Source organism: Pimephales promelas, chromosome 4 (assembly GCF_988280905.1).
Source record: "Pimephales promelas chromosome 4, fPimPro1.hap1.1, whole genome shotgun sequence".
Taxonomy (NCBI): Eukaryota; Metazoa; Chordata; class Actinopteri; order Cypriniformes; family Leuciscidae; genus Pimephales; species Pimephales promelas.
The window spans coordinates 8642353-8763920 of NC_142772.1; the positions used below are offsets into that span (position 1 = coordinate 8642353).

At 39.9% G+C, this 121568-nt stretch overlaps 4 protein-coding genes and 1 long non-coding RNA gene across 7 annotated transcripts; 3 read left to right on the forward strand and 2 right to left on the reverse strand.

Moving 5' to 3' along the window:
• Window positions 1-38151: 38151 nt before the first annotated feature.
• LOC120471819 (uncharacterized) lies at window positions 38152-49154 on the forward strand. 2 transcript variants are annotated; one of them, XR_016168231.1, is made up of 4 exons: window positions 38152-38347; window positions 38446-39540; window positions 48257-48366; window positions 48906-49154. It is a non-coding gene; the product is annotated as an uncharacterized LOC120471819 (long non-coding RNA). The 2 variants fall into 2 exon arrangements; XR_016168230.1 differs by having other exon boundaries at window positions 48288-48366; window positions 48906-49153.
• A 17374-nt stretch (window positions 49155-66528) lies between these two features.
• btg4 (BTG anti-proliferation factor 4) lies at window positions 66529-68008 on the reverse strand. The gene is made up of 4 exons (XM_039662401.2): window positions 67595-68008; window positions 67387-67524; window positions 67032-67293; window positions 66529-66928 (listed from the first exon to the last, which is right to left on the reverse strand). The coding sequence occupies exons 1-4, from the start codon at window positions 67765-67767 to the stop codon at window positions 66725-66727; spliced, it is 777 nt and encodes a 258-aa protein (XP_039518335.1). The 5' UTR covers window positions 67768-68008; the 3' UTR covers window positions 66529-66724.
• A 4913-nt stretch (window positions 68009-72921) lies between these two features.
• hoatz (HOATZ cilia and flagella associated protein) lies at window positions 72922-86744 on the forward strand. Its single transcript, XM_039661655.2, has 6 exons — window positions 72922-73185; window positions 73489-73524; window positions 73620-73693; window positions 81025-81084; window positions 84552-84607; window positions 86499-86744. The coding sequence occupies exons 1-6, from the start codon at window positions 72954-72956 to the stop codon at window positions 86563-86565; spliced, it is 525 nt and encodes a 174-aa protein (XP_039517589.2). The 5' UTR covers window positions 72922-72953; the 3' UTR covers window positions 86566-86744.
• A 98-nt stretch (window positions 86745-86842) lies between these two features.
• On the forward strand, window positions 86843-96528 carry layna (layilin a). Of its 2 annotated transcripts, XM_039661653.2 has the most exons (8): window positions 86843-87106; window positions 87470-87487; window positions 89242-89539; window positions 89617-89774; window positions 91871-91915; window positions 92856-92942; window positions 93931-94033; window positions 94104-96528. In XM_039661653.2, exons 1-8 carry the CDS (start codon window positions 86938-86940, stop codon window positions 94453-94455), a joined length of 1230 nt encoding a protein of 409 aa, XP_039517587.2. In that variant the 5' UTR covers window positions 86843-86937; the 3' UTR covers window positions 94456-96528. The 2 variants fall into 2 exon arrangements, with proteins under 2 accessions (XP_039517587.2, XP_039517588.2); XM_039661654.2 differs by lacking the exon at window positions 87470-87487.
• A 2678-nt stretch (window positions 96529-99206) lies between these two features.
• Window positions 99207-105246, reverse strand: LOC120471818 (uncharacterized). The gene is made up of 9 exons (XM_089129909.1): window positions 105147-105246; window positions 104558-104734; window positions 104172-104444; window positions 103548-103736; window positions 102961-103055; window positions 102769-102819; window positions 102171-102552; window positions 101886-102065; window positions 99207-101169 (listed from the first exon to the last, which is right to left on the reverse strand). The coding sequence occupies exons 1-9, from the start codon at window positions 105169-105171 to the stop codon at window positions 101120-101122; spliced, it is 1422 nt and encodes a 473-aa protein (XP_088986035.1). The 5' UTR covers window positions 105172-105246; the 3' UTR covers window positions 99207-101119.
• Between the last annotated feature and the right edge of the window lie 16322 nt (window positions 105247-121568).

A 121568-nucleotide genomic window follows, 5' to 3' on the forward strand; every position in this document is an offset into this window, starting at 1 on the left:
CCATTATTTTTCATATATTTTAAGTTTATTCTACACTCCTCTGTCCCTCCTTGTAAAAACGGTCTGATGGTTTCCAGGTTCTATGAAGCCAGTCCCTCAAAAATACGCAATGGGCTCAGATTGTATTCTGGCCCAGTGTGTTCTGATTCGCTCAGATCTCTCTATATGGCTCTGGATTTGCTAACCGCCTGGTGCATGTTTTTTTGGAAACGTCACACCCCTTACCTTTACTGGTATGTATTATAAACAATGGCGTCAATAAAACCATACCAATTTGAGCCCGAATCTAACCCAGAGAATGTTAGTGAAGATGATCGAGCAGAACCTGTTCAAGAATGGCTGTTAAACAACGTTTCAGAATAGTTAGTTTTTTTGTTGTTATACTTTTTAGATACGCTGTTATGACTGACTGTATGGCACCGTTTTCAGAACAATTGTCAAATATCTGTCGCCAGAAATAATAACTATTAGCCTAATTATCAAAACGAACACAAAACATTGGCTTTACTACAGTAGCCAAATCAAACACAGAACCATGTTTAGCATGCCTGTAAACACATACATAAAAGCTCTAACGTTAATCAAAGAATAATTTACACTAATTTCAAGTTCGCTGTAGGGATTTTTTTTTTTTTTTAAAGTTTGTAATGTTAGGTGTTATTCGGATAACGTTAAGTATGAATGAGCATTTAACAAACTGGTGTGCAGAGTCAAACAGCGTTGTCATTTGTTTACTTCCTTGCTACCAATACAAACTATTACAGGAAAACACATAGACAAAAAATAAATCATACTTACAGGTCGTGGCACGTAAACAACAGCTTCTGTTCTTAAAGTTGGAACTGCTCCATCTTTCAGGACAAGCCGTTGAACTCGCAAAGATTGTGGAAGCTTTCCTTCATAAAATGTGCAGCACAGAGTGTGCACGTGAGATTTGGGTAATAATTATGAGGGACTGAGTTAAAAATAAAATGTAACCATTGATCCCTAACTCCCCCGTTCCCAGGAAAGCTGAACAAAGTTCACCTGCAATCCGGATGAAAAAAAATCGTCGGAAAATGCACCTTCGGCGGGTGCAGCCTTTGAATTGGCACGTCCTTCGTCGCGCCGCTGTGACGCCCTTCGGAGGATGCAGCCTTCACATTGGGACACAGCTTGTGTTGTTGTTGACAGCATAATCACTTGACCTGGGAATTTATGATATCCTGCATCTTATCACTGCTTAATCAGGTTATCATTCATTTTCCTGTATCTGTATTAAATTTGAGAAATATAACTGATTTCCGTTCAGTTAAACTGGTTTCCACTGAAACACAATAACAAAAAAACTTAATCTTGTGTTTATTAAGAAAGTGACTGACATGGCTATTTTGTCATATTTAAAGAAAATAAGGTCTACATACGCTGAATCTGCAGCTTTAAAGGGATAGTTCAGCATAAAAAGAAAATTATGTCATAATGTATTAACTCTGAAGTTGTCCAAACCTGTATGAATGTCTTTCTTCTGCTTCACACAAAAGAAGATAAGAGTGACGGATGTAGGTAACCAGATGTGATGGTTGATGTTAGCCATTGACCTCCATGATATTTTTTTCCTACTATGGAAATCAATGGCCGCCGTCAACTTTCTGGTTACACATATTCTTTAAAATATTTTATATTGTGTTCAACAGAAGAATATTGATGGTTTGTCATCAATGTTCAAAACATTGATGATATAAAAAAAAAAAACAGAGACTCATACTGGGTTGGAACAACTTCAAGAGACTTCAAGAGATTTCCACGACGCATGCGCAAGAATTGCGATCTCCTTCAACTACTTCAGTTCAGTTCTCGCGCGTGCGTCGTGGAAATCACTTGAAGTCTCGTTTCAGGCCTACAAGGCAGAAAATGAATAGTCGAATTAAGTCGTTATTTTTATTTGCTTTTTCGCACAAAAAGTATTCTCACCGCTTGATAAACTTATAGTTGAGCCACTGTTGTCACATGGAATGCCGTCAACATTCTATCCCTTAGGCAGCCTATGTAGCAGTGATCCAGCTCTCAAATTTAATCAAAAATATCTTCATTTGTGTTCCGAAGATGAACGAAGGTCTTACGGGGTTGGTACAGCATGGGGGTGAGTAATTAATGACTTAAATTTCATTTTTGGCTGAACTAACCCTTTAAGGGCTGATTCAACAGCAGTGATGTAGATTGAACATCATAGTGTAACGTTGATTCAACAATATTACCATTGATTATTTTTGTTATTTCAATATTAATTCAGCAGCATTACCATTGATTTTTTTTGTTTGTTTGTTTCAAAATTAACTGAGGGTGCAAAAGTGACGTTGAAACACTTTGTAATGTTGAAGCAATATTAACACCATTGATTAGTGGTTGAAATCTGAACATTATTTCAGTATTAACTGAGGGTTCAAGAGTGATGCTAAATCAACATCACTTAACATCATTTCAATGTAATCAGCGTTGACACATCAACACTGACTCAACATTGTTTCAATGGTTACATGCTATCTGGGGTCCCATTTGATCAGGTCTAGTGTACAATCTGTAAGATGGTAGATGGTTGTTGATCATTACATTGCATTGTCCTTGTGTCAGTGAATCAAATTCACATTCTGGTACAGTGGCATTGGTGACTTTCATGACTGATGTCAGTTTTAAGAGGCCTGGAGCATCACTTGTCACCACTTCCAGAGGTAAATCTTCTGGCTTTCAGAGTTCCATCTCTCATCCACACAAATCAAAGTGCTAAGGGAAGCAGGGCTGCAAAAAAGTTCAGTGCTGCCGTGCAAAGGCAAAAGGCCGTGACTTTGTTTTTGGTCGAAAATGAGTTATTGATATTTTTGGCACATTCAAGACTTCCTTCATCATGTGGATAAGTATCTTGAGTCAATTTTTTTTTTTTGAGAAAATAAGGGGTTGTCTTAACAGTAACTTCCAAAAGCCAGTGAGAAACCTAGGCAGAACACCGTCACACCAGTTACCGTTCTTTGGCTTAGTTTTGGAACGCTCAAATTGAGTTACGGTATGCTGTCTTTGTTTAGCCGTGCATCAATATGAAGTTACTGTGCCGGTATTCTGTCAAATAACACTACCTTTTTGTACAGTGTTCTGCCTTTGTTCTACTTTCCATTAAAATTTGCCACATTTAAATGACTGTGTGTACAGCTGCCATAAATCTCTTTAACATCTGAAATGTCCTCAGAGGGACAGCTTTGTCCTGCACATACGCGGTCAGAACATTTAGTATGGTTTGAACCCACTTAGACATGTGCCAGTATTTGGTAATGCGATAAATTGCGGTAATGAATATGCACGATATTGTAATCCCGGGCTCTTCAAAATGCAGTGAAAAATAATAGATTCGAATTTAGACTTTTAGAACGCGCATTAGCTTATTTTCCATCAACCGCTCAACACTGCGTATATGCTGTGCAAAACGCGCACGCACTCTGATGTAAACAATCCCCACATGTATACGCACTATGTGCATGTGCACTAGTCTAATGCAAACAATCCTCACATGGAGTAGAAGCATGGCGGAAGGAGGAATGCTGCCAATGTTTTGTTGTTGTGTCGACCAAAACAGGCCGTTTCAAAGTTCAAAATAGTTCAACTTTCTATTTGCAAAATGGCAAATCACGTTGTCTCTGAAGGGCAACGTTGAACCAAGCGGCCAGAGTCGTGCATTCCGCGTCCTGTCTGAAAGGTGCTTTACGCATTTGACACTTTTCACACAATCTCACACATTGTAACATGTTATCACTAAACTTTAAACAATTCTGTTTACTGTTTAGTTACCATATATTTTGAAAATCACACTTGCACATTCTGATTCAAGTTCTTGTTTTTTTAGATACCCACAATGCATCTGTTTTTCTTGAGCAATTCAAATATCGTGATAATACCGTATACCATGATAAAACCTCAATCAATTAACCGCAGCATGAAAATTTGATATCGACACATGCCTAAACCCACTATATCGACAAATGTGCGATATCTGCAATAAACCAGTCCCCGGGTCGAATGTGCGAGCGCCGCTTTGCAAGTCTTATTTTATGCAACCCGTGTTCTTACACCACTGTGTACCAATTGAAGATACTCTTTACTGCTATGGAGGTATTGTGTCATGTCTAATGAATTACTAATGCCATCAGAATGAAAACAAAGCACAGGATTGTAAATCATTCAAAAGAAATGCCATGATCACTAAATTTTATACAGGTGTCCCTATAATGATTTTGTAAATAGTGATCAGCAACCAAATATTGATAAAGTTACTACCTTTTACCTTGGCATGGCTTCTCACTTTTTTCAGACAATACAAAGGCAGAGTACAGTAACTTCAAAATAGGGGTCAAAAGTCAGGTTTGAGCTCAAGACAGAGTCTCTCAGAAAACTCTAAATTTAGCTTAAAAACTTTTACGGAGTCTTAGGTTAAGAGAGATTCAGGACCAATCTGAGAGCAACTCTGATTAAGGAAAAGACAAAAGCTTTTATCTTAGTGAGGAGGCGGGATTGACCACGTTGCTATGTAGCCTATGACAGAATCTTTTGAAGACTGTGATTAGTTGGTTGTCCAAGAAGGAAAAAAGGAGTGATTTTAAGTATAGGCTTCTATTCTAAACCTACACATTAAAATTACATGCGGAATTTATCCTATTTGACAGCTCTCTCTCTCACACACACACACACACTATATGTGTATATAAATCTTTTTTTTTTGTTTTTTTTTTTTTACCATGCTGTTCATTTCCTATAAGGTATTTCATTGGCTTAGGGTGATAAAAATGGTTCCACTCTTTCCAATTACACTGATTGCTGGCATGTATTTAAGTGGTGGTTTGAATATTGGTTTTAATGTAACGAACATGGAATCAAAACCAAGAAGGACGAGAAAGCTCAAATGGACAGAGGAACAGTGTTTACAGTTAGTTTACTGTTCCTTAAAGGAAAATTTAAAGGAAAATTTGGGACAGGTGTCAATCTATAGCATCTTATTAACTCACTGTCATCTTGACTGCAACACATTTCTTCTCCCTCTTCATCTTTCTGCTATGTTCTCATCTGCTAAAGAAACTTTTAAGCCTCTTAAAATTCCTCATCCATACTTCTAACAATTTTGACCACTTTCTAAATTACTTTTTTCTTTACTAGGATTTTTACTAGGATAAGAATTTTCTAAGAATTTTGTCACTACTAGGAGCTACTCTTTGCATTAAGATTCTTTATGAATATGGGGACAGGGCCCAGCTCCTAACTTAACCTAAAAATTCCTTGCCAGGGGTTTTAGCTTAGTGATTCCAGAACATTTTCAGTGAACTCTGAGCAAGGAATGGATGGAAAATCCTTTCTTAGTGAGGAGGTGTGGTTGACCCCATTGCTAGGTATGAGTCAAATTGCTAGGTTGCTAGGTATGAGTCGACCCCATTGCTAGGTATGAGTCAAAAGCCGTGATTGGTTGATCCTACAAGTTTGATGAAAATTAACTTTTGGTGATAATGAGCAAAGGATGTACCCTCAAATCAATAAACACAATTATACACTCTAATCTTATGCAGACTGTAATTGTAAATAATATTTCACATTCAAGAAAATATCTGGAAAATGAATAGTAAGCTGTAGGGGTTATAGCCTAACATTAGAATCTAAAATTTGTGAAAACTTAAGCTTATTACACCCTGTTCAAATAATGATTTGTGTCTTATTTGCTCATATTAATATCCTAGCTGGCATATTTTGTACTTTCACTCCCATATGGACCCCATTGAAAACAAGATGGCCTATCTCAAGGTAATGTCCTTAATGAAGTTTTGAAGTATTGGTCTTAACAAGGGTAACATGGCTCAGCTTTTATCATTGTCTGTGATTGCTGGCTGGCCTATTTATGAAGGCCTGTTAACAAATATCCTACAAACACAAAAAATGGAGAAAAAAAGGAAGAAAATTAATTTTTTGTGCAGCTGCTTAGGGGAACTCCTAAGCCACTAAAAGTCCTCTTCCCTGCTCTTAGCAGATTTCGTCTTAGGAGCCCTTTTAAGCACTAGGAATCTTGAGGATTTTCGTGTCACTTTTAGGGGAAATTCTAAGAAAACGTCATGCATTACAAATAAAATTTGATTGATTGATTGATTGATTGAATTTTCTTAGAATTTGGCCGCTAGGAGCCACTTTTTGCACAAAAATTCTTTAGGGATACGGGCCCTGATTTCCAGTGTCCTACCTATAATTAATTTTGCTGGACAACTAAAAATCTTAAAAGGGTTAGTTCACCCAAAAATGAAAATTAAGTCATTAATTACTCACCCCCATGCTGTACCAACCCCTAAGACCTTCGTTTGTCTTCGGAACACAAATTAAGATATTTTTGATTAAATTTGAGAGCTGGATCACTGCTACATAGGCTGCCTAAGGGATAAAAATTTGACGGCCCAGAAAGTCATTGAAGAAAATGTTTAATTCCATGTGACTACAGTGGGTCAAGTATAAGTTTATCAAGCGACGAGAATCCTTTTTTGTGCGAAAAAAAAACAAACAAAAATAACGACTTTATTCGACTATTCCTTTTCTTCCTTGCAGGCCTGAGACGAGAGTTTCCACGACGCATGCGCGAGAACTAAACTGAAGTAGTTGAAGGGGAGATCGCAATTTTCGCCCATGTGTCTTGGAAATCTCTTGAACTCTCGTCTCAGGCCTACAAGGAAGAAAAGGAATAGTCGAATAAAGTTGTTATTTTTTTTTGTTTTTTCGTATTCTTGTCACTTGATAAACTTACACTTGAGGCACTGTACTGTCGTGTACTGTAGTTGAATTCACGCATACGCAACAGAACGGCATTGTATCAGCAGCTGCTGCAGTCCGTGTGTTCAAAATGAACGAGTACATGAATCCATTTTCCAAACTGTTTTTGACTCATCCTGAATCACTATGGTGCGCCTATAATAAGTGTTTATTCTGACTATTTTATTCCGGGGTCGGCTCAGCTGCAGAGTTGCCCAGTGCCTGAGTGACTCACCATAGACATTAAAGGAGTAGTTCGCTTTAAAAAAAAAAAAACCCTTTGCTGATAATTTACTCACCCCCATGTCATGTCCATGTCATCCAAGATGTCCACTGTGAAGATCTAAACATATTTAGATATACAGAAAATTGCAATGGAAGACGATTTCGATATATCTAAATATGTTCAGTGAAAGGTAAATCTTCTGAAATCTCTGTGTAAACAATGAGTGACGTACACGCGCAAACGATCACTTCCGGCGCATGCACAGACCAAAGCGCCCGTGCCGTCAGATCAGTTGGACATGGCTGTGGTTACATGAGGTATAAACGATATACGTAAATACTGTTAGTTTTCTCACACAAACCGCTCGTTTCGTGTCTTAGGCCATCAATGTGTAGGCTACTTACATTTACGAGTCATTAAATCATGTTTAATTTTGACTTCATGCATGCTCTTAAGAGGTGAACCGAGCGTGGACCCCCTTAACCTACATTATATGACTGATTGACAACAATGGTTTGACTGAAAAATATGAAAATTGAAAATACTGTGGAAACAAAGACACCTACATCTTGGATGCCCTTGAGATAAGCTAAAACATATCAGAAATTAATTTCAAAGTGAACTATCCCTTTAAGCCCTGTGCCAGTTCCAAAAATCCATCCCTGTACACAGTCTCAAATGATCTAATGTCTCGGTACACAAATTGCACAACCAATTGCGTTATCGCCTCCTTGTCTTCCCTTCTTGGAGGTGTTTAGACTTTGGCAAAGCCGCTTATGATGTTATTTTCCTGATCATGTATTACACCACACTTTCTCCACACATCTGATTTTGCCTTTTTAAGACTCGTTGTCAACAACTTTATATACTCCACTTGCCAACTTTACTTTTACATCATCCATAGCTACTCCTGCAACACTCTGACTAGGCTACGAGAAGCATCAACAAAAGTCGCACTGTCGCAGTGGTGACATGATGGGTCCAAAGGTCATATCGTTGTTGCATATGTGCAATGGTAATTTAGACACAAATATTGCAAAAAATTTTCATCCAATACTACCCGCCCGCAAGGAGTTACCCAGATAGCAAACTGACATTGAATCAACGTGGAAACATGACATCGAAACAACGTTGATCTGACATTGTTTTGCTCATCGAATTAACGCTGAACCAACGTCAGACGCGTCATTTTTTCAAAACTAATGGAAAATCAACTTGAAATCAATGTTGTTTCAACGTTATGAAAGCAAACCAATTTTCAATTTTCATTTAGCTTTGAAGAATGCCGCGTCTGACGTTGGTTCAACGTTAATTCGATGAGCAAAATCAACATCGTTTCAATGTCATGAGAGACGTCGTTTCCACGTTGATTAAATGTCAGTTTGCTGTCTGGGTAATTATCTGCCCGCATCCCCGCCCATGAATTTTAGGAATGTCACAATCCACCCATTTAAGACACTTTTTTGGGGGTACCCGACCCGTTGCAGGACTCTGATTCACGTTATGTTTGACGGTGAGATAACCTTGCTTTCAGGAATTCCAGTATCATCTCTGCTGCAACCAGCCCATGACAATGGCCCTGTGTTTTGCCAACTTAGCGACTTTGTCACTATATTTAGCGAGTATTAAGACCCCCCTAGCGACAAATTTCAAAAAAGCAACTAGCGAAAAATCGAACGACTTTTTCTGGTGTTATTAGAGACTTTTGGAGACTCTCTGACATGTAAGCACATATCGTTTTTCCTCAACTCAACTAGCAGCGGGTGATGCCGTGGGTCCCACCCAGTCCCAAATCACTCACAGGTGGCTCAGTCCTCGCGCAGCAGCCCCTCCCAACTCAGAGCAGGAGATGTTCTCCTCCGCGTACAAACTGCAAAACAATTTTTAGCAACTTTTCAGACGCAGACCTTTTGCTTTCTCCCTGTCGTCACTCACTCTAGCTACGTCTACCCTGTTCAGTGAATGGCTAAGAAGAGCAGATCATCTGTTGAACGCACGGCCACTGACAGACGTGAATGAATGAGCAATGTTTTTCCACGGACTTATCACTTATCTGCTTTCTTTAAATAATAATGTTTTTTTATTTAAACAATTTAGTTTCCTTTCTTTTCTTGTGCTTACAGTATTACTTTCTTTGTCATTATAGGCCTATATCAACTCGTCTGTGTGACAAAAAAAAATATAGGAAATGAGAACAGCTTTATTTTACATTCTGCTATATCATAATATATTAAAAACAATTTGTGACCTGAGCGTGAGCATTAATTTATAGAGAAAACACATTAGGCAAGTGGAACGCAAGTATGGCACGATGACGTCACGAATAGAGCTGTTAAGTCCCGCCCCTTCAGCTAACCCCGCTGGACCTCTAGGTTGAAAAATCCTCAATGCAAGTGAATGAGAGAAAAAAATTATTTTCTAATCCTGTTTGAATTTTGCAATGAATGTGAACATATGTTGTCTGTGAATTTTTTATATAATTTTTTGTGTAAATAATGCTACAATTTAGCGGGTATAATTTTCATACGCTTAGACTTTGTGTGAGAGCACTTCGTGGACTACAACTCTTTCGACATGTTTGATCACACCCACTAGCACACGGATCCCGCTAAACATACCTGTGTCTTTGGTGCACTTCACCGCCTTCTTTCAGGGAGAGAACAAACTAGTTGAGCGTGGTGAAAACCGTGATTTGTGGAGGGAAAATGTGTTATGCGGCGATGTCACATATGCGACGTGTAGTCTTTCTTTATGTCTTTGTTATGTCTATTCCACAACTGCTAGCCAAATAATCATACAATATACTGTCAAACTCGTTAGGTGAGAAATTATATAAAAAATTCACAGACAACATATGTTACATTCATGGCACAATTCAAACAGGATCAGAAAATAATTATTTTCTCTCATTCACTTGCATTGATGCTTTTTCAACCTATTGGTCCACTTGGAGTTTTATGGATGGGCGGGACTTACCAGCTCTATATGCTAATTAACGTATGGCATCATCAAGGAACATTTAGCGACTTTTTGGGAAGGCGTAAGCTACTTTCATACTTTCACTTTCAGTTGGCAACACTGCAATGGCCTGTGTAAGTAGCATTTTTTTCTTTTTCTTTTTTTTAAAGGAGCTACTCTTTACCTCAAAACTTTGATTTCTTTGTTCCAATGAAAATTTGTTTCCTTGTCCTAATTACAGAGATGTATATTTTCTCTGTGTGTTGCTGTAATAACAAGGAAATCATAATACAGTTTTAGTCTATTCATCTGTTTGTTATTCATATGTTGGAAATTACATTTTGGATACATTCTCATAATCCTGACTGTAGCCACTGTTTATCTGAAATGAAACTGTCTGTCTGTCTGTCTGAAATTGTAATTGTTTAATTTTACCAGTTCCCTGGTGAGGCGATGTTTGAGGCAATGAAATATCAGTGAATGAATGAGATCACTCACCTGGATTTAATTTTAATTTAATTCCTACAGCACCTTCGTTATTATTTTCAGACTGCAGTACAGCACAGAGTTTTCATAATGTTGTACAGTTACTCTGCTGTTTAAATATCATTTTCAAGTGTATAATTGCCTCAAAGGGATTTCACTGAAGCACTGAAAAGTGAAGTTCACTTTTAGATTTAGCAGTTAAGCTGTCTCATGGGTTCAAGTACTGCAGCATGACAAGTATTATATGGAGTAGCTTATAATTTTAATAACACATTCGTATAATTAAAAAAACATTAATCTTTGCATGCTAGAATGTTCTGAAAACAAGAATCAGAATGCTCACACGCAAGGAAATTTTGAAAGTCTTGAAGCTTCTAAGTGTATAGGTCCAAGGATACTACAAGAAGACAATTGAAAGTATAAATGTGGCACAACTGTACAAACATATAACATATGTACTTATTTTCTTGGTGGGAAATTTAATGTTCAATGTCCAATGTTCAATTCATTTATAAAGCACAATTAAAACTACCTTAGTTGACCAAAGTGCTGCACAAAGTTGCATAGATACAATCACAACATTAACATGAATGCATCATTAAAAAAGGACACAGTCACAAAACATTAAAAGCATGGGGAAAGATGGATTTTTAACAGACTTTTAAACTCAGACACTGTAGTAGACACTGTATAAGTTATTCTAATAGATAATGGCACATTGTTCCATGGCTTTGCAACAACTCCAAAGACACTGTCCTCCTGCATTTTTTATTCTGGATCTGGGAACCCTTAGCAGATGCCTAGTCTGTGAGTGATCTGGCTAGATTGTGTACAATAATCAACTCTGGGAGGTATGGAGGAGCAAGAATGTTTAAAGCTTTGTACACAAACAGCAGAATTTTGAATCGATCTGGAACCAGTGCAACAAGCATAAGATAATAATGTAATGTGATCCAATTTGGACCAGTTGAAGTTGAATGTACGAGACTGGCAGTCCATGAGCCTAAAGCATAAAACCCAGATTCTTGGCCTCAGAAGAGCAATATGGGATGAGAGAAGCCAGATCAACAGTGCTCAGATCGGTTTTCTCGTTTGGCCTGAACAGAACAACTTGTGTTTTATCATCATTCAGATGCAGAAGGTTATTGGTAAGCCATGCTTATTGCACTTAAAGGGTTTGTAGAGCTGAGTATCATTGGCATAGCACTGAAATGACACACCAAATCTCCTAACGATTTAACTGATGGGAACATGTACCAGAAGAATAATAACAATGCCAAAGTTTATCCCTGAGGAACACCACATGTAGAATGAGCCACAGAAGAGGAATGATTACCAATACTAACTTAAAATATTTGCCGCACTGTACAAATTGTGAATAAAAACAGAATGCAATGATGTGGAAGTTTCAAATTTCAATATTATATTTAGAATGCAACATAGATGACATATCAAATGTTGAAAGTGAGACATTTTGAATTGCCATGCCAAATATTGGCTCCTTTTGGATTTCATGAGAGCTACAAATTCCAAAAAAGTTGGGACAGGTAGCAATAAGAGGCCAGAAAAGTTAAATGTACATATAAGGAACAGCTGGAGGACCAATTTGCAACTTATTAGGTCAATTGGCAACATGATTGGGTATAAAAAGAGCCTCTCAGAGTGGCAGTGTCTCTCAGAAGTCAAGATGGGCAGAGAATCACCAATTCCCCCAATGCTGAGGCAAAAAATAGTGGAGCAATATCAGAAAGGAGTTTCTCAGAGAAAAATTGCAAAGAGTTTGAAGTTATCATCATCAACAGTGCATAATATCATCCAAAGATTCAGAGAATCTGGAACAATCTCTGTGCATAAGGGTCAAGGCCGGAAAACCATACTGAATGCCTGTGATCTTCGGGCCCTTAGACGGCACTGCATCACACACAGGAATGCTACTGTAATGGAAATCGCAACATGGGCTCAAGAATACTTCCAGAAAACATTGTCAGTGAACGCAATCCACCGTGCCATTCACCATTGCCGGCTAAAGCTCTATAGGTCAAAAAAGAAGCCATATCTAAACGGGAACCAGAAGCGCAGGCGTTTTCTCTGGGCCAAGGCTCATTTAAAGTGGACTCTAGCAAAGTGGAAAACTGTTTTGTGGTCAGACGAATCAAAATTTGAAGTTCTTTTTGGAAAACTGGGACGCCATGTCATCCGGACTAAAGAGGACAAGGACAACCCAAGTTGTTATCAGCGCTCAGTTCAGAAGCCTGCATCTCTGATGGTATGGGGTTGCATGAGTGCGTGTGGCATGGGCAGCTTACACATCTGGAAAGGCACCATCAATGCTGAAAGGTATATCCAAGTTCTAGGACAACATATGCTCCCATCCAGACATCGTCTCTTTCAGGGAAGACCTTGTATTTTCCAACAAGACAATGCCAAACCACATACTGCATCAATTACAACATCATGGCTGCGTAGAAGAAGGATCCGGGTACTGAAATGGCCAGCCTGCGGTCCAGATCTTTCACCCATAGAAAACATTTGGCGCATCATAAAGAGGAAGATGCAACAAAGAAGACCTAAGACAGTTGAGCAGCTTGAAGCCTTTATTAGACAAGAATGGGGCAACATTCCTATTCCTAAACTTGAGCAACTTGTCTCCTCAGTCCCCAGACGTTTGCAGACTGTTATTAAAACAAGAGGGGATGCCAGTGGTAAAAATGGCCTTGTCCCAACTTTTTTGAGATGTGTTGATGCCATGAAATTTAAAATCAACTTATTTTTCCCTTAAAATTATGCATTTTCTCAGTTTAAACATTTGATATGTCATCTATGTTGTATTCTAAATATAATATTGAAATTTGAAACTTCCACATCATTGCATTCTGTTTTTATTCACAATTTGTACAGTGTCCCAACTTTTATGGAATTGGGTTTGTACTAAAAATATGTCTTCCAGATGTAAACACACATCAAATAGACACCTATGTGATGTACGCGTTCTATTAGGGAATGAATTACTTGGATTTAGATTTAGCATTTTCCTTCAGGTATGTTCATAATCAAAAAATCTGTTCAAATTTATGCTGCGATATCTTGTCTTTTTGACAGTTATTCTCGTGTCCTAACACTGACTTTAAGTCAAAGCATTTGTCAGTTGAGTCTTGCTCCATGTTCACAAGAAGTTTCAGTCTTTTCAACTTTTCAATATAAAAGTCTTCACTACTGACAGACTTACTCATTAAGACAGTCTTCGCCGCCATCTAACGGCGTAATAATGTAACTTCTGTTGCTATTCACGGTCAGGGAAAAAAAATTCCAACAGAAGGAAAAGTTATTGATTTTATTTTATTTATTGATTTTACTTTATGAAAGTATATTAATAATACTTTCTTTACTATTTAATATTTGTATTGTGTGGTGACCGTATTCTAAAAGCTATGAGGTACTCGAGGCTAGTGCTGTATTGTGAATTATTGCACACGTCGTTCCTAACAAAACCCTTCAGTCGTGACTTATTCATAAGACAGCAAAAGATAGATAGATAGATTGCTTTATTGTCATTGTACAATATATAATGATTTTTTTTTTTACTTTCCAACATATACAGTTAAGAATCATTAAGTTTATATTGCATATTACACATTATTAAATAAAGTGCTCATAGTGTTATTCACTTAAATTGTCTTGATTGGGTGATGATTTGGCATGTGTTTTTAGTTCATAGTTCATTATCGTGATAGCTTTTGGATAAAAGCTGTTCATAAATCTTGTTCATTAAGAAATCCTTAATCCACAGGCAGATGTTATGCTGTATGCCTAGGTCAGACATCTTTTAGAACAGCCTGCTTGGTAAGATGGTATTAAATGCAGAACAGTAGTCAATGAACAGCAGCCTTGCATGCGTCCCTGTCACGATACACACACAGGGAGCTGAAAATCCAGTAGCGGTAAGTTCTTTATTTACATTTACATTTATTAATTTAGCTGACGCTTTTATCCAAAGCGACTTACATGTCAGAGGTTGCACGCCTCTGGAGCAAATAGGGTTAAGTGTCTTGTTCAGGGACACATTGGTGTCTCACAGTGGATTCGAACCCGTGTCTCTCGCACTAAAGGCATGTGTCTTATCCACTGAGCCATCACCACCCCTATTAATAAAAGGGTAATCCAAAATCAAAGTCAAGCAGCACAAGCACAAAAACAGGAAACAAGAAAGCAGACCTGGAAGTGGTGTGACACTAAACCAGAACTCCATGACAATGACTGAACAGACAGGGTATAAATACACAGATAGTAACAATGAATAACAGGGAACAGCTGGGTACAAAGATGACGGGGAACACCTGAGTGCAATGAGCAATGATTGGTACAGACAAGGATTGTGGAAAATGCAGTTCCAGAGTGAATGGTGACAGTATGGGGAAGAGACCTCTAGTGGACCCCTGGGGAAACACAAACCAGACACTGTGACAGTCCCTTGATGTTTGAGGTAGCACAGTACAGAATGGAGGGCAGTAGTGATGGCATATCTGTCGACCTATTGGAACTGTATGCATATTGGTGGGAGTCCATGGTGGATGGCAGAACAGACTTGATGTGATACAAAACCAGCTTCTCCATGCTTTTCATAATTACTAGTGTTAGTGCAATGGGCCTATTATCATTAAGAGATGTTATAGCAGCCATTCTCCCATGGCCCTCGGGCTCGTCCTACTCGCCACAGGCACTATTGTGGACATATTCAGGTTGGAACAGTGCACTGCAGCAGAGAAAGATTAAAGATGTTTGAGTACCTTACCCAACTCTTCTGCACAGTCTCTGAGAGCGCACCCTGAAATGCCATCTGGACCAGATGCTTTCCATGTGTTGATTTTACGGAGAGTGCGCATCACCTCAGCAGGCTGAAAGATGAGTGCCTGGCTATTCGTGTCTGGAACTGGCAGTCCCTGTTCTTTCCACCTCAAATCAGCGTAAGAAATGGTTAAGCTGCTATTGAAGCACTGCTATTGGACAGGCTACTGGTGTTATTCTGCCCAGTGATGTGCCTAATCCTCTGCCATGCCCGGCGGGTTCAAAGATGTGGAAGTGGTTCTCAATCCTCTGCTTATAGGCTGCGTTAGCATCCCTGATGCTCTTCCTCAAATTTGTCCTGGCTGCACTGTAATGCCCGCTGTTGTTTGGAAATGGCAGTTAGCAAGTAGGCCAAAGCTGTTTTGGTGTTATCATCTGGAGGCATGTAAACAGCAGTGATTACAACAACTGAATATTCAGGCGTCAGGTAGAAGGGGCGACATTTTACTGTTAAATACTCCAAGTCCGGGGAGCAGTAAGTGTAAATTTTTACAGTGTTTGAGCACCAGTTGTCATTGGTATAAACACAGAGCCCCCCTCCTCTTTTCTTACTGGAAATCTGTCGGCCCAGTGCGCTACACGGCCAGCTAGCTGAATAGCCTCTGCCAGGATTGCTGGGTTGCCAGTCTCTGAAATTACCATGGCACAGCAGTACTGTATGGTTTTCTGTGTGGATATCATAAGCTAGCTCGTATCCCGGCTCTGCAGCCTCGCTTTTGCTTCCTCTCACTGCACCGCCGCTGTCGCTTCTCGGCTAGGAGCATAATCCATGGAGACCCTGATGGTCTGACGAGCTCAGACGGTGTGTTGTATCTGGGATCTTCCTGGTTAAAAGTACAGCCCCCGCAACGGGCATCAAACTGATGACGAGAAGAATAATATAAACTATCAATAAACTACTCAAAACATGCCAATACGTGGAGAGTTGAGCTGTCGCATGTACATGCGCCGCCATCTTGTAATAATTTACATCAAAGGTTACAAAACCTTTTGTACCCAAGGGGGTAATCCTTCGACCGGAAGTTGAAGCCTCGCGGGAGCTGCCATATTGTAGCAGAAATTCACTTGCGTTAGCATTCCCATTGACTCCCATTCATTTTGGCGTCATTTTGACGGCAAATAACTTTACATCTGAGCCGTTTGAAGACACAATTTGTCCTTTATTTTTTTCTAAAGAAACACGACAATGTATAAAATGCTCCATTACCTTGTAACGAATGTTATGGTAGAAGCATAGCCTACTTTTTTGTAAAGTAGGCTAACGATTGCGTCATACCCACGCGATTCTCTGTCGCACAGTAGAGAGATTACCGTATAGACAGGAGGAGAAGCTCGCGGGCAATCGGGGAAACGTGGAGGCAAACTGACAAAATAATTAATCAGAATACCTAGCAAAAGTGTCTCCTGCTCCTAGCTCATGGACAGCTCCTACTCACACTCTCCGCCTCTGCATGATTGGGAAGGGAATGATTTAGATTTATCATGCTACAGCACTAGAAGACAGACGGGTTGCTCACGTCACATCTACGTCGTCAAGCTCTGTTTGAGTCTGCGTGTCAGGGACGGAAGTGCTAAAAAAAATTGCCAAAAACGGGCTTCAATTGTCTCAATGGAGTTCCAATGAGATTGCTCTGTCCACTTCTTATACTGTCTATGTTTGTACCTAATTGCTTACTGGAACATTATGCATTATTCACATTAATATTAACCTGTAAGAAGTAGTTCTTAGTAGTTCTCTTGAAGGTATGAAAAGATTATTCGTTAGATAATAGATAAATGAAAGCGTAGCGTAAGTTTTGCCAGGAAGACTCAATTGTTACGTCATTTATTACCTTCTCATCTATCCAATTGCGTTCTAATATGTGAAGTATAAAAGATCCATACTTACACTCGTCAGAGTTCGCAGATACTAATGCTTCCACTTACATTACAAAAGATGTGTGCCGCACAGTGTGCGGCTGATGCTCCTTTGGTTATGAACAGCTCGTGCAAACGTGCGTGTATGTGTGTGTGTTCCATGATCGCGCACATCTCTGGTTGCAGTTTCGCTTGTCGCCAGAGGGGGCGTAGTTCTGCAAAAACTCTGATACTTGCGTTTTGCACCTTTAACAATCTTAAATTAAATGATAAACATTATATGAATTGTGTCATCAAACAAGTTTGCTCTAGTTGGATGATTGTAAACTTTATAAACAGAACAGGGCACCAGACTGCGACCCAATGGTGGCATTTTGCGACCAAAATTTGAGAGTGTGCGACCAGTAAATTTGCCACACGTTAAAAACATGGTTAAGCTCTGAAGGGGCACGTCAATAAAACTGTGACAAGAATAGCACAGGAGACGGAGACAAATATCACAACCTGCTATGTGCGTCTGAGCAACAAGCGATCTATCAACACGTTACCTAGCAGCGAATGCAAACAAAATGAGAATGGAACAAAAATATGCTACTCATTTAAGCTTCACGGACCGTTTATTAGTTTGGACCAATAATAGATAGAGCAGTGCATAGCCTTTCCAACGCATTCTCATCCTTTAGCGTCATATAGAACACTATATGACAAAACAGCGCTATACTACGCACATGGCACCCGTTATCGTTAATATAACATGCGCTGTGAGGGCTAAGTTTAGGTGTGGGGTAGGGTGTGCGTGTCATATTCACACTAAAGGATTTATGACGTCTTGGGTTTGCGTGTTATATTAACGATAAAGGGTGCCATGTGCGTAGTATAGCGCCGTTTTGTCATATAGCGTTTTATGTGACGCTAAAGGATGAGAACGGGCTGGCATTTCTTATGTATATCTATGGAGCAGTGCCCCAAACCACTGGCAGTAAAATAAAGACCCGAACTTGCCAGTCGCAGGCCGAAGTCTTCACAGGGCTCCAGACTCAAATTTGACTTCGCTTTGAGTGAATGAACATGGTATATATAGACAGACTAACAGGATGAGAGACAGGTGAATGCAATCAGTGAATGAGGTACAGGTGAATGTGATCAGTGATAAGTGATGGTGAGTCCGGGCAGTGAGTTATGGGAAATGTAGTTTGTGAGTGATAATAGTCTCTTCTGGAGTGCCCTCTGGTGGCTCTCAAGGGCACTCCAGCTGGTGACTGATACAGGAACCCTGCAGAGTAGAATGAAACCACATTTATACCTGGCATTAACATCAATTTTTGATGAATCAGAAATGGTTAACGCTAAATAGAGTAAATGGGGCTGGGGGTCTAAAACCTTTTATGATTAGTTCACTGAAACCACATATGGGGGTAGTCAGAAATGTGACCACATTGCAGTTTAAAGCTGACAAATCGAAAGCCATTAATTTCTAATGGAGAATAGTATGTTAGTTGCATGGATTTCTGATCATATTTTCATAAAAATTTTATCTTTTGAGCCTCAAGTGCAAATATTTTAACTTGTCTGGGTAGACCCTATGCAACAATAGTATTTGTGCGCTGAATTCGGATCTCCAGCAAAAATGTCTGAATTACAGATTTAAGTTAATCCCTATGTCCTATGGTCTCAAATAACACATTCTTCTCAGTGGAATCTCTAACAATCCCCCAAATAGCCTATATACCTGACATTGAAGAAGCTCTGTCTCGGCTGATGAAATCCTTTGTAATGTTTCAAATAAACATTGATGGCAATGTTTTTGCAAAGCAGCACAAAAACTATAAAATTGAATTCCCCTTCAAGGAAAACATATCTGTCTGCTATTCTAGCCTCCTTGCCTTCGAAGCAGTAGATCATTAGCCAAGTTCATTTACATTTAAAGAATGTGTCATGAAAATTTAGTAGTTTGATGTAGTAACTGGAATAAAGCAGTAAACCATTGAAACCATCTTGCAACACCTCAGTCACTTCCAAATCACTTTGGAATGGAACATCAGGGTAGATAAATCTTTGTCGGTTAGTAGTGCACAGGTCACAACCCTGTACGAGCTTTCGCTCGCCGTCTCTAAATCTCTCTACTACCTCCATTGTTAGGATGTTTTGTGTCACCTCTAGATGTGACAATCAAATGAACTGCATTTGGGACTAGTGATGACTTCAGCCTGATGAATTCTGACACCACCTGATGCCCTCACAGCAGTACAGATAGAAAAGGAAAGGGGAAACATGTATGAGAGAGAGAGGGGGAAGTTGTGGAACTGCTTGTCTTTCTGGATCAAAGCACAATAAAGGCCGATGGGATGGGGATCACACCAAATTAACACCAAGAACAGAAAGAACACTCCCACGGACAGAGATTAGAATCCCATTTTGCTTTTAGGCTTCTGCCTCTCCATCTATGAACTTAATGTGAACAATGTGCATTCATTTTTCTCTTTCAACACCAATGCCCAAATTTATGATTAACATTCAAGGATGAATTCACTATAACAGCTGTGCAACTTTTGCACAAACTGCTGTGTTTTGTTCACTAATCATGCTGCAGTTAAACTACATATTTGAATGAAGAAATTGGCATGCTTTGCAGCACAAAAAAAAGAAGAAAAAAACATACCATTTAATATATGTACATTAGTGAAATTAAGCGCATTCTTTAATTGGAGTGTCAAAAAAGAGGCAGAACTTAGCTTGTAATTTATAATTTTAAAATACTTACTTAAAATAATCTATTGACCTTTCGCCGGCCCCTCCCCCAAAACGGCCACTGTCCAATCACACATCATAGCAACCATAACTATATGAGAAGAATAAACTACAATTTAGAGGAGTGCATGTTCGCAAAGGGGAAACCATGAAGCTTACTTGACAACATCAGTTCATATATCAATATTGGAACGAATAGAAATAACCTTAAATAATGTATGGTTATCTGCATCTTTCCGTCTCTTTTACGCATAGTTACTTTTCAAACACGAAAATCGCATTCAGCATGACACCCAAGCGGTTGCCATGGTAATGAACAACCTGCTTGTTAAACGATTGTATAATCCTGTAAATGCAGCGCGAGTTATATATTTCTAACTCCAAACAATTAGCCACTGAACCAGCTTATAAAATCTTCTTCAAGGCTGTGCTGGTTGCATTTGAGGTTGCATTACAGGTCATGGAGTTTCTAAGATTTCGCTTGAGACCGGTAATCATTAGCCTCGATAGTAGTCATGTCTCCTTCATTGTGTATTTTTATATTTTGAATATATCCCTCCACTGCATACTGTAACCCCTTGAGCCTTGATCTGGAGGATATCGCAGAGGTATAGCTCCAAAAAAGGTCACTGACACACATGGGTATACCTCTTCCCGTCATGGCAATCTGTGGCACTGGTTGTGTTTGACCATTTGTTTGACAGGCGTAGTGGGGGCGTGGCTTTTGCGAATGGTCAATTATACTAGACCCAATAAAATGAAAGTTAAACACATTTAAATTTTTGAAAACAAAATATATAAATAGAAGGTAACACAACTGCTAACAGTTTCAGGTGTGTTGTGTTTGTGGTGTTAAAATGGAAGACTGTAACACCACAGACATATTTATCAAAAACGATTTTCTAAAAGGAAGGCTACCATTGTGATAGTTTTGAGGTCAGGAGACATTTTGGAAATACTAATAGATTTACATTAAAATTTAAATCTACAAGCTATTGTATTAACACCACAGACGCTAATTTGGTGACATACATATAAATAAAAGGAAATGCATAAATGATTCTGTTTATCTGTTGCATGACACAAATTCAAAGAGTGTAATTTCCCACACAATGTCATGCTAACACAATGTTTTTAAAAAACATCTGAAAAAGAGGCAGAAAGAGGCTTGGACTGTTACCAGACTACAATAATTCTATTTGTAAACTTGGCGCTAAAACAACACAGACAGTGTGCCAAAATAAACAGTGCTATCATTGGGCTATATTACATTTGAAGTGCCCTTAGCCATTTTGCTTGATAGCAGTGTTATGTGGCCTGAGGATTTTGAGATATGCACTCTTTCAAGTGTAAAGAATGGCCCTTAAACTTGAGATGACATGAATGCTTTAGCATCTAATAAGAGTACAGCGAGTGGAGGAAACAAGACCTGCCTAATCTGATTTATGCTCACAGTCAAAATCTGTCTGATCACATAAAATTGAGGCAGAGTGTTGATCTTGTGTCCTTATTGCCCCTTTGGTCTAATCAGCAGGCCTACAAGCTTCCCTAATATTGTCTTCCTAATTATTAAAATAGAAACCATTGTTTTAAGTGTTGCATTTTTTTAAAGAAAATTTCCAATTTTAACTAAACAATCACAGTTGACCATTTACTATTTCCTAATATATCAGAGAATAAGTCTTTTAAAAATCTGCAAAAAGAGCTAAAAAAAACAATTCGTCAAACAATACTGCATTATTATCTCAAATTCTCTGTGATAAAGCATCCAGTAGTCCTCCTGGTAATGCTCAAGAAATTAAGGAGATAATTTTAATTTATGATGAGCATGTTTGTCATGATCTCTATTCACCAGTCCAGTCACCCTTTGCACACAAAATTTCCCAGAATCCCTCCTGGTTCACACTCACCACACCTCTCTGCGATTACCCTCATCAGCACCTCTCTAAAAAAGCTAGCACCACACACATAGGCATTAGCTGTGTCCCAATTCAGATGCTAAAAACTTTTCCTTTTACTTAGTTATTCACCTGCTCATGTTGCTTGTTCTCTGCATACCTGCAATAAACATCTTGTTTGGATATTACCTGTTGTGCTTTTCTGTTCCATGACAATGTTATTGGTGAGATATAAGTTGAAATATGACATATTTAAAAACTTACATTTTCATTACAGTTTAATCTAAATCATGCTAACATAACACGTTTGAACAAGTGGCTGCAAAACCTAATCAAAATTGTTTTAGATTAAGAAAGTGAGGTTGAAATGAACTAAATTGCACTAGCCAAATTAATGGACAAGAAGCTCTTCTGAACCAACAATAATTTAAAATAAGCTGTGCTGATGAAGTTTGACATTTCACCTGAGACACACACACTTCAAAAAATCAACAACATTCCTTAGAGAGACCCAAATTTCCTTAGAGATTTTACCACTTAAAATGACCTTACCATCATTGGGTTTTGACCTGAACAGCACTTCAAAAAAGAGACGATAACACTTTAGAATAAGGTTCCTTTGTCAATGAATAACTACACAGGAACAAATGAGTAACACAATATTAACAACTACCAGTGATTAAATTGGCTTTTATAGGGAGGGGGAGCCCTTATTTATGGTGAATGCCCTCATTCAAAATCGTGCCGTAAAATGACTTAATGTGTTTTTACACTAAAGAGGCTATTTTTCCAGTATTAATGTGTAAGGTAGAGTTGAGTACTTATTTAAACAGAGAGAAATACTTTACAAATCAGGCAAAGGATTTCACCCTTGGAAAATGCAAGAAATTGAACATGTTTGAAAATATTGGTTGGCAAATATCTTTAAAAACAAGAAAATTATGTTGATTTAAAAGAATCAGGGCCAATTTCTTTGGCAGGTTGTTGTTTGATTTAATAAGTGCTTGTTAATTTGAGCTTATAGTATCCACTGTCTTTGATCAAACTGATTATTTCTGAAACTACTATCGACGAACAGCTATTTAGATTAGCTACTTGCATCTTTTCTCGCACTGTATACCCGTTAACAGAAGCGTGAAGTGTCTGTCACAGGTCGGGGCGGGCCAAACTGACCTGCACCCGCCCCTCGAGACCCGCACCACCCTTGGGGAGCCTGACGGAGGACAGAGCAAGGAGGACAGACAAGAGGAGAAACAGTTAAAACCAGGTTTTTATTTATAAAGATAAAATGTCTAAAAGAATGCAGGGTCAGGGCAGCTCTGTTGTCCACTTCTCCAGTAGTCTCTCAGGGGGGAATTTAAAGCACTTGTCCATTTCGGTTGCAGGCTGAAGGTATCACTGCGAAGTAGACAGGTGAGTATACAGGTACGTAATCCTCTGGCATACGAACACACATTCCTCGTCTTGGCACATAATTCTCTTCTCCCTGGACAGACAGAGAACTTACGGCTGGAGGTCTCCACTGCAAAGCAGTCGGGTGTGAGCATACAGGCACGTCATCCTCTTCACTGCAGGGCCGACAGATACAGAGCTTACAGCGGGGAAACTTCACTGCAAAGCAGACAGGTGAATATACAGGTACGTCATCCTCTTCACTGCAGGGCCGACAGACAGAGCTTACAGCGGGGAAACTTCACTGCAAAGCAGACAGGTGAGTATACAGGTACGTGATCCTCTGGCATACAAACACACATTCCTCGTCTTGGCACATAATTCTCTTCTTCTCCCTGGACAGACAGAGAACTTACGGCTGGAGGTCTCCACTGCAAAGCAGTCGGGGTGAGCATACAGGCACGTCATCCTCTTCACTGCAGGGCCGACAGATACAGAACTTACAGCGGGGAAACTTCACTGCAAAGCAGACAGGTGAGTATACAGGTACGTAATCCTCTGGCATACGAACACACATTCCTCGTCTTGGCACATAATTCTCTTCTTCTCCCTGGACAGTCAGAGAATTTACGGCTGGAGGTCTCCACTGCAAAAGCAGTCGGGTGTGAGCATACAGGCACATAGTCCTCTTCACTGCGAAGCAGTCAGTTACACATTCACTACGTGTTTCTTCACAGCAGGCTGCCAGATAAATACACTCAATGGTCTGTGAAGTACAACAACGTTAGCCTCTTCTCATTCAGTCAGAATGTGATAGAAAACTCAGGTAAGAAATGGACATCCAGCGGGTTTAGGTTCACACTTCACACAGCAAGCAGTGCATCACATCACTTCATCTCAGCAATTCAGCACTCAGTGGGAAAATGCACGTATGTATGGCCGTTGCCCATCTTCTGATCTGGCTTTCACATCAAGGTGGCCCACAGACACAAGAGAGGAGATTGATTTGGGACTACTCTCTCTCTCAAACAATCTTCAGCCAGCCCCATGTTTACTTCTTTCTCCCAACTCACAGCCCCACGCCCGTCTGTCGGCTGCACTTCATCTTCACCATGGCTCACTCTTCCCACGGGAACACTGTTCCCAAAAGCAACGCCCTGTTTAGTCTCTACTTCCTCCTTTTATATTCCTTTGGGATGACGTGTCCCAATCGCGAGGCTTGTTTTTCCCCCCAAGCACAGCTGCCAGCGATCTTCTGCTGATTACCACATTCGCGGAGATTTTTGCGCTAACCCGGAACTAGCCCGGTGTCCCGTTGTTATGAGTCCGGCGGGAGGCAAAACTCGGGGTACTTTGGTTCCGCCTTCACTCTAAAAAAAATAAAATTTGTCACCCTGTGACATGTCGCTTTGGGATTCATGCTTAGCTTGCACTTCTGTGAACATAAATCCCATTTGCTTTGATTGGACTCAAACATTTTGACATTGACGAGCGGGTGAGTGCTGAAGCAGCTCTGACAAGAAGGTCAGTTATCGTTGCGATGGGCGAATCATTGCAGCACCAAATTTGAGTTAATATTAGCTAATTATTTCATAACTTTCAATAGATATTTATATATTTAGTGCTAAAGGAGACGGAGCTGAGCTCCAGCAGGGTGTGTTGTGAACCCTGGCACAAAATTATTAACATTTTAACTGCTACTGTAAACAAATACATAAGGTTGTTTACATTATCAATATGTAATAGCATAGCAGACTTATGATTTGGGAAACCTATCAATAATTAGCCTATACTGTCTTCTAGAGAACTATTTATCAACTGAATAATTTTAAAGAAATGGATTTTTAAATGCAGTTGTCGGGAACTTCCTTGTCCTGTGGCAATTTTCCGGCATTCCTCTGGACTGGCATTGAATCACTAGAGTCATAGTGACTACTGGAACATATTGTGTCATCAGCCACCCAAATACCATATACAGTGATTTTATTACCTTCTGGTTTTTCTCAGAAGGTCTCCCATCCAGGTACTAACCAGGCTCAGCCCTGCTTAGCTTCAGTGGGCAACCAGTCTTGGGTACAGGGTGATATTGCTGCTGGGAATTTCATTGGAAATTCTATGGGAATTAATATCTAAAACTTCATTAAAACCTAAAAATCTTAAAATTACTTCAGTGTCTGGTGCACGTCGTTAGATATAGTCATTCGGGGCTTCACCCCTGAATGTTTTTTATAGCCTTTCTTTTGTATTTATTTATTATTTAAATGACCGGGTGTTTAATCTATCCTTTGGAATCATGGATTAAATACGATTAAAATGTGTTCAAGCAGATCAAAGTTACTATGGTTAAAGCATGCTTGTATTTAGACTGCGCGCCAGAGGAGAGGGAGAACCTGAAAGAGTCATTGGTTAACTTACAGCTTTGGGGCTTGACTGTCATTGTTGTTTGTGGCTTCTGGTGGTAGCTATTATGGACATTAGACATTTTTAAAAAAAGTAAAATAAGTCATGAACGATACAAGGCGGATGAGAGGCAAGAAGAGTTATCTACTGGCGCCGTTCCCTCATCATTAAGCTCAGGTCGGTGAAGGCTCTTTAGCAAACCCTGGTCTAACTTACCTAGCCCTGTACTCACAGTGGTATTAATGCAGAACATGTACTGTATAAATTACGTGGGACCTTATTATTTCACCTATAACTAATCAATTATGTGAGCCATAATCCGTTTCTCGTGAAGAATGGAGATGAAGTAGCCTAACATATGATTTGACGATTGAAACACGATGTGTAAATTAACGTTATTCCCCTCAGATGGATAGCTAGTTAGATATGAGGGGCCGTATTACAGGAAGAGTCTAAGGCCACATAAGAAAGGACATTCAGGTGCATTGATATTTACAGGATCTAGGTTATAATGGTGATATTGCCTTTTGAAATTTAGATTTTATACTAGGCAAGAATAGAAAATGTATCTAGCACTGTTAATAATTATCAAAATACAATTATGTATATAGGAGGATTTAATTAGACACATGGCATAACAAGTGCCAAATAAATAAATGTAAACTAATATAGGACAATAAAACTGAAGAAGAATACAGTTGGTAGAGATGCTGTGGATAGATAAAAGTAGAGGGCTTGAACTTGTTGTTTACTGTTGCTTTACAGACGAGCCAGGGACGAGAGATGAGGGAAAGACAGGAGAGAGCTCTAAAGAGATAGATTTAGGAAGCCCAGACACAGGTCCAAAGCAAGTTAAAGATGTCCAGCTTCCTTCCAACCATTTTGGACTTCAGAAGAGGTCCTTTCAGAAGAGCTGGTACAACACTTTTAAATGGCTTGAATATTCAGTGAGCCAAAATGCCACCTTCTGTTTCTGCTGCAGATTGTTCAGCAAGAAGGAAGGCAGACCCAACAAAGACAGTCTGGCCTCTAATGGCTACAACAACTGGAAGAGGGCTTTAGATTAATTTAGGGACCGTGAGAAGACTGTTAAACAAGGCCTCCATGGTGGCAAGGATGAGCTACAAAGCAAGCAAGATTCATGGTGACATTGCTGAGCAGTTACAAGCTGCAAACAGGGCATTCCTATTTGTGGCCACAGTGAAACGGATGACAGCCCTAACAAAGGGAACTTCCTTGAATGTATGCAGCTGCTGCAAAAGTTTGACCCCAGGCTTTGACCCTGCCAATACTACATACCTGTTATCTTCTTCTCAAAATGAATTAATTGGATGCTGCTCCATGGAGGTCACAGCACAAATAATTAAAGAAGTAAAGGAATCCAAAATGTATGCGGTAATGGCAGACAAAGCTAAGGATGGGCACACAGAACAACTTGCTGTTTTTGTATGATACTTTCACTGGAAGGTGACATAAAGAAGAGATTTCTTTGCTTGCAGAAACTGGATAACTATGGTGCAGAAGCAATCACAAATGCTTTCGAGCAAGTTCTTGTCTCAAATGACATTGCTGAACTGAAAGTGGTGGCCCAAACATATGATAGTGCAGCAGTGATGAGTGGATCTGTTCGAGGAGTGCAAGCTCGTTTCCGGGAAAAGCATCCAGAGACTGTCTATGTACATTGCTAAACCTGGTCCTTTGCCATACTTGCAAGGCCATTCCTAAAGCCAGTGATTTTTTTGATCTGCTTGAGAACCTCTACTCTTTTTACAGTGTGTCTATAGTCAACCATGACCAGTTTCCTGCCATTCAGAAAGAGCTCCACATTGATCAGGGAGAGCTTGCACAAATATCAAACACCCGATGGTCATATCAGTTGCGCTCTGTTAATGCCCTCCTGAAGAACTTTCCTGCCGTCATGAAATCCCTCCAGATGATCAAAACACCAACAGCAGTGGGTCTGCTTTCAAAAATATCTTAACTCCCTGTTGTCTACCTGTTGGTTGTGTTCAAAAAGTAGCTTGGCATCACTGAAGGGTTTCACAGGGTTCTTTAGAAAGAAACCATTGACTTGGCACAGGCAGCGAACTGCGCAAGTGGCTGAAGATATCTATGCCATGACAAAGACAACATGTGAGAAGAACAACATCCAGGAGCCCTCTTTCGGTCCAAGAAGGAAACAGAAGAGGATGGACTTTGTTGTGGAAGTCTCCTGTGGATCCAGCTCAGACCTGCTCAGTAATTCAGAACATCTCAAGCAGAGGCTTGCATCGATCAGATGACATATGCTGAATCGTTTTTACAGTGTTGGGAAAGAGCGAGGTCATGATTGGCGTTCAAGCATGTCACCCAGCCTCTGATACCTTCCTGTCTTCACATTCCAACATCCAACTAATCCTGGAAGAGGTCTTGGTGGCAAAAAGCTTTTTGAGCACGAAAGGACCAGAAGCCATCCCAGACATTCTGAGTGTGTTCATGATCCTTGATCCCATGATATTCCTATCATTGAAGGTGATCTTACAGGTGGCCATTACCATTCCAGTCAGTAGCTGTAGCTGTGAGCCGACTACATACTTGGTTGAGGCGCACCATGGGCCAGCAGAGAATCAATGATCAGGCAGTGTTGTCCATTGAGAGTAGATTGGAGGCCTTGATGATGACAAAGTGATTTACACATTAGCCCAACTGAAATCAAGATGCCACACCATTATGCTTCCTCCCCAGAAAAAAATCGAAGTATTTAATATTCCTGTATTACTAGGTATCAAGACCCTAGCAATGCCCCTGGTACAAATGATATTTATCAGCCTGCTCTCATTGTTAATACATAGGTATTTTTCATCGCTGCATAAGAGTGAAAGAAGACTGCTGATGGTGTTCTAAAAACACTCAGTATCAGGATGAAAATGCAGGTAACAATAAAAGGAGTCTAGTCATGCTTCAAAGACGCAATTTTGCTAGATTTATAATTCGTTAGATAAGGATGTGAACCCCGGGTCCCTTGATTGCAAATTAAATATTATATCAGTAAAAAAATGAAGTGCCTTAAAAGTAAGTGTATAACTGAAGACTAAAATTGTATTGTTCAATGTTATTTTTTCAGTATTATTTTTCTTTATTAATTTTCTTAATAATTTCATAATGTATTTTGTGAAGTCAGAGTATGTTTGCACTGTATGGGATGAGCTATATTTTGCTTAGAGACATGTGTGCAATGTAAAATGTTCACTGAGCAGAGATGTTCCCCTGGTGATGATACTGGCATGTTCTTTACAAGGAAAGGAATGTTTCAACTGATGCAAATGTACCACTAATCAAAGAGGGATATGGATTGTACCATGTGTAAGCATGAGATATATGTTCCATTTTAAACAAAATCAACATGTTTTTCTACCTTACAAGGAAGTTGAATGTCACTCAATGGTGTATTTAAGCTCAAGCCTTAATGCACCACCCCAGAGAAACATAAAGGCATGACAGGGTGAGGGAGGAGAAACACCAAGAAACCATTTAGAGCTGGCATTTAGAGAATAGAGACATGGAGAATAGAGAAATCTGGAATGAAGACCTGCTAGCCTATAGCCTTATTGTTAAATGCCTGTTTCTCTCACCTGTTTCTTTCCTATGTCTGATACATGATACATAATAAATTAGAGATCTCTAGGCAAAATATCTGGTGTAGCTTCTGTGATTCAACAATAATGAGGAAAATACAAAGTTAATGGCTACGTTTACATGCAACCAAATAATCCATTAGTAATCGACGAAAATTGAATTAGAAATTTGATGCCTCAATCGGACTGAAAAACTTTCATGTAAACACCTTATTTGATCCGATTGAGCTCGTTCCGAATGAAATTTTGATCCGATTGAAAGAGCTGGTTTATTCATTTTTTATCGAGAGAACATGTAAACACTTGATTGGATTGAAAATGGGACAATGTAAAAATCTCGCAAAATGAGGAGAATGAAGTACAGAGTCAAGTACAGAATGAAGTAGTGGAAACGGTACAGAGAAACGTATGAGTCGGAGAACGTTGTCGGCTGTGGTGTGAAAAATGTGCGTTCTTTACAGAAAATGAATGGTTGCAAACATTTCAGTATATTTGTGATGTAGTCTACATGTACTTTGCACTCGACTGTATCACAAAACCACACAGCTCTCAATTCCGGAGAGAGGAGGGAGAATAATGACATTAGGCAGGGTTTTGTGTGATGTCCACCTGTGAATGCAGACAAGATGGCTGGATTGCATTTACATTACTGAGATCCGATCACAATGCATCCTTGACTACCTCCGAACCTGGACACTCTCATCTGATAACATTCCGATCAGAAGGGCGTTTACACTTGTCTTTTCAATGTGTATGTGGAGAGCATCCGGATACAGGTCGCATGTTGATGCCAAGTGTAAACGCAGCCTAATTTTCTCCTTTCACTCAGCATCTGTTAAGTCAAGTCAAGTCACCTTCATTTATATAGCTCTTTTAACAATATAGATTGTTTCAAATCAGTAATAGGAAATTAAAGTAACATAGATTGTTTGGAATTTTTTATATACTATACATGTGACATGAAGTGCGCAAGTGACAATAACAAGAGAAGACATTACTAACTGTGTTTGTTGACTGATCCTACTTATCAAAGTTTTTTGATAAACTCAAGGCACGACCGCACGCAAGAAAAAAAAGATGGCAAGCACGGATGGCAGCTTAATAGGCTAGCGAGATACTTGCCTCTTGTGGTAGTAATAACGATTTTCTTAAAAGCTAGCAATGTCAGATTAATGTGATACACTGTCAGAAAAAAAGGTACGAAAGCTGTCACTGGGGCGGTACCTTTTCAAAAGGTACACTTTTGTACCTAAAGGGTGCACAGGTACCTTCATGGTACACTTTTGTACCAAAAGGGTGCATATTATGCACCCTTTAGGTACAAAAGTGTACCTTTTTGAAAAGGTACCGACCCCAGTGACAGCTTTCGTACCTTTTTTTCTGACAGTGTAGGTAATATTAGACAATATGTAATATATGTTTATATAAACAACAAGGAATGATAGTAAATAGTGATTCAAAGCAGAAAGCTATACGAAGCTAGACGCAAACCAGCAGCAAGGCAGACAGGAGCAATCAATCAGCAGACAGCGATCTCGATCTGGTGGAGCAGTGTTCTCAATCTCAAAAAGTAGAGCAGGACAACATCCCACCAGTCCTTGTTTTGGATTCTCATCTGGTTTTTGGGGTGGCGAGGGGCATTTTTACTGCATGATTAATATAACCAGCACTGCACAACGGTTTATATACTGACCAGAACAAAAGTTGTTTATGTAAACATAGCCACTGTGAGCACATTAAAAATGAGCGGCTGTGGGAACCAGTTTGTCCTGGTTATCACTCTGCCACCAAGATCCCTAAGGCTTTCCCTGCTTTGTACTGCTTCAACACCCAAGATCATCAGTGCCTAGGTCCAGATGTTCCCTAGAGAAGTGGTTTTCAATCCTGGTCCTGGGGACCTACAGCACTGCATATATTGCATGCCTGTCTTATCTGACACACTCAGGCCACATCCACACGAAGCCAGAGCTTTCCCTATCCGATCTTTTTTTTCCTCGTTCTAAAAAATTCTGTAAACACAGCGTCATCTCAAGAAATACACAAAACTACTGAAACCGACTCAAAACGTCGTAGTATACATCTCTATACAAGAACACTTGGACCATGTGCCTTTTGATGTTGCAAATCAATGAATTTGGATTAATTGCAGTTTGCAACAGTATAAGAAGTGAGACTTCTTACACGATGCAATAGAAGCATTCAGTGAGACAAGGTAATTAGCCTTTTGGCCAATACACAAATCACATCCTCAATAAAGAATAATGTCACCTGGAGAAGGAAATCAAAGGTGTTCACATAGACAAGTGTAAGGTTTTAGAAGGATTGAACTGCTCCTCCTGCATGTCTAGAACGCTATTGAACAGCTGGATATGTTGAGTAGAAAGACATTGCTTTTCTGTGCACATGGCACAACTTTGAACCCAGTTATCAGAACAGTTTCTTTAAATAAAGACTTTATGTTGCAAAAAGAATTTGCTACATAAATAATAGATTCACTGTCAGACTGACTCGAAACAATATTGAAAAGAACATCTATAACAGCATGTATCAGATTCTTGCAGTGCCGTTCTTCAAAAACATTCAATTGAACTGCAGAGTTGAATAATACATGTATCAACTCAGGTTTTCTACTCTGATTTTAAACTTTCACCTCCTCAAAGTACAATTTAACAGTTTTATTAGGTTGTACATTGTGTATTAAAATGATTAACCATATTTATCTTCATCAAGGGATAACAGATTGCTGTAAAGGAAGTAAATGGTGATGGTGTTTACTACTGGCATTACTATCCCTCTGTTATAAAAGCCTTTTTTCCCATGGTTAAAAACTGACCCTTTTCATTAATTTTCCTCAAATGTAACCGAACGTGCAGGAAGCTAAGATATCAACATGTCAAACTTAACAACATAAACAAAAATGCTGATTAATGGAAGGATGGAATGGATGGAAGAATGCTGCATGTTACAATACAACAGCCCTCTTTGTTTCACTCTTTCAATGAGGGTGAACTTATATGGTATTTAAAAGGTTGTTGTGCCCCCTCCTGGAGTAACTTGTATAGCACAGTTTGTTACTACATATATATATATATATATATATATATATATTTTTTTTTTTTTTTTTTTTGCAGTGCCTATCTACATTGCTTTGACAATTGCTCAAACAGTTTACCCTTAATACAAATAGCTTTACATTTCCATTTACTCTTTGTGTGAATAGTACCTTAGGGTCAGTTTGACATTATCAAATAATTACAGGGGTTTATGCAGGGTTGCCAACTTTGGGACTTCGGCTGGAGTGAGACTGTACAATTTCAGTGCGCACGTGGAGAAATTTTTTGGTAACCCTAATTTAAAAAATGTCAGTCCATGTTTACTTAGTACAAACCCTGATTTATGCAACAACAACAAAAATAAATGATTAATATTGAAACTCTTTTTCAAAATGTACAATTAATTTATTGATTGTACTATAAAAAATATTTGCATGTTTGTTTGTTTTCTGGACATAAATAGTTGTAATAAATGTATCTATGCATATCAAAAATTGGTTTCTCTTTAAGCGATAGAAAGTCAGCCAGTTTGAAAATGAAAAGAATATGTCCTGAACAAGGAAGGGTTAGTGATACAGTCCTTTTAGGTGGTAAGATTATTGGAGTTTGTTTTACAAAAAAATACTATTTCAGTCTTTCTACTTCATGTCATGTTTAATCCAATGTTGTACTTGCTGTTTCTTTATAAATTGTGAAATGTACTAACGATTTCTGAGTGAAAATTCAAAGTAAATCCTATACACCATTTTTTGTGTATTTACATTCTTTTTGTAATTTCTTTTCCCTCATGTTTGCATACTTTTGCTCTCAATCCAATCTTAATCTATTATAGTTATGAAACAAAAACAACACACTAAGGCCCCCCTCCACTATGCTATGTAGGTCCCTTTTGCCAGTTTTCTTATGTGGCCAGCACAGATCTGTAGAGGGTTTGCCAGATTGACCGAAATCTTAACATGCTGCATTAATTAAAAACATATCAAACGGCTGGTCTATGTTCTTATTTTATAAGTGTTTGTTACATTTGTAGTTTAGTGAAAAATTAAGCCCTCTACTTTGGTGCAAAATGCAAAATATCAGCCATTTTACTACATTAGACTGCCTGTTTTGAGGCCAACAACAAGCAGTGTTAAAACTGAGACATTTTCTACAGTTCACAAATCTACTCTTCTCATTTCATCATGGCTAAAGCATGTAATACATCACTGCCAGTACATCACACAATGGGGAACTGTGGAAAGCTTGCTACCCCTCCCCATTTTCCAACATTCCATTTTACTCATTTTGCAACAATACTATCTTTCACATGATGAGCGATTTGGTAACACTTTACAATAAGGTTCATTAGTTAACATTATTAAATGCATTAACTAACATGAACTAACGATGAGCAATGCATTAGTTACAGTGTTTATTGATCTTTGTTAATGTTAGTTAATACAAATACAGCTGTTCATTGTGCGTTCATGTTAGTTCACAGTCCATTAACTAATGTTAACTAATACAACCTTTGATTTTAATAACGTATTAGTAAATGTTGGAATTAATATTAACTAAGATTAATAAATGCTGAAGAAGTATTGTTCACATATTTAACTAATGTAGTTAACTAATGTTAACTAATGAACCTTATTGTAAAGTGTTACCAGCGAATCTTCAAGATAATAAAGACATCGAGGATAAAGCTATACAACTCCCTGAACTATAAAAGCACTATGAAAGCATAGAGTGAATAAGAAAGATCCTTGCAAGAACTAGAATTTGAAACATTGTTTAAATTTAAACATCATTTTCAATGCAAAGACCAAAATTATATATAATTTATATAATCTGTGTGGGTTTCATTTGGGGGCTCATTTGGGTGCTCTTCAAAAACATGCAGGATAGGTAAATTGAAGATGCTAAATTGCCAGGTGTGAATGTGCATATGTGAATCCCAAGTAATGGTGAGAGTTGGGGAAAGACCTGGGGCTCGTTCTTCGTACGTTGCTTAAAACATCCGAGATCAAATGAGACATCCAAGATAATATCATCGTGCTAATCATGATCCGGCTAATTGGGTTCTTCGAATACACCTGTTGTTTATGATTAGTATCGCTGGATTGAGTTATCTGAGATAACTGCGCGTTCTCGCGTTGGTTTAAAAGGGGACATGTATCGATAGCAGAACCAGTGATCAGCAACGCTGCTATTGGCTGTTCAGCTTGGCCAAAGAACATGCCCATTTTTTCCCTAAACAGAGCAAGCTCTTTTAATGCAAGGTTATGCCGAACTTCAGTCTTTAATTAAAACGCCAGGGAACACCTCAAAGTGTGCAAAAGCCAGGAGAGAGTTCTGGCAAAAGTAGAAGACAAATTGAATGCGTTTGTGGTGGCCATGTTGATGTTTTAATAACTTATTATTATTATTTTATTTTTAATTTCATAATTACTTTGTTCATTGTAATGTCGAGTCACCACACTATACCAGTGTGGTGTATACCAGTACACCACAATGGACATGGTGAAAGTGAAGTACAAAAATATTCTACTGGTAATTTTACTAGGCCTTATAGGCCTACTAGTCTCTTTTTAAAAGGCACTGTTAAATAAATGATTGTCTGTTTATAAAAGCAAGGAAAAAGGCTGAGAAAAAAAATAATAATGATGCTCCTGACCCTGGCAGAAGAGCTAACCCTTGAGTTGAATGTGAATTGCCCTGTTGTGAAGGGCATCCCTGGGTTCAGTTCTTCCAGACTCACATCAGGGACCAGTAGCAGCAACACCTTCATCACTGGGAAATGAGATTTAAATTATCTCTGTATACTGTGAAATAATGTGTTGCTGCATTAAATGAAGTAGACCTATAATCCAAATTGGCTGGTTTAGTCATTTCAACTGTTAAATCTTGAGTAATAATAAATTGCTTTGTCTTGTGAAAGTAAAAACTGATAAACTTATGTTAATTTAAAAATATTTTGCCATGAGTTATCAAACATTGCACTGGAGAGTGAAGAAAACTTCTCAGATGACTATCCTTTGGAGGAAGGACTTTAATTTAATTGATGCCTTTAATTGATTTCTACTTGTGCCTATGCCTATTATTTCTGACAGAAGTCCACATGTACAGAAAGGCCTAAAGAAGAGTCTGCACACAGCAGTGATACAGGGGTGGGCAGTGTAGAGACAACTTTTGCTTTTTATTTGTTGCATGAGGCATGTGTGACACAAACGACACAGGGTGAAATCCGTTCCCTATATGAGTCTTCAACAGAAAATACTGTAGAGTATTTTGAAAAAACAAAAATCAGGGGGAGAAATAGAACCTGACAAAGAAAAAATTGCACTAGAAATAGAGTTGCTTCAAAAATAAACTTCAGAGTAAAATACACTATTTCACACAGAGTACTATTGCTGACTTTGCATAATATCTTTTTAAAAGATGACTGAATAACTGGCTTTTCTTTACAAAGAACTATTGAAATAAAACTCTAAGCAAATAGAGTTTTGCAAATTTGTCTTGTCTTTTATTTTAGGCTTAATTCAACTTTTTTTCTTTTCTTTTTCTGATGTTGGCAGTGTTGTGTAATATGGCACATGCAATGTCACAGGCCCAGTCAGGTGCAACCCTCAGGCTTTTAACCCTGAAATCTTCCCTTTATTGGCCAAAGCTCATGTCATTGTGTGCCCTTGTCCTAGAGCTGCATTGTAACTGGTCTGGGGTTTGGGTCAGGGAATGGGGTCATGAAACACCTGTCTCCATGCAGGATCCTGTTGTAATCACCTGTATAATGGAAAAATGCAGTTCTCAGCATAAGTGTATGTAATACCGTGAGTTTGATATTTATAATTTTCCTCACCACATTCAAATAATGTTCATAAATGTGAATCTCTTAAAATTCTTGAGTCATGCACTGGCCATTTGCATTTGTGATATGGAACATGTCACACACCATCTAAGAGATTTTACTCAGTCAACTGCCTTTTAAAAAAAGTGATATAATATTACTAATCTGAAATATTTAAAAATTGTAATAGTAATTTGGCTGCACATTTACATAAGCCCCCTTTCTGCTCACAAAATCCCTTCATTGAGGCCTTGATGGGAACATGTGTGCAGTCTACAGTATATGGCACCAATCACGTAAGTTAAGCCTAAGTCATAAGTCATAATCGGCATGGTCATCATGATTGCATTATCTTCATTAAAAATTATAACATACCCTAAGTTGGCAAAAAAAAAAAAAAAAAACTAAGAGCGCTATAGGTAAACTTTGTGAATGGCACGAGTCACGACAGAAAGCTTATCAAGTTCTCCGCATCCCAATAGTGTAAATGGAAGCCACTCGCAAATAATTTTAGGGCAATGCAAACATGTTGTGCTGTTGTTGAAGTCCGACATCGAATCGAACATTATGTGCATTTCCAACAAAATAATAATGTATTTAAACGACACCCTCACAACGATCGTTTCACGAGAAAAAAATAATAAATCTCAGAAATTAGGCTACACTGTCACACTGCGCTAAAGGACTTCCTGTATCAGCCGCGATCTAATCCTGTTTACATGAAATAAGCCTGCTCGTGAGCAGGTTCAAGCTGACGGACCTGTTGCTATGACAGCAAGTCCAGGTAACACAGTCTCATCCCAAGACGTCATATAACTGACGTTTTGGGACGTCTTTTGACCATACGTCAATATTCGCCTTTTTAGGGCCCCCTTAAACGTCGGTAGATGAGGTTATGGGATCCTAACTCTACCCCAGACCTAAACCTAACCCTAAACCTAACCCGTCACCTAACTGACGTTAAAGGTAAAGCGTCAGTTGTATGACGGCCCGGGATCGCCATCTACCGGCGTTTAAGGGGGCCCTAAAAAGGCGGATATTGACGTATGTCAAAAAACGTCCCAAGACGTCAGTTATATGACTTTTTGGGATGAGACCGGGTTGGTCCAGGATGAGCTTCAAAGAACCAAACGATCCAAGATCATGGCAAATCGCCAACAATCAAATCCAGCTAACTGAGTTAGCGACGTACGAAGAACGAGCCCCTGGTGAACTTCCCCCGAAAAAATAAACACCAAGAAAATGTACGGACAGTGTCTCACGTATAGCTTATACTGTATACATTTATAAAATAATGGCAAATGGTGAGTAATTATAGGCCTATAAGTCAACCATTAATGGTTGAGTTGAAAGATGTGTTCTCTTTCATCATCTCATGTTTGAGATCCACCTATGGGAAGGGCATCCATACCTGACCTCTTCAGAAGCATCCACATGCACCAAGTCTGGCTAGACAGACAGAAGCACAAAGTCAATGCCAGGTAAGGCCAACCCCCTTACCTGGGAGCATAGAAGGCCTGCATGCTCTGCTGTTCTCTAGTTGACATTCGCTTCTCGCGACCTGAAAATCTACGCTTTTGAATCTCATTTTGTAGGGGGGGGGGGGTGGCGTGAGAGCGTGAGAATTGGCTCAATTGCGTGAGTCTCACGCTCAATGCGTGAGAGTTGGCAGGCCTGATTTACGACAACAACAGATAACAATGAAGAACTGGTTAACAACCACAACACATATCATCACTATACTATAATCACTCGCATCATACATGCAGTAACTACAACAACAAAACAACCACAACAGCTGCACTATTGTAATCTAGAGAGTCTTTTTGTAATAGTTAGCAAATGCACAGTAAATGTATATTCAACACCTGCACCAGCTCTATTTCTAGAATGTCCCTTTTACTTATGCAATAGCTTAGTGATTAATCTGATGGTCTGTAACTTCCATGACAAAAATGTACCCCCTTTTATGTACCCCTCCCTTCTCCGGCCTTTTTTCTTGTACCCCTCCCTTCCCCTGCCTTTTTTCTTCTTCTTTTTTCTGACAGCAGCCCACCCTATTTAAACCAGTTCCTTGACCCACCCTACACTGACTCTGTACCTAAAGCTTAGCATATACAGGAACAAAATCAATGGAGCTGGGAAAAATGGATACATCCCGCAAGAATGAGCCCACTTATCTTGCCTGGTCCATCTTCAACACTTTTTGTTGCTGTTTCCCACTTGGAGTTGCAGCTATCATCTACTCATGCAGAGTAAGTCACTTACAATTTGTTTAAAAAACAGGTATCAATAACTGAAATTGACACATTTGTAATCTGCATTTTTTTTATTAATATTTGTGTTATTGTAGGCAGATACTGCTAATACCCTTGGAGATGCTGGAAAAGCTCAAGACTCCTCCAGGGTAGCAAAAAACCTGAATATTGCTGCAGTGGTGTTGGGGCTCATTGGTTTAATTATGCTGATTGTGATGGTGGTGGTGATTCCAACAATGTTAGTATCATAACCACATGCTTGTGAAGGGATTCAGTGTTTTTTGTTTTGTTTTGTTTTTTACCCTTGCTATTCAAAAAGCACTGGACTGCAATACTCAACTCCAGAGATGATGAGGACCAGCTGTGGTTTCAAAATCAATTGAGAATGGAAACCACACATTGTTGCTTATATTATAGGGTCTATGCAATGTTCAGAAAATGAAGAGCTACAGAAATATAAATTTGATAAGTTAAAAAAAATGTAAAAGTCCCAAGTTTAAAACTTTTAAATCTGTTTTTTTACATTGTTTTGTTTTATAATATAATTTTTTAATTTCTTTTCATTTTATTTTGCACGTATGTCCATTGTTCATGCATATGAATGATGTTTTATGACAAAAATGCAATGACATCTCCATTTGAATTATTCTAGTCTTTTTACAAAGTAGCCAACTTTTACAATGATGTACCTTGCAATAAATTCTATTCACATTACTGTGTTAAAAAATTACATTGAAAATGTAACTGAATTTATGCATTAATGGTTTTCTCAATTTATGTTCTATCATTTTGAGTATTGTGTACGTAAATACTCCATTAAAATGTACCAATTTACTATACTTTCCATTTTATACTTTTGTCAAGTAACTTGTTAATGTTGCCATGATATTAAAGTATGTGCTTTTTTTTACATCACTAACTTGTATTGAATGTAATTTCATCCATCTGTTTTGTCTAAAATTTTCCATTACAGTCTGCAGCAGAAGTGAGGTCATAGATTTATGTAATATGAGATCACAGGTCAGATACTTGTGTATTCTGGTGAGCAACAAATTAGTTTCTTGTAACCGACTCAGTACCTGGACATCCAGGGTTGTGAAAGCAATGGGAAGATATTTTTATATTTGAATGTGTATTCCATATCTGTTTTGACTCTACTAGAGACCAAGCATGATAAATTGTATTCTCTGGTAAGTTTTTACTGTTACTCTTTCTTCTTTAGCAGATTCATTTTCAAATATATTCAATATCCAATCTGACTTTATTCAAAAATACTAATGCTCCTTTAAAAAAGTACTTTTTAGTCTTTACTTCAATGGGGTGCAAGTGTAACTGTCAAATTTGTGGAATTCATGAATTATGTGAAACAAAATGCAGTGTTATGACAAAATGCAGTTACAATTATGCATTTCTTGCACATAAATACAGTACGTAAGGGCAAATATTTTGTGCACTAAATGCATTTAAGTGTGATTTAATTTTATGTCAAGTGACTAATTTGGTCCACGATTGATACACTTGACGCCCCATGTACTTGTCTACTTTTTTTTTAGTATAAGGTCTATAAAATTTTAACATGGGTTTAAAGAACTTTATTCTCAAAATCGATTAACTTTGTAGGCCTAAATATAAAAGAATGAAGTAAATTATCCAGAATTGAACTTTTAAAAATAAATCCACTTTGAGAAATATTGTCAGGATTAAAAAGTGTGACCACTAATTTATATGAAGAAGCAAAATAGCAGTGCGACAAAAGTGAAATAGCTTTGATGAGGGGACACTATTTCTTATTATCAATGCTGATTTTTTTTGTAATGTAAATCTATTTAGGCTGTTTTTGATACATTTAAAGTGTACTTGCTGTAACTTGATGTTAAGTCCTCCCCTAAGCTAGAGGAAAATAAGGAACGACGAACAAAGTAAACATGTGGAGAGAATTCTCCAGCTTTCCAACACAGAGTCACAAAACCAAACGTTGAGGTTTGAGTTCAATGTGGCACGTCATGTTGTCTCTCACCTCCCCCAGCACTTTCTGCAGCATTTTATTGAGGTGCTTTGGGCACGTACCAATCAGAGTGCGGACAGCGCACATAGACGATTGGAAACAAGTGATCCTGTTAGTCTATACAGGAAGCAAGCAGAGGGAAAGAAAAAGAGGCACACAGATTCCAGTAAAACTTCTCACATGAATAACAACAAAAAACAAAATATTACTATGGCCTTGGGTGCAACACTAATATTTTTGTTTAAATCCTCAATTGGATTAAAAAAAACATCTTTTTAAGGAAAATAAAATTGTAAATTATGAAAAATAATTAAAAAAAAAATAAAATTATGGGTAACACTTTAGAATACGGTTCCTTCGTTAATGAATAACTACACAAGAACTAATGAGTTACACCATATTAACAATCTAGTAACTATTATTAACTAACAAGAAACTCTGATTAACGAACTAGTAAGTAATAGCGCACAGACGAAAGTGGTAGTTCACTATTAAGTAATCAATAACTACTATTTTTTTAATACTTCCCAGAGAACTACTGAAAAAGTTTATTAATAATCTAGTAACTACTATTAACTAAAAGAAACTCTTATTAACGAATTAGTAAGTAATAGCTCACAGATGAAAGTGTTACTAGATACTTCTGTGGGAATTACTAATTATTTGGATCCGTATAAAGTGAAGATCATTGGAACTAGTAATGACTCAAGTGTTACTACATGATCTAGTCATGATTTTTGCAAATGTTTGAGATTTTTGGTGAACTTTAGTAACTTTTAGAAAATGTCTTTAGTAACACTTGAGTAATTACTAGTTAGTTCCAATGATCTTCACTTTTTAATACGGATCCAAATAATTAGTAAGTAATAGCTCATAGATGAAAGTGTTACTAGATACTTCTGTGGGAATTACTAATTATTTGGATCCGTATTATAAAGTGAAGATCATTGGAACTAACTAGTAATTACTCAAGTGTTACTACATGATCTAGTCATGATTTGTGCAAATGTTTGAGATTTTTTGGTGAACTTTAGTAACTTTTAGAAAATGTCTTTAGTAACACTTGAGTCATTACTAGTTAGTTCCAATGATCTTCACTTTATAATATGGATCCAAATAATTAGTAACTCCCACAGAAGTATCTAGTAACACTTTCATCTGTGAGCTACTGTATTACTTACTAATTCGTTAATAAGAATTTCTTTTAGTTAATAGTAGTTACTAGATTGTTAATAAACTTTTTCAGTAGTTCTCTGGGAAGTATTAAAAAAATAGTAGTTATTGATTACTTAATAGTGAACTACCACTTTCGTCTGTGCGTTATTACTTATTAGTTCGTTAATCAGAGTTTCTTGTTAGTTAATAATAGTTATTAGATTGTTAATATTGTGTTACTCATTAGTTCTTGTGTAGTTATTCATTAACGAAGGAACCGTATTCTAAAGTGTTACCAAATTATGTTTCAGCACGCATCACCCTGGACAATGCATCAGTTACAAAAAATGTAGTGCTTTTCTAATGCTTGATGTCCAGGTTGTATTCCTGTACAATTAACAGCCACTGCATAAAACATTGGTTGGCATTACACATATGGGAAAGAAACATTAGGGTCACACAGGTGGTTCAGACGGCTGTTTAGTGCGAGCTGCTGCGGAGCTAGAGCACTTCGGAAGGAAGTGCTTAAAGGACAACTCCGGCGCAAAATGAACCTTTGGTCTAATTACACATTGTTACCTAGTCAACCATTATCTGAGATTTGTTTTCATGATTGCCGAATGTAAATAGTTTTATCTCTAAAAACAGTTTAGCCTATAACGCTAGTATAACGCTAGTAAATAGAGCATAGAGTAATGACAAATAAAAATCGCTTGTTATTACCACTAACAAGGCTCAAAATAGCCCCACACTAACACGACAGCATAATAAGGGTCCCTACATTCAAACCGAAGCATTGAGAACTTTGTCAGTGTCCATACAGTTTAATAAGAAGATATTTTATACACACAGTCAACTTCGCGAATACAGGAAGAAGCCATCTTTGAAAAATAGTCTCTACCAGTCGATCTACGGACGCCGATCCATGTGCACCGGTGAGATGTGAATAAGGTGATAAGGTGAGCGCGAACAGTAGGCTACGTGTACATATTGAAGAGAAGAAAATGGTTTGTGTTTGTGTTTCTTCCGAAAACAAAGGACCATATGATATTCTGCACAGTTCAGCGCACATGGATCGGCGTTCGTAGATCGACTGGTTGATCGCATCGAGGAACACAATCCACTTCCGCCATCTCCGACAGCGTCAGCCGTAGATGTCTCTCAGCAACGGTGAGAGAAGCCACAGTCCGCCCAATGGCCTGTGCAGTAGATTTCACGGCACGAAGGTCTGTAGCGCTCCATAAATCCGGCACGCTGATAGCTTCCGGGCCATCCTCGTCCATTTTTCGGAGAAGGTCGGCCTGGAATATCTGCAGTATGGCCATCGAGTGAAGAGCCGACACAGCCTGCCCAGCGGCGGTGTAAGCGCGGGAGTGCATGGCTGAAGTAATGCGGCAAGCCTTAGATGGTAGCGCCGTCTTAGATCGCTGTCCAAAAAGAAAGATGGGCTGCTACGGCTTCTTCCATGGGGGGAAGCGAGAGGTAACCTCTGTCTTTCACACTGTCCACTATGGAGAATGCTACAGAGACAGAGGAATGCACTGGGGCTGAGAAGGGGACGTTCCAGGATTTTGCGACTTCTTCGTGAAGCTCATGAAGAAAGGGCGCGGGCATGGAAGGCGGTGGGGCGCAGTCCCTTCGAAGGAAGCACCCATCCAGTCAGTTGCGCACAGGCTGTGCGGGCGCCTCCCACTCGAGACCATAGACAGTAAAAGAAATGGACAGAGCGATCTCATTGGAACTCCATTGAGACGATTGAAGCCCGTTTTTGGCGATTTTTTAGCACTTCCGTCCCTGACGTGCATACTCAAACAGAACTTGACTACGTAGTTGTGACGAGAGCAACCCGTCTGTCTTCTAGTACTGTGGCATGTGAAATCTGAATCATTCCCTTCTGAAACTTGCAGAGGCGGAGAGTGTGAGTAGGAGCTGTCCATGAGCTAGGAGCAGGAGACACTTTTGCTAGGTATTCTGATGAATTATTTTGTCATTTTGCCTCCACGTTTCCCCGATTGCGCGCGAGCTTCTTCTCCTGTTCATACGGTAATCTCTATACTGTGCGACAGAGAGTCGCGTGGGCATGACGCAATCGTTAGCCTACTTTCACTAAAACTGCTTCTACGGGGCCATAACATAAACTACAAGGTAATGGAGCAATTAATACATTGTCGTGTTTCTTTAGAAATAAATAAAGGACAAATGGGGTCTTCAAACGTCTCAGATGTAAAGTTATTCGCCGTCAAAGTGACGCCAAAATGAATGGGAGTCAATGGGAATGCTAACGCAAGTGAAGTTCTGCTACAAGATGGCAGCTCCCTCGAGGCTTCAACTTCCAACGATGGATTAACCCCTTGCTCGAGACGCATCGGTTCCAACTTGATGCTGGCTCGTTTCCCTGGCGACTCATTGACAGTGTGTGTGTGTGTGTGTGTGTGTGTGTGTGTGGGGGGGGGGGGGGCTACAGAGCATGCCCAGTCCTCGCTGTCCGATGCCAATAGACAGTAGCACTTAGCAGAGTAACAAAAGGATATGGATGCTGGATAGCATGGCAGGAACGGCGACTGAACGCGGCGAGATGAAGGCCAGTGGCTTCAGATGAAATGGCTCGTCCAGCATAAGGATTTTTCCTCATCGCTGAAGAGATGAAAAATCAGCTATATCAGCCCATCGAGCTATATTTATAGGGCTAGGCCACGCCCGCTCCAGCGGGAGTGTGACGATATGGGCGCGTAGCGCCCCCATTGGACCGTCACCAAAGGGCCTCTCTCGATAGGCTGCTGCAGTTGCCGCAGGACAGCCAATAGGCATGCTGAGCTGCCTTGCCTGTGTCTGCATGCTGCCGCAACACATTTTACATTAATTCAAAATTAACCTCATTAACCTAAATTAACCCAATGAACCTCTCGTAAAAGAACTAAGAGTTTGCAACTCTTGCAAAGAAAAACTTTATCAGCTAATAGGCTAGCAGTCTCTGCAAACATTGATACTTTCTGCTAATTTAAGTGCTGCTTAAACTTTTTCACAGTTCTAGTTCAGAGCTAAAATGTGAATGGAGTATACAGCTCTATATTTTGGTGTATAAAATGTGTGTATGCCTTGAAGAACCCTATCATACGTAAAGTATTATTAATAAGCACATGTGAAATATGTGGTATTCACCTACAAGTTAGGTTTATGAGAGTTAAGTCCCACCCTCACCTGTGTGTTCTGTATTCTGTAGTGTGAGTGGTTGTTCAGGGGATACAAGTGAAAACTGAGTAAGAAGTGTAGCCGAACAGAGAGAGATTACGGTAAAAAAGTTGTTGGTTAATCGATAATTCATCCTATTAAACCTTTGTGGCCAAATTTGTCCTTTTATTTACCACCCAAAAAAGCATGTCTTAAACGAGATGCTAATTCGCGCTGTTCTTTTGAAATTGTGTTGGTCATTATGGAAGTCATCAGTAGATCATGCACAGAACTTTCCACTCCCATCTGTGCTTATTTAGAATTTGCCCTGTTTAGTAAATCTGGCCATTTAAGTGTAGTAACTTGTGTTAGAAACACGAGTTGAGAATTACTGTAGTATTATTTTGTTGTTATCTGTGCATGTTCGCTGCACACAGAAGTCTTCACCTATTGAGAGTGAGGAGTCACGTGCCGATTTGGGCGGGGTCGGAGCCGGTCGGCCATGATGGTTGGAGACGCTATCGGTTGCCAGGAGCGACGCCTTCAGAACTTCATAGAGAGACAGCGCAGCGCAGCATTTGTTTACATTTTAGCGATATACACCACGGCAGTTTCTTTGGAAGATATAGGGGGAAGAAGGTAGAGAAATGAAAGGGGTTCTATCGGGAGAGACTAAATATCAATGCTAGCCAGTTTTATTTAGAAAAACTGCTTGTCAATAAACTAACAGCAGCAACAGGAGCAAAGAATGATTTCAAAAGGAACATTTCAGCACAGTTCATATTTTATTTAACACAGACGAACGAAATTAAAAGCTACTCTGTTATTCAACTATAGTTGTTTAATTTGTTATAGATATATCTGTACCGTGAAATGTTTTAAAAAGACTTTTTTAATGACGTACGACTCGCATTGACGAGAATGTCCGATATGTTCGCTTGACGTTGCACTGCCGGTTGCAAATGCACATATCTGATGATTCATATCACTATCAGATGTATTTCCACATATGAATGAGGCCTGAAACATCAAGTATGACTGAACTCTCGCAGTTTAACGTTACAGGTTTGGGGGTTTCTAAGACTTGCACCCAGCCGCGGCTGAATTGTTCATAAGCTTCTGAACTCTTCCTTTCAGTAACGTTAGGCACTGATACCATAAACCAGGTAATTGACTCTTTCAGGGTATGTGAAAGGTGGAAGTGCTTCGGGTCTTTCGTCCATTCTGTAGCAGGTCATACGGGTCCATGTTTTTCCTCTCCCGATAGAGCCACTTTCCTTTTGCTTCCCCCTTCTTCATTTGTTCTCAAGACACTGTTCCTTATCGACAAAAATAGAAACAAATATCAAGCTGCTCTCTCTCTCTGCCGCTATTTCTCTCGGTCTCACTGCCGAAGTAACCATGACAACGGATAGCGTATCCAACCAAGATGGCGAATCCTTCCCACAATGCAACGCGGACTGGCTCCACATTCTCAATGGGCTCTATGCACGGCGGTATTTCCGGTGAAGGATTAAGGATGCTCGATAACTTCCGCCGATCTTAGAGTCCAATGCAATACCGAGAATTTATATTGAATTTTATACTCCATGGTTATAATAAATAAACATTAGTCACAAAAACAGATAAAACAGACACCCCTCGTTGTGTTTATGCTTCTTTTTAAAATGATATTAAATAAACATAACTATATATAAAATTACATCTAAACGTATGTACGTTTCGTTTCAAAGACGGGAGGACGGTAAATTTTGAAGACCATAATCCCGTTTTCCTCTGTTCTCCTCCGCTTAAATCTCCACAACCGGAAATGGACGAGCATCCTTGCGTCAAATGCGGAACTTGTGCGTGCATATAGCCCATAGGCTAGGGGTAAATAGGAAATGAAAAAAAAAACATAAACATGTGGAGAGACTTTAAGGATATCCAGCTTCCCAGCCCCAGAGTCACAAAACCAAACATTAATCTTTGAGTTTAAAGTGGCAGGTCTGCCTTTTATTTTCTTATATAAAAAATAAAATTAAATAAAAATTAAACAAAAACACCTCTACCTGGAGAGGGGAATGAACACCAACTTACCTGTAATTAAAAGAAAGAAGAACCAGATAACTTCAATCACTCCCTGACAATCCACTAAACAGGAGAAAAGATGTATCCCTACATTACCCATAAACTTTCAACTTTATCACATATTTCATCAACAAAATGCACATTGTGCCAAACACATTGCACCCGACAGCACTAACAAGGATACTAAATTATCTGGAATTGAAGTGCAGAAAACCTCAAATGCCGTGTTGTCTCTCTCCTCCCCCAACGGTCTCTGCAACATTATTGAGGTCCTTGACGCACACACGTGTAGATGATTGGAAACAGGTGATCATCATGTTAGTCTATCCGGGAAGCAAGCACAGGAAAAGAAAGCAGAGGCAGACAAATTCCAGGAACACTCCTCACATGAATAACAATATATATATATATATATATATATACATACATACATACATATTACGTCTTTGGATGGAACACTGAAAAACATTTCTAAGAACAAAAAGTCTTAATGACGCCAAACTTACTTTTTTTTTTTTTTTTTTTTTTTTAGGCACATGTTTTTTTCTTATTGGCCACCAAATTGTCTGTCAAAATGCATACATATATGTTTATGTTCTTTTCTAAATAGAAATTTCTCATTAGATGTTGGCCAGAAAGCACATCATTGATGGGTCAAGTGTTAAGCTGAGATATCTGTACTTCATAGCCTTTACTTTTACTCTGCTATAGCATAAATAATCCATATATGGTTTCCCTCTTTCGTCTACTTTTACACTCTTTTATTGAGCTTATTATTAAGCAAGCTTAACAATTTTGATTTTGAGGAAAATACATTTAAGCACCATGCACATTTGGAAATTATTTCTATTGTACATTTTAGTTTACTGTGAAACCATTGATAATAAAACATTCTGTGTGCAACCATTGATAATAATGTGAGAACCACAAAATGGCTGGTGCTTCAAAAACTATAGAGGACTACAATGTTCCTCACATAAAAAAATGAACTGGAATGTTGTGTATATTAATTACAAGAAAATACCGCAGGCAGCCTTCTGTTTTGGGGCCCCCTCGGTTGCTATTTTGGCAGGACAGAACCTTTCAGAGTCCTTGCAATCGTTGCTAAAGCCCTGTTACAGCGGCTCTGATTATAGCCAGTGAACTGTTGTTCTTTTGAGCACTCCTTTCTTCTGAATGAAAAGTCACTTATCATATTTAGTCGAATGAAGTTCCAATTACAGATATTTTTTTGTTTAATTTGATTTGTCCTTATTAATTTAATTTCGTTTTCATTTTAAATTGTATTTAAAATTGAAAAAAGTCTTTTTTTATTTGAAGTCAATTGTAGTACCACAGCTCAAAATGTCAAAGAATGTTTCATGTTACAGGTTTCAGTTCAGCTCAACCTGACTGTGTTGCTTTAAATAAATCATGTTTAAGTGCATCAATGCATTGGATGGAATTTGTGTGCTGTTTTTCGTGTGAATCGGAATGAATGTAAGTTGTGTAATTTTACTTTGTTGAAGTTTGGATGGATGTGTGGTTTCGTGTTCATAGTTCTTCAACAATGAGGCACTTCTCAAGAAAATTGAGTCATACTTCCGAGCGAGCAGTGAAGGATTCAGCACAGTGCCAAGTGAGTATGAAGCGATTCCTTTTTTTTCTCTGCCACAGACATTTTGAATTATAATGAAGCATGTTTTTGACGTTTTTGTTGTTGTTGTTTTTTGCTTGTTTAATTTAAATGTATGATCAATAAAGATTGAGGTGTTTAATTGGGTCTCTTTAAAAAATCTAAAAGTTAATTACACACATCACCTTTAACTAGTTTAAGGTGAAACCATCACAGAACTTGTGTGTTTTAACTAACAAAATTTCACTTATGAGTTGATGTGAACCAGACAAAGTACTCGTACTGGCATTACAAGTGGAAAGCTGTTTGTTATACTATGACATTGATACAGAAAGTTAATATAAAACCATGCTGGATGTGTTACATAATCTTTAGATTTAGGACTGTATCACTACTTGATTTTTTGGCCTCTTTCTTATTGGCAAAGACAGCGAGAGTGTAAACAGGAAAGGGGTTGGAGGAGGTGGAGGATGAGAAGGATGTAGGATTGGGAAATGACTCCAGTGGATTTGCATGCAATGACCACATGTACTTTTCTCCAGGCCAAATCTGCTGTCTCCACAATGCAAATATGTCTGACAAATCTGAAGAAGTTTCCTCTTACTGGCTAGTCCCGCTCCAAACCACACCATTGCTTAAGCCAATGTTGCAATGCTGGGCCACACCAAGGAGTCAAAATCTGTTCATATTCCCAGCAAGAAGATGCCAAAAGACCATTCGAAAAGAATCTTTCCTCACTTAGAGCCATTCAAACAAATCCATGTATTTAATATTCTAATAAAAAATATTTTTTGCAAGCAACATATTTGAAAGTATTTAATTATATTGATTTTGAAGGGTTACTAAATACACAATGAATTATTTTTTCATTTAAATTGTTTGGTTTTTTTGTTGCATTTTTAACTTCAGCCTATATTTTAAGTTATATCAGATCAATTATTTTGAGAAGATTAAAATATATTCAAGGCTGTTTTTGAATACAGCAGTGACATCTGCCTGTACGCTGAGTACGCACAGTTTACCCTGATATCACCAGCATTTCAATATAAATTCTGTAACGTCAATTCTAAATCATCATCAGCAATCATGTGTCAGTATTATTTTTGAAAACTGTGGAAGACTTTTCCCTCGCAATGTTTGTCCTTTCCGTGATTCAAAGAGAAAGTCATAACACTCTCTTGTAATGATGCAGTCCGTCCAAAGACATCGAATTTAGTAGGAATGCTAAGGACATGTCCCTGCAAATATCCATTCACAACTGAATTGTCCCTAGCAGTAATTTTGATCAAACTTCTTAAATTCTAAAAATGTGCATTAAAAGTGTTTGCATAAAAATGTGAATGAAAAAGATAATAAAACTATCATGTTCAAAGATAGAGGTTGGACAGTAGCGTGTGCAACATTGAGTTTGATGCACAAACAGAAAACAAAATTATGTAACCAATTTCAATTTCAGTTTCAATTATTGTTGATGAACTGAGCAGCCACTTTGGATTTTGAAGTCTGGGTTATCACGGTGCCTCTGAGTCGGAACTCCAACTTAAACGGCATTCCAGTTAAAAGTTCAAACTGGGAAATTTATTTCTTCCGAGTACAAATGGAACACCATAAATCCCTTGTTGCACAATGCAAGAGTAATGCATCTTTGCCTCATCCGGTCATGTGATCAGAAAAATGCCAGAGCGAGAGGTATGTTTAGATGAACGATGAGGTCCGATTTAATTACATTTTTTATTTAATTTTGCCAAAAAGTCTGTCATCAAAATGGTTAGGTATAATTACCTTCCAGATCGGTCTCACATAAATAAATCTGATTCCAAAACACCAGGCATTCACCTCTGAACGAAAGATAACATGACAACATTTATTGTGTTTCTGTAAGATTTACTACATAAATTAAATTAGTAAATTATAACCCAGGCGCGGGAGTTTTATTGAAGTTTTTTATTTTTATTTATTTTTCAATATCGACATAACAATAACATTGGACGAACCAGAGGGCTGTTTCACAAAAGCAGAATTTAGAAATCCAGGATAAGAGATAAAGCTGGGCTTGACCTAGTGTGATCAGTGCATCCTGGCTTTATCAGTTTCACAAAGGCCAAACCAGGCTCAGGAGGAGCAGCTATGTCAAGCCAGGTGTAAGTTATTCAGATAAGTGGGTGTCAACAGCTTTCTTCAACAGACCACACAGTCAATCACAGATTCATTGATGCTACAATGGATAAGTTGCGTGCGCCATACTTCCAGTGTTGGGTGTAACTAATTACTAAGTAATTAGTTACTGTAATTTCATTACTTTTCCCTTGAAAATGTAAAGTAAGGGATTACTCTTCATTTATCTGTAATTTAATTACAGTTACTTCTGATGTAATAGAGGTAAATACTGTGTATAGATCAATCCGATCTCACAGCGATCCGTATGCATTTTATGAGGAATCTAAATATTACGACCGCACTCGTACAAATTCGTATGAATTATTGTAAAATATGTATGAAAAAAAGTGTGAAATGTCATGAGATCAGACATAAAACAATAGTGGGTTTAACATCAAAACGTAGCCTTTTGTCTGATGCTAAAAAGTATGTTTTTATAATGTAATCTTCTCCACCTTGGTCAGTTTAAGGATAATTCATGCAATTTTATAGTATTTATTTGAAAGAATTAAAACAGATTCATGTCTATCCTTGTAATATTCAGCTGGTTGAGATTGATATGGGATTTTGAAAGTAATTAGTAATTAAAAGTAATTAAATACTTTTTAGAGAGAGTAATTAGTACAGTAATCTAATTACACTGTAACTAGTAATTAATTACTTTTTAGAGTAACTTACCCAACACTGCTGACAGCTGATTAATTTATGTTACACAGCTTATTAATTTATGTTACTCTTTTTTGTTACACATCCTGTCAATATTTATACAGAACAAACATGACTGGACCAAAGAGGACCTGGCAACAGGTCAAGATCAAATATGAGAACTGGTAAGTGTCTGATAAAATTTTGGGACCCAACAGTCTGCACAGGTAGCGGATGCCCATCCCCAGAAAAAGAGTAGGGTAGAGTGGGGGAAAATGCCCCCCAAGGGGCATAGTTTCTCTTTCTCATAATTACTACAGTAACATATTTCTGTTCATCAAAGACTTTATTTTACACTTTAATGCAGTATAACTAGGTGGTAAAAAATCTAAATATTTAAACAAAACATGAAAAAATTACTTCAAGTGAGCATTAGCTAGCTTGGTGAATGCAATGATGGAAGGTGGTTAGGTGACCCAATGATAAAACACAGTGACTTTTAATGCATTTATGTAATATATTTCACTATTAATATACTAATTTATGTTTAATATTTATTTAGGGTTTTCTGTTTTTTCTTGATGATAGTGATGAACAAATACTATATCAATTATAGGCCTCATGTAGAAATCATAATATTCAAATGTTATAAATTTGGCTATTTTGTACATTCCTGAAATAAATATTAACAGGTATATATATTGTGTTGTTGCATTACTTGCCTTTTACTTTTAGAGATTAAAAACTATGTTCATTTTGCCGTTGATCTATGAAGGAAACTGGTTGGTAAGAAAGGGGGCATTTTACCCCACCTTGGGGGGTGTTTAACGCCACCGCTGGGGCAAAACGCCCCCTTTGTACAAAAATATTTTCAGTCAAAAAAAAATAATTATGAAGGTTGAGCATTTTTAATATTTGGTAAATAACTCCTGCCAAAGACACTCAAAACTGGGATGGCAATTCTAGTCACATTTATGTTTTGTTTTACAGTAATGTCACATTTTCCTTAAGGGGGGGCGTTTTCCCCCACTCTACCCTAACGCTCTTGCAGGTAATTGTCGGGAAATGCCAATGGGTCGGACCTGTCCCGAAAGACTCTTTCGCGTCTGAAAGGCCTTCTCAATATAAGTGCTTCATCAGATGTCATCCAAAAATGGGCATGCCATTGTAAAGGACGAAACATGTGTTTAGAGCTACTTATATTGCCTGACTTTGATTGACAAAACTTTTGCTTCTTTATCAGCCATTTCTCTAATTCCCTCATCACATACAATAGCCTATTAAAGACCTATCTGTCAAACTTAGAACAACAGCAATCAAACAGTAACAATGCCCATATGGATTATTATTATAGTTAATAATGGTAGGCTATCATAATGTTACAATAATAATAGTAGGCTACTTGACTGAATGCCAATATGTATCTGAGGTATTTTAATGCAGGCTGATAAAATTGCGCTGAACACATAGATAACAAACGGAATAACTGACAAAACACATTGGTTTCTGATTGGCATGACCGCTGACTGAACAGATAAGGCACCAGGATTGACTAAGCCTGGCTGTTAGCCTGGTCTGGAGCAGGTTAGCTGCACAGAATAAATCGCCATGGTAACTTATGCGCTACTGCTTTCGTGAAACCGAGTCCCGGCTTAATCCGCTATCTTGGTTTTGTGAAATAGCCCTCAGATGCATTGTTTATTGTTTATTTTCAACACCTGTCCATAGGGGCTTTTACAACAGATAAAAACACATTATTAAACAGGACAAAGAACATTTACACATGGGAACAACTTTGGCCTGATTTCAGCCACTGTTTAAGGTCTCTGGTAAAGCTGTTAATATTTTTCTGAAGTTTGAGTCCAATTGGGAGAGAATTCCATAGTGTAGCCCCTCTGAAGGAGAATCTAGACTGACCAAAAGATTTTCTAAACTTTGATACCACACAATCCCCACTAACTGAGGCTCTGGTGGAAGGTGGCCTCTCTATGAGGCCAGAGAACAGTGGTGAGCTGGTGACACACAGTTGTTCAAACATTTAAAAGTCAATTTCAAAATACTAAAATGTACAAAATTTTCAAAAGTAAAAAGCTTATGCTTTTGTATAATATCAAAATGATGACATATCACGGTTTTCTTGTCAAATATCTTAATTGCCTGTTTGTATAGAGAGATGACTGGTTTCAGAGTGGACACTGATGTTTGTGACCATGCTAATACAGTATGAAAATGTGCATGCATTTGCAAAAAGCATTGCATGCATAAATAATAAAGCCGCGTGATGTGTCAACTCTCCTCTAATAAAACGAAAACAGTTTAGATTTGATTTGACTTCCCTACAAACATGGTTTACTTGATTTTGAAACTTCAGATGTCTATCCAAGATTATGCCCAAGTATTTCGTTTTTTGAACCTCATAGATGGGTTCATGGTATACATGAACTTCAAAGATGCTGTCAGGGGACCTCTGGTTGATAGAGAAACACATGTAAAAGGTTTTCTGAACATTTAAAGTTAAATGGTACAGCTGAAGCCATTTTGAGATGTAAAGCCTGTGTTAGCTGTTGCCCAATCATTGCAGTTGTTTTTGCTGACACATGGATAACTGTGTCGTCAGCATAAAGCTGGCAGTTTACACCTTGACAGCAATCTGGGAGATCATTACATTGAAAACAACAACGGTCCTAGAACTGACCCTTGGGGCACTCCTAAGTCATTTGAACTCAGGTTGGATTTAACAGTTCCTTCTTTCACACATTGTTCTCTACCCTCCAGTTAGGACTTAAACCATAACAGAGCTGCGTTAGAAAATTGAAACATGAAACATGAAGTAGAGGAACAAAGTAGAGGATATATAAACAATTCAAAGTTAAGACCATTAAAAGAGGTAAATATCCAGGTAAATAATAACATAAGGTTTCTGAGAAGCTCAAAGGTGACAAACAGTCACTAAGATAAGTCCACAGACAGATGCAGAGAGTCCAGAACATGAGCTAAATTAACCTGTTTCGGGAAACTAACATGATAACAGGAACAGGTAAGTATCCAGATAAGTTGCACGAACAAGTGTCTAAGCACACGACTGATCCGAGTCCATCAAGAAAACATAATCACAGGAATATGCACGTAAAAATAAATATAAAAAGATTACATTACTGGCACCAGACAATGAATGATTCAATGAGCTGGCTTAATAAAGTTTGTCCTAAAGTCTGAGGAAATTAGCATGGTAAAACCCAGATGAACTTCCTTCAAATTTAAGATTTGCTCTGCAAGTCAGTCTGGCCAAGAGCCCATTCAAGCCCATTCCCATTTTTTCCAAATCGAGGTACAAAACACAAAAGATGAGGTGGACTTTACACGATAACGATATCTCTGATTGGTTTTAGGTCTATTATATCCAATTGCGCCCAGAGGCATTTGAGCGACGTCCGTTGGTGCTGCCCCTTTGGAAATGAGTTGTAAATTAACCACTCTCAGTTTCAATTTACCTATGGCTATTCAGAAGGGAGGAAAATGCAAGAAATTGACCAAAAAACTAGCTTGCAAACCTACGTCTGCGGTCGGGAGGAGCCGAATGGGAAAATACCCGTGTGTGTAACGTTAGTGATCACTTCGTCAAAGGTGAGTTAATACAATTTAAGCCTAGTTCACACTACGTGATTTTAAGCCCGATTTAAGCCCGATTTGCAAATCGTTGAGTCGCCGACAAGTCAGGGTGTTATCGCGTGCAAATCGCGGGCGATTAGCGGACGATTAACGCTCGCCAATCCGTTAGTGTGAAAGAGCCAACAACGCATCAAAGACAGCTCGCAGACAGCTAGCAGACAGGTCACCGAGCTCAGAAAAATATCTAGCATGCTAGATATCTCGAGCAGTCGCGCGACTCAATCTCAGTGATGTCATGAGTACAGCCAATCATAGCAACGCATGGGTTGAGGACACCAGGTAAATCTTACTTTTTCTTTTTTGCATTTTTTTTCTCAGAGCAGATCGTCGAGCAAACAGTGTGCAGCACTAGTTTCTGTCTGACGTCCATATTCGCGTGTTATGTTCTTCTCTGTAGTTTCGCGTCATTTCTGGTTCGTTTTATTGCGTGGTTTTTCGTTACAAAACATGGTTTCTAGACCAGATAGAATCGTGTTGTTGTCAACTCGTTATTTGTTTGATTATTTTCAGGATTTAGACCGTACTATAGTACTGAAACAGCTCTCATTGAGTCACAAATGATATGCTCTTATCATCCGATCGTGGTTGTATCTCTATGCAGTGCGTTGTTAACTCGTGTAGTGAGTTACCTCCTGTTGTGGATCAATCACGTTGTGTTGTGTGGTGTGAAGAGCTAAACAACTTGAACACTCATGATTTCACTGAGAGCAAGTCATGTAATGTGAACTGCACAGTTCAGCCCAACATTTTAAAATCATGTAGTGTGAACTAGGCTTTAAGCGACTGTTTGTGTAACGTGTAACATTTCCGAACTTTGTAAAATCAAAATATGTCTGTCAGACGAGGTAGTTGCTGATATCTACCGCCTCGATGGCAGGAAAATATTTCAATTCAGTTGAAAAATCACCCCTCTTTATAACGCAAGGATCACGTCCAACATATGTTTGATTTTTTTTTTTGGATTTTTTTCTCTTGTAATAGCGTGTAAAGTAGTACAGTACGGACTTTCCTCCATCTCGTCCATTGCGCTCTTCTCTCCCTGCCCTCCATCTAAATTCCACGCATCATCATAATCACGTGACTGAAACCCAGCTATTGGTGATTTTTAGAGACAGAAAGATTATATATAATCTCGAAGTCACCTAACGGGCCTTAACTATGCATTGGAGGGTTATATTAATAATTTTATTGTTGAGAAGGTCGATGAAAAGCTTCAGCTCCAGGCAAAAATGTTACAGGTCACAGTGTAAACGTGATACACCGCATATCGTTGCCATCACCGTTTGGTGCTATAGTATTTACATGAATCATTTAGCCACAACATTGTTAACATTTGTTATCTCGGTTATTTACAGATACGTTAATGAAGCTAAGGGACATGATGTAGGCTACAGCGCAGTTAGAAGCTAACGTTAACGTTTTCTAATGTTAGTCTAACGTTAGCCTAACGTTACGTTAGAAATTTTAAAGATAACGTTCAAATACGTTGTTGACTTAACTTAGAACAGATGTAGACATCCTTGTTTAATTTATCCACGTTTAGTTGGTGTTGTGGTCTACCGCATAACTTAATCCAGAGCACATAACTTAACCCAAAGACACTTATCTCGGTTGAGATGTGGCTTGGGAAAGGGTAAAAAATACACACCGTCGCCCAGCCTTTCGGGAACCTATAGTGTCGGAGCTGCATGTACCCCATGCACACCGTTTGACCATTTAAAACTTAAAATGACAAGAAAAAAATTAATGAAAACTGACTAACTGCAATGCATTTCAATGAACGTGCAGCAGAGAATGTCCGAGTGTATTGGCTTAGCTGCGCACTGTGATTGGCTCATCGCGTTTGAGGGCGTGGCTTAGCCATAGGTCAATTGAGAAGGGTCTGGTGTCAACCAGGCTATGAGGTAATGTGCATCAGGTGAATATCGTTCAAACTAAAAGGCTAATCTGGGAAAAATGTATGGTGCATCCCAATTCGCATATCCATTAGGGCTGGGTATTAACACAAATTTCACAATTCGATTCGATTTCGATTCACAAGCTTGCAAGCTTGCAATTCGATTCTATTTCAATTCCGATTCAATTCGATTCAATATTAATTATTTTGGATATCAGTTACAATAAATGGCAAATTTTCTCAAGGAAATCAAATCTCTTAACTAATGCTGTAAACTATGGGAGTGTAGCCTACTAGGCTTCATTAGCCTAATGTGAAGGTAATAATTAACTGTTTTGTAGCTATACAAACACTTAAATGTGTTAAATATGAAATATAAACATTTAAATGGCGGCTGTCATAAAAACTTGCCAGATATATTTAAATATGCATTAAATCTTGAAGAACATTAAGATTATAATGCATATGTAATATGGTGTATATATTTAGCAAAATGCTCCTCTCTAGAGTTATTTTTCTAGCTGACTAACGAGTTTATGTGGGTTTTCTGAGCTAAATATGACGATACATGACATTGATTACGATCTGTTTAACTGACGTCTTTCCACGGTTGAAACGCTGATTGAGCGAATCAATGTGACATGATACGGATTTCGATAAGTTGTACCCTATCTTTGAACACACTTTCAGATGCTCATTCATGTTTATTTCACGCTGTGACTGGTATTATTAAGCCGGAAGAGAGATCAGCGCTGCTGCTTCTCTTGAGCTGTGCCAGAGCGATCTCACGCCACAGCGCCAAAACGTTATTTATGTTTTTGAATTTCTAAAGAAAATGGACGTAATTTGAAAATTGAGAACGTTTCATATCAATAGTAACAAAGGACAAAGATTATTGCGATTTTTTGGATGCGCACAGCCGCGATACAATGTTCCAACGCATTCTCATCCTTTAACGTCATATAGAGCGCTATATGACAAAACGGCGCTATACTACGCTAAAGGCACCCGTTATCGTTAATATAACACGTGCTGTGAGGGCTAAGTTTAGGTGTGGGGTAGGGTGTACGTGTCATATTCACGCTAAAGGATTTATAACGTCTTGGGTTCGCGTGTTATATTAACGATAACAGGTGCCATGTGCGTAGTATAGCGCCGTTTTGTCATATAGCGCTCTATATGACGTTAAAGGATGAGAACGGGCTGAATGTTCCGTTCATTCAAATGAAACAGGATGATTCTTAAGAATTGATATCAGTTCGTAAAAATGAGAATCGATTAATATCAAGAAATCGATATTTATTACCCAGCCCTACTATCCATCCTAAATAGTAATCAAAAAAATAATTAGTACATCCGAAATCTTAGTATGTTCAAATGAGTACTCCAAAGATACCCGGATGATCTACTTTTTCCAGTCAGAATCCGAAGTACAGATCCGTGAACACTCTAACGGCAGATGTTGCCCACAACCCATAGTGCGTTAGATGAGGATTCGATTAGAACTATAGTCCATGAGCCAGAGGGGTTGATCGGTATCATCGGGGGGACAAATGCTATCATTGTTTTTTGGCAAGGTCAAGGTGGCACCATAGTACTAGAAAAATCACGATACCAGTGCAGGGGTGGTAGCGAAATCACTTTTTCCAGCTCATGACGTTATAACCCCCTAAAATAAATTCAGTTTTTGAAATCTGGTGTATATCTGATTTAGGCTCATGCTAGGGATATTGTCAATATTCTATAATATGGTGCATGGTATGGTATCGTTGGAAAGGGGACCTTTTAGGCTTTCATTTAAGCCCCATACTGAATCTGTCTGACAAACACAGAGGTCACATGACTTCTTTAAACCAGAAATAACACATTTTCCCACAATTTTCACCTAAACTGTATGCTTTCTTTTATCTCTGTGGCATGAAAGAACACCAGGGACACAAAACTCAACAACTTCGATACTCAAGGCACTCTGATGACTAAAAATATACCCATACTATTTATTTGTGAGAGCCTTAAATTAGACTTCAAAATAGGTCTTTAAAATAGAATAGAGCCAATAGAATAGACAAATACCCTATTAGTCCAGGGCCAAATGGCCTATTTATTCATGTACAGTTGTAATAAAAAGTAATTGTTTCAATGGTGTTGTCAATATAACACTTGTAAGTGGTTTAACAAAATGTTTCCATCATGTATTTTGATATTCACCCACTTTCAGTTAGAATGTCAGAAAGTAGCTCATCCATGGAATGTTGATGAATTTTGACAGTTTGACAAGGTTTTGTCAGTTTTGTGAAAAGATTGTTGGTTCAGTTGACTGGTTATTACAACACTACCAACTTTGCCATCTTCAATGAACTTCCATTGAGTTCCAGGGGTATTAAAAGTAAGTACAAAATACTTTTTCTCTTGTGCTTGTGAATTGGTGGGGAATAGCTAATGTAAGCTTGGTGTTTTTAGCTGGCAAGCTATCTAGCAAGGTAGCTACATGTAGCTTGCAGGTTAACCCTCTGAGACCTAAGGGTATTTTTACAATAAATTTTCCGTCTGGTGTCATTTACTAAAAAAGCTTGTAAAATATCAACCCTTTGGTGCACAGACAATTGACACACATCTTTTTTTTCAGGACAAATTGAACTTTCAGCATATTTGTGTTACATTGATGTCACCTGAATGTAAAATAAGTTATGGGACCATAAAGACAAATGAAAAAATAAATCGGAAATGGAATCACTCAATTATTTATTGAAATCACACACAAATAAATAAAAGCTAAGCAATTTTCCTCTGGAAAATAGTTTGTTCATGTCTTTGGAGTCCTGGAGCACAGGAATAAACATTATAACTTGTACAGAACAAAAACTATTGACATTTTTCCAAAAGAAGTCCAGGCGTTTGGGGCCTCATGAAATTCACTGGTGCCAAGCCTCAAAACAGTTCCTATCAGCAATCACACAGAGGGCCACATCACAGGTTTTGCATTTCTATTTTATTTATTCTTTTATTTATTATGTTCTTTTTATTCTTTTATAATACATTTATACTACTATAATACTTTTTTACAGTAAATAAATAAATGGCACTTCAGCTGGGTCTATCCTGGTAATCTAGTTCCTCATCTGTCAAAAAGCTCTGTTCTCCTGAAAATCCTTCATCCTGCAATGCAACAAAATAGACCAGCGCTTTATTTACGTCCATTTCGCTGTGTTTCTCTGTGAATCGCGCGTCTCCGTGAGTCTCTCTATCTCTCTACACTATATCAGCGCTTGGTTCATGCGTAATGACGCACACCAATGTTTACTACGGATCAGCCTGTAATTGGTCAAAAAACATCACGTGAAAACATCACGTGATATCCAGAATGTCCGCTAGCATCCTGCTAGTGGCAAAAATGACGGAATATTTATGAATTATGGACTTCAAGAGTATCAAAGTTTGACATAAAGCGTTTGGATTTATTGCTGAAAACCTCTGAAAGGAAGCACAAGTTCCAGGCTGGATAGAAAACCTTCTGTAAAGGCTAGAAAGACCCGAAAGACACCCCCGTGATGGCTAGCTCGTTAGCTTTCTGCTGGAAAAAACGGTAAGAAAATCGATAAATCTGTCATCAAGTTATGTAAACATTTATCGGAGGTGACGTGTGGCATCGTCGACGACGCCGTCGGGCTCAGGGGGTTAAACTGAGTAACAGAAACTGCTACAGTCCAGTCATGGGTCTCAAGTGTCACGTGACAGTCACTCATTACCGTCTTTTGTCACACCCTCTCGCCACACGTATTTCTCACACGGAAAAACTATTTATAATATTTAAAATGCCTCAGCGCCCAAAATGTCTCTGGCCATACCAGTCTCATTATGGAACTGGCAGGAATCAATCGCTGTAAAAATAGAGAGATGAGCAGTGCACCATCCGTCCGAAATAGGCATTTTGCAGATTTCATCTCCTTCAGTGACATACTTGCGTCTCTGAGTCCTCTGAAAAAGCTTTGCCGTCGAATCCAGCTCTACAGTTAGAGTGTGCATCTCTCAGTGGATTTCGCCTTGGTTCCAGAAGCCGTTTTCCCCTGTCGTGTCTCTGACCAGGAGGCTCCGTCACAGGCCTGCTCCGTTCCATCAGGTCCATCAGGAACTGTTGAAGACGTGGTGCGCTCCCTACTCTGCACGCACAGCATCCTCTGTCTCCACAGTGCTCTCCTCCATGGACGGCGCAGTGGAGAATGGCTATGAGTCTTTGCCACCCCTCGAGGAGGCCGTGGCTGCTCATCTCTGCCCAAGTACCACGGCTAGTTGGAGAACCAAGGCGGTGCATCCTTTGAAGCCATGCAGATACACCTCAGCTCTAGCTGGACGTGCTTTCGCCGCCTCTGGCCAAGCTGCTTCGGCCCTGCACACGATGGCATTGTTGCATGTCTACCAGGCCAAGCTTCTGCAATCTATGGACGAGACTGGCCCAGAACCCGAGTCCTTTTGGGACCTGAGGAGCGCCACGGACCTTGCTTTGCGGGCTTCCAAAGCTACGGCTCAAGCCATCTGGAGGAGTATGGCGAACATTGTCGTGCTCGAGCGCCGCCTGTGGCTCACACTCATGGACAATCAAGGAGGCGGATAGAATGGTGTTCCTCGAAGCCCCGGTTTCCAATTCAGGCCTCTTCGGCCCGGCAGTGAAGGGCTTCTCCGAGAGGTTCACTAAGGCTCAGAAGTCATCCCAGGTGATGCGACTCTTCCTCCCCAAGCGTTCTAGCTCATCCTCGAGCAGGCCCAAGTCCACGGCTTCTCCGCCCTGTGGCTGACGCTTGTCAGCCTGCTAAGCAAGCTAAGCACCACCCGCAGCCCCAGCATCAGGGTCCTTGTCCCAGTGGCACGTCGGATCCCAGGCCTCCGGCTTCCTCCTAGCATCGGGGGGGGGGGGGGGGGGGGGAGGCTTGCGCTCATGTCTCGCGCTAGCCGGACCACCCTCCAAGAGGCCCAAAGAACTTCACCCTGTTTAGTTCAGGTGGCTGGGGATTTTACTACAGGCCTGCTGCACTGCGCGACTTTGCAAACAAACGCCGTTTTCATGGCGACCCAAATAAAGCACAAAAAGAGTATGTTCAATCTATACAAAAGCAAACTGAACCGCAGCCAGAGTGTGATCTTTCTGGGCACAGTAATCGACTCTATGACTATGAGAGCGCACCTCACAACAGCTCTAGAATTTATTTTAGGGGGTTAGTAGTAACTTCATGAGCTGGAAAAAGTGATTTCGCTACCACCCCTGCACTGCTATTGTGATTTTTCTAGTACTAAGGGTGTATACCTTGCCAAAAATTACTATGAGACTTTGTCCCCCCAGATGATACCGATGGACCAAATTGATACCGATGGATACCGATGGAGCCCTGGCTTATTGACTACTACAAAACATGAGTGAAAAGTGTTAAAAAACTACAGACATGGAGGACATGCGAGTCCGGCGGTTATGTAGAGAGGTTTAGATAAAGGCGTTTGAGTGATTAATTATCAGCATCTAACCTGATGAAAATTTATTTATTCAATGTTGTCCACATTATATTACATCCGCAGCAGCATTGTCTGGGCTGAAAGGCAACTCGGGAATGGCCTCCCTAGTCAAAATGGGACAGGCATTATACACTGGAACAACCTCCTTGGGTCACAACTAAACAAGCAGGGAATTTGGATTAGCTTTACAATCAGGGAGGAGGGAAATTGAGGTAGCCCCTAGTTGAGGTAAGAGAGTTCTGGATGACAACTGGATTTGAGTTTGACTTTTTCCTCCTCCTTTGTCTTCTCCTTCATGCTGCGTTCACAGTAGTGTCCCAATTAGAGGATATAGGGAGTTCGTAACCGAGAGTGTGTTGAGATTTTCTGAATAGCATGATTTAAAATGCTATTCCTGTTTGAATTGCCACCCATGGCACAATGGTTTCCAAATCCAAACACTGGTTTATTGGATTGGGGAATTGCGGCCTTGATGTGACCATACCTGGGTTTGGGCAACTTGCTAAGCTTGAAGCTGAACATATTGGATGCTGGGAAAGACAACCCTTTATTCTCTGAAAATCCCATGGGCACTGACATTTGAGACCAAGGGGGTTGATAAAGTGAGTTGTCTTCATCACTAACCTCATCCACTGTAGGGAGTGTAGGGAGAGTCACACATCCACAGCACCATGTCCAAATACTGTCTAGCGGACATCTCGGAATGGATGAAGGAACATCACCTGCAGCTCAACCTGGCAAAAACTGAGCTTCTTGTCCTCCCTGCCAATCCATCTCTACAGCACGACTTCACTTTCCAGCTAGATTCTTCCTCAGTCACCCCATGAAGGTTGGTCAGAAATCTTGGAGTAATCTTTGATGATCAGCTGACCTTCACAGACCACATTACAAAGACAGCTCGATAATGCAGGTTTGCTATGCACGGCATCAGGAAGATCAGGCCTTTCCTAACTGAGCATGCAACACAATTTCTCATCCAGGCCCTGGGCATTTCTAGGCATGATTACTGCAATGCTCTCCTGGCTGGACTTCCATCATGTCCAACTAAACCTCTACAAATGACCCAGAAGGCTGCAGGTCGTCTTGTCTTCAACAAGCCTTCGTCACTTTTCTGTTCATCTCTCTTCATTGGCTACCACTCGCTGCTTGCATCAAGTTCAAGGTGTTGACACTTGCTTACAGATTAACCACAGGCTCAGCACCCTCCTACTTCCACTCACTACTACAAGTCTATATCCCTAGCTGAAGCCTATGATCAGTCAATGAGTGAAGGCTCGTGATACCATGACAGAGAGCCACAAAATCACTCGCCAGACCATTCTAATTCATGGTACTGGTGGAATGATCTGCCCACCCTCATCCAGAATGCAGAGTCCCTGACAGCATTCAAAAGACAACTGAAAACTCATATCGTCCATGAGCACTTCTTTATTTCCCTGAAAAACAAAGCTACATTTAAATAACGCCAAGAAATGTTGTATTTCCACTCAACTAAATTACAGTTTTTTACAATCGCTATGACAATTTTTTCAATACTTTTAACAAATTTTCTAAACTCTTAACACACCAACACACCTACAGCACAATTGGCAAAACGGTTAATTTCATGCTCAAAATCACACACTGTAAACTAAACTCCAACACTAATTTTCAAAAAAACAATAATCCACTAACACAATATACTATGTCTACCAAAACACTAACACATGTTCTCTTCCAATAGGGACATTTAGTCAATCATGGCACAATGTCACAAAAAACACTAACATGAGATGGAATTACAGAAACTGCATTATTTTATAGTATATTATACAGTATGTCAGGTGTGCCATTATAATATATTGGATTGTTTACACAGTAGATTGTTTTGCACTGCAGTTTATTTTGAAGCTTCTCTACAGTTTCCTATGTTGTAGAAATTCAATACAAAAAAAAAAAAATGAATGACCCTTCTCAGAATAGCAGAATAGAAAGTTTATGAAAAAAATGAGACAGAATTGGTGCAGTAAAAGCTTTATTTGCAATAGGACATTTCTGCAAGATAACAAAAATATGCAATACTTGCCATTTACAGCATTACTGTATGTGAAAATAAAAATTATATTGACTGTAACCATCCCGGTCTTCTCAATTTGGCCACATGTTCTCATCCACATCACACACTATTCTGGCAAGGCATTAAGGCATCTTGAGAAGAATCATTTGGCATTCCTTATTTACCCCTTGCTGTGTTTAGCTGGGATTTCTTGAGATGCAGAATCCATTGCATCCAGGAGGGAGATTTGGTCCTGTGGACGTTGGTCAAAAAACTTTTTTTGTGATCAAATTATTTATTTTTCCTTTTAGAAGGCAATACATACAGGTATGTACAAGCCACAGAAACAGAGTACATATATACGTGTAGCCTACATATACAGTATATATGGACATATGTATGCACACACCTCCATATATACAAGCATTTGCATATATACTATAGACGATGGTCAAAAACCTTCCATCTCCAGGCTAAGAAAGGGAAAGGGGACATCATCCTCTGATGGGATGAAACCAGGCCATGACTGCACTGGAATTGTGATGCCACATTGTCCCATATTTGCATTATTCAATCAGCTGTTTCTCAGTAACAATAGAATAAAATACAGGGGATTTATTTGTTTTTCAATTCACAATATAAACAGCTGTTTACCTTGACTTTAGCCTGTAAGATTAGGTTTAGAACATGGTGTTATCTGTTCTGACATACAGAGTTAAAGCAATGGTAATTTTGGCAGTAAAAATCCATTGTTTTGGTCTTGTTTGAGCTTGTGTGTAAAAGAAGTTCAAGCATTTTAAATTTGTGTTCATTGTATGCATTTTGTGTTAAAGCAACAATAAATGTGTTCGTAGTATAGCTTACACAGCCAGATGTAGTGCTCACCGTTTTGGAAAATTGTTAAAAGTATTGAAAAATCTGTCATAGCAATTGTAAAAAACTATTTTTTTAATTTAAAAAAACTGAATTGACCAATGACAGAGGACTACATTTATTGACTCAGATCAAGTTTAAACAATTAGTTATTAGAATAAAAAGGCATATGCACTTTTTTTCAGTGTATAGATCATGGGAGACCTATAGTTTTGTACTTAATTCAATACCATGATTAAATCTTTAGCAATTAGCAATTGTGATAAACTTGATACAGTACAGCCACTTCCTTTATATACTGTATTCATCTAAAGTAGACCTAAAGTGATTAAATAATTACAGTTTGAAGGAAAAATATTTGAAAATCTTGTGTATTTTTGTAGTGTACAATTTCTTTTAAATGTCTCCTTGGATCCATTAAGACTAAATACCTTTGATAAATATGGATCGCATAGTGATTAATCAGAGGGCCCACAGCAACAATTATGAAGTGCATGCAGTTAAAAGGGTCTCTAGCATAAACCATGTTTATATGCAATAAACAAGTAATGCCCACACACACACAGCACTATTTTTAGCAGGTTTTCCACTCTCTCCATTAACTGGCACTTCAGACAAAAGCCTAATCGGTACGCCTAAATCAGTGCTTATTCACATGAATAACAGGTGCAATCTGAGAGAGAGGTTGCTATACTCATTACAGATTTATGCATTTGGCAGACGCTTTTAGCCAAAACAACTTGCATTGCATTTCCAGGAACACATTTACATTCTTATCATTTCAGATCAGAATGTAAAAACTTTCAGTGTCAGTTCCAGTCAAAACACTTCACAGGATTCGGATTGTAGAGAAGTCTAAATAATTAACCTCACAAGCATCTACAAATCATTAGTGCTCCTTTTAGTGTGAGACTTGAAAACAGTCTACAGGGTGATTGAATCTCAAACCATACACCATTTTCCTTTTCAACAGAAAGACTACTTCTAGTCAGAAACATACCCAGGAAGGGAAAAAAAAAAAAAAAAAAAAAAAAAAAAAATATTCCAACTCGCATAGTTCCGACTTCCCCAAATACAGTACAATGCTGAATTCACTAAATCATTTATAAGAGAAAGACTAGCCTACTTTATATACAGCGTGAAATTAAGTTAAATTAGTACAAAAGTTAGAGAGTAAGTGAAGGGCAACTCAGAGTATGAAGTGCTCAAGTTATCACTCTAGATTAAGCTTTAGCCAACGTAGTTACAACCCCTTCGTATCAGTCATGAACCTAAAGAGCTTAATTGAAAAACTTTAAGCAAGAAGAAATTCTGCTTTGACGAAAGGTATGGAGATTTGTCACCATCTAGTGGCATAAGCATAAACTTCAAATACTTCCACACAAACAAGTTCTATTAAAACTGATTTTATTTAGAAAGTCTTTTCCACAAAAACCATTTAATAAAATTAACTTTAAAATTGCCACATGACTCCATAAATAATTTATTAAATCATTACATTGAAATCAAGTTATATTCAATAACTCACATATGCCTGCATAGCTGCTCAGCAAAACAATGACACGTCGTGATATTAAAATTAAAGTCTAAGAGCGGTTCTTGCTAACCCAGTGAAATCGGTCCACCCTTGGACCAGAGAAGCCGTAGGAGGGCCTGTAGCCCTTAAAACTCTTATGAGGTGGATACTGTCCACCTGAAGAATGCTGCTGGTAGCCCTCAGCAGCATATGGTTTTCTTTTAGGGTAACTCCCCCAGTTTTGCATGGGAGGGGGCTGCCCAAATTCACTGAACTACAGATGGAAAACAGCAATTAAACCAGTGCAAGTTTAAGAAAGCAACAAGTAGTGTTAAAGACATGCTAAGGGACTGAAAAGTGGTTATGGACTTTGTTACCTGGTATACACTGTTTGGGTTGGAGACCGTCGGGATGCATTTGGGCTCTGGAACTGAAAGACTGCTGCTATTGCCGCTACTCACATTGCTGCTCACTGTGCTGCTCATGCTGGTGTTCCCTCCCTCATCATCAGAGGAGGTTCCAGAGTGGTAGTCCGATGAGGCCCTTTCCACTGCATTATTTATCCTACGAGAGAACTCCCCATCTCTCTTTTGACCCTCCAACTGGGTAACACAAAATGGGGTTGACTTCTCACCATACCTTTCAAGAACAAACAACATTTTCAGTTTTGGAAGTGCTACAGTGGTAATCAAATTATGCACTGCATTGATAGGCCAGCAAATTTAGCACTACCGGCAGGACACCTCTCCCGGATCAACCCAAATGGTCGTTTCCTTTGGTAATCCAAGATTTTCATAAACTACGTCACTCTGGCGACAAGCACGTTCGATAACTGGGTCTCTTGTTTGAGATTTGTTCATTCTTAGACATCTAAGAAAAGAAAAAAAAACCTTGATTACTCAATAACTTAATTTAGAAGTTAATGTATTAGGCTACTCACCTAAAAGCTTGTCCTTTGGTTGGTTTTTCTGGGTACCAATGACTTTTGTACGTTTCAAAGAGCACTGAAGTTAGTTCCACAGCAAATCTCTCCCTCCGAACACGATCCAGCTTACCATGTTTCTTTGCTAGTCTTGCAATAAAAAACACTGTTGCTGCAATCTCTTCCTTCATTTTGAGGTGGTGAGTCAATCAGACAAGCCAATTAATTTGTGCTTTTGTTTTTTTTAAAAAATCTTAAAAGTAGGCAATTTAAAAATACAACTAACAAACTTGCTTTTGTATTACAACTACTTGATAAGTAGGCCTATCACGCTGTTTTGCTTCAGCTAGGCAAAGTCATATCAGGCCCCACAATAATTTCCATCTCTTAGAACATCAGTCAGCTTTTTAATGTCTCAGGATGTGCTGATTTGTAATTAGATTGAACAGGTGTTTCAAATCGTGGGAGGAACTAATAATGTCCAAAATGAAGTCCTTATTAATCAATTGGTCTCAAGTTCAACAAAGAGGAATTTGTTTTCCTAATCGTTGTGCGAGCTACCAAAGAAATGAAACGTATGTCAACAAAATTAAATGACACCCATGTTGAACCATTATACAAATAAGGTAGCATATCATAAATGAGTGTGGATCTATTTTTGTCTGGACTCCCATTTATTACCATGATAGACTTATTGGGTTGTTTTTGGACAGACCAATCCCTAATTTAGTTGGCCTGGTTGATAACCAAAACAATATGGAGAACATACAGATTTGATTAGCTTCACAGAACAGTTGAGCAAACTTGTTCCCTAAGAACAGGTTGGGCCTGCAAGGACGTGGGGATTTTTTTAGTTTTTATTTTTTTATAGTCCCTGTGGGCAAGTCTAGACCTGTCTTCACGTGGACTGAATGGTCTCTCTGGTAACGTTGTCCAGAGAGCTTTGTCCGCTAAACACTGTATAGCATTGCCTTCCAACCGCTAACAACATTACTTTTCAGTGTTGACATGGGCCTCAGAGGTCGTTTGTTGTCTCCAAGCATCGTTACGCTTGACTTGTGTTTCAACTGAACCGAAGGAATGATAACAGGTAACGGCTTAGCAAGGTATAATTTAATCCTTTGATGTCCAACTCTGATTGGATTAGCTTTAGAAGCTGTTTGGAAATACAGATTAACGCACTTTCAAAGTTGGTCTTAGTCTGGAAACAAGCAAACAGCCTAAGGTAGTCGAACTATACTTGTAGACTTGAGAATCGATAATTTATATTATTATTATTATTATTATTATTATTATTATTCATTTATTAGAACAATGATGTGAGGAATAGTCGGGCTGGTGTCGATCACTGAAAATATATAGCCTAATCTTGCTAAATATTCTACAAGATGTAGCCTAAAAAAAAAAAAAAAAATCGTAAAATCTCTCTAAATATTGGATCTTAATATTGTACACCCTAATGAACAGTACGTCTAGTCTATGTCAATTTTTTTTTCGTTCACGGAAAATAGTCTATCCATTAAAAAAATGTATATGCATTTCAATTAATAGTAAAATTTTATCAAATTGAATTGAATCGAATAATACTTAGGCTATATATTATTTATATTATACATATTCATTATGAAATAATAATTTTAAATTAATAACAAAAAGGAGCATGAAACATTTTGTATAAATCTAAATGGAACAAGGGAATGGACATATTACTTTGTGTGATTCGTATTCATAAAAAATGAAAGAAAGAAAATAATTAGGCTATGTTTAGATTTATATGAAATGTTTTAAGTTCTATTTTTTTTACTCATTAATTCATTATGTAAACAATATTTACGAGTTATTCAGTTCAATTTGATGGAAGTTCTAATCATTGTAAATCTTAAATTAGGCTTAGCCTACTTTTTCGTGCTCAGAATAAGATTAATCAAAATATTCTTTAGTTCAGTGTTTATAGGAGTGCACAAGTGTAAAGATTATGTTTTATTGTATTTAGTGAGAGCAATGTTATTAAGAAGTCACTGGTTTTGAGTCAATTAAGTAGGCTTACATTCCACTGATTTTATGCTTTTGTATTTTCGCTCTTTGCACGGCGCGCATCTCTGTGTTGTATAGCCTAGGAGAAATAGCGCCAGTATCAGCAGCGGTGAGCGCCGTAGTTCGCGCTCAACCTGCTCCCGCCTCAGAGGGCGCTGAATTTGAACATTCAATATCAGCACTGGCTATAAATAGGCTACAGACAACTTGTGCTGGAATCCAAAGCAGAGGGACTTTGAAACACGACGGGATAGAGAACCCCCGGTGAGTTTCTTCACGTAGCCTACTGGCTCACTTTAAATGGTCGTTATGGGGACCTTCGTTTCCCAGGTATGAATTGTTTTATTTGACAGGTAAAATCACCTATAATTAAAAAGAGGTAGCTATATATTCACATTCAACCCCACCCGGAGATGTGACGTCAGCAGGGTGGTAACAACAACAGATGAACACAAACCTGAGTGCAGAAGAATTCAGTCAGGTGACTTCTCTCTGAAAGACTAAAATGATTAATATTTGTTAACGTTGTGTCTTTGCATTCAGTGGGTATTACTTCTTTCTTCGATTTGGGTATGTATTTAGCAAATAGGCCTATTTATTTAAATGTATTGTTTGCCTTTTTCTCCGGTTAGCCTACATGATTACATGGTTACATGAGGGTTACAAACAGATTAATGTGCTGATATATTAACCTGTTGGGGTTGGTTTGTAGGCAGTGTTGTTAGCTGATTGTTTTATATAATCTACAATCACTAACCATACTGCCAACACAACGACCTACAAGGAAACACAGAGCTGATACAATTATTTGACGGTGTTTATGTATATCATATTGGTCTATTTGTCATTTGAAGAACAGCTTTTGTGAGATGCAGGTCTGACATGACTCTGGTGGATTTGTGCAGGTTCTGAAGGAGACATTAGGATAAAACAATGATGGAAATGGACCCTGCCAGATGCTGTACCGTGTGGTCTGGTATACCAGAGGCTATACTGTGTGGTCATCAGGCAGTGTAGTTAATTGATTACGATCCTTATAGTAATCACTAACCTCACTACCAGGTGAAGACCAGTTGTAAAACAACTATTTGTTTTTGTTGTGTTTTTATAATATGATCTTTGTAATGAAACATCTGAAAATAAAGTGAAACATATCACACATTTTTCTGATTTTTCAATTGATTAGATTTGGTGGTATTGCTAATTTTTGTATATTTGTTCAATAACATTTGAATTTGTCAACTGTTAACTGGGTTCAGAAAAAGTCTGCCTCTGCAAAATAAAAATTGTATTATTTTAAATTTACATTAGAAAAATTCAGTGGTGGGCAGAAATTTGCTGGAGAAAAGTCTGTTTATTTATTTATTTATTTATTTATTTATTTTTGGTGCCTGAATTTACACATTGTTCTAGGCCTATATTTTTATATTGATTTAATATAAAAATGTATTTGTGCTGCTTAAATATGATTTGTACCTCTATATACAGTAAATATGACATTGTTCCCTGTACAGACAGTACAGGGAAGCCACATATAGGCTACAGTATAGGCCAATATGATATTTCTAAATTGTGCTTTCTATGTACAGTCGTTTATAAACATGCTACAAGAAAATGCAGTGTTATGCCATCAAGATAACAAACATAACTGATAATAATAAGAATAAACAACCATTTAAGTAATAGGGATATGGAAATGCCATTTTGTTCATCTTAAATTATAATTTAATCATTTCTTATAAGCTTTCTCACCAGAAAAAAACATGTAGGCTAAAAATATTTTACTCTACAATTATGAGTATTGTCTTGTTGGGTATATAATAGATTTTTTATTTCAAAACACTCTACGTGAAGTTCTACAATTAGGGGAGAGAACGTAACGCACATCGTAACGCTTTTTGACTTTCTCAGTTTGTGTAAATCTACTTCGGGTTTAGAGTATTTATTTTTTCCCTACATTGATTTCTCACATATTTAGTACAATTATATGGTTTTGTTTTATTAATACAGTGTATGTTTTTTTCTTAATTTACCCTGAAAGAATGGGAGTGAGTGTGACAACATGCCCCATAGGAGGGGTACATTGTAACATGTGAGGGGCACATTGTAACATCACCATATGAAATGCTTTCTGATCTAATAAAAAAATATATACAAGTCAAACCAAAATATTTTCTTAATAAAATACAATTGTTAACTTTTTTCATATAAAATAATGGCATTTTTAATATTTAAAAATAAACTAGTTTTTGGATTTGACAACAAACACACCAGAAAACACAGCTAGCCTAGGCCTATACAGTACTTCAAAACAAAATAATAATGGATAATTTCTGAACATTGACTCTCAGTCTTTATTTACACGTTTCTTGTTTTTTCTCAATAGAATTCGTAAAAGTAGCCTATAGAATATACTAGCATATTTCTAATAGTGACACATGATTGTAACGCAGTGTTACAAGATGCCCCAACTGGGGTTTAAAACCCTGCTCGTGTCTTCTGCTATTTAGCGAAGCATTAAAGAACTATATTAACTGTTAAACAACAGATTGGAGATTAAAATATCAGATTTAATTTGTCTAATTTTAAATAAACACAAAAAATAGAGATGAAAAAGTAACTTAAGAAATGTACTTTTGCTACATATGGTTAAATAAATGTTCAGTGATGTCTTGCAAAGATTTCTGAATTTTGGCACATTTTTCTCTCTATATAGTGTTGAAATGGCTAGTAGCCTAACTTAAACTTACTGTAAAAAAATAAAACATAAAAAAAATTGTTCCCTTTAAAACTACGAATATTCTGCTGAGTTGCCTCTCTTCTTTCATCATGAAATCCCCGGCCCCTATTTACTTTGAAGATGGTGGAACAGATAAGGATTTGTCTTTCTTTTTTTTTTTTGTCCAATTGTTTTTAGTCTTGGGAAAATTCCATATTCATAAGAAGAAATGGGCAGAGTCCAAACCAAATTTTGAACACCTTTTAGCAGAGCTAAAACAGTATCACACCACTGTAAGAGGTCTTAAAAATAGAAAGGCAATTAAGACTGATCTTGTACTTTCTAAATATGCTTAATTGGCATCCTTTTATGTAATTTGGTCTTGTTTTATTTGTTGTTGTTTTTTTTTTAATGGTCATTGTTTGTCTTGTATGTCTGTTTAGTAGTGTATGTATCAACCCTGGCATAAACAGATGGTGTTGTATTATATTGTTAATTTTGAATAAAGCAAAAAAAAAAAAAAAAAAGAAAAAGAAAAGAAAAGAAATCCCCGGCCCCGCACCGTTTACTGGTCTGAGCGTTTAGTCACCATGACAACCGTAACACATCTTCAGTGTCTGTTACATGGCTAAAACAGAAAGCTCGCTAACTATTATGACTGAAGAACTAAACGAAGAGGTTTTAGACAGTCTTTCAGAAATCGAAAAACTGTATACGGTATTTAATGGAGCGTCACAAGAAGATGTGGCATATGCGAAAGTTTTCTGGAACTCCCTTTCCTTACAGCCTCCAATAGAGTCTCGTCTCGTTTCTGCTGACATCAGGCAGCGGTTAAAAGTTGCGAAGACCCCGCACTGTAAGCGTGACGTTCATTCAATGTATTTTGTACATGCAAATTGTCTTAAAGTGCATGCGTTGAAAACTTTTATGAATCATCTGTGAAACGCTTAAACACCTTTAATGTTGTGCTTATAACTTAGTGCTTTTTTCGAATTGCACCATTAGAGAAAATGCTGTTTATGCGCTTAAAAGTAGGCCTAGTCTATATTTTGTCATGTAAAATAGAAATTGTAGTCTCTAAATACTGTTCCAAAGTTGTGGTGGCGCATGGAAAGGACTGAAATAAAAGAAGAATAATCTTCTGTTGTTTTATTTTTAGCCACAAATGCTCGTGCAAACCAAGCGTCATGGTCAAGTAAGTATAGGCTATAGGCTAATATTGACTGAATGAGTGTAATGTATTATTATTATTAAATGTAATATGTTTTGGCCTGTTTGTTTTCTTGGTAGAGAGGGATGATGAAATCCAGCAGGATGTTTATTTGAAGCAAAAACAAGAGGAGAGACAGAAATACGTGGAGATGGTGAGGTCTCAGTGGAACTGCATGTTAACAATCCAGTTTCATTAAACTGTTTTGAGAAAAATGCTGTTTTATTCTGCTGAATTCAACCAAAGAAACATCTTTACCCTCAGCAAAAATATTAAATAAAGTATTGTTTTTTTCAGCAGGTAGTTTACATAGATAATAATAATAATAATAGGCCTATATTTACATATGTTTGGCAACTGTTCTTACCCATAGAGTGTGTAGTTTTTTATGACACATCATGGCAACAATTTGCCCCAGGTAGGAACTTTCCCCCCCAGACCTATAGCTGTCTGAGTTTTTATCACGGTCTAAAGCAGTGTTCCCAACCCTGTTCCTTGAGGAACAACATTGTCCAACTTTTCCTAATCAATCACAACTGAATCAACTCATCAGCTCGTTAGAGACAAATATATGGTATAAGGGTGAACTGATGTGCAATGTTGGTGTGCACTGTTGGTGTCGGGTTGGGAAACAATTAGTCAGGCAAATGACAAAGGACTGCACGCGACTTTCCAGTTCCCGCTGGATTTTGTCCTCCACATTTAAGCTTAATGAAGCCTGAACCTCTTCGTCTGTTCATCTGTCTTAATTTTTAAACTCCATTGTTGATTTGAATTGGAAACAACTCTTACTGCATGTACTGGAACAGACTTTTAAATGGAGCTTGAAATAAAATGCTGCGTGGAGTCAACCAATAAACATGCTGCGTGAACTCAACCAATCAGCATGTTCAGCCCCCGAAAGTTCCTGAAGATTGAAAAAGTACTACCTTGCGAGCAGGGGCTTTCTGAGCTGATTTTTTTTTTTTTTTTTTTACTGAACTTCATTTAGAGCCTGGTCCCTGTGGTAGAAACACACAAAGTACCACCCCAAAGTCCCTACTAGTTCATGGGGAAAGTTCCTGCAGTGGAAACCAGCTCAAATGGTGAAAAAATGGTTGGGAGCGAGCAAGATCATTTTTTTTTCACATGAAGGCGCTCCTCTGATTTGCCTTTTTAAGTCCAAACAACTTGTTTTGGCCAGACAGTGTTCTCTGAGAATAACCCCCGACACGAAGCGGAGGGATCTTAATCAGCCTGAAGAGGGTTATTCTGAGAACAGCTGGCTGGATGTACATTATCCTGCTTGTTACACGGCTACTGCCACATTAGTAAATAATTAGACACAAAATATTGGTCTGAGTTGAAATATTTTATTAGCTCTTTAAAGGTAAAACTTTGTGGAGAGAAGTTGCGGCAAGTTCAAACTAGAGACGGTATATAGTCATACCGCTGAGTTTTTCTATGAAACAAGAGAGAGCGAGTCCATGAAACTGGATGGCATAATTAACTACACAAAAATAGTTTTAATACTTTATTAGCTCACCAAACGCAAAACTTCCACAAAGAAAAAATGTTCCTAGCGCTGCTAACTTCAGTAACCCTGATGAGCCTGCGTTATCTGTTTTGGGTAGTTGTTATCTGGGAATAACATACCGGATGGCGCTATTGACCAATCCGAATCAAGTATTCCACAGAGCTGTGTAATACCAGAGAATGTCTAATTGAAGAGAATTAGCACTGGCTGGTTACTTCCGGTTTCTGGACTGGCTGCAGTAACACGCCTCTGTCCATGTAATGCGGGGGCGCTCGCGGTCGAGTGTAGAATGAATGGGAGTCAATGGGGTTTCACTCCCAGAAATCCACTTTTCTCAGGATGTAATTTTTTGTCAAGTAATTTGAAAGTTGCATTCAAAAGGGAGGGCTAAGAAAATACACTAAGCTGAAAATTGCATTTTTAAGTTCTAAAATCTTATCTGTTCTAAAAATCCATTAAAAAATGTGATGACGTCACACAATAGCAGAATGCTAGCATGTTCCAGCCAACAATGGCCAAGCCTGTAAGACATCGAAAGGACATAAGTACTCGTTCATTCGACTTTTGGCCTATAATATATATTGAACTTGCGGAATCAACAATAAAATCTATGTTGATTTAACGACAAGCAGGTGAAAGAGACACATTTAGCCGTTTAGCCCCATAGACTCCCATTCATTCTGCACTCGCCCACGATCACCTCCAGTGGAATTCTAATGGAACTGCAACCAAGATGATACACAATAGGGCTAATAGGAAGTGCCAAGGCTCTCCGTTAGACGGGCTCTGGTAATACATCAATATATCAATATATATATTGGCTATATTTTTTGACACAATGCGGGTGGCGCGTTGTGTCAAAAAAATGTGCCGAATCGTTGAATGGGTTTCACGTTCGCTCTACACAAAGTGTTTGATACTCAGTTGCTTACTCTCATGACACATATCAAGTATTCCTAATGTTGGACCTTTTATTCAAACTCCTACATTTACTTGAGATATGCCTTCACAAGCACCCGTAAGAGCTGTGATTGTGATGTTTATGGTCTGTTATGAAATTATTTATTTTTGTTTATTTTTTTCACTTTGCAAAAACTATTTTAACAGGGTTGTGTATATCCACTCCATGTGGCATACTTCAGTTTGTTGAAAATACATGGACTAGATGCCCCGAGTTTGTCTTGATACTCCCTTTGCTGTGATCTTTAATTCTAGACAGTGCATTGCTGCATAAAAAGCTAATGAGCCAGCCTGTGGAGGGCAGTTATAGATCGCTGATGAAAGATGATTTGAGATCAGCAGGGTTTCTAAGTGTGGATCTGGCAGGCTGGATTCTGAGTAGTGCTCAGCACACCGCATTAGCCCAATGAGTATCTGAGGAGCATCACAGATCATTTAAGATAACAATAAATTAGAACTGATATAAAGTAGATATTGTAATGGTGCTACAGCAAGCATCACTGTAACTATTGCTGATACTTTGATCCTAGGAATTTGAACACACCCCTAACCCTGAATTTTGATGCGTACACTAATGCATCCTTGCATCATTTATGCTATTGAAGCACCTGATATGTTGTGCTTCATATTACCAGGCGGTTTGTATGCTGATTGATAGTGCACTTTCAGTGCTTTCAAACAGAGGTATCCAATAAATTTGCAGATTTAATTTAAAGGTTTCCATCGCTGTCTGACTTGTGTAAATTTTCTCACAGAGGAGTCAGTTGTAATGCTATCTAGCTGGCAGAATCCTTAAGAGCCTGCTTAGATGCTCTTAAGCCCTATATTTGTGCAGTGATGAATCTCTACATAGCTACTTTCTCTCCCAACACTGCACTAACCAGATCTACTAATCGAATTAGCTGGAAATCATTGGTCTTGCGGATCAATTCATCTGTGTACAAGAATAAGGAGGCATTGATTTGTCCCTTTTAGGCGTCACTGCTGGGACAAGAAACTTGTCGTTTTACTTTACAGACTAAACAAAAAAGCACTTGCCACAGAACCTGATGAGCATTAAGATTTTTTAAAACTGTGGTCATATTATAATACCAGACTCTGCTACTTCACTTTGCTTCTTAGACAAATTCTGGAATGGCATAATAGAAAAGTGTTTTCTCTCTCGCTAGGGGGCGCTTGTCTGAAATTTAAAATCATTGGTTACCCGTAAGCAAGCCAATCAGATAAGTTTATTTATGACGTATGTTATGCGCCGACACAGCCGCATCGAACCACAGACATCATCCATCAAACTCAAATCTATGATCGAACTTCCACTATAAACCTGCTGTAAACACTTGATGATGCGAGCGAAATACCGAAGTGAACAAGCGACTTTTGCAGATTATGCGAAGTTAATCTACTTATCCACGACCAATCACGGCCTCTAAACTTATTTTTGCCAGAGTGAAACAAGAAAATATTTGTAGCCAACTCTCAAACTTAGGATTAGATCTTTTAAACACAGCTCTTTGTTCCTCTACCCTGGTAATACCAGACTCTGCTACTTCACTGTGCTTCGTAGACAGACGTAACTAACGGTAACAATTGATAAATTAAACTTTTCCCAAAACCAGTCGGGAGTAGGGCCACAACATCGCCTCCATTTAAAAGGTTTATCAAACACTCTTCTTTTTCTGGCTTCAGTTTGAAAAACCCCGGAATGTTCTCATAAACAGAGCGAATTGCATCTTGTTTCCCATTTGATTTCTCTAACCTACAATGTAAAATTCGGCGATTAGCGTTTACGTCACGGCTCTCAGACACGCCCTCTGTTGGTTGATTGTCCGGTCGTCCGAAGGCTGCTGGAAAACTGAAAGATAGGCTGCTCTCAGACTGACTACAGGAGCGAAATGAAATTAGCGGAAGTAGGAAGTCAGATGTAATCAGGCTAGTCATATTATGCGGTTATGCAAAATGTCCAAATATGAGTTTCATTTATCTTCATATCATTACAGTTTTACAAAGATGAAATTAGAAAAGAAACATTTTCAGTTCTTCAAGTTGTATGTCCATGTATCTATCACAATTTCGGGGTAAACTGTACACTGTAAAAAATAATCATAAATTGGTAAAAGACTGTAAAAATGCTACAGTGCAAAACTGTTAATTGGTTAATAGAATGTTTACGTACTATATACGGTAAATAACTGTGATAGATCTCATGGTACATTTAATGTAATTTTACTGTAAAATACCGTTAAATTTACCGATTTTGAAAGTGAAAATGAACAACTCATTTTATAATTTACAGTGAAAAACCGTAAATTGACATTCCCACAATTCCCTGTGTGACACTTCACATTTTATGTATTTTTGTTGAAATAACTATGGTTCCTCATAGTTGTCTTGTTTTTTTTTCTAGTCAGTACATGTACATTAGGGTTTTATGTTACATTTGATGTTGTTAAATTAATGTTTATTGCATTTTTTTTAAATTTCATGCATGTTACCATGATGGTATTTAATATTTGTGTGAATAACACTGTGCAGCTTCATTATTAAAGTATTAATCTTCCTTGGAATATTGTTTGTGATGAGTTATGATTTATCATGCAACTTTCATCACTGCTGTGATGAATGTTGGTTGTCAGTGTATTACAATGGTACAAAACATATAAATTCTTCAAAAGGTTGGTAAATTTACATTATATCAGATAATGGAGTACGGTTTATTACTGTAAATTTTAATTTAAGTCTGGTAAAACCAATAACGTATTTTTGACGATAAAGTTGCCGTTTTTTTACCATAAAAATTACGGTTTTATTTTTTACAGTGATAGTCGGATCCAATTATTTTCCATTCTTTTTTTTTTAATAGGCTATTTTTCATTGCAAATTATAGTATCAGTATAACAAAGTTGAATTAAAAGATGAATGCCAGCCTTAATGAAATGTCCACCCTTAATGAAAGCAGCACTCAAGCTGGGTGGCCCAACACAATCTCATGGCAATTCGTACAAAAAAAACAAACACTTTTTTTATGTTTTGCCAAACTGGCTAATTCATATGAATTCATACAATCTGTCTCTTACATTTTCATATGATCTGCTTACATGTCAGGGTAGATCTTAAAGGGATAGTTCACTTTGAAATTAATTTTTGATATGTTTTAGCTTACCTCAAGGGCATCCAAGATGTGGGTGTCTTTGTTTCCACAGTATTTTCAATTTTGACATTTTTCAGTCAAACCATTGTTGTCTATCAGTCATACACTGGAGGCTAAGGGGGTCCACCAAAAAGCATGCACAGAGAAGTCAAAATTAAACATGATTTAATGACTCGTAAATGTAAGTACACATTGATGGCCTAAGACACGAAACGAGCGGTTTGTGTGAGAAAACGAACAGTATTTATATCGTTTTTACCTCTTGTAATCATAGTCATGACCAAATGATCTGACGGCACCGGCGCTTCGGTCTGCGCATACGCCGGAAGAGATCGCTTGCGCGCCTACGTCACTTTTTGTTTATACAGAGATTTCGGAAGTTTTACCTTTCACTAAACATATTTAGATATACGGGAAACCGCAATGGAAGACGATTTCGGTAATATGTTTAGTAAAAGGTAAAACTTCCGAAATCTCCGTGTAAATAATGAGTGATGTCACACGCAAGCGATCACTTCCAGCGTAACATTGAACTGATTGAGTTCGGTTCAGTTGGACATTGCACAACTGATTCAGATCACTTGGACGTCACTGTGATTACACAAGGTAAAAACGATATAAATACTGTTCGTTTTCTCACAAAAACTGCTCGTTTCGTGTCTTAGGCCATCAGTGTGTACTTACATTTACGAGTCATTAAATCATGTTTAATTTTGACTTCTCTGTGCATGCTTTTTGGTGGAGCCCCTTAGCCTCCAGTGTATGACTGATAGACAACAACGGTTTGACTGAAAAATGTCAAAAATTAAAATACTGTGGAAACAAAGACACCTACATCTTGGATGCCCTTGAGGTAAGCTAAAACATATCACACATATCGCTTACATTTTGTCTAAAAATCATAAGGTGTCCTATGTTTCACATTGCACACATTTTTACGAAATTGCCAACACGCAAAATAGTTAGATCAAGTTGATGATTATGTTTTCTAGCATAATCTTAAGCGTGACTGTCTGTATCATGGAATCATTTTTACCATCTCTACCATGTGCTGTTTACTCCAGCCTTCCATATTCCAAATAAACGGGTGTTTAATGTGTTTTTTACAATTTGGTCTGTCATTCATTTCCTTGCATCTGAAGATAGCGTGTCAAGCGGTTCAGTGGGCTGTACCCTCTCTGTAATGTCTGTATTCATGCTGTGAGTAATCAACCTGGAATCCCCAAGATGGATGGCCCTCTGGAGGACAGATCCATTTTATGAGATTACTCTTCGCAAATTAACCTCATTCCCATCCCTCATCAGATAATTATATTGGAGGTTTTCATAAAATGTGGATCTGCTTTGTAAAAGAAGCATTTGAGGCTGAATTAAAAAACATGCAAAGTAATATATATATATAATCATGTTGATTGTAGTGTTTACTTCAGCGTGGAAAATCAGGTTTTAGCAGATTGCAATATGACAGATGTTTACAAAGGGTGATTATAATCAACAGACATTACATTACTATAACTGATTAACCTGCCATAAAGTGACATTGGCTTGAAAAATAGTTACAATCTACAAGCATGTAATGGATTTAATGAAATGACATTAAGTGCAGCCAGAAACCATAGGCGTTAAATCAAAACGTCGGCTGAAATATACTTCGGCAGTGCTGTTATAGTCAACACAATTATATTTATCATGGTGAACCATCTTTTACAGATTGGCATCAATGTTGGTGTTGATAAATAACTTCAGTAACTATTATGCAATGTACACTGTAAACTTCTTCTGCCATCAAGATGAATAGTGTGTGTAAACATGATTAGCAATAAATCTGCTAATTCTGATTCATATTTCTTATTTGTGTTAGGCCAAGAAACGTGACCAGATTATTGCCCTTCTGAAAAAGCAGAGGGCTGAGCGAATTAAGGTAAGAATAATAAAGTACTCGGCCCCATTAGGTTAAAACATCCGCTCAGGTCTCTCAGTTCAGTTTGGATCAGCCTTACCCTCATCTCGGGTCTTCTGCTAACACAGCCGTTGCATATTTGGATGCTGCAGGAAAGGGTTCCTCAGACAGCCAAGTGTTTTATTTCTCTCCCATTCATTAGAGTGCTCTCTCTCCCTTCCTCAGCACTTTTTCCCTAGAGCCTCAGCGTTTCTTAGGGCATCCTCCCCTATATAGGAGGAAAGTAAAGGAGGGGGTGGGTTTCCTCAAGACTTTGATGTCTCTCTCGGGAGCAGCCTGATGATTATGAGGTACTAGTGCTTTATCCACCCCCTGCATGAGTACCTTACGAACCTAGTTTGCTAATACAATTGGAACTGAAGTCATCTTTTTCTTTAGAAGGGCCATAGTGTATGTATGCATGTACAGGGGTTGGACAATGAAACTGAAACAATGGGCAACAGGTTTGGAGGTTTCACGCCTATATTTGCAGATCATATTCCACAAAACATAATGGGAGACATACAGTTTCAGAGTTCAAAACAATACAAATTGTTGGTGTGTGTCTGTGACCAGGGAGCGCATTACAGAAAGATCCTAACTTTAGAATCCTATCTGTTTGGTAACCATGGCAATTTCAGTTAGGAGAAAAGCTTTTAGGACAAAATGACATTTCTTAAATGCATTATCGTATCTTAATTACAGATAGGAAAAGGGTATTACAGAAGCATCCTATTCCTAATTCCACAAAAAATCCTAAAAACTGTCTTAACTTTAGGACAACCCCAATAGTGTCCTGACTTCAAAAATGTTTGAAAGTAAAAATCACACAATAATAGCCCTGTCTGAGAATGATGTCACATTTATTAACGATACAAGATGAAGAATAGCATTTTGCAGACACAAATGATGTGCTGCATTTTGACGAAAAAACTGACAAATAATTACAGACTCATGTGAAATAAAAGGATTATCTAACAAGCTTATTAAAACTTCACTTAATGAAAAGCACCACTTATTTTGTTTCTCCATTCTCCAGTTTTCCCATCTGACTTCATAGCAGTTGTTTGCGTGTCATTGGTTGCTTGGTAACAGACCTGAGAGTTGATTACAGAACTTGATGGAGGGGTTTAAGATTTCCTAAAAATATATAAAATGAGTAAGATAGGTTTTGCTTTTGTAAGATAAGAATACTAAATCAACAACTACGAATTTGTGAAAAATCCTAAATTAAATTGTCAGATCTTAACTTAAGATAGAAGGTCTCTATAATACGTCCCCTGGACTGCAAGTCTTTGTGGTGTATGGAAAGTTGGAAAGCTATGGTATCCAGGGTAATGTCGGCATACCACCACGTAGAATGAACCACATGTAACAGGAGTAACTGTCAATGCAAGAGAAAGCTGTCTGAAAAAGATGTCCAGGCAACCCAGATTGCATCCACACACACACACACACACACACACACAAAAAAAAAACATAAAATCACAGCTGCCCAACTCACTGCTGAATTAAATTCACACCTTGACTCTCCTATTTCCACCAAAACTGTTTGTTGGGAGCTCCACAGAGTCAGTATTCATGGTCAGGACTCTTTTGATCACTGGTACCAATGCCAAATGTCACTGATGCCAGCAGTGCAAATCTTGGGCTATAAATGTGAATACATGTGAAACATGTATTGTTCTCTAATGAGTCCACATTCACTGTCTTCCCCACATCTGTGGGAGTTTAGAAGTGTTCAGAAGCCCCAAAAAAGCTTAACACCTGGACTGTTGCGTGTCCATAGTGAAGCACGGGGTGGATCAGTGATGGTTTGAGCTGCAATAATATCCCTCTGGCCACTGTGAAGGACTTGTAATTGTCATTTCCAAGACAAATTGATGCTGTATTGGCTGCAAAAGGAGACCCTATACCATAATAATAAATTATTGTTGTCTAAAACAAGGGCCCGTATGTATAAAGCCGCTCAGAGTAAATTTTTTGTCTTAAGTGTGTCAAAATTCTAAGAATGACGTAATTTTACTCTTATTCTTATACTTAAGAATAAGTGTGATTCATAAAAGTTCCTAAGTGTTAAGACTAGGTCTCAGCTCCTAATTTATTTAAGAGAGCTGGAGAGGTCTCCTAACCAGTTAGGAGTAACAAGATGGCAGCAGAGAGGAGGAGGCCGTGCAGTTTCCAACAACGTAAGAATGTGTTGGAATTATATGATGAGAGAGAGTTGATCAAATGAGACAGGCTTGATCGTCAGGGTATTATTTTTGTTACTGACCTAGTCAGAAATTCAACTTCTCCCATTGTAAGAGACAATGCCTTAACTGCAGAAATGAAAGTTATAATGACTCTGCATTTCCTTGGACCAGTTTGGTTTTGTTTTTGCATCCATTTTTTTTTTTTTTACCAATTTTCAAATTTTGTCTTTCCTTTATATACAGCTGTGAGTGCAATTTTTAATTATGTGATTCATCAGCTTTATTACTTAAATATCATCACATTTGTCCATTTAATTAGTGTGTTGAAACTCTGTTAAAATTGTGTGAAATAAATGCTTGTACTTATTTGTAATCTTTTTGTACAACGCAAAAATGAATTATTCTAAATAAATTGAAACATTGAAATAATTCATGTCTTAATAATTAATGTCTTAATTAAATAATTAATTAATTGTGTCATGCTGCTGTGACCTCATCCTTGCATCATTATTGGCTGATTCAGAGGTTCAGGGCAGACATTTTGGGTTCACATCATTGTAGTCCTTCACAGCACTTAAGTCCCACTTCAGTCAGCACTTAGGAATCAGTGTTATACTTTACTGAAAGTTGCTTTTAGCTGCTTTATAAAAGTCTCCTACTCTTAGAAAAGTCCTACTCTTTACTAAGTATTTTCTGACTCCTAAGTCAAAGCTTAAGACTATTCTTATGAGCATTTCTTAGAAGTTTTATACATACGGGCCCAGGTGTTTCAGTTTCATAGCCCAACCCCTGTATTAATTTTAAACTTGAAAACTGTACATTTTACAGCCAAAACTGAGATGGATAACAACACATCCCAGCCCCCAAAAATGATTAAACAATACTAGTACTATTCAAAAGTTTGGGGTCCTTGAAATAATAGTAAAAAGTAAACATATGATGATGATAATACTATTTATTGATATTTATTCATCACCAAATCAGCATATAAGTATGATTTCTGAATGATCATGTGATATATTAAAGTAGAAAACAATCCTTTAATTTGTAATAATATTTTTATATTACATTATGTCATTGCTTTTACTGTATGTTTGATCAAACAAACATCGATGTTGTGGGGACAACATTTTAGAAAAGGAAATTATGATGTTTCCGTGGAGTCATCTTAAAACAGAAAAAAACAATGTGTGTGTGTGTGTGTGTGTTTCATATTGTATTTAATATGCTGAATTAATATGTTTATTCAAACAGAAGGAGATGATTTCCTACCAACACAAACCAAGAAAAGGCAACCCAGTAGAAAAAAGGTACCTCTACAAAATGTTATTTCTTTTCTCTGTCATGTACCTGATTATAATTTCATCTCGGCAACTTAGGGATACTAGTGCAATAAACTTTTATAATTAAAGGTGATTTGTATTACTGCATTCAATAAAGTAATAGTAATTGTGTGCTGCTTAATAGTACTGCTGCGGACAGCATCACTCCAATTATAAAAGGAAAAAAAACAAAATAGGACCTCACCCCCAAGTATTATTTAAACATGTAAACGTGAGCTTGAGAGAGAGGGAAAATATCTGACAGTTTCTAACATTTTCATTATTATATGGATTCTTAGCCTACTAAAATTGATCTCTAGACCGAGTGATGAAGGGTTATTGGAAAACTAAGCTTATATTGAGGCTTAGTTATTGATCTGAAACCTGTCTGATGTTTTCTGCTCTGCTCTGTACAAACATCTCAAACCAGCATTGATTTCCTGCCCTATTATCCAAAACAATTCCCTTTCTGATAAATGCATCATTGCAAAATCCTTTACTTAATGTCATGTAGGAAGACTTTAATTAGCCTGTGCAGCAGATTGGTTTCAATATTAAGTTAAATGTGCAAGTATGACGCATCCCAAAGCGCCATATAGGACGCTTTTGCAAAAGCGTAAATATCCAACGCACATGGGGTAAAGGTACCCTTTAACGTGAAATGAGACGCAGATATATTTGGGCAAAAGGCGCCCCCTAGTGGTCTAACCCTTACCCTACACCATACCTAAACTTAACCATTAACCTCTGCGTCTCATTAGACGTTAAAGGGTGCCATGTGCGTTGGATATTTACGCTTTTGCAAAAGCGTCCTATATGGCGCTTTGGGATGAGAACGCCTTGCGCATTTTGATAATGCTGAGATTAACTCCTAAATACAATGCAAAACAGAAAATGCATTAAAGGGATAGTTCACTTTGAAAGTAATTTTGATATCTTTTAGCTTACCTCAAGGGCATCCAAGACGTAGGTGTCATTGTTTCCACAGTATTTTCAATTTTTATATTTTTAGGTCAAACCGTTCTTGTCTGTCAGTCATATAATGGAGGTTTATGGGGTCCACCTCAAAGAGCATGCACCAAGAAGTCCAAATTAAACATGATTTAATGACTCGTAAATTTAAGTACATTGATGGCCTAAGACATGAAACGAGCGGGTTGTGTGAGAAAACGAATAGTATTTATATCGTGTTGACCTCTTGTAACCACGGCACGGGCGCTTTGCTCTGCGCAAGCACCGGAAGTGATCTCTTGCGTGGTTGCGAGAAAAAAAATCAACGTTGTCTGTTTATATATTGAAATCGTCTTCCATTGCAATTTCCTGTATCTAAATATGTTTAGATCTTCACAGTGAAGGATAACACTTCTTAAATCTCTGTGTAAACAATGATTGACGTACACGCGCGAGAGATCACTTCCGGGCTTTCTGGCGCATACGTGACTGTGATTACAAGAGGTAAAAACGATATAAATAGTGTTCGTTTTCTCATACAACCTGCTCGTTTTATGTCTTAGGCCATCATTGTGTACTTACATTTACGAGTCATTAAATCATGTTTAATTTGGACTTCTCTGTGTATGCTCTTTGAGGTGGACCCTATAAACCACCATTATATGACTGACAGACAAGAACGGTTTGACCTAAAAATATAAAAATTGAAAATACTGTGGAAACAAAGACACCTGTATCTTGGATGCCCTTGAGGTAAGCTAAAACATATCAAAAATTTATTTCAAAGTGAACAATCCAGTATAAAAGAAATGTACTGTTAATTATTACTATAGTAAATGTAACGTGTAACAAAGGCACTGTACAATAAAGTATTACCTAAACCAATTTCAATTTTGAAAACAATCATTTATGTGCTTTTTTTTATTAGATTGGCTCTAAATACACTTTCATCACCTGTGGATGAGGACCAGAAAGAAGTTCTGAAGCTCCAGTAAACATATTGATGAAATTTAAGACTCCATGAAGAAAATGTCTTTTACCATAGTAGACAAATGTTCAAGATGTTTAGGCTACTTGTACCATAGCAGGCCTATGTCTATGCTACATCATAAAAATGTTTGTTGTTGTTTTTTTTTAACACTTTATTTATCTGTAGAAGGCTGTAGGCTATAGCCTACTTGTAAACCGTTACGGAATTTGTTCATATCTACAAATAAAAGCCCATGGTGTGTACTGTCAGATGGTGACGTGTTATGATCGCATGTGTGTTCGTTCAGTCACGCGCCCTCGTCTCACTCTGAGCTGCCTCTCTGGATGTTCACAAAGATTTCAGCGGATAACGGGACAGGTGATTCGTTTTCTACTGGATGAAGGGATGTTCCTTTTTTATTTTCTCGGAATCCCATTGTCTTCGTGAAATTACTTTTAAGACCCATGGAAGTTTGATCAAAGGTGTTAAAATGGAACTGATGAGAAAATCTGCCTGCGTTTTGGTTTTATTCAGCATCTCCGCGTGGGCGTCAAAGATTATAGGCGGTGAGTTGGACATTTAAGAAAGAAAATATTTCATTCGACTAATTTTAAAATATTAAAATATAGCCTATTTAGTAATTATTTCGAGGAAAAGTTAGCTAATTCGAAGAAATCATATTTTATATATTAGTCTGCAGCATGCCCTTTTGACAACCCGGGGTTCTTTATGATAGCCTTTAGAATTCGTTCTCTAGGTTTTTCATTGACTTTGTTGTTGTTTTCGCTGATTCGCTCACTTAACTATCAGACTCGTTCAGATGCTTGAATACAGGGAGTAAGTGACTTCTTAAGATGCTTTAACAGTGGCTGTTTTCTCTCTTCACCACTTGTAAACCCGATGTGTTGTCCATCCTATCTGCGGTGCAGACATTTACGAGCCCAGAGGTATGTTCTGCCGCAGACACTAATGGCTTTCTCTAAATTAAGATGTCCATCTCATTATTTATTTGGTCATAGAGCGAAAAGTAATCATAAAAGGCACATATTACATTTTTTTATACATATTTACATTTTTTTTTACATTTGTCAGAGTAAATCTGCTGCCTACACGATGTTATTAATGTTCTTAAGGATTTATTTATTCGTGTATTTATTTATTTTACATTGGGAGTCCCTGGATTTGCTGATTGTCTGAAAAAACAACATTGCTTTAGAAAAAGTAATCAAACATGTAACTGAAAATTTGTGTTCTGGAGAAAAAAAGATTGCCATTTAGCTGACCTTTTGTACTGACAATGCACTTGAGTTCAGTCTCACTTTTCAGTGCTGTCATTGCTGTTGTAACTTTAAGACTGCTAAAGCATTAAAATATGGATTTTCCCCTGTGACTTCATGTACAGTAAATCCATATAGTAAAAAAAAAAACATCGATCTCTTAAAGTTTAGATTAGCATTAAAATTATTGCATACTTTTTGAGATATGGGGTGTGTCTCAATCCCAGGTTCTAGGTCGTGAATTAGTGTATCCTGCACATGAATTAAGGATATTATAGGACCCTTGCTTACTACACATTGGGACATGTTGACATTTTGACTACATGACAGTGTCCTCATACAACATCACAAGTATTTATAAACAAAAAGCCAGAATTAATATCTTTCCAACAATTTTTTTTATGTGATTTATTGATAAAATACTTAAAAATGATAAAATACTATAAAATGTATATGCATCATTTCAGTCATAAATAAATTATAAAATGAGCTTGATTGTGTTCATTACCTGCCTGATGTATATTTATGCTGAACAGTTAGCTGAACTGTTAACATTAGTTAATTCACTGTGAACTAAACATGAACAAACAATGAACAGCTGGATTTTTATTAACTAACATTAACAAAGATTAATAAATACGTAGAACCAGTGAGCTCATTCTGTTCCCCTAATGGAAGTTCTGAAGCACGAAACATAAATCATGTGAGCCAACTTACCACACACAATGATAGATGTTTTTTAAAACCATTATTTAATTATAATGGTAACACTTTACGATAAGGTTTATTAGTTAACATTAGTTAATGTATTAACTAACATGAAATGAGAAATACATTTATTTTCTTTAGGGAGCGAACGTTTCAGTGGATTTTTTTCATTGGATTTTTCATATGAGACAGCCCTTAAATTGGCCGACTCCCTGATTAGTGCCCTGACTACTGAACTAGGGAGATGATTGAGACACACCCCACATCACAACACATTTGTTTTTGTTTCATTTTCTAAATATAAAATTATTCATCTTAAAGTGATAGTTCACCCACAAATGAAAATTCTGTCATCATTTACTCACCATTAAGTTGTTCCAAATCTGTATGAATTTCTTCTGCTGAACACAAAATAAGAAATTTGGAAGAATGCTGGTAACTAAACAATTGATGGGCCCACTTCCATAGTCATTCCCCCCCCCCCCCCCCCCCCCCCCCATATTATTGAAGCCAATGGGGTCCATCAACTGTTTGGCCCATATTCTTCAAAATATCTTCTTTTGTGTTCAGCAGAAGAAAGAAACAACAACTTTAGGGCGAGTAAATGATGACAGAATTACATTTTTGGGTGAATTATCCCTTAAGTGTTCCAAATAAAAGTATAAATATATTTTCATTCCATTGTCTTTTCTAACATCTATAATGCGTCTCTTAAGGTCAACAGATCTGCAAGCGTGGTACCGAGAAGCCCTGCTATAAAATCGCCTACTTTCAGGACAGCCGACGTAAACTCAACTTTGAAGATGCGAATCGAGCCTGCAGGAGTGATGGTGGAGACCTTCTCAGTATTGAGTCTGAGACTGAGCAGATACTGATAAAAAATTTCATCCATGAACTAAAAGCATCAGATGGTGACTTTTGGATTGGGCTTCGTAGGGATCAAGATTATGAGGAGAAAAACGGAGAATGCCCATCTCAATACTACTGGCTGGATGGAAGCCAAGCAACCTTCAGGTGTGACGAGAGCTGCATTTGATGGACACATTCTCTATGTAGGTCCCTTTGCTCATTGTTTTGTGTGTGTGTGACAGGAACTGGCACTTTGATGAGCCTTCTTGTGGGTATGAGGTGTGTGTAGTGATGTATCATCAGCCCTCTGCTCCTCCGGGCCAGGGCGGTCCTTACATGTTCCAGTGGAATGACGACAATTGTGAAACCAAAAACAACTTTATCTGCAAGTACACCAAAGGTTGGGAAGGAATATTTAAATTCAAATGATTTCTGTGTGAATTCATTTTACTAATGATATTGCTTGTGCAGGTCTTAGTTTGGTGATTTGAACAAACATTAAAGGCACACTATGCAGGAATTCTGTTTTTGTCAAACAGCGACCCCTAGAGTCGCTGTGGAGTACTTGTATTTAATGTCACTGTCGTAAATACCACTCTCGCAAAGCGTCTCTGCCATAGACTGGTCTCTGCACTCACAGCCTGAAGCTGTTATATTAAGGTACAAATCTTGCATAGTGTAATTTTTTTTGCATTAAATGAGAGATCTAGCGCTAAAATGTGTTTTTGAACTCAAGCTAAGTGCTCGTGTCCGCTGTTGTCAGTGTCATGGATACATAGCGCGCGCAGTCTTCACTCGGACGCGCTCTTCAGTCTGTCGCAGTTGCGGAGACTCTCTATTCACTCTGGTGAAATCACTAAATAAAATGCACAAAAACGTGCCCCTGCTTGATATAGACTGTAGCCACTGATGAACGTTCAGTTTTGATGAGAGAGAAAAAAATTTGACACGCTTGGCAAAAGATCTACCACAAGACCGTTAAAGAACTTGCGGATTGATTCATTTATTCACGGGTTCTCTTTTTCTTTTCCTAGTCTCTTCCGACCGCGTTTTCTTTGCTTTTTCCGTCGTCGAGTATCACATCTGAAATGCGCGTTAGTGTCTTCATGCTTCATGTTGTGGTTGATGTGTGTGACGCCGTTGCCATAAAGCATGCCGTGATTCTCGTGAGATTTGTCGGGGGCGCTCCTCTCAAACTTGCATTGCTGGTTTTTCCAGCACCGTCCCCCCCAAGCTTTACTACCAGGATGATTCGCCCTACTATGACTTTGTTTCCCAAAGAAATGACTTTGAAGCTGTTATTAAGGTACAATTCTTGCACAGTGTGCCTTTAAACTTGCTTATTACACTGCTCTATGGAATACTTGATTCTGATTGGTCAATTGTTCCATCTTCGGTATGTTATGTATGGTATAATGTACATTCAGCCGGTTGTTATCGCAAAATAATTATCCTGCTTATTACACAGCTACTTACTGTAAAATAATTAGACTGATCAAAATATTGAGTCATATACTTTATTAGTTCTTTAAATGCAAAGCTTCCCCATGCAGAGATGGCAGTTGCTAGCAAGCGGCAAATTCAAAGTTATAAATTATATGAACATTTAAGGTATACCGTACAGTCATACCAATTATTATACAGTATTTTGCCACATAAATAATTATGAGGATAAGAGATATTAATTTGAGATTAAACTGTTTTACACCTGTTTGTTATTTTATGATCCATTACTGTGTACAAATCAATCGTCGCAAATCGGCAGCAGCTGTATTTGTATGAAACAGGAGAGCGAGTCTGCGTTACCGGATGACACAATTAAATAATTGTACAGAAAATATTGATTTGAGTTTTTAATATTTTATTAGCTATTATTATTTTATTTTATTTATTATTACAGTACTTTATCCCTTAAATGTCTGTCTAGTTTGAACTTGCCACTTGCTAGCAACTGCTCTCTTTTCGGAAGCTTTGCTTTTAAAGAGGTAATAAAATATTTCAACTCGGATCAATAGCCTATTTCATATAATTATTTACTTATGTGGCAAGTAGCCATGTAATAAGCGGAATAATGTACATCAAGCCGGATGTTATCATAGAATAAACCCCTTCAGGGTGAATTAAGACCTGATCTTCCTGTTGGTGATCTATAAATAGAGCTGTGCTTTTATACAGGCTTATGGTTTCCATCTAGTAAACAATAAAAAAAAACTCATAAAAATCCCATTTGCTTATACTTTGAAGAAGAGTTCACATATCTGGAGAACACAATATCCTGACTTAGGGAAGTTCTCATTTACCATTCACATTTAAAATTTGTAATTACAGCTTTCTAAGAGAAACAAGAACTGGGGTGCGTTTCCCGAAAGCATCGTTAGCCAACTATGGTCGCAAGTTTTTCTCTGTTGGTAATGACGGAACCTACGACCAGTTGGCTTTGGGAAACGAACCCTTGTTTAGTATGTGATATAACATGGTCATCATGTGATGTTTCAGATAAACCTCTAGCACCCATCCCTGCAGAAAATGAAACATTTAAAGGTAAGCTTGATTATATATATATATATATATATATATATATATATATATATATATATATATTAATTTGTATATTAATATAGTGGCTCTGCATATTTAGTACAAATTATTTTGTATTTTATAAAATAAAGACAGCTGATGTAGTGGTAGGGGGCTTCAGGAAACTTCCAGGAGGGCCTCAATAAGTCTTAAATTTATTTAAATTTAATTATATTAGCATACCCTTGTGAAAAAGAAGTGCTCTTAATTGTATTAAATGTCACTTGTATTATGCTTCAAATTTAAGAGTATATTTTAAAACAAAAATGATTTTAGATTTACATTACATGCAATTCGCACTTCAAGGCATAGTTCACCCCAAAATATAAATTCTGTCATAATTTACTGAACCTTAAGTTGTTTACAAAAGAAGGACTTTTTAAGAATGTGGGTAACCATACAGTTGTGGGGAAACATTGACTTCCATATTCTTCAAAATATCATCCTTTGTGTTCAGCAGGAAAAAAAAAACAGGTTTGGAACAACTTGAGGAGGGAGTAAATGATGACAAATTTTTGCTAAAGTGTACTTCTTTTTCACAAGGATAATCCTAATTACAATGCGAAACAAAATACTACAACTAAATATGTACATCATTAAGCTAATATTTTAGATTTTTTAATTTGTATTACAGCAAAAGTATCAAACGTACATCAGCTTACATAGCAGGACGTTCAAATATTGTCTTGGACAAAGGGGGGCCTTGGAGTCAAAATGTTTGAGAACTACTGGCCTAATGTTGGATGGATTCATTTTAATCCATCATTTGTGAAATATGGGAAAGTCTGCATTTATTGGTTTATTTGCATGTGCTTGTTTTTTTGTTTAGTACTTTTTCTGTTTAATGTGCTGTAGATATCTTACACCAGATAATACGCGAAAACCTAATTCTCGTATATTACAGATGCTTTTCCGACACCCAGAATACCCAGATACCCCTCTGCCACAGAGAAGGATGATGGCATGAGGGTGGTTGTATCTGAACCTCCAGGTGAATCTTTTTCTGTCAGACATGGTTGAAGAGTCTTATTGGTCTCCATTGGTTCTTTTCAGAAGGCTTGTATCAAACTATATTTTTCTGTACTTTTTCATTTGTGAAAGTTTAGGTTGTATGGACTTTTTCAATTGATAGGCAAAAAAAGAGATAATGTTATATCTTTGTTCATTTCAAAGATGAATGAATGTCATACAGGTTTGAGTTGTTATATGAGTTTTAGATTGAAGACAAATATGTCTGCACTATTTCTAGGTCACTAAACAATAAGTCAATTTGTCTCATTGATCCTGCGACTCTTTGTACAGATTATCAGACGTTATTGCTTCAATTGAAGCACAAGATGCTTTTTGGATCATTTTACATCATGCTGCATATTATGATCAACAGGTTTTAAACACATTGACATACCATACTAAATATTTTTAAGTTTTCATTTAAAGGGGTATGCTGATATCATAATTTATAATAAAATCTTTTGATTAAAAATTGTAGACATATTTTCAGTCTTGGTCTCAGACGTTTGGACCCCGCTAAACTATGTTGAATCAATGCTGGAAAACTGAATACTGGTGTGTGTTTTTTAAATGTAAAATATGAAAAAGTATACAACACTGTTCAAAACTTTGGGGTCAGTAGGAATTTTTCTTTAATGGATACTTTTATTCAGTGAGAATGTATTAAATTGATCAAATGTAACAGTAAAGACTTTTTTAATGTCTATTTTTGATAAATTATGTTCTTTTAAACTTTCTATTTATCAAAGAATCCTGAAAAAAATATCATGGTTTTGACAAAAAGCATTAAGCTGTCTCAACATTATTCTTAAGGATAATGTGACACTGAAGACTGGAATAATGATGCTGAAAATTCAGCTTTGCTAGCACACAAAAGACTTCTTTCAGAAACATCAATCCAAACTTTTGAATGGTGTTTAAAGGGCTGTATACTGTTGATATTAACCAATATCCTTCATGTCTTTCAGACAATACTCTCAATATCGCTTACATTGTGCTGCCAACCATACCACTTCTACTGCTGCTGATTGTGGCGACGGGAGTTTTCTGCTTCAAGCTGTTCACAAAGAGGTACGTTGTTTCACTGATCTCTTCACTATTCACTAAATTTGATAGCAAAAAACATAATCTATGCATGCAGGAAGAAAGAACAGACTGAGACTCCTCCAAAGGATCCAGGATACTGGGCCGCTGGAGAAAGATGCAACAGCCCGAGCCCTGACGTCTACAAGGTCATCCGAAGGCAGCACGAATCAGACCTGGCCGGCACACGGCCTGACATCAAAAACACTTCCTTCCTGGGTTCTTCCCCAGACACTCCACCCGGAGATTATGACAACCTGGCAGGCCGGGACACTGAAAGTGGTTTTGTGACACTGGCCAGCACTGAGAGCGGCTTTGTGACCAACGATTTGTATGACACGCTGCAAGGCCGTGGAAGCGGGAGATACTACAGAGACCAAGGATGGATGGATGAGTTATATGGCTACTGATATAAAAGATGACATTAGCATTAAACACGGTATTCTCTTGTTAAGAATGATAATAGCTTACCTGTCGATGTCTTGCCCAAGTATTTCCTTGGTGCCAGATACCCAGTATTATCTTTAATTCAAGTATCCACTTTATTTTTAACATAAGAATGAGTGTGGTCATTAGTAACTTGAATGTGTAAGGCTTCAAGTGTCATTCGCTTTCGGTTATTGTACCTGTACAAAATGCTCAAATTTTGTAGGTTTTCTGTTATCAGCCAGCGATGGGTGTATCAAAGTATACTGTATAGTATAGTACATTGTTTGTTAATGTTTGTTTAGCCCATCCAATTAAAGGTAGGGTAGGCAATTTCGAACAGGCTAGCAATAGCAGGCTAGCTTTGAAAGCATGAGATCCCACCCTCCCTTAAAACACATTAACGCACACAGCAGCGTCTGAAAGCGGTGTGAGAAGAGAGACAGTCTCAAATTACCTCATGTATTAAAGCACATACCATTACAATAATAACAAACCCAAACAACTTGTGCTCTAGTTGTACCACCTGACTGCTTCAGATTCATTTCGCCGTTGACATAGAAACGCATAAATCCGAGTCTGAGGTTGTGAACAGCTCCTGGAAGAACTTTGCGGGTTTCCATTTTAAAATTGCGAAATGTTATTGACAGTTACTAATGTCACATACTATTAAGGATGGATAGTATACACATTACGACGCAGCTAGTGTGTGACTTTTATTTTAACTTATATAAACTAATATAATTTACTTTACAGGACAGTTTAAAGCTCATAACCATATTTTGTTGTTACTTGAAGTACTTAGAGTGCAATGTTATGTTGCATCATGCAGTATTTTTTATTTTGAGAGTAAATGCCTATTTTATTTGTGTACATTTTAATCATTAACATTAAAAGCAACATTAAAAGCTCTTTTTACAACTAAAATAACAGTAAAGGGTCAAAAAAACTGAATTCCCAAAAATTAAAACGGAAAAAACGGAATTTGTAAAAATTAAAACTGAAAAAAACGGAATTTGGTAAAAAATAAAACGGATTTTATAGGGCCCTAGACATGGCGTGAACGCAGCATAAGCTTGTTGTTTTGGTTCTGGAGGAACTGTAAAACATGGCTGCTGTTTCTTTGTGACCCTCAGAACGAATGCAGTGATTGGACAAACATTTTTTTGGTCATGTGACTCCCACAGAATATATATACGTTAGCCTACGTTTTAATATTTAGATCACTTCTATTATTGATTGCTATCAGGATGTGAAAAGTGTTTCAAGCAGTATAATAAAACGTGTTCATAAAACAAATGCCTACCCTACCTTTAACTTGTGGTCGTAATGATAACAATATAAGCATAATATTACTTTAAAAGGTAAATGTTTGATAGTTATCGTAATCATAAACACACTGGTTTGTTGCTCCCAGTTTACTGCACTTTGTTATTCTTCTAGTTGTTTATTTACTGTGGCAAATGAACCGGAAGTCTTGCGCATTTTAAGAAAATAGCTTTCTTCAGCGTTGCAAAAAAAGTGTATAGGTTACCAAAGGTTACATATGTGTGGAATGTGTGAATGTTTTTAGATTTCTGAAATGTATTAAATGAATGAGAAAAAAATAATTCCTAGAATTCTACAGATTTACCATCAATTTTACTGGCTCTATCAGAGTTTCAATGCAACATTTTAAGTTTAAGGGTAATGATTATCAAGACATTCGCTAGTTTACCTTTTTTTATTTAACCTTATACAATCCTAGTTTATATATTGTGAAAAGAACGGTAAAACAGTACTTACCAGTTTTTAATGCATCTTTAAAGCCAAACTCTGAAGGATGAACACAAACTGACTGGTTTGCATGACCATATTATGCTGCTTTTACTGGATGTGCTGTATCTGCCTCAGTAATTAATTACACTGTGACTATCTCTTGAAGACTTTTTCTTGAAGGTCTTTTTCTGTGAAATAATGAATGGTCAAACAGCCTTCAAGTTTCTTATGCAAATATTGGAATGTGTATGCCGTGATGTTAATGAAACCTTAATAAACAAAAAGAAACTAATGAAATTGAAACTAAATACATTTACTTTCATTTTTGGGCAAATATGTAACCAATCAGTTAAATGCATGTACAGGGCTGCCAGCTCTCACGCCACAAATCCATTTTCTCACGCAGTGAAAAGACAGAGAAGGTTACTTTTGATATGAAACAAAGTCTCAGCTTTCAAATTCTGTACATTTTATTAGGAAATTCAAACAATATTCAAACCTCAGTTCAAGTGGCACCGATCATCTCTTCCTCTTTACTACTAGTAAATAAACACAAATGAACATTAAAAGGTATGTTGAGAGATACAGTACAACTTTCCAAAATGTATTATGTCTCATTTAATCGATCAATCAGTGTTTCAACCGCGGAAAGTGGTCAATAAAACTGTACTCAAACTCATCCCAATGGAAGGGAGTATTAAAAAGAGCCCCAGTGGTGCAGGGTGAATAGACTAGAGCTGTGGGTAGCCAAAAAAAAAAAAATGAGAAGGTCCTCACTGCAGAACATGAAATCCAGAAGGGAGGAGTTAGATCAGCTTACATATACCTAAACCTACCTTATCTGCCCCCTGATCCCTAATCCTACCCATCTCCACCCCCTAACCCCATCCCCAATCCTACCCATCTCCACCCCAATCTCTAACCCCACATCTAATCCTACCCATCTCCACCCCCTGATCCCTAACCCCACCCCTAATCCTACCCATCTCCACCCCAATCTCTAACCCCACATCTAATCCTACCCATCTCCACACCCTGATCCCTAACCCCATCCCTAATCCTACCCATCTCCACCCCCTTATTCCTAACCCCACCCCTAATCCTACCCATCTCCACCCCGATCCCTAGCCCCACCTCTAATCCTACCCATCTCCACCCCCTGATCCCTAACCCCACCCCTATTTCTACCCATCTCCACCCTCTGATCCCTAATCCCACCCCTAATCCTACCCATCTCCACCCCGATCTCTAACCCCACCTCTAATCCTACCCATCTCCACACCCTGATACCTAACCCCACCCCTAATCCTACCCATCTCCACCCTCTGATCCCTAACCCCAGCCCTAATCCTACCCATCTTCACCCCTTAGATCTGGATCCAACTATGCCCCCTGGATCTCGTGTAATGCAATGAGGTGCTACTGGACCTGTCTCTCTCTGGGAAGAGAGAGTTGAATGCAGCATTGCTGAGGTCTATGTTACCTAGAATTTCCCCACTAGTCTTTAATTTGGATATTTAAGCCCCTTGAATTGGTTTCAAGTCATAACGTGAAAATATTGTTGGCCTCATATAGCTCAGGCCTCCATTTCCCTTGGGCTTAGTGTTTGTTTTTCAGTAGCACCTCATTGCTTAGTGGGCTTAATGTTTTTTTTTTCAGTTGCACCCCTGAGATCCAGTAGCACCCCCGAGATGGAGATAAGGGGTGGGGTTAGGAATCTGGGGGTGGAGATGGTTAGGTTTCTGCAGTGAGAACCATTTACATTTACATTTAGCTGACGCTTTTATCCAAAGGGGCGTCTTGCTCAGGGACACATTGGTGTCTCACAGTGGATTCGAACCCGGGTCGCTCACACCAAAAGCATGTGTCTTATCCACTGCGCCAAAGTGAGAGGTGTTGGCACAGTGGATAAGATCTCCCACAGTTATTCAAAACATTTAATCTGGATCAAAATGATCCGGATTTGGAAATCCCATTTTTTCCTATCCAGGATCAGGCAATCCGTCTTAATTTTATGCCGGTTTTTCAAAGCAACATTGGACTGGATCACCCTGATCCAGTTTTCAAGATTACCAAATCCGGATTACCAGTGCTCTTAATGGGACAACATGTCACAATATGGGCTACCAGCTATGTAAAGAACAGGTAGAAGAGCCAACATGGGGTCACTGTGTTTCTTATTTTGAGACAAAACACAAATGGGGAAAAGATAATTTTTCTGAATAGCTTAATTGTTAGCCTATGTCTACTTTATCACTGTTACAACGTTTACACAAGTCAAGTACAAAATATAAATAAAGGTATATACACTAAATGACACAAATGCATTTTTTGACCAATTTTAAAGTTTTACTACATTTTCTTCCTGAAATCCACCTTCAAATTCTACCCCCTGTTGGGATCAGGATAATCCTGTTTTTTTGGATGAAAGTTATCCAAATCCCACTGACAAGTTTTGAACAACACAAACTGAAGGTTTGATCCAGATTAAAACTAGGATTGGATTCCCTGATCTAATCCGATTTCAGATTCCTTCTTTCCCTTTTGAACAACCGATTTTCAAGATTTGATCCAATCCGATAACCAAAATCAGATCAGCTTACCTTTGAACAACTGGCCCCAAGTGAGAGGTCTCTAAGATCTCGAAGTGAGAGGAGATCTCTGCTATACAAGTTGGTCTATAACTCCACCCCCCTTAGAACCAACTCCATCTTTCTTATAGAGTTTAAAAGCACGTACTTCTAATGCTCCTGACGAGTTTATATGAAGCCATGTCTCAGATAAACAACGAAAATCTAAATTAGAGTCCAGTAAAAGATGATGAATTTGATCACTTTTGGATATAATAGGCTACTTTGTGTTGTTGTGAACTTTCTCTTCTAAAGTGTAGGAACTCAGAAGCGAAGACCAGGAGACTTGGTTGTCTCTTCAGCAAGACTCTTTATTGAGAAACACGAGCTGTTGGTAGCTGCAGGCCTCATCAAGTCAAATCTAACTAAGGGAACTTTACATTGGAGTTGATTTACCTTTTTAAGGGGGAGGGGTTACATAGAGTTGGAGACACTCTGAAACAGAGCATGTACATGAGAGACATGAGAACCAGATGGGCAGAGCTTCCCGCACTGAGACAGCAACCCCAAGACAAATAGTCTCAGTAATAAAATAGTAGGTGTTCAAACTTATAAACACAAGGTGATGGTACCAATTTAACTTGCAATACAAAGATCAGGACAGGTTTGTGACATTTACCTTAGTTAAAATAATTCACACTACTACACTTCTTTGGTATGGGAAATCTAGATTTTAATACATTTGTACAGTGTGTTTATATACCATTTGGCTTAACTTTAGGATCCAGAGTATGTGAGCGGATTGGAGCGCGAGCGAGCGGGGTTATAACATTTAAGTTTGAGCCAATTTTTTTTCCCACCTCCACCCCCCCTCTTCGGAGGACAACTTTATTTATTTATTTATTATTTATTTATTTTATTTTTTATTTATTTTTTATTATACAGAAACTGTGATATCGTTTTTTAGGTACATACACAATATGTTATCTTCAGATTACATTCACAGCCGACCACTGGGCCAGTCCACAGACTGATAACAGGATTGTGCTGACTGCAGACTGCTGGGCCAGAACACAGACTGGTAGTTGGATTATGTTGCCTGCAGAGTGCTGGACTGGTCCACCGGCTGGTGGCGGGCTTGTATTAGTTGCAGACTGATGGGCCGGGACACATACTAGTAACGGAAATGTGCTGACTGCAAACTGCTGGGCTTGGGCTGGTTGTTGAATGCCAGACTGGTCCACAGACTGTGAGCTTGCTTGGGCTGATTGTTGGATACTAGACTGGTCTGCCGATTGTGACCTGGTATCCAACAATCAGCCTAAGCGAGCTCACAATCTGGCATCAAGTCTGGCATCGAACAACCAACCCAAGTCAGTTTACAATCTGTGGTCCAGTCTGGCATTTAACAACCAGCCCAAGTCAGTTCACAATCTGTGGACTAGTCTGGAATCCAGCAACCAGCCCAATTCAGCAAGTTTGAGCTAATTTAAATTGTTATCCACGTGCTCTCTGCGCAAAAGTTCAGTTAGATATAAGTCTGGTGGCCTAATAGTTCATTTACTTTTTAATTTAACACTTTGATGTAGGCCTATGAACAAATTTTTATTTATATAATTAGGCCCATTGATTCGTTTAATTTTACAGCTTTTTTGTGTACAATTGATATAGGCCTAAGCCAATTTAAATTTTATTAGTGTGCGCTACGCAAAAGTTCAGTTAGGCTTATCAAAATCTGACCTAATAATTAATTACTTTTAAACATTTATGTATTTATTTTTTTGAAATTTTTGTTTATATAATTTTTGGTTATATTACAGTATTACAACCATTTATTCATTTAATTTTACTGCAGTTTGTTTGTACAATGGTTATAAGCCAATTAAAATTTTTATCGTGCGCGTTGAGCAAAAGTTATCAAAATTCTGGCCTATAGTTAATTTACTTTAAAACTTTTATGTATATTTTTGTTTGTATCATTTTTATTCATATTATTAGGCCCATTTATTCGTTTTTAATTTTACAGGACTTTTTGTGTAGGCTGCATTCCTGTTCTTACATAGGCTAGTCCTAATATGTAATTTTTTCCTTTTTTTGGAGTGAGCGAGGGGCGATTTGAGTGGAGCGCGAAGCAAACTGCGTTAAGCGCCAAGCGATAATAAGCGGAGCGGCCTGGTGTGGCTTTTGAACCGCTCCACTCCGCTCATCCCAAATTTTTCTTGATTGATTTATTGTCCCCAAGATCCCCCGTGTTGCCAGGCTCTGAGCTCTCTGGTGTGGCGGCGTGAGTTCCCTGGCGAGTTGGATTTCGAGCTTCGGGTCACGTCACAAGCTCAAGCCCTCCACCAAGGACAGCAAGTTTGTTATTTCCTGTCCAAAACAAAGATTATAAGAACATGTCAACACATAAAAGTTTTTACAGCAGAATTGAATTCTGTTTGCATCACTGATTCTGTTATTTTCCTGTTTAATATCATGAAGCTGCATGAAACAATCTGTCCTGTATAAAGCGCTAAATAAAAGAAAGTGACTATATGACAACAACATTAAAATAAACTCTGTTCACTCCACATATTTGAAAATAGATAAATGATAAATGAGAACAATCCTACTCTGTCTGACTGTTCTACTTCCTCACACCTGAAATCTCCTGAACTTGTCCAATCTACAAGAAGATCATTCTCTGAGCCATTTATGCTGTAAGATCTGATCTAACGTCGGCCGTTTAGTTGGATCCTTTGTAAGGCACTGGCTAATCAGATCACGGCATTCTGTACCAATATTAATAAGAAGAGAGCTGGTTAGTCATGATGATCATGTGACTTGGCATCTAAACATGATTAATGTAAGGTAACATGTTCTTTATCTTTACTTTAAAGGTGAAGTATAGAGTTTCTGCATCAAAGGGAGCATATTTTCAAAAGACCTTGCTTGCTTCACGCCTTCTCCCAACTCAAACATCACAAAGGCAACTCTTACTGGTTCAGAAAAATCTTACATATAGAGTACTTCACCTTTAACTTTTTCTGTACAGAGCCGTTACTTTATGTGTGTGCTTATCAAAGATTTCAATATTATTCACTCACCTTTGGATAAGTTGGAGTTAATAAATGTAACTTTGCCTCGTTTTATTTCTTTTCTATTGGCAAAAGGAGGACATGCATTCATCATCTCATATAACAACACTCCTAGAGCCCAGGCATTTGTTGGGACGGCGTGGAATGTCGTATCCGTGAAGACTTCAGGTGGGCAGTAAGTTCTTAATCCTGTAAGCAAGACATTCGCGAGTTGTTAAGCTTTTTTGTTTTTCCAAAGTGTCAAATAATCAGTAGGTCACTACATTCAGGTTTCCACACTGCCAAAATGCTCACCAAGGTATACTCTGCTCTCGTAGCCGTCACTACTGAGAAGCTGACCGCACCCAAAGTCAACCAGCTTGAGCTCTAGCGTGTTGTTGTTTATCAGGAAGTTGCCCGCATGAACGTCATTATGAAAGACGCCATGTTTGATGCAGTGTTGTACTGCCAGCACAGCCTGTCTCATGATGACCCGTGCCGTTGGTTCATCAAGTTCAGGGTTACGGTTGATAAAGGCCAGCAAGCTCTCACAAGGTTCGGGGTACTCCATGACGAGAGTGAATTTTCGAGGGTGTTCAAACCACTCGTACAGCTGTATGACGTGGGGGCTTCTGGGTTCTTGCCTCATCATTAGAAGCAGCGCCACTTCTGTTACGAGAGGTTCGGGATGCCCAGGCTAGAGAAAAGTAGAAGAGAGAAGATTAGCTAGGTACAAATCTCATTTTTTAATGTACTTTTCTTTGACCTCTGTAGATACAGAGCCTTTTCAGCTTAAAGTTATTTGGTGCTTCTAGGCTTACTTGTCTGTAACATGTACAGCGAATGCTTCCTACAGGTGTATTGACTACAGTAATCAGCACTTAAACAACTAAATACACATTCAACAACTTACTATAGCAAGATAACGATTGTTGTCAATCTTGCTGATCTGCTTGATGGCAACCTGCAAAAAACAAACAAGAAATGTTTCATTAACAGTAACAGTTTTCAGGCACCTGACCTTGCACGAGGTATCAAACCATGATCTGTAAATTGTACTTAAATGTGTTTTGCAAAAATGTTTCTACAGTTCGGTAATAGTTACCTTTTTGCCATCAAATTTCCGTATTCCCTCGAACACCCTGCCAAATCCCCCGGACCCAATCATCTCTCCTACCTCGAAGAGAGAAGCAAAGGACTCTGAAAAACAGAAACAATATTATAAATAAATAAGCTCGCTAGATCCTTTGAAAATATTAATAAAAGGTGACATACTCACATTTTACTGACTCAGATAAGTACAGGGTAATATTAACTGACTACATGTGCTTACTATAGAGTTAAGCTTAGGATTAGTTACTTGTAAGAATGCATAATTTACTGTTGTTACTATAGTAAGTAGATGATGTACTAACGTGTAACTACGTCACCTTAAAATAAAGTGTTACCAGTAACACTTTATTTCACATTCCTGTTCCTCATGTACTTATTAAAGTTATTACAATAACTGGGTAATAACTAGGTATGCACCTTCACCTAAACCTAATCTTAACCCCTGTAGTTACCTTTATGACATTAAAATGGGGAGAATATTATTATTCTCAGAAAACAAGCCTTAAGATATTTTTAGAGGAAAACAAGACGACAATACTGTTTAAAATAATGATCAAGAAATAATGACCGTAGATTTACCATGATTGTGCTTGACGGCTGAGTGATCTGGATCAGGCTCTGGGTCCAGATCTGGTGGAGGGATGAAAGGCTCCACAGCATTCACAGCACTGCAGTGACAACGGCAGCCGAAATGCCGTTTCATAGCCTTCCACACCCTCCTGAAGAAACCACAAAGTCCTTTCTTCTCTCTATATTCTGTAGGTTTTTCTGAAATGTAGAAAAACAATTGAAAAGACAACTATTAGAAACATCTCTGACCTCAAATTAAACAATGACAAAATTACACACGTTACTGTTCGATTCTTATCAGTAATGTTACAAATCCAAGTAATGCAAATATTATACGACAGCCCTGCTTCTGCTTAATGCCTGCATAAATGTCCCAAAGTCTTATTTCACAATATTTAGTATTGAGTATTTAAAAAAAAAATCTTGCAAATGTTAAGGGAACATTCTGTTTTATAATTTTGCAAACATTAATTATAAAAAAAAAAAAATTTACAAAAAGAAAATTTTAGCTAAATTATGCTGAGCAACGGTAAATATGACTAGAGAGTAACCTGTTAAAAACTTGAAGCAGTCTTATGCATAAAATAGCAAAATCAGTACACTTTACACCCCTCACTCCTATTTCAATCTCACCTGTTGAGCTCTTGTTGGCAGGAGACGCCTCCACGGCACCCTGAGCTATCAGGCCATTGGAAGTCACTGCTGGCTCCACAGGAACCTGACCTGGCAGCGGAGGACACATCATCTCTCGGAGGCTGTCGGACCCGGACAAACTGTGGCCACAACTGTCCTGTTCACTTGGGCTGTCCGATCCAAAGTCACTCCACCTCCACTCAACGATGTATGACCCTCTGCTGCTGAGACTCAACTCTCCGACTCTCTGACTGGATCTGGAGCGGCCTGACACTGGAATATTTCAAACATCAAAATCAGTTGTTGTATTTTTATTAAATAATATAAATAATCAATGTCAGTGGTCTCTTGTTATAAGTATATTGTTATAATAGAAGTGGACGCACATCCACCATCTGGGCTCTGCTGGCTGCCGCTCTGCCTCTTCCAGTGATCCTGACCTGTAAAAACAGAACCAGAAAACTCAGAAGACAGAGGAGCTGAACCGTCAGAACTGAGTCTCCAAACCTCCAGACCAGCCGTCTGAGTGGAAGCAGCTCTCCCGGATCTGGAGCTGCCTGAGCCTAGAATATTTCAGACATCATATAGTTAGTAATGTTTTGATAATAATCAATGTTCAATGTCAGTGGTCAGTTACAAATTGTTACTATAGTGACTCAAAATTGAAAGGTTTAACTTCACATCCAACAAGGAATCAAATACACATTATTTACACATAATTATAGTAATTATAATTATAATAGTTAGTTTTGATAATAATCAATGTTCTATGTCAGCAGTCAGTTACAAATTGCTAATATATAGTTACTCAAAATTGAAAGGTTTATTTTACATGCAATAAGGAATCAAATACACGTGATCATTTAGCTGTGAAATTTGGCGGATCAAATAAGTTATCTCGCACAGTTTCTGCACATTAATTTAGTCCATCATCATCATACCATAACATAAACAAATGAAAAATAGAGCACTCACCTCGTCTTTCACTCTTCTGAGCCATCAACGTCCTCCTACCTGCAATAGAAACAAGAAGTTAATTACAAAATACAATACAATACAAAAAATAACACAGTACAACCCTCCTCAGAAATACTACCAAAATAAATCAAATAAATAAATAAAAATAATAAATAAATAAAACAAAAAAATAAAAAAACAAATAAATTAAATCAAAAATTACATAAAACAACAAACTCCTAGTTTAACTCCCAGATAATAACAATTAGATAGAAGCCTCTTCAGAAATAAGATAAATGTAAAGAAAAGAGGGGAAAAAAGGGAAAGGATCCTCCGATCTACTCCTCCTAGATGATCAGTTTTTTCTCAGGAATTCTCCAAACAGCTTCGAAATCTGCACAGAAAATACTCTGCAAAACTCTCTGAATTCGCCTCGTCTCTCGAGCAAAAGATTGCGATGTTTGAGTGTAAACAAACAAATTCATAAACCAACACGCGTCGTTATAGCAACTAAAATTCGAATCATCATTGTACGCAGACCTGAAGTCGTCATCAATTCATTTACATTTACTTGCAAAACATCCCAATGTACAAGCGAAAATGTCATCAAAACAAATAAAACTAACTTATCCGGACATAAATACTCCTCTGGGCTTCTTTTTATGGGTAACACACTCTGCTGCGTTCACGTGCTATCTTGTGAACTGGTATTGCGTGTGTTGCGTTCAAGTGCTTTTGTTGTCGTAATGTTGTAAAAAGATGGAGATCCAGACCTGTTATTTAGCTAAAACTATTTTAGATTGCTTAAGTCATCTGCAACAGCAAGAAAATTATTTATCAAAACTCAAAAGGTAAATAATATGCTGTATATTCTCTAGATCATGAATAGTATTTATATTTTTTACCATTCACGACTCTCAAGGTGCTCTCCGCCATTTTGAAATGGTCAAAGGTTATCTCATCTCGGCAACTCGTCCATCAAAATATTCTACGAGTTGCCCAGTAGTAAATACCACACGAGGGGGTGTTCATGTGCATTTTCCACATCAGCTTTTGGTATTTACCATAATTACCATAGCACATGAACCTCCCGGTCAAAAATGGACGAAGCCTTAAAATTTAACTTTATTTTTTCCCAGGGTAACCATTGAAATATAGTTCTCTTACGAGAGGTTCTCTCGTATTGCGTAAGCTAGCTTACGCTACGGGAAAGATTCATCTTTGCTGAGAAGTTGAAGCCAAAAAATTATTCCATAATTTTGTAATCATTGTCAACGCAGTCTCTTCTGAGGCAGACCATGAGCGGGCTAGCTAGCGGCTCATTGGTTCGCTCAGAGAGAATGCACGAACCTATGGGAGAGCGGCGCTGAGTCCGCGGCCAATGAGCGGACGGCGCTCGCTTACTGCGTCACAGCCCGCCAAAAGGGGCGTGGCTACAGTGTATAAAGGTCGCTCTCCCAGCTCGTTCGTTGATTCTTGTTCATTCAGCGAGCTACACGCATCCGCTGTTCTGGGAAGAAGCCGCCGTCGTTGAGAAGGCACCGTCTAGCGAGCTCCGGAGTCTGAGGAAGCCGGCCGTCTGCCACCTTCAGCCGCCCAGCAAGCTAGCGCCATCCGACGCGTATCCTTTCTTTATTATTCCTGCTAAAAGAGCACGAGCGTCTTTTTAAAGATGCCTCGTAATTCCTGCGGCTCTTGCCGCTCTCCGCCCGAGGATGGAGACCGCCACCCCATCTGCGCTCTCTGCCTCGGAGTGGAACACGCAGAACTCGCCCTCGCCAACGGAGGATGCGACCACTGCGAGGACCTGCCGCTGTCAACCCTGCGGGCTCGACTACAGGCGGTCAAAACCGCTCCAGCGCCGCCTCTAACTTCGCCGCGGAAGAAGAAACGCCGCTCCCAGAGGCCGCCGGAGCCCTCTGCGGATCCATGTGGGCCGCCGCCGCCGCCCACCGACCGCTCTCCCTCTCCGCCCCTGCCGGACTTACAGTTGCCGCCGAGTGGCCGCTCTGTCGCCTCCGAGGACACCGCGGATGAGAAGGACTCTTGTTCGCTGCACGCTTCGGACAGCGAGGATTGGTCGTCGATCGGCTCATCGACTAGAGAGTCTGCGGGGACCCGCGCCGGCATCGAGGAGGAACTAACGCGCCTCCTTTCTCAGGCCGTTAGCCGCCTGGGTCTCGAGTGGTCTCCTCCCCCTGAGCAACCACCGAACCGCATGGATGGAAAGTTCCTGCACCGGCGCCCGGCCCCCGCTTGCAGCCGGGCTGCACCCTTCCTGCCTGAGCTTCACAGCGAGCTCACGAAGTCCTGGAATGCTCCTCTCTCGGCTCGTAATCGCTCTGATGTGTCCGCTTCGCTGCGCTCAGTGGACGGAGCTGCCGAGAAGGGTTATACTGCCATGCCGCCCGTCGAGGACTCGGTCGCCGCTCATCTCTGCCCGCCCTCTGCTAGATGGCGGTCTGCTCATACGCTTCCCTCAAAAGCGTGCAGAGCGACCTCCAACTTTCATGCCCGCGCCTATTCCGCCGCCGGTCAGGCCGCTTCAGCGCTGCATTCGATGTCTGTCCTCCAGGTGCTCCAGAGCGACATCTTGTGTGAAATGGCGAGCAGCGGGAGGCAACCGCTCGTCCTTTCGGATCTGAGAAGCGCTACGGATCTTTCCCTTCGCGCCACTAAAGCCGCCGCACAAGCTCTAGGGAGATGCATGGCCGCCCTCTGTGTCGCCGAGAGACACTTATGGCTCACGCTGACCGACATGGGAGAGTCAGAACGTGCCGCGTTCCTCAACGCGCCTATTTCCCCCACCGGGCTCTTCGGATCCGCCGTCACGGGCATCGTTGACCGCTTCTCCGAAGTTCAAAAAGCGACTCAGGCCATGAACTTGTTCCTGCCCCGCCGCTCGAGTTCTTCGACGGGCCGTTCTCACGAGCCGCCTGCCAGAACCACACAGCAGCGCCCGCCTCAGCAAGCTCAGCAGCCCCAGCGTAGACAGGGCGGCCGCCCTCGCTCTCGCTCAGACAGCCGCCGCAGACAGCCTCCGCCCCGGGGGCCTCGACCCAAGATCACGCTGAAGCCTGATCAACAGAAGTCTGCCTAGCACAGCTGAGAAAAAGACGGTTTTCTCCCGCTGCGGCCGGACCGCCGTCAAAGCTTCGCCCACTGTTAGTCCCCGTCTCACCGCTGACTACAGTAGTGTTTACCGCCACAAACAAGCCGGTCTCCCTGCCCGCTTGCGAGCGACTAAAAGCCGTTTTCACGGCTACCCAGAGAGTTCACAAAAAGAGCATAAAAGCCTCAAGTGTAAAAAATGTGCCCACAACCATGTGCTCACGTACACACACAAGCACTTTATGCCCAGGGTCTCTCGCAGAGCCCATTCTCACGGAGCGTGCACTTTCCGCTCCAGCAGCAGAGAACATAAGCACGCCCACGAGCCCGTGCGCGTGTCCCCCCTCTGCCCGCTCTGTCTCAAGGCCCTTAAACTCCTCTCTGAGTGTAAGTCCCGTTGCCTTCCACATTATAAGCGAGCCCACACCCAGTGTCCAGCCCGCAATGTGCAGCAATCAGGGCGAAATCGCCATTCAACCACTAGCCGTATGCTACAAAGCGTGGGAAGCCATCCCCGGCATCTCCCCGTGGGTTTTAAGCATAATAAAGAATGGTTATCGATTACAGTTTCGTCGCCGCCCGCCACGCTCGCGCGTGCGGCTCGAATCCACTGTCAGCCCGGCTGCTATGAACACGCTTCGCTTAGAAATAGCCAAGCTACTGCAGAAGGGCGCCATAGAGAGAGTCCCGCCATCTATGACCGAGTCGGGGTTTTACGGCCGTTATTTTCTGGTCCCCAAGAAAGACGGCGGCCTCAGGCCGATCTTAGATCTCAGGGCTTTGAACAAAGCGCTCATGAAGAGACCGTTCAAAATGCTCACAGTCAGGAAACTCCTCGCGCACGTCCGCCAGGGGGACTGGTTCATCTCTCTAGACCTGAAAGACGCCTATTTTCAGATCCAGATAAACCCTCATCACAGGCCATTCCTACGTTTCGCCTTCGAGGGCCAAGTTTACCAGTATGCCGTTCTCCCGTTCGGCCTATCCTTAGCACCCCGTACGTTCACGAAGTGCATGGATACAGCGCTCGCCCCCCTGCGAAGTCAGGGGCTGCGCATACTGAATTATCTGGACGACTGGCTGATTCTAGCAGATTCCCAGACGGAGCTGCTGTCGCACCGCACAGTTCTCCTCAACCATCTGGAAGCGCTGGGACTCTCTGTCAACTGGACAAAGAGCTCTCTCCAGCCCAGTCAAACTATTTCGTTCCTCGGAATAGATTTGAACTCTATCACGATGACGGCTCGCTTATCCACACAGCGCGCGCGCCGTGTTCAGCGCCTAGCCGCCTCGTTTCAGATGGGTACCCTTACATCCCTGAAATCGCTTCAGAGGATGCTGGGTCATATGGCTTCAGCCTCCGCTGCGCTACAGCTGGGTCTCCTGCACATGCGCCCCCTTCAATTCTGGTTAAAGAGCCGCGTATCCCACCACGAGTGGATGACGGGCCGCCAGATGATCAGGATTACTCAGACTTGTATCACTGCACTGCAGCCATGGGCAGCAAGCGAGTGGTTTCAGAGGGGCGTTACCATGGGAACATTCTCTCGCCGGAAAGTCATCTCGACAGACGCATCCAACTCGGGTTGGGGAGCGGTTTGCGAGGGCTCACCGGCCGCCGGCCAGTGGTCGAGCCACGAGAGTTCCTTACACATAAACTGTCTGGAAATGATCGCGGTCGAGAACGCGCTGCTGTGCTTCCTCCCGCGCATAAACGGTCACCACGTCCTGATTCGCTCCGACAATATGGCCGTGGTATCATACATCAACCGTCAGGGCGGCGTCAGATCCAAGAATCTCTTTCATCTGACACGCCGCATCCTATTGTGGTCCCAGAGTCACCTGCTTTCGCTCAGAGCGACGCACGTGCCGGGCCATCTGAACGACGGTCCAGACAGGCTGTCCAGGAACCTGGTCTCCCCCGGAGAATGGTCCCTGCACACTCAAACAGTCCAAACACTGTGGCGCCTATTCGGCAGAGCGGAGATAGATCTTTTCGCGTCAGAAGAGAACGCTCACTGCCCAATATTCTTTTCAAAGAGCAAGGACGCGCTAGCCCAGGATTGGCCCCGCCGCCCGCTCTATGCTTTTCCCCCGATTTCTCTGCTACCGCAGGTCATTCAGAGAATCAGGGACTCACGCCACTCGGTGCTCCTCATAGCCCCGCGCTGGGAGAATCAGATTTGGTTCCCGGAGCTAACGCGGCTGTCACAGACAGCCCCGTGGCCCATTCCAATCAGAGCAGATCTCCTCACTCAAGCCCGCGGCTCGATCTGGCATCCCCATCCACAGCGCTGGGCGCTTCATGCATGGGTGACCAACGACTACGCGTCGAATTGCCAGAAGGGGTTTTGAACACGATCAAACACGCCAGAGCGGATTCTACCAGAAAGCTCTATGCTGCAAAATGGTCTGTGTTCTCCAAATGGTGCACCGACAAGAATTTGGACCCACGGACGTGCGAGGTTTCGTCTTTGCTAGTGTTCCTTCAGGAGATGCTGGATAAGGGCAGGTCCCCATCCACTCTTAAGGTTTACGTGGCAGCCGTCGCGGCGTTCGCTGAACCCCGGCGCGCCCAGTCTCTGGGCAAAGACGAGCTTATCATCCGCTTCCTCAGGGGAGCCAGAAGGATGAACCCCCCTCGCCCCCCTACGGTGCCGGTCTGGGATCTTTCTATAGTTCTAGAAGCTCTGAAAGCCCCACCGTTTGAACCACTGGAGTCCGTGGAGCTAAAATACCTCTCGTTAAAAACCGTTCTTCTGACGGCTCTCGCCTCAGTAAAACGTGTGGGGGACATTCACGCGCTGTCTTCGAGCGCCGCGTGCCTAGAGTTTGGACCGAGTGACTCCATAGTCATTCTAAAGCCTAGACACGGTTATGTTCCAAAAGCGATTGGTACCCCTTTCAGGGCGCAAGTGATCTCTCTATCGGCGCTGCCGGCATCCGATAGCGAACGTGACGCTCACCGCCTCTGCCCGGTTCGGGCTATCAGAGTGTACACTACACGCGTTGCCGCGTTCAGACGCTCGGAGCAGCTGTTTGTGTCGTTCGGTGGCCGCACCAAGGGACTAGCCGCCTCGAAACAGACCCTATCCAGGTGGTTAGTAGACGCGATTGCCTCTGCTTATACCGCTAAAGACCTGCCTTGCCCTCTGGGCATCAGGGCTCATTCCACCAGAGGCATGGCCTCATCGTGGGCATGGTCCTGCGGGATTTCCATCCACGACATTTGTGTGGCTGCGGGATGGGCTTCCCCCTCCACCTTTGTCAGATTTTACAACTTGGAAGTTCCAGCCTTACAGGCTAAAATTCTGGCGGTCTAGTACTCACAGCCCTCCTATAGAAGCCGCACTATCGGGAGTTCCATCACAACCGTTTCACCCCTTGTGTTCCCCTATGTGCTTATGCATTAGCCTTCACATCACGGCCCGCCTTCGCCGGCCGCCTTGGGCGTTTTTGCACTAGATAGTAACGGCCGCTATCTGGCCGCCGTATTATCTTCATCCACTTATAGATTCCCCCGGTGTTCCCCTGGGATGCTTAGTGGTTACTTAGCGCGCACGGCGTTGACCAGGTGTTCCCGTAGCGTAAGCTAGCTTACGCAATACGAGAGAACCTCTCGTAAGAGAACGAATCGGTTACCTAACGTAACCTCGGTTCTCTCTAGATGAGGGAACGAGTATTGCGTTCCCGGCCGTGCTTGCGCCACCAGCGTTTCGCTTCATGCTACAGAATCAACGAACGAGCTGGGAGAGCGACCTTTATACACTGTAGCCACGCCCCTTTTGGCGGGCTGTGACGCAGTAAGCGAGCGCCGTCCGCTCATTGGCCGCGGACTCAGCGCCGCTCTCCCATAGGTTCGTGCATTCTCTCTGAGCGAACCAATGAGCCGCTAGCTAGCCCGCTCATGGTCTGCCTCAGAAGAGACTGCGTTGACAATGATTACAAAATTATGGAATAATTTTTTGGCTTCAACTTCTCAGCAAAGATGAATCTTTCCCGTAGCGTAAGCTAGCTTACGCAATACTCGTTCCCTCATCTAGAGAGAACCGAGGTTACGTTAGGTAACCGATTCGTTTTGTTCTATAATATTTCCTGATTATTATTAAGAAGTTTTTGAGCTTTCTATGATACTTTGCATTAATTCTATCAAAATACAGTGCCAGCCTATTAAAAATTAAAAGAGCGCCATCTTGTGGCTTTAAAAATAGTTACATGTGTGCAATGTCCTGTACCAGCCTTTTTGATTCTTTTTGTTGTTTTAGACATGATTCCTCGATCTTATTCAGGTTCTCTTACGAGAGGTTCTCTCGTATTGCGTAAGCTAGCTTACGCTACGGGAAAGATTCATCTTTGCTGAGAAGTTGAAGCCAAAAAATTATTCCATAATTTTGTAATCATTGTCAACGCAGTCTCTTCTGAGGCAGACCATGAGCGGGCTAGCTAGCGGCTCATTGGTTCGCTCAGAGAGAATGCACGAACCTATGGGAGAGCGGCGCTGAGTCCGCGGCTGAGTAAGCGAGCGGACGGCGCTCGCTTACTGCGTCACAGCCCGCCAAAAGGGGCGTGGCTACAGTGTATAAAGGTCGCTCTCCCAGCTCGTTCGTTGATTCTGTTCATTTCAGCGAGCTACACGCATCCGCTGTCCTGGGAAGAAGCCGCCGTCGTTGAGAAGGCACCGTCTAGCGAGCTCCGGAGTCTGAGGAAGCCGGCCGTCTGCCACCTTCAGCCGCCCAGCAAGCTAGCGCCATCCGACGCGTATCCTTTTTACTATTCCATATTCCTAAAAGAGCCGAGCGTCTTTTTCAAGATGCCTCGTATTTCCTGCGGCTCATGCCGCTCTTCACTCGAGGAAGGAGACCGCTTCTGCGTTCTCTGTTTCGGAGTGGAACACGCAGAGCTCGCCCTCGCCAACGGAGGATGCGACCACTGCGAGGACCTGCCTCCGTCTTCCCTGCGGGCTCGACTACAGGCAGTCAGAACCGCTCCCGCGCCGCCTCTCACTTCGCCGCGGAAGAAGAAACGCCGCTCCCAGAGGCCGCCGGAGCCCCCTGCGGATCCATGTGGGCCGCCGCCGCCGCCCACCGACCGCTCTCCCTCTCCGCCCCTGCCGGACTTACAGTTGCCGCCGTATGGCCGCTCTGTCGCCTCCGACGACACCGCGGATGAGAAGGACTCTTGTTCGCTGCACCCTTCTGACAGCGAGGATTGGTCGTCGATCGGCTCATCGACGAGAGAGTCTGCGGGGACCCGCGCCGGCATCGAGGAGGGACTTTCGCGCCTCCTTTCGCAGGCCATCCACCGCCTGGGTCTCGAGTGGTCTCCTCCCCCAGAGCAACCACCGAACCGGCGCCCGGCCCCCGCCTGCAGCCGGGCTGCACCATTCCTGCCTGAGCTTCACTTCGAGCTCACTAAATCCTGGAATGCCCCTCTTTCGGCTCTTATCCGCTCCGAGGGGTCCGCTTCGCTCAGTGGACGGAGCCGCCGAGATGAGTTATACTGCCATGCTGCCCGCGCCTTTGACGCCGCCGAACAGGCCGCCTCAGCGCTGCATTCCATCCAGGCGCTCCAGAGCGACATCTCGTGCGAGATGGCGAACAGCGGTAGGAACCCGCCCATCCTTTCGGATCTGAGAAGCGCGACGGATCTTTCCCTTCGCGCCACTAAAGCCGCCGCACAGGCCTTGGGAAAATGCATGGCCGCCCTCGTTGTCACTGAGAGACACTTGTGGCTCACGCTCACCGATATGGGAGATTCAGAACGCGCCCTGTTCCTCAACGCGCCTATATCTCCTACCGGGCTCTTCGGATCTGCCGTCACGGGCATCGTTGACCGCTTCTCCGAGGTACAGAAAGCGACTCAGGCCATGAATCTGTTCTTGCCCCGCCGCTCTAGTTCTTCGACAGGCCGCTCTCACGAGCCTCCTGCCAGAACCCCACAACAGCGCCCGCCTCAGCAAGCTCAGCAGCGCCTGCCTCAGCAAGCTCAGCAGCCCCAGCGTAGACAGGGCGGCCGCCCTCGCTCTCGCTCAGACAGCCGCCGCAGACAGCCTCCTCCAGGGGGCCTCGACCCAAGATCGCGCTGAGGCCCGATCAACTGAAGTCTGCCTAGCACAGCTGAGAAAAGGACGGCTTTCTCCCGCTGCGGCCGGATCGCCGTAAAAGCTTCGCCCACTGTTAGTCCCCGTTTCACCGCTGACTGCAGTAGTGTTTACCGCCACAAACAAGCCGGTTTCCCTGCCCGCTTGCGAGCGTCTAAATGCCGTTTTCTTGGCTACCCAGAGAGTTCACAAAAAGAGCATAAAAGCCTCAAGTGTAATATATGTGCCCACAAGCTGTGCTCACGTACACACACAAGCACCTTATGCCCAGGGTCTCACAGAGCCCATTCTCACGGAGCGAGCACTTCCGCTCCTGTAGCAGAGAACATAAGCACGCCCACGAGCCCGTGCGCGTGTCCCCCCTCTGCCCGCTCTGTCACACGGCCCATAAAACTCCTCTCTGAGTGTAAGTCCCGTTGCCACCCACATTATAAGCGTGCCCACACACAGTGTCCAGCCCGCGATGTGCAGCAATCAGGGCGAAATATCCATTCAACCGCTTACGAAGCGTGGGAAGCCATCCCCGGCATCTCCCCGTGGGTTTTTAGCATAATATAGAATGGTTATCGATTACAGTTTCGTCGCCGCCCGCCACGCTCGCGCGTGCGGCTCGAATCCACTGTCAGCTGCCCGCTATGAACACGCTTCGCTTAGAAATAGCCAAGCTACTGCAGAAGGGCGCTATAGAGAGAGTCCCACCATCTATGACCGAGTCGGGGTGTTACGGCCGTTATTTTCTGGTTCCCTAGAAAGACGGCGGCCTCAGGCCGATCTTAGATCTCAGGGCTTTGAACAAAGCGCTCATTAGAGACCGTTCAAAATGCTCACAGTCAGGAAACTCCTCGCGCACGTCCGCCAGGGGGACTGGTTCATCTCTCAAGACCTGAAAGACGCATATTTTCAGATCCAGATAAGCCCTCATCACAGGCCATTCCTACGTTTCGCCTTAGAGGGCCAAAGTTATCAGTATGCCGTTCTCCCGTTCGGCCTATCCTTAGCACCCCGTACGTTCACGAAGTGCATGGATACAGCGCTCGCCCCCCTGCTAAGTCAAGGGCTGCGCATACTGAATTATCTGGACGAATGGCTGAGTCTAGCAGATTCCCAGACGGAGCTGCTGTCGCACTGCACAGTTCTCCTCTACCATCTGGAAGCGCTGGGACTCTCTGTCTACTGGACAAAGAGCTCTCTCCAGCCCAGTCAAACTATTTCGTTCCTTGGAATAGATTTGAACGCTATCACGATGACGGCTCGCTTATCCACACAGCGCGCGCGCCGTGTTCAGCGACTGGCCGCCTCGTTTCAGATGGGTACCCATACATCCCTGAAATCGCTTCAGAGGATGCTGGGTCATATGGCTTCAGCCTCCGCTGTGCTACAGCTGGGTCTTCTGCACATGCGCCCCCTTCAACTCTGGTTAAAGAGCCGCGTATCCCACCACGAGTGGACGACGGGCCGCCAGATGATCAGGATTACTCAGACATGTATCACTGCACTGCAGCCATGGGCAGTAAGCGAGTGGTTTCAGAGGGGCGTTACCATGGGAACCTTCTCTCGCCGGAAAGTTAACTCGACAAACGCATCCAACTCGGGTTGGGGAGCGGTTTGCGAGGGCTCACCGGCCGCCGGCCAGTGGTCGAGCCACGAGAGTTCCTTACACATAAACTGTCTGGAAATGATCGCGGTCGAGAACGCGCTGCTATGCTTCCTCCCGCGCATAAACGGTCACCACGTCCTGATTCGCTCCGACTATATGGCCGTGGTATCATACATCAACCGTCAGGGCGGCGTCAGATCCAAGAATCTCTTCATCTGACACGCCGCATCCTATTGTGGTCCCAGAGTCACCTGCTATCGCTCAGAGCGACGCACGTGCCGGGCCATCTGAACGACGGTCCAGACAGGCTGTCCAGGAACCTGGTCTCCCCCGGAGAATGGTCCCTGCACACTCAAACAGTCCAAACACTGTGGCGCCTATTCGGCAGAGCGGAGATAGATCTTTTCGCGTCAGAAGAGAACGCTCACTGCCCAATATTCTTTTCAAAGAGCGAGGACGCGCTAGCCCAGGATTGGCCCCGCCGCCCGCTCTATGCTTTTCCCCCGATTTCTCTGCTACCGCAGGTCATTCAGAGAATCAGGGACTCACGCCACTCGGTGCTCCTCATAGCCCCGCGCTGGGAGAATCAGATTGGTTCCCGGAGCTAACGCGGCTGTCACAGACAGCCCCGTGGCCCATTCCAATCAGAGCAGATCTCCTCACTCAAGCCCGCGGCTCGATCTGGCATCCCCATCCACAGCGCTGGGCGCTTCATGCATGGGTGACCAACGACTACGCGTCGAATTGCCAGAAGGGGTTTTGAACACGATCAAACACGCCAGAGCGGATTCTACCAGAAAGCTCTATGCTGCAAAATGGTCTGTGTTCTCCAAATGGTGCACCGACATGAATTTGGACCCACGGACGTGCGAGGTTTCGTCTTTGCTAGTGTTCCTTCAGGAGATGCTGGATAAGGGCAGGTCCCCATCCACTCTTAAGGTTTACGTGGCAGCCGTCGCGGCGTTCGCTGAACCCCGGCGCGCCCAGTCTCTGGGCAAAGACGAGCTAATCATCCGCTTCCTCAGGGGAGCCAGAAGGATGAACCCCCCTCGCCCCCCCCCCCCCCCCCCCTACGGTGCCGGTCTGGGATCTTTCTATAGTTCTAGAAGCTCTGAAGCCCCACCGTTTGAACCACTTGAGTCCGTGGAGCTAATACCTCTCGTTAAAAACCGTTCTTCTGACGGCTCTCGCCTCAGTAAAACGTGTGGGGGACATTCACGCGCTGTCTTCGAGCGCCGCGTGCCTAGAGTTTGGACCGAGTGACTCCATAGTCATTCTAAAGCCTAGACACGGTTATGTTCCAATAGCGATTGGTACCCCTTTCAGGGCGCAAGTGATCTCTCTATCGGCGCTGCCTGCATCCGATAGCGAACGTGACGCTGACCGCCTCTGCCCGGTTCGGGCTATCAGAGTGTACACTACACGCGTTACCGCGTTCAGACGCTCGGAGCAGCTGTTTGTGTCGTTCGGTGGCCGCACTAAGGGACTAGCCGCCTCGAAACCTATCCAGGTGGATAGTAGACGCGATTGCCTCTGCTTATGCCGCTTAAGACCTGCCTTGCCCTCTGGGCATCAGGGCTCATTCCACCAGAGGCATGGCCTCATCGTGGGCATGGTCCTGCGGGATTTCCATCCACGACATTTGTGTGGCTGCGGGATGGGCCTCCCCCTCCACCTTTGTCAGATTTTACAACTTGGAAGTTCCAGCCTTACAGGCTAAAATTCTGGCGGTCTAGTACTCACAGCCCTCCTATAGAAGCCGCACTATCGGGAGTTCCATCACAACCGGCTCACCCCTTGTGTTCCCCTATGTGCTTATGCATTAGCCTACACATCACGGCCCGCCTTCGCCGGCCGCCTTGGGCGTTTTTGCACTAGATAGTAACGGCCGCTATGCTGGCCGCCGTATTATCTTCATCCACTTATAGATTCCCCCGGTGTTCCCCTGGGATGCTTAGTGGTTACTTAGCGCGCACGGCGTTGACCAGGTGTTCCCGTAGCGTAAGCTAGCTTACGCAATACGAGAGAACCTCTCGTAAGAGAACGAATCGGTTACCTAACGTAACCTCGGTTCTCTCTAGATGAGGGAACGAGTATTGCGTTCCCGGCCGTGCTTGCGCCACTAGCGTTTCGCTTCATGCTACAGAATCAACGAACGAGCTGGGAGAGCGACCTTTATACACTGTAGCCACGCCCCTTTTGGCGGGCTGTGACGCAGTAAGCGAGCGCCGTCCGCTCATTGGCCGCGGACTCAGCGCCGCTCTCCCATAGGTTCGTGCATTCTCTCTGAGCGAACCAATGAGCCGCTAGCTAGCCCGCTCATGGTCTGCCTCAGAAGAGACTGCGTTGACAATGATTACAAAATTATGGAATAATTTTTTGGCTTCAACTTCTCAGCAAAGATGAATCTTTCCCGTAGCGTAAGCTAGCTTACGCAATACTCGTTCCCTCATCTAGAGAGAACCGAGGTTACGTTAGGTAACCGATTCGTTTTTTTTTATTTAGATATACATTTGGATATTCTAAAAGACTATTTTATTTTTTTCAACAACTTTTTTAGATAAATATCAGGTTTTGCATTATGATTACAATCAATGAAACTGCATTTGAGCTAGATTTTTTTATTCATTGATTTTATTTTGCATATTCTACAATTTTTTTGTTGCAGTCTTACCAGTTACTTTCTCTCTCTCTCTCTCTCTCTCTCTCTCTCTCTCTCTCTCTCTCTCTCTCTCTCTCTCTCTCTCTCTCTCTCTCATTTTTGTGTGTGTGTGTGTGTGTGTGTGCATTTGAGTGAGATTTTTTTTTTCATTTATTGATTTAATTTTGCATATTCTGTACACTTTTTTCTGCACAGTGGCTTATCTGTAGCTTGTACCACCAAAAGTTTCTCTGAGTTTTCCTATTTTTTCGTATTTATATCCTATGTCGGTCATTTTTGACCGGGAGGAAGCTAAGTGTGACTATTTTTTTTATGACCCTTTAACATATCAGATTCATAATTTCAACAAAGTTACTTGAATCAATGATCAGCACTATTGAAGAAAAACAAGAATATATATATATATATATGTGTGTGTGTGTGTGTGTGTGTGTGTGTGTGTGTGTGTGTGTGTGTGTGTGTGTGTGTGTGTGTGTTTTCTTATTTATTTTAAGACATTTGGGTATGTTTATGGTGGTCAACAGATAATAATTTTATAACTTCTATTGCGCTCTTGGCTTCCGATTTCGCACTGCCCTGAAATGATAGACAGACAGGAAGTCTGAAAAAACAAATTCAAAACGTAAAAGTTTTCGGTCATTTTCGGACGAAGAAGCCTAGAGGGATAAAGATAGAGTACTTGCATGCTAATAATAACTAGTGACTTTAAAAAAAAAAAAAATTAAAAAAAAAAAATTTAAGTTACCCTTTAAATTTGGAGGCTAAATCTGGCAAAAGTTATAAAACAGTGCTTACCTTTAATTGCCTGGGATCCTCACTGGCCACAGACAAACTGCAGTTAAAGGGATAGTTCTCCCTAAAATGAACATCAAGTCATCATTTACTCACCCTTGTGTTGTTTAAAGGGTTAGTTCACCCAAAAATGAAAATTCTGTCAGTATTTACTCACCCTCATATTGTTCCAACCCCGTAAGACCTTCGTTCATCTTCGGAACACAAATTAAGATATTTAAGATATTACAGTTTTTTCTGATTGCTTAAGCACATTTTTTGTAACTATTGGCTAGTTTTGCAAAACTCTACACACAAATAAGAAAACCTTTCACCCAATTATCAAAACATTGTAGTTCTCTTGCAAAATCAAACACAGCTAGATTAACTCTTCACACCTTCGTAAAAATTGTGTTTTTGTATCAAACAGTAAACACAAGCCATCATCTACTAAGCACACAATGTGCCAACTACACACTGATGGTATGAATGCAAAACACATCTGGCTTTTGCTGTCTCTGTTTACAGATGTCAATTTGAGGTCATACTTTTGTCATAGTGTCATGTAAACATACAAGGATACAAACTTCAAGTATTGGTGTTTATTCACACTCATAAAAACCAAGACAAAGTCAGAACACAAAAGAGTAATTTTGCAAAAAAAAAACCCAAAAAAAAAAAAAAAAAAAAAACAATCAGCCTACATCATGTCGTCTTTCTGGGTTCGGCCGCAAAATTCCGTCCACACATCGCATGCAATATCCTCCAGTCCAAGGCACCGGGGAAAATATCTCCTTGAATGCCTTATCCAGGCCTGACATGATGCCTGGTCAATATCTCCACATGCCTCCTCCATTGCCTGTAAAAGTGCTACCTGTTGATGAGGATGACGGTCGTACACTTTCCAGAACTCCTCAATGGGATTTACGTAAGAATGGAGAGTATGGAGGGAGGTTGAGTGCCATGAAGAATGTGTGGTCTGTAAACCAGTTGCGGACCAAAGCAGCCCTATGGAAACTAACATTGTCCCATATGATGACATATCGGGTATGCTCTTCAACTCCACATCCTCTCCCTCTGCCTCCTTGTCCTCTTCTAGCTCCTTCCTCCAACTTCTTCACCTCCACGTCCTTTTCCTCCAACTTCTTCACCTCCATGTCCTCTCCCCCGGCCTCCTCTGATTCTCACTCTTCTCACTCTTACTGCTCCTTCCATTGTACTCCACACAGACAGCGTACCTGTGACTTATTTATAGTGCTTAGGCTGATTGCAAAGTTAACTAATTTTCTAAAACAGTTTTCACATGTGAAAGTGAGCCAGACAGTTGGCAAAATAGTGTTAATGATAGCCATACATGTGTATAATTTTGCTAGTTGTGTTTAAAGTTCTGCAAAAAGAGTGTTGTGCAGTGAATTGTGCCTACAGTTTTGCAAAGTGTGTGTTACAAAATTGCAAATTGAGTGCAAAGCAGTTTTTGTGCTTTTAGTTTTGCAAACTCAGTGAGTGGTTTTGCCATACGTATTAATAGTTTTAGAAATTGTGCTACAAGAATCACGATTAGCGCCTAAGCATTCAGAAAAAACTGTAAGATCGCTCCTGCATACTAGTCCATAGGCTTCTTGAGGGAATGACACTTGCTGGCATCGAAAAGTCATCAAAGACATCGTTAAAATAGTCCAAGTGACTACAGGGGCTCAATTTTAACTTTATCAAACGACGAGAACACTTTTGTGCGCAAAAACAAACAAAAATAACGACTTTATTTCAACTATTTACTTCCTTCTCTATGGGCTTGTAGTCAGTTAACGTAGTGTGATTGCGTAGAGCTACGTCACACGTAGGCTCACTATTGGCCGACGCTGGTCATGTGTGTGATGCGTGTGACGTACAATAACAGAAGCTTACGCTATTAAACTAGTAACCTGAATCGCGCAGAGGGAGAAATAAACGAATAGTTGAAATAAAGTCGTTATTTTTGTTGTTTTTGCACACAAAAATGTTCTCGTCATTTGATAAACTTAAGATTGAGTCACTTGGACTATTTTAACGATGTCCTTTAATGACTTTTCGAGGCCAGCAAGTCATTCCCTCAATAAGCCTATAGACTAGTATACAGGAGTGATCTTAATATCTTAAATATCTTCATTTGTGTTCCGAAGATGAACGAAGGTCTTACGGGGTTGGAACAACATGAGGGTG

Excerpts from the sequence above, each read along its gene's own strand:
- layna (XM_039661653.2), top strand. The coding sequence starts at position 86,938 with ATGAAGGGATGTTCCTTTTTTATTTTCTCGGAATCCCATTGTCTTCGT. Across the intron at positions 92,943-93,930 it reads GGTTGTATCTGAACCTCCAG|ACAATACTCTCAATATCGCT; the intron begins GTGAATCTTTTT and ends CATGTCTTTCAG. Across the intron at positions 94,034-94,103 it reads TTCAAGCTGTTCACAAAGAG|GAAGAAAGAACAGACTGAGA; the intron begins GTACGTTGTTTC and ends CTATGCATGCAG.
- LOC120471818 (XM_089129909.1), bottom strand. The coding sequence starts at position 105,171 with ATGGCTCAGAAGAGTGAAAGACGAG. Across the intron at positions 104,735-105,146 it reads TCAGAAGAGTGAAAGACGAG|GCTCAGGCAGCTCCAGATCC; the intron begins GTGAGTGCTCTA and ends GAAATATTCTAG. Across the intron at positions 103,056-103,547 it reads AGCCGTCAAGCACAATCATG|AGTCCTTTGCTTCTCTCTTC; the intron begins GTAAATCTACGG and ends TCTGTTTTTCAG.
- btg4 (XM_039662401.2), bottom strand. The coding sequence starts at position 67,767 with ATGAAGGAAGAGATTGCAGCAACAGTGTTTTTTATTGCAAGACTAGCA. Across the intron at positions 67,525-67,594 it reads ACCAAAGGACAAGCTTTTAG|ATGTCTAAGAATGAACAAAT; the intron begins GTGAGTAGCCTA and ends TTCTTTTCTTAG. Across the intron at positions 67,294-67,386 it reads CCGGGAGAGGTGTCCTGCCG|GTATGGTGAGAAGTCAACCC; the intron begins GTAGTGCTAAAT and ends TGTTCTTGAAAG.
- hoatz (XM_039661655.2), top strand. The coding sequence starts at position 72,954 with ATGGCTAAAACAGAAAGCTCGCTAACTATTATGACTGAAGAACTAAAC. Across the intron at positions 73,525-73,619 it reads AAACCAAGCGTCATGGTCAA|AGAGGGATGATGAAATCCAG; the intron begins GTAAGTATAGGC and ends TTTTCTTGGTAG. Across the intron at positions 84,608-86,498 it reads GGCAACCCAGTAGAAAAAAG|ATTGGCTCTAAATACACTTT; the intron begins GTACCTCTACAA and ends TTTTTTTATTAG.